Source organism: Ambystoma mexicanum, chromosome 4p, assembly GCF_040938575.1.
Source record: "Ambystoma mexicanum isolate Mex_15411 chromosome 4p, UKY_AmexF1_1, whole genome shotgun sequence".
Classification (NCBI taxonomy): domain Eukaryota; kingdom Metazoa; phylum Chordata; class Amphibia; order Caudata; family Ambystomatidae; genus Ambystoma; species Ambystoma mexicanum.
In genome coordinates, this window is record NC_090927.1 from 463,347,684 (window position 1) to 463,491,862 (window position 144,179).

Genomic DNA, 144,179 nt, shown 5'->3' on the forward strand with positions numbered 1-144,179 from the left:
ATATATATATATATGGTTATTGTTATTTTGTTATTGTTATTTTGCACTTATATAGCGCCTTATATACCATTGGTATGGTCTGAAGGCGCTGGTAGGTTGAACGCCCTTGGGAACCGAAGTTCAGATCAGTGGAGAGAGTAGGGAGAGTCAAAAGGTGCGTGTGAGCACCGGATATGTGTGCAGCTTGTGCGGTACACGTGTAATAGCTGCTTCTTATCGGTAGGTGTGGTGGTTGAGAGATCAGGAGAATGTGTTCGTTCTGGCAGGATTTATCCGGAACGTAGGTGGCTGCGTTAGGCCTGAGGAAAACGCCTGGCTGGGGTGTGGGACCAGCAGTGTTTACATAGAATGATGTGGAGTAAGCGGTGGATGTTCGTATGAGGACAGTTATACCGAATGGTGTCATAGTATCACTGTGTTCTAGTTGAGTGGTGATGTAAGGAGAGAATAAGCGTGGGGTGTGGTGTGATGGGTTATATGCTCTTTCAGTGTGCAAACTCCTGAGTGCAATTTTCCCAGAGAGGGAACTGGGCGAACTTCTAAGTACAGTTTTCCACACAGAGTCTATTGGGAACACTTCTAAATTAATTTCATCAGGGAAGGTATTGGGCTCGTATCCGCAGTCATCCGCCCTCCGCAGTCATCCGCCCTCCGCAGTCATCCGCCCTCCGCAGTCATCCGCCCTCCGCAGTCATCCGCCCACCGCAGTCATCCGCCTTCCACGGTCAGCCGCCATCCACATTCATCTTCCAAGGTATCCGCCCTCCACAGTCGTCCGCCCTCCTCAGTTATCCGACCGCTTTCTACAGTCAATTGGTTTACATACTCATCCGTCATCTCCATCGATTTTGCGCGTATTATTTATCGGGTCTCCAGACCCAACCGTCTGCCAGATGCACCAGTCAACCGCTTTCATCCTCCACATTCATTTATACTTGTCTAGAATCATAATTATTTATTCGCCCTTTTCAATCATCCGTTCATTACACTCATCGTCTTTCCAAGCCTGTCCATGCTCTATTTTTCTTTTATCAGTGGTCAATTCGTATTAATGACTTCACTGTTTACATCTACATTACTCGCTTTAATTTCTTGTCTGAATATTTGATACAATTTGTATTTTTTTTTTTTTTTTTTTCATTTGGTTTTGCTTTGGGTGCTTCGCTGGGTCGGTGTTATTTTGATGATGCTAGAACGGAACCGGTTGGTTTTAGGGAAAGAGCCAGGTTTTCAGTAGTTTGCGGAAAGCTGTTAGCTCCTCAGTTAGCCTGATGTGGGGTGGGAGAGAGTTCCATAGGGTTGGGGCTAGGGCTGAGAAAGATGCTCCGCCTAACCTGACTGAGTTTGTCTTAGGAATTACTAGGAGGCCGGCTGTGCTTGATCTGAGGGTGCGAATGGGGTGATAAGCTATTAGTTTTTCTTGAAGATATTGTGGTCCAGTTTTATGTACTGCTCGATGGGTGAGGCATAAGGTTTTGAAAGCTACCTTACGGGCTACTGGTAGCCAGTGGAGTGTCTTGAGGGCTGGGGATACGTGATCTCTTGGACCAAGCGCAAGTAGCACTTTGGCCGCCGCGTTTTGTGCTCTTTGAAGTTTGTTCATTTGGTAGGCATGGATTCCGAGGTATAGGGGGTTGCCGTAGTCCAGCCGTGAGATGACGATTGATTGTACCGCAGAGACTCTGTTAGGAAATGATAGATATGGAAAGATGCGCCTAAGGTTTTTGAGGTGGTAGTGGCAGGACTTTGAGACATTGTTGACTTGGCGCGAGAGTGTTAGGTCAGAGTCTAGGGTGCATCCAAGATTTTTCACAGTGTTGGAGGGTATCGGTGAGTTGCCCATGGCGGGTGGCCAGGGTAGAGGGTGCGGGAGAAGATCTGGGTTGCCGCATACCATGATTTCAGTTTTGGAGGGGTTTAACAGGAGGTGGTTTTGGGTCATCCAGCGTTCAATGTTAAGGAGGCAGGATGCCAGGTCAGGTTGTGAGTTAGGATTCGTGTTCAAGAATTTTAGAATTAGTTGTGTGTCATCGGCGTAATTGTAACATAGGATGTTGTGTGCACGGATTATCGGTGGGAGGGTGATCAGGTAGAGATTGAAGAGGAGGGCAGATAGACACGCTCCTTGTGGGACTCCTGTGTCAACTGGTCGGGCTTGGGAGGTAAAGCTGGAGAGTGTCGTTATTTGGTGCCTGTCCTTGAGGAATGAGGCTATCCATTTGAGGGCGGTTCCACGTATTCCTAGGGAGTGGAGGCGATCAAGGAGTATTGAGTGATTGATCGTGTCAAAGGCGGCTGATAGGTCGAGAAGGATTAGTGCGGCGCATCCCGCGGAGTCAGCAGTCATTTTAAGGTCGTCCCAGATAGAGGTTAGGGCGGTTTCAGTTCCGTGACAAGTTCTGAAGCCTGATTGGGCGGGGTCTAGGAGTTTGTTGGCTTCAACAAAGGCGTTAAGTTGAGAGTAGGCGGTTCGGTCAATGAGTTTTTGGCGAGGAACCTGGTGTTTGATATGGGGCGGTAGTTTTTGGGCTCAAGCGGGTCGAGCGAGGGTTTTTTAATCAGGGGTTTGACGTGCGCCAATTTGAATGCGTCCGGAAAGGTACCGGAAGAGAGGGAAGCATTTATGATAGATCTTGCGTGTTCTCCTGCACAGGTGGAGGCAAAGATTTCTTTAAGGGTAGTGGCAGGGCATGGGTCCAATGGTGATCCGGATGGTTTGCGGGCAGATAGGAGTTTGAGAAACTGTTCTGTTGTTAGTGGACTGAAGGAGTCGAACGTTGGTTGCGTGGAGGTTGTAGCTGATGGGTTGGGTGGTAATGGCTGAGGATTGTCTGGTGGCTGTAAGAGTGCTAGTTTGGAGGTTAGAGTATTTGTCCTTTCTATAGCAGTGGAGTAGAAGTGGAGGGAGAGTGAGTCACAGAGTGATTGCGATGCGGTCGGGGTGGTTGTGTTACAAGCTGGGTTGGTGAATTCGGAGATAATTTTGTGGAGTTCTTTGCTTGGGTTTTTGCAGTTTAGGATTCGGGAGTTGTAGTGGGCCTTTTTTGTTTTCCGGATTTCGGCTTTGTACCGATACAGGTGTCGGGCTAAGGTGGTCCTGCTCTCATGGGTTTTCTCTTTATGCCATTTGCGTTCTAGGTGTTTGTATAGTCGTTTAGTGTTCTTCAGCTCAGGAGTGAACCATCTGGGGAAAGGGCCACGGCGGATTGATGGTTTGCAGGGGGGGGTGAGGCGCATCAGGGATGCGCTAAGCCATGAATCAAGGGCCTCAGGGGTGAGATGGTTGTTGAGAGGGCAGGATGGTGGTGGAGACTGGAGGAGAACCTCGGCAAGGTCTGGGGTGATTATTAGTTTCTTCCAGCATTTGCCTATGTTCGGGGGTTCGGATACGAGTAGGGGGAGGGGTTCGGGTGAGTGGATGGTGAAAGAGAGAATGTAGTGATCAGACCAGATGATAGGGGTGGGCGGCATTAGCTGAATCAGGTTGTTGGAGCTAAAGATGGCGTCGAGAGTGTGTCCTTTATAGTGGGTCGGTCCGTTTATGTGGGGTTGGAGGTTAATTGCATCTAATCCGTCAACCAGGGAGTATGTCATGGGGTTGGTGGGGATGTCGAGCCATATGTTGAAGTCTCCAAGAAGGGTGAGGTTGGGATGGTTTATTTGGAGGGTGGCGATAGAGTCGCAAAGGTTATTTGCGAAGTGTCTATCGTAGCCTGGGGGCCTGTAGATTATTAGGAAGCTATGTGAGAGCGATGGTGAGAGGGATAGTTTTACAAGGAGGGATTCGCAGGATGGAATGGAGGGTTGGTTATTGATGATTGAGGCGCGAAAGAGAGATTTGAAGACGAATGCTAGCCCTCCTCCCCTGGACGGACGGTTCAGTGGGATGAGGGAGTAGTTGGGGGGAAAGGCTTCGTTGGCGATTGGGCCGAAGTCGTCAGAGAGCCAGGTTTCAGTGATGAAAACTAGGTCTGGTTTGTCAGAGGTGAGGAGGTCAAAGATGGAGTGTCTGTTTTTTGCTATTGATCGGGCGTTAACTAGGATGCAGTTCACATCGGCAGTCGGGGATGATCTTGGTGGTGGGGGGTGGGGGTGCAGTGGTGGAGAGTTTGGGGGGGGAGGGTGGGTTGGGTGATGATGGATGGGAATAGTGGGCGAGTAGAGAGATTGGCAGGCTTCGGGAGGGGTTGGGAGGCTGCGTGTGATAGGTTGGTCGGGTTTTGGAAGGGGGATTTGAAAGAGGGATGTTGACGGTTAGGGGTTTCAGTTGCAGCTGATGAGAAATCGAGGGAGAGGGGTTTCAGGTGGGGGGAGGCAGGGGGGGAGGGGGGGGATTGCGGGATAGATGTGGTTGGTCGAGATAGGGGGGGCGAGGAGTGCTGTGAGATTGAGGGGGACCAGGAACGTTTCCTCTTTAGTTTCCTTGCTGCGACTGGTGTGTGGGAGAGAGTGGGGGGGTCGGAGGGTGAGTGGGAGGCAGCTTCAGTTCTTGCTAGGGCTAGCCGTGCAGTTTTTAGGGAGGGGAAGGGGTGAGGTCGAGTGGGGATGGTGGCAGGGGTATAAGGGGATGGCGGGAGTTGGGTGGTTGCAGGGTGGGGTGTGACAGGTATGATAGAGAGGGGAGCGGGTATAGGTAATGCTAGTGGGTCAGGGGAGGGGTTCAGAGGATGAGTGGTCTTGGGGTGGGTGGCTCGCCATCGTGCCCCCCTTGCTTGGTGTTTGGAGAGGGGAAGAGCAGGGGGTGCGAGGTAGGGTGGGGGGTTTGGGTGAGGCGGGAGGGGACGGGAGACAAATCGGAGAGTGGGGGTGGTCCATGGGTGATGTTTCTGACTGATTCTGGTGGAGTGGGTGCACTCATGATTGGTGCGAGCTTTAAGATTGGTTTAGGAGGGTTTTCTGATTGTAGTTCTAAGGTCGGTGACTAAATTTGGAATGCAATTGGGAGCACTATTAAATACAGTTGGGCACACTACTGAGTGCACTTGATAACACTTCTAAATGCAATTTTCCTCAGAGAGGCTAGTGGGTACAGCACCTAAGAGCAATTGGGAACACTTCTAGATGCAACTTTCTTCAGAGAGGCTATTGGGCGCAACACCTAAATGTAATTGGGAGCGGTTCAAAATGCAATTTTTCTTAGGGAGGCTAATGGGTACAATATCAAATGCTAATGGGCACAATATCAGATGCACTTGATAACACTTCTAAATGCAATTTTCCACAGAGAGGCTAGTGGGCACAGCACCTAAATGCAATTGGGAACACTTCTAGATGCAACTTTCTTCAGAGAGGCTATTGGGCGCAACACCTAAATGTAATTGGGAGCGGTTCAAAATGCAATTTTTCTTAGGGAGGCTAATGGGTACAATATCAAATGCTAATGGGCACAATATCAGATGCACTTGATAACACTTCTAAATGCAATTTTCCACAGAGAGGCTAGTGGGCACAGCACCTAAATGCAATTGGGAACACTTCTAGATGCAACTTTCTTCAGAGAGGCTATTGGGCGCAACACCTAAATGCAATTGGGAGCGGTTCAAAATGCAATTTTTCTTAGAGAGGCTAATGGGTATAATATCACATGCTAATGGGCACAATATCAGATGCACTTGATAACACTTCTAAATGCAATTTTCCTCAGAGAGGCTAGTGGGCACAGCACCTAAGTGCAATTGGGAACATTTCTAGATGCAACTTTCTTCAGAGAGGCTATTGGGCGCAACACCTAAATGTAATTGGGAGCGGTTCAAAATGCAATTTTTCTTAGGGAGGTTAATGGGTACAATATCAAATGCTAATGGGCACAATATCAGATGCACTTGATAACACTTCTAAATGCAATTTTCCACAGAGAGGCTAGTGGGCACAGCACCTAAATGCAATTGGGAACACTTCTAGATGCAACTTTCTTCAGAGAGGCTATTGGGCGCAACACCTAAATGCAATTGGGAGCGGTTCAAAATGCAATTTTTCTTAGAGAGGCTAATGGGTACAATATCACATGCTAATGGGCACAATATCAGATGCACTTGATAACACTTCTAAATGCAATTTTCCTCAGAGAGGCTAGTGGGCACAGCACCTAAGTGCAATTGGGAACATTTCTAGATGCAACTTTCTTCAGAGAGGCTATTGGGCGCAACACCTAAATGCAATTGGGAGCGGTTCAAAATGCAATTTTTCTTAGGGAGGCTAATGGGTACAATATCAAATGCTAATGGGCACAATATCAGATGCACTTGATAACACTTCTAAATGCAATTTTCTACAGAGAGGCTAGTGGGCACAGCACCTAAATGCAATTGGGAACACTTCTAAATGCAATTTTCTTCAGAGAGGCTATTGGGCGCAACGCCTAAATGCAATTGGGAGCGGTTCAAAATGCAATTTTTCTTAGAGAGGCTAATGGGTATAATATCACATGCTAATGGGCACAATATCAGATGCACTTGATAACACTTCTAAATGCAATTTTCCTCAGAGAGGCTAGTGGGCACAGCACCTAAGTGCAATTGGGAACATTTCTAGATGCAACTTTCTTCAGAGAGGCTATTGGGCGCAACACCTAAATGTAATTGGGAGCGGTTCAAAATGCAATTTTTCTTAGAGAGGCTAATGGGTACAATATCACATGCTAATGGGCACAATATCAGATGCACTTGATAACACTTCTAAATGCAATTTTCCTCAGAGAGGCTAGTGGGCACAGCACCTAAGTGCAATTGGGAACATTTCTAGATGCAACTTTCTTCAGAGAGGCTATTGGGCGCAACACCTAAATGCAATTGGGAGCGGTTCAAAATGCAATTTTTCTTAGGGAGGCTAATGGGTACAATATCAAATGCTAATGGGCACAATATCAGATGCACTTGATAACACTTCTAAATGCAATTTTCCACAGAGAGGCTATATAGTGAATTTACAGTGGCGATGCTTTGTTAGTTGAGTGGTGGGGTAGTATGGCCTGTGGTAATTGCTCTGGCCCCGCCCTTTCGACACTTACTTGATGTTGGCTTCTTGCTTCTCCTGCTGATACCTGCAGATACAACCTGGAGCCGTCTCTGTAGGAGCCGTCCTTTGCCTCGGGTCCTTAGCCGATGGGCTGCCGGGCAGTGGGCTGCCCTGGAGGGACTGGTAATGAGTGCAGATCTTCTTGTCAGGGCCAATCAGGGGCAGGGGCGGGTCGGGAGGCGGGCTACGGGGGAACCAGGAAGCGGGGATTGTTCGCGGGCTGCGGGAGGGAGACGGATCGAGGGAGGGGGGATGGAAACGCTGCAAGAGGGGTCGGGACTCACACGGGTGCCTGAAAGGTGCGCAAGTGGGGGGGCACTCACCAGTGGAATCCGGAGCGCAAATGCGGCTCTGGAAAGGCCGCGAGTCGATAGACTCTCCGCTACAGGCCGGGAGGCCAATCAAAGGATGGTGGGCGGGTCGGGAGGCGGGCTACGGGGGAACCAGGAAGCGGGGATTGTTTGCGGGCTGCGGGAGGGAGACGGATCGAGGGAGGGGGGATGGAAACGCTGCAAGAGGGATCGGGACTCACACGGGTGCCTGAAAGGCGCGCAAGTGGGGGGGCACTCACCAGTGGAATCCGGAGCGCAAATGCGGCTCTGGAAAGGCCGCGAGTCGATAGACTCTCCGCTACAGGCCGGGAGGCCAATCAAAGGATGGTGGGCGGGTCGGGAGGCGGGCTACGGGGGAACCAGGAAGCGGGGATTGTTCGCGGGCTGCGGGAGGGAGACGGATCGAGGGAGGGGGGATGGAAACGCTGCAAGAGGGGTCGGGACTCACACGGGTGCCTGAAAGGCGCGCAAGTGGGGGGGCACTCACCAGTGGAATCCGGAGCGCAAATGCGGCTCTGGAAAGGCCGCGAGTCGATAGACTCTCCGCTACAGGCCGGGAGGCCAATCAAAGGATGGTGGGCGGGTCGGGAGGCGGGCTACGGGGGAACCAGGAAGCGGGGATTGTTCGCGGGCTGCGGGAGGGAGACGGATCGAGGGAGGGGGGATGGAAACGCTGCAAGAGGGGTCGGGACTCACACGGGTGCCTGAAAGGCGCGCAAGTGGGGGGGCACTCACCAGTGGAATCCGGAGCGCAAATGCGGCTCTGGAAAGGCCGCGAGTCGATAGACTCTCCGCTACAGGCCGGGAGGCCAATCAAAGGATGGTGGGCGGGTCGGGAGGCGGGCTACGGGGGAACCAGGAAGCGGGGATTGTTCGCGGGCTGCGGGAGGGAGACGGATCGAGGGTGGGGGGATGGAAACGCTGCAAGAGGGGTCGGGACTCACACGGGTGCCTGAAAGGCGCGCAAGTGGGGGGGCACTCACCAGTGGAATCCGGAGCGCAAATGCGGCTCTGGAAAGGCCGCGAGTCGATAGACTCTCCGCTACAGGCCGGGAGGCCAATCAAAGGATGGTGGGCGGGTCGGGAGGTGGGCTACGGGGGAACCAGGAAGCGGGGATTGTTCGCGGGCTGCGGGAGGGAGAGGGATCGAGGGAGGGGGGATGGAAACGCTGCAAGAGGGGTCGGGACTCACACGGGTGCCTGAAAGGCGCGCAAGTGGGGGGGCACTCACCAGTGGAATCCGGAGCGCAAATGCGGCTCTGGAAAGGCCGCGAGTCGATAGACTCTCCGCTACAGGCCGGGAGGCCAATCAAAGGATGGTGGGCGGGTCGGGAGGCGGGCTACGGGGGAACCAGGAAGCGGGGATTGTTCGCGGGCTGCGGGAGGGAGACGGATCGAGGGAGGGGGGATGGAAACGCTGCAAGAGGGGTCGGGACTCACACGGGTGCCTGAAAGGCGCGCAAGTGGGGGGGCACTCACCAGTGGAATCCGGAGCGCAAATGCGGCTCTGGAAAGGCCGCGAGTCGATAGACTCTCCGCTACAGGCCGGGAGGCCAATCAAAGGATGGTGGGCGGGTCGAGAGGCGGGCTACGGGGGAACCAGGAAGCGGGGATTGTTCGCGGGCTGCGGGAGGGAGACGGATCGAGGGTGGGGGGATGGAAACGCTGCAAGAGGGGTCGGGACTCACACGGGTGCCTGAAAGGCGCGCAAGTGGGGGGGCACTCACCAGTGGAATCCGGAGCGCAAATGCGGCTCTGGAAAGGCCGCGAGTCGATAGACTCTCCGCTACAGGCCGGGAGGCCAATCAAAGGATGGTGGGCGGGTCGGGAGGCGGGCTACGGGGGAACCAGGAAGCGGGGATTGTTCGCGGGCTGCGGGAGGGAGACGGATCGAGGGAGGGGGGATGGAAACGCTGCAAGAGGGGTCGGGACTCACACGGGTGCCTGAAAGGCGCGCAAGTGGGGGGGCACTCACCAGTGGAATCCGGAGCGCAAATGCGGCTCTGGAAAGGCCGCGAGTCGATAGACTCTCCGCTACAGGCCGGGAGGCCAATCAAAGGATGGTGGGCGGGTCGGGAGGCGGGCTACGGGGGAACCAGGAAGCGGGGATTGTTCGCGGGCTGCGGGAGGGAGACGGATCGAGGGAGGGGAGATGGAAACGCTGCAAGAGGGGTCGGGACTCACACGGGTGCCTGAAAGGCGCGCAAGTGGGGGGGCACTCACCAGTGGAATCCGGAGCGCAAATGCGGCTCTGGAAAGGCCGCGAGTCGATAGACTCTCCGCTACAGGCCGGGAGGCCAATCAAAGGATGGTGGGCGGGTCGGGAGGCGGGCTACGGGGGAACCAGGAAGCGGGGATTGTTCGCGGGCTGCGGGAGGGAGACGGATCGAGGGAGGGGGGATGGAAACGCTGCAAGAGGGGTCGGGACTCACACGGGTGCCTGAAAGGCGCGCAAGTGGGGGGGCACTCACCAGTGGAATCCGGAGCGCAAATGCGGCTCTGGAAAGGCCGCGAGTCGATAGACTCTCCGCTACAGGCCGGGAGGCCAATCAAAGGATGGTGGGCGGGTCGGGAGGCGGGCTACGGGGGAACCAGGAAGCGGGGATTGTTCGCGGGCTGCGGGAGGGAGACGGATCGAGGGAGGGGGGATGGAAACGCTGCAAGAGGGGTCGGGACTCACACGGGTGCCTGAAAGGCGCGCAAGTGGGGGGGCACTCACCAGTGGAATCCGGAGCGCAAATGCGGCTCTGGAAAGGCCGCGAGTCGATAGACTCTCCGCTACAGGCCGGGAGGCCAATCAAAGGATGGTGGGCGGGTCGGGAGGCGGGCTACGGGGGAACCAGGAAGCGGGGATTGTTTGCGGGCTGCGGGAGGGAGACGGATCGAGGGAGGGGGGATGGAAACGCTGCAAGAGGGGTCGGGACTCACACGGGTGCCTGAAAGGCGCGCAAGTGGGGGGGCACTCACCAGTGGAATCCGGAGCGCAAATGCGGCTCTGGAAAGGCCGCGAGTCGATAGACTCTCCGCTACAGGCCGGGAGGCCAATCAAAGGATGGTGGGCGGGTCGGGAGGCGGGCTACGGGGGAACCAGGAAGCGGGATTGTTCGCGGGCTGCGGGAGGGAGACGGATCGAGGGAGGGGGGATGGAAACGCTGCAAGAGGGGTCGGGACTCACACGGGTGCCTGAAAGGCGCGCAAGTGGGGGGGCACTCACCAGTGGAATCCGGAGCGCAAATATATATACAGAGAGAGAGAGAGAGAGAGAGAGAGAATGAAATATTGACTTGTGTGGCCGAGCAATATAATAAGTAATATCGTGTGAGAAGCCACAAAAAAGAGGATACACCCTATACCTAAGTTTTAAAGAATGTTAGAAGAAATCTTAGTCTAAAATCCCATTTGTGGATGACGTAGAAAAATGGTCCAATTTAAGGCAAACCTAAAGAGAGAGATTTTTAAGTTCTGTTAGGAGCAATTTTAGAGGAGAATTTTGAGAAAAAGATTTTAGGAGATTTCATGTGACCGGTCAAGGTTGTCTGTTTGTATTATGTGGTTTTGAAAGCATGATGATGTCATAGCTAAAGAAAAGATTTTACAAAATCAGAGAAGTGCAAAGTTGAGGAAAAGAAAGTGATTGTTTTTATTGTTTTGATGGTTGTTTTTTAGCAAGATTAAAGTAAAATTGTGATTAAACGGGATTGGAGCTTGCGACGATCGGTGCTCGCTCATATGGTATTATTCTCTTGAAACGTGCTTTAAACTTGTGATCAAAAGCAAAGAAGCGTCAAATAAGTTAAGAATAGACAAATTGAGAATGGAGGATGTTACTCCATTAGTGCATCTCTGCAAGCAATTGCCAAAGCATGTACCTAAACTTAGACAGTACAGTGCAGAATGGGTTAAAGGAACCGCACACAAAATGTTTATGCCGTGGCCACAAGGTGGATCACTATTGAAGGCAGTCTTGCAGCATATGATGACATATCTGCATGCAACGTATACTGCGAAGAAGTACATGATACATCAATAATCAAAACGACTCAAGTAGTTTGGCAAAAGGGGAGTTTGTTTTATTAACAAGTATATAAAACATGGAGTACAAAGAATATCAGCATTCGTTCGATCCTCTTACTCAACTCATTTTAGTAGAAACTGAGGTTATATTGCATAAAATCGTCATCATTGACGTTGACCTGCGTCACTACCTACGTGGCAAGCTACAAAACCTATCAAGGAAAGTGATAGGCTCTAAGTGAATATATATGTATAAGTTCCATATCAGTGTAGAACCGTGAAGAAGAGTGATAGGGTACTTAACATCAGGTCGGGCAACTAAGCCCTCCCCTCAAAATGGTCGCTATGAATGTCACTAAATACACAACGTTCCATTGGCTACACAAACTATAGGACCCTAGATTACACGGTCCTCTACAATTGGTTGGCTTCTAACCCCTGTCAGTACTTTTCAACCTACGTCTACCAGCATGCAGACTGAACATCCAGGTGCTAGTGGGCATATCTAAACACTAGCTTCCCACCAATTAATATATCAATCCATCATCACCTCAATGGTCCAGTGTCAATTAGTGCTTTGAAGTTTGGCCTTGAGTTTGTACTGTGCTCTGAGAATTTTTAAGGAGCGCAGGCACAGCCTGCCCTTCTTGCGTAGGTGTGACCGCCTCGATCGTCCAATTTCTTCCTTCCACGTAACTGTGCACCATGATATCGAGCCTTTTCGTGTATTTGATATTATTTTTTAATAGTCCTCTGACGTCTATTGTTTTGCTCAAGCCTTCTGAACAGGAGCCTCTTGATCCTTCACACCATTTTTTTTGTTTGTTTTTTTAAACTTTATTTAACAGTTAGCTTGGCATCGGGTCAGAGAACAATCTTAACATTTCCGATCACTAAGACCATTCATGGTACAATTGCAATATCATGAAACAACCCACAAGACACTGTCATATTGAAACATATAAGGGAAGCACGCATCTGTTAAACATATAATTCTCATAGTTCCTGCTAAACAGCAGCAGGGAGGGCAGAAGGCGGTGTATCTGTTTCTTCACAGGACTCGTCAGACAAAGAGGAGACATTGTCGAAAGGGCCCCCAAATGTCTTTCTGTCTAGACCTGCTCGGTTGTGTCAGAATCCAGCGCTCCTCAGTATCCGAGGCCCGCGTAAGAGCGTGAAGCCACTGTTCATGTGAGGGGGGTCTGGGTTGAAGCCATACCAGGAGAATACAACGGGTTGCCAGGAGGAGCTCCAGGCTCACCAACTTCTTGAGGCCCTGACTTAATGCAGGCAGTTCGTAGAAGGAACAGGTTAGCGGGGATGGGGAAATGGTACATTCTATCATGTCTGATAGAGGCGTGCACACCAAAGCCCAGAACTGGGCTATTTGAGGGCACGACCACACCATATGCATATAGTTAGCGTTTGCAGAATTGCATCATGGGCACGTGTGTGGGTGTTCTCGTGACATACGGTGTAGCCTAGCCGGTATGTAATGAAATCTATGTAGCAGTTTACATTGAATTAATTTGAAACGGAATTGAATTCAATTGTGCGTGAGCGGCGAACATGTAATCCCAGCATTGATCAGTCAACTGAACGTTCAAATCCCTGGCTCAGGATTCCCTACGTTTGGTGAATCGTGGGGATGCTCGGGTTTGGAATGTGGTGCATAATCTTAAAACCTTACCCCTCATGGGCGCAGTGCCAATGATTTCCGATAGGATTGGGTCATCCTGTGAGATGGTGGGAAAGTCAGGGAGCCTAGTTTTCAACATTCGCCGAAGACTGGCATACTGCAGCCAGCAAGCCTGTCTGCCTTGTAGTCCTTCACACAATTTGTCTCCAATGTCAGCCAATTCCTGCTTGATAAGACTTTGGCTTCTTGGCTCATCCAACTCCTTCTGCTGAGATTCATTTGTAATTAAAATTGCTTTTAACTGTAACACACTGAAGTGAGGCCTTCTTGTTTATGTCCAGCACTGCTTTATAATGCGTAGTGGAACCAACCATCTTTCATGTGTCCATATGCATCTCTCTCTATATATATATATATATATATATATATATATATATATATATATATATATATATTCAGTGAAAACACTTTATTAAAGGGACGTTATGGTTCCAAGTAAAACCGAAAAAACCCTTGAAATTTGCAGGTTATGGTAAGCTAAGCAACCATAACTCGCGCCACCACCGTGCACTGATAAGACTAACACCCACGACATCAAAGATGACATCACAAATGTCACTGATGACATCACATGTGTATGTACTTTTCATGAAATATGTGTACAAGGGATTCTTATTATAATGTTGCGAAACAAGTGTCAAGGATCATTGCAATAAATATCACACCCTAATTAGTGCATTGAACAATGCATTGATATAAATAGCATTCTATTAAGGGGTTCTATCTAGTATACTAAGCTACTCATACAGAAACATAACATTGTGTGCAGCGTACAAGATGAAGGTATAATATTCGTAATGTTAATATGTTGAATAATGAAATGATAATTGTTTTCTTAATAGATTTTTCTGTACTGTGAAATACGTAATACGTAGCTAATAAAACACATGTATTACATAATTGCATTACTATATACAAAACACAAAGACACAAGAACACATACCAATATGGGTATATACAGGGAAAGTGAAGTTAGCAAAAAAAAGCAAAAGTAGTAGCAGAAACAATTCATAACTTAACTGATTATTTTCATGCAAATAAATGATTGCTCTGTTTCAAAGCTGCTATTTACCCTATGTATATGTATCACTTGATGTGATTGGACCCAGAGGGAAAGTACAGCCATAAAAAAAAACAACAGAACTATCAGAAAGTGCTCATAAGTCTATTGATTATCTTTATGCACAAAAAGGATTGCTGTCTTTCAAGCTTGTGTCTTCCCGTATGTATATGTTTCATATGATGTGACTGGACTCTAAGGGAATTACTGTAAGAACCTACTTGAAGAATACGTCTACAAATAAAATAACATTTTTAATTTCTGACTGTTACTAAAGAAAACCATGTGGCCTAGATATGTCAGAAAAAGAAAAAAGAGTGAGCCAGACATGTGAATTCATCAGTGATGTCATCAATGACATTTGTGATGTCATCTTTGATGTCGTGGGTGTTAGTCTTAGCAGTGCACGGTGGTGGCGCGAGTTATGGTTGCTTAGCTTGCCATAACTGGCGAATTTCAAGGGTTTTTCGGTTTTACTTGGAACCATAACGTCCCTTTAACAAAGTTTTTTCACTGAATTTCATAGGTTTTTAGTAGCGCAACTTAACCATAACGTCCCTTTAACAAAGTTTTTTCACTGAATTTCATAGCTTTTAAGTAGCGCAATTTAACCATAACGTCCCTTTAACGAAGTTTTTTCACTGAATTTCATAGATTTTTAGTAGTGCAACTTAACAATAATGACTTTCACTTTATATACATATCATATGGAACTGACTGAATCTCTTCTACTGTACTTGATGTCCGCAAACTCATTTAATGTTCGCGGACATGTTCGAAGAACAGTACCACTACCTAAAAACTCTGGGGGGGAATGTTTGATTGTTATATCATAACATAGGAACATTTAACAAATTCAAAAAGAAGCACACAAATACATTATATGTACTAATACATAAGAAATGTAACCTATATATACAACACACTAACCATTCATTTAAATGCACTATGTTCTAAAATGGAATATACCACAAGAAAATAAATTGGCTTCCAACATAATTACCTCACAAACACGACAGAACTGAGAACAAGAGCAGACCCACTGAGTACATAGGACATATCTTACCTGAAATAGTAAGTGTATTTAATTTTATTCATATATTTATATTACTTTCTGTATTAGATAAAAAAATATATTATATTATATATTATCTTTTTTTTTTCTCTCAAAGAAATGTCTAGTACTCTGGAATGGCTTTCCCAAATGAAGAAATGTCACAAGATAGTGAAACTAATGGTAAACACTTTATAATATAAACCATTTAATTATTATTATTTTGTATACATTTAACATATATATATTATTTTTTGTACAGAGCATACCAAAATAGAAAATACTTCAGAAAAACCTGTTATGGATAACACTTTTCACAGTATAGAAGAAAAATGGATTTATTGTTGACTAATTTTAATAATTTGAAAACTTCTGTGGAAGATCATTTTAAACCAAAAACCTTGTACCATTGCCCCACATGTACTTGTCCCTCCTCACCATACCCCAGTCAATTATCCCCAAACCCTCTCCATAACCCAAAACGTTTTGAGAAGACTTCCATCCCTTCTTCACCTAATAACAATCATGATGAAACCCCTAATTCTCCTGTTTTTGTTTCTGTTTCTGCCTCACCTTCTCTGTCATAAATTATTACTATATGTTAAATAAAGTTTAATTTTTATATTGTGTTGTAAATAGTTTCGTTTTTTTTTTTTTAAATGTAGGTGTCCGCGGACAGTGCAGGTGTTCTGAAATGTTCGTAAATAAACGAACATGGAGGTGTCCTGAAGAACACTATACCTGTTTGTACTGTTCGCTAGCAGGATGAAACTATTCTAAGAACACACGCGGTGTCCTGAAATGTTCGTAAAAAAATAAAATTAAAGTGTCCTAAAGAACACTATACCTGTCCGTACTGTTCGCTAGCAAGTTGAAAATGTTCTAAGAACACAATTGGTGCCCTGAAATGTTCGTACATAAACGAAATTGACCGTGTCCTGCAGAACACTATATCTGTCCTTACTGTTCGCTAGCAAATTTAAACTGTTCTAAGAACACACGCAGTGTCCTGAAATGTTCGTTTCACGTGTGACGCAATTTTAATTAGTTCAGATCCCGAACAGTGTCCGTAGAACATCAACGCGCATGCGCTAGCCAATCTCCGTGCATTTGGTGTCCTGCGGACATGCGCTTCCTTCGCCGACTTGTTCGCGAACGGATCATATGACCGCGCCCACGCTGATCGTGTGTTCTGAATGCGGACACTGTTCGGGTCCCCAAACAAATTAAAAGTACATTTTCAATTAATCCATAATATTTTTCAATAAAATCTCACCATGGCACAAGTCCCACATAGTAATACTGAGTTTCTACATACCTTTTGAAACTTTTCAAACTTTTTTTTTGTGTTCGATCTGTCCACGGACAGCGCGCATGTCCGCGGACCGCGCACAAGCACCCCTATAAAAGACCACGCCCTAGAGCTCATTCTTATTGTGTTTCTGGCTTTTCTACAGAGCACAGCGAATTTTGCTGCCAACTGCAGATTTCCATCGCATCTTTGATGGCATCCCTGGCTGCTGAACTGCCACCTGGTGCTGCACCTGCTTCAGCACCACCCCCACCCCTTCCACCACCACCACATCCCCAAGGGCCTGAAGAGGGGAACAGGAGTGAGGATGCGGAGGAGGAAGAAGAGGATGATGAGAATGAGGTAGAGGAAAACCCTACTACCCGCACTAGACGTGAGTCTTGGGTGTGGCGGTTATTTACCATTCATGGGAATGTTCCTAAGGCTCGTGCGAACCATGTTACCTGCAATGAGTACAAAATGATACTCAGTCACGGGAAGCACGGTAAGTACAGCTTTGGGACCACTACTATGAAGCGGCACCTGAGGTCATTTCACTCTGGGGCTATTCGCAGGGTTGTACCTTGTGAAGAACGTAGCAGGTTGATTTCCTCTACTTGATCCTCTGTTTCTGATCCTGTCACTACAAGGACCACCTCTGTGGGACAGCGTCTTCCTCAAGCTGCCTCACAGGCCATACAGAATGCCGATGACCCTTACCTTTCAAAGGTCACAGTTGTATGTATGTACTGTGACACAGTACTCTGCAGGGGGAGCGACTTTGTAGTGCTTTTGAGACTATTGTCTCAGAGCACGAGAAGATCTGCTCACTACCAAATAAAACCCACTCTACATCTTCCTCTCTCAGCTCGCCCTTTCTTATCCCTGTGTGGTTGGTGTCCCCCCTTTACCTTCCTTTCCCCTCCTCTCCTAGTGTGTCATGTATAAAAAACCAAAAACAATACAAAATATCAAAAATCAACAAAATAAATAAGGTTCTTTTCAGGGTCGCCTTTCACAGTTAAAAAATAGAAGTGAAAATAAATGAAGCAGGGCCCTTTGTATTTTTTAGAAGTCCGCAGACAGTTCGCGAACATTTAAAAAATTGGGTTGCTACCCCATCACAAACATTGCAATTTTCTCTGGGAGGAAGTGGTGGCTCTGAAAAGAGCCTTTGGGATGTGTCTAAGTCAAAAATTATAAATGCTTAACACCTACTTCAAAATGGATGTTGTAATTCCAAAAAAGGTTGCAATGCATTTTGTACATTTCTCAGAAAAATCTGATTTTCACCATAAGTAAGATGGACTCCATCTTTGCGAAAAAATGTTTGTACTACGAAACAGAATATTTTCATTGTGAAAAGAAGACATGCCAAAATCTTTTAGAAAGGCACAAACAGCTTTATTAACACTGCCCCTTGCTTTTTCCATTTGTGTACCAAATGAAGAAGAACGAAGCCACATTTGTCTCTGCGCAATCCGTGAAAATATCACTTGAGATTTAGGAAACATGTCCATAACCTTCCCAAGTCCTTCTTTCATAGCAAATTGCAAAGAAATTCCAGTCACATGTCCTAAACTGTTCCCTCCACAATGAATTACAATTATGTCTGGATGTTTCTCTGTCTCTAAAGTAGCACAGAGAGGTAGCAAGTCCAACCACTTCATTCCACATACTCCATGCCAGTGTACTTCCACATGTGGGAATCCAAGATCTACATCTACTCCACAGCTTTCTGCATGCACCTTCAACCAATATATCCATGAATCTTCCAAAATCCATACAATCTTTTTCCTAAAATACACAGACATAGCTATCTGTTGTTCTCTCAGCAAAAACAGTATATGAGAAACTCTCTTCTGGCACAACACACCCACTAAACTTTCCTGACCAATCCCTTTTAGTACTCATTCTCATTTGCATGACTTCTGAACCCAAAAATCCCCGGATGTAACTCCCGATGTCCGCGAACTACCGCCATGTCCGCGGACATATCGTAACATGAACAGCCCTTCTACCATTTCCACTTCACTCTCTCTGCCATTCCCTCATTGGATGTAGCTAAGAAATCACATGACCATGCACCAATCACATTCAAGACCTCTACATCTAACTGCATCATCATAGAGCACTGCAAATGTACTGTGAATCTCTCTGAGTACAAGTGTCATATCATTGGCAAGCACCATCTACCAGAAATACTGTACAAGTCTCCAAGATTTCTACTTGCAGCTCCATGCATATCCATAGGCATGAACACAAACTTCAGGTATGCATAGTTTCTGTACAGTAGATGAACACATTTTCAAACAGACTTTTAGCTTGTGTAATCTGTAAAATGAATTTACTGTATTTTTTTCAATTTCCTAAAATCAGCTATCACTTATAAACCTTTATACTATTTACTTTCTTTATACACACACACTCAAATCATGTAAAACTAAAATTTTTTAAATGAAATATATAGACTACATATATTCAAACAAAATTGCATGCAAGCACAATCTATGTTTAAATCTTTAAAAAAATACTTATACAATTTCTTATTTTTTTGTTTTTATTTATTTATTTACTTAATTACTTTAATTTAGACATGACATTGAGGCGCTATTACCTAGAACAGCTTAGTTACAGAAATAGTGGTATTCACTGGTATATTATAAATTTCACAAGACATAGTAAAGATATTTTTTTGCTACAGTTAGTCATTCAATACAATTTGTTCATTAAGCACATATCATATGTACTGAACTGATGCAATGTATCTTATGTAAATAAATTAGTTTAATGGTTTTAAAGAAGGCACTGAGGATTTCAATGAAAAAAATCAATATCTAAATTAAAAACAGCGCTATATACAAACAAAGTTACTAATTTGAAGCTTTTACAATTGCAGTGAAGACCAGTCTCCTTAAAAGAAGCAGCCGAATTCGAAGAACAAAGAAGAACTAAGAAGTTACCTGTTAATTTAAGAAAAAAAGTAAGTAGAATATCACCATAATATTTGTATTATTAATCAAACATACTATAACGTTAATACAAGCTATTTCTGTGCCTAAAAATAGAGATTGTGTACCATTTTGTCCAAAAATCTCCATGTCTTAAACAGCGATTTACAGCCAGAATGACCCACAAATTCCTATTTTTGGACACACAAATTACCCAACTGAACCGCTACAATTTTCATATTATAGAACAAACAACTGTTTTAATTGTATACATTAGATTTACTATTTGTACTTTTCCACACCACTAGCTTACTTTTTTTTGTCATCTGAAGCCCAGTTTAGTAACACATAAATTCAAGAATATCTATCCCTACTAGTTGTAGTTCCCAATGCACAATCACACACCATTACATACATCTTTATCATCTTACTCAAACACTCATGCACACAGCACACATACATTCCAGAACACCCCAACCCATATCTTCTTTATTTTTTTCAACAGACCCTAAAGAATGCCTACCAAAAGTCAAGTCTGTAGAAAGCAACGCAAAAGTAGAGCAAATGAAAATAAAAGTGTCCAACATAAGCATCCATCTCTAGCAGAATTTGTAAAAAAAAGTTGAAACAAAACAGCTAATACAGTCATTTAGTGAAACACAAGAAGTTTCAAATACAAACACTTTGCCTCCTCTATCAAAATGTAAAACAAACCAAAAAACAATTAACAGAAAATCAGCTATCACTACAGATAAAACTACTTCTTCAAATTTTAATATAGTGCAAAGTAAGCATACAAAGAAAAGTATTTTAGCCAAAATGTACCGTCACAAAGTCCTTCAAAATCTTATAAAAACAGGAGAGAAATCAGGTTCAATGATTAAAACCTATCGTAGGAAATTAATCTTAGAAGCGTTGATGGACAGTGCAATTCTTCTCAAAAGAAAGTTATTTATTTTACTGTTAAACAAAATGAAACCACTAACAAAACGAATAACTAAATTACAAAAAAGACTTCTCAATAAGCGAAATGTCAACAGAAAGAACTTCTTAAGTATCTGCGGAGGTGAATGGAATCACATTACGAGCACAGAACCATATTTTAATGAAGAAGCATACAAACAAAAGCAAACAAATACAATTGCCATACAAAGCAGTGGTCGAGGTTATGAAAAAGTGAATAATACCATAATGGAACAAGAAGTACTCCTTACAAAAATATGCCCTGAAAACTTAGAATTACCCCTCCATTCAACTGAATCAGAACGTCTAGTGTACAAATGGCCATGCACGTCAATGTGTAACATTCCCAAACAATGTTTCAAATCTTTATGCCAATTCCGCAATAAATATGTAAAAGGCAAAGACAATATCAAAATTAAATTACTGCAAAATATGGATACCTGTCCAGTGCGCAAGGACATTCATTGGACTGCATTACAGGACCTACTTGTAAAACCACTTTCCATGATATCAAAAGGATATCAACACATCATTCAACTATAAGAAATCTAGTCTATAAACTGTACTATGCTAAAAGTCCTGCTTTAGCACTAGCAAAGTTAAATAATATCCTTCTACATGGTACAGCAAAAGACCTACTTGAAGAAATTCACTATATCCAGAAAAATTATTTTGGAAGTGAAAGCCATTTACAGAATGAAATAGCTTTAAACCAATTAAGCAACAATTCTACACATTACAACCTTTTGCTAAATACATACAAAAAAGAAATACTAAAATTTAAAAGTACATCAGCTGAAGTACCAAACCATGTATGTGTATGTTGCCGTAGAACTTTTTATAAAAGTAACACAAAATCTGTAGACCTATCATACAAAATAGAAGACAATTTAAATTCTAAATGGTTTGAATTAGCTCTCTACCTTGTAGCAGAAAACAAATACGAAATAACTGAGTCCTTAATACTTTGCAGTTACTGCACTACAAAACTTGACAACAACCAAACTCCTTTACGTGCTATCACAAATAATTTGGAATTTTACCCAGTAACAAAACCTCTACAACAACTTAATTTATATGAGAGCATCATAATTCAAACAGTACACCCATTTCAAGCAATAATACGCCTTCAACCAAAAACAGCAAAATTACCTCCCTCTGAATTGGTAAAAGGCATTCATGGAAAAGTAGTTTATTTACCATTAGATCTAAAAGAAAATGTGCATACTCTAGGAGTGCAACGTCCAATGCAGCAATCTTTAATTATCTTAGTAAATGGAGTACCTACAAAAGACAAAAAAATATGGCAACAGCTGGTAGATTTATATAAAGTTAGACAAGCCTTCCAATATCTTAATGAGAATAATGAATATTACAAAGAAATTAATATTGAATAAAACCTGGAAGATACAACTGAAATAATTCAAGAAACACAAGAAGCTGGTCAATTTGAGCTACTAGATCCTGCTACAATATCAAATACTTTAGACCATTATACAATTCATCCTTTGCACTGTAATGACACCGTAGAAGATGTACTGGAAACTTACCAAATGCGTCAAACAAAAGGATCGCCAATCAGCATATGGGAAAAAAGTATAGAAGCACATGCTTTTCCTCTACTCTTTCCTACTGGCAGAGGAGGAAGGTATGATGATAGACCTATTCAAATATCAGCTTCAGAATACCGCTCATTACGGATGTATTCTGAAGATCCCAGATTTAGACAAAATGTGGAATACATATTCCACCTACTCTTTGAAAGTGAACTAGCAACTTTATGTTACGGAGTTGCACACATATTAAAATCAGGATCACACTTTCAAAATATGACAGCTACACAATTATTAGAAAAATTGCAACAAAAGGATGAGGTTTTACAATCAAATATTACAAATCTATTAGCAAATATGCGTGGTACTAAAGAGTACTGGTTTCAACGTCATGAAGATGTGCGTGTATGATCAGAAACCTTGGCCCACCCACTTGGTTTGTTACATTAAGTTGTGCAGAATATGCATGGGAAGATTTACATGATTTCCTACGCATATCAAAAAAAAAAAAACAAACATAGATATACTAACACCTGGAGAACTTTGTTCTTTGGATCCTGTTAATGTTTCAAGATATTTTCACCATTGCTTCATTGCTATGCTACATTTTATTTGTAATAAAACTGTTCCTCCCCTTGGAGAAGTGCAACACTTCTTTTGGAGAAAAGAATACCAAGCCAGAGGAGCACCACATATCCACATGCTTTTATGGATTAAAGATGCTCCTAAATTTGGTCAAGACAGTGATGCCACTGTTTTACAGTTTATTGAAAAATATGTCACTTGTGAAATTCCAACAGAATCCACAAATAGTGATCTTCATGCACAAATTTTACAATTTCAAAGACACAAATGTGGAAAATATTGTCGTCGCAAATACAAAAACAAAGGGAAATACTACACCAAATGCCGATTTGGTTTCCCTAGACCAGTTACAAATACAGGTCAAGTGAACAACCTCATGTCTTCAGTTAGACATAGTGCTAAAGGTAAGTCACCTAAAAATACATATTACATAAAAAGAAAAGAAGAAGAAAAATATATCAATGATTATAATGCAATCATTGCCCACTTATGGAATGCAAACATAGATTGCAGTACATTGCAGACAATTCTACTGCAGTTGCACGATATGTCACAGCATACTTAACTAAAGCAGAAAAGACAGAGCTCCAAGACCTCTGGAATGACCTGTCATCAGATAAAACAGTATCTCAGAAATTATACAGCTTGGGCATAAAAATGCTCACCCATAGAGAATGTGGATCATATGAAGCAGCTGATTGTTTAACTGGTACTGCATTGTATGGTAAATCTGAAAATATAGTATGGCTAAGTCTTGGTCCAGCTAAATCTAGAAAAAGAGTTCTAAAATCATATGAAGATATAGAAAGAATAGCCAAACATGATCCCAACAGCCAAGACATTTTAAAAAACAATTTATTGGACACATACTACCCAAACAGAAGTAATACTTTGGAAAACATGTGTCTATACCACATAGCCCAAAACTACACATACAAAAATAATATGAAACCTGATGAAAAAAAAAGGTAAATATAGAGTGACAAACTGTGAAGGCAGCTTAGTTAAACTCACTAAACCAAATTTAATTAATCATATCAAATTGTCATTAAAGACTCCTCAACATAAAGAAGTATATTACATGTCTCTGCTACAACTCTTCAAACCATGGAGAAAAGAAGAACAATTACTAGATAACTATGACTCATATGAGGATGCTTTCAAAGCAAATGAAAGCACTATAGCTGATGTAAACTTTACACAGTACAAAACAATGTTGCACAATGAACAGCAACACGAAGAAGAACTCCAAGCCCAACTAGCTAAGGACACTCCTGACAGTAGTCAACCTTCTGTAACAGGAAGCCAAGAACCGCTGGGAGAACCACTAATAATAAATGAGGCAGAATTAGCTATGATAGAAGTAGAAAACACCATGTGTCAGTATGAAGATAAGGAAGACTTAACTATACTACAATCAAAACTAAACAATGAGCAAAGTAGCATTTTTCAAGAAGTAACAAAACAAATTGCACATGGTGTAAAACATGAAAATAAAGAATGTTCCTGCCATAATGATAAACCTATACTACTGTACGTCAGTGGTGAAGCTGGTTCTGGCAAAACATTCCTAATCAAAATCATTAGTAAGTTCTTTCAACAATTGACAAACAACAAACTGTCAGCTGTTGTCACTGCCCCCACAGGTTTAGCTGCCTACAACATAGGTGGTGTTACATTACACCGATTACTACTATTACCAGTAGAACACCAGAACAAATTAGACTATTACAAACTTTCTGCAGAAGCTGCAATGTAATTACGCAGAGTATTGAAACAAATGAAAATGCTACTAATAGATGAAGTGAGCATAGTCTCCAACCTGATGTTATCTTTGATTCACCTCAGATTACAAGAAGTACTCAAAACAGACTATGAAGAGCTCTTTGCAGGAAAACACATTATTGTTTTTGGAGATCTGCTTCAATTAACACCAGTAAAAGGTGAGCCTATTTTTAAAACATTAGGACACAAACTCTGCCGTAAAACTGTTGGCAGCATCGGAAATGTCAACCTTTGGCAACATTTCCAATACAGAGAATTAACAGAAAACATGCGGCAATCTGCAGATCTCACTTATGCCAACATTTTAAAAAGTATCAGAGTTGGAATACTTTCTAAAGAAGCAGAAGCAATATTGAAAACCCGGCACATTAATGCACTTTATGGCGATAATGCATGTGCTACAGATGTTATGGAACAATTAGCCCACAAAAATGTCAATTGTATGGCCTTAATGCCAACTCTTGCAAGCTGTTTCAAATTCAATGAAATCATGCTAAGTAAAGAAATGCAACCAATCATGGAAATTAGCACCACAGACAAACTAGATGTACATGGTATGACACTACCCATGTGTGACCAAGCCACAACAATACTTAATAGTTTAGAAAAATCAATCTCAAACACAGCAGGCTTAGAAAAGATTTTAAAATTATCCTTAAATTGCAGAGTAATGCTTAAACGTATCCTTGACGTGGACCAAGGACTAGTTAATGGAGCAATGGGTACAGTTGTTGGCTTTCAAACATACCCACGCGACAACAAAATTCAGTTTGTCAATATACTCTTTGACAAACTTTCAGAAGTAAAAAGGATAGGACGCTCAACAGCTTTATTCCTTCTCTTCAAAGATATGTATGTACGCACAGAACAATTTTCTCTAACTCTTGCATACGCAGTCACGATTCATAAATCACAAGGTCTTACCCTAGACAAAGCAATGATAGATATTGGTAACACAGTCTTTAAAGAAGGCATGAGCTATCTAGCACTATCACGCTTACGTACACTTGACGGTCTATTTCTAATAAACTTTGATGCAAGTAAAATAAACGCTGATATTCCTTGCATTTTAGAATACAATAGACTTCGCTCACTATACACCCCCCACCTAAACACATATTCTGTTCCACAAAAAGTAAAACGTTATAAAAGAAAAATAAATCAAACAGAAATGCAACAGGATGTCACTGCAAATCCTCCAAAGAGAGTAAAAGAAACTAATACTTCATCAAGTACCACAAGCAAAAAAGAATCAATTAGGGAAAGTAAACCAGGTACTTCTTTAAAGAAGGAAGACAAACTCGAAAAAAAGCAGTTAGATACAGAACTACCTGGACCATTTAAATGCTCAAATATAGTTGGTGTAAGTTGCTACGCAAATGTAGCAATGGATATTCTATTTCAATTACCACTAATTGTTGACAACATTTACTTACACAGTACTGACCCATTGTGTTTGCAAATGTTAGTACTTCACAGAAATGCAGCAAGCAATCCTGACAACATGTATAGTGTTTATGGAATAAGACAACAATTGGACTACTGTGCTGGAATGGTTAAATTCACTATAAACTCACAGGAAGATCCACAAGAATTTCTAATGTACTTACTACAAGTACTGGAAAACAAAAACAAGTTGGAAACATACATGCACTCTCTGCAACAATGTGACACAAGAAGAAATCCCCAATGAACGCTTCATATATATATCAATACCAAATTGTGAATCCATTCCATTTCAGCGACTTGTACAAAATGCAAACCATGGTAGGTTATGCTCTACCTGCAATTCAGATAATCGCTCCACGTTAGTAATACAAACACATAGTAAATACATAATACTAATGCTTCTACGTTACAATGCAGATGGTACCAAAAACAACTGCAAGCTGACTGGATTCACACATGGTCAAATATCACTTGGTAAGAAAACCTTCACAACAATAGGTATAATCTACCACGCAGGACCCACAACCAATTCAGGGCACTACACTGCATATATAAAAAAGAAATGTGGATGGTTTGAATGTAATGATAGTACCATTACTCTAAAGCAGAGATTACCAGGAAATCTTACAAACGCTTATTTGATGTTCTTAAAACCAAAATTTGATAACTAAACTGTATTTAAACCCTAAGTAAACTTGTGTTAAAAAAATATAAACTGTTAGAATACTCCAAAAGCTATCTAACTGCTCAAAGATTCTACAACAACTAATCAGATAAATGAATACCACTAAATTAGACCAAAAAATACACAGTTAGAATACGCCAATTGGTATCTAACTGTCCCAAAATTTAACAATATCCAAATAGATAAATCAATACCACTAAAATATATCAAAAAAATAGACAGTTAGAATATGCCAATTGGTATCTAACTGCTCCAAAATTTTATAATATCAAAACAAATAAATAATATGTTACTGCTCCAAAAAAATATAACAAGCCAAAGTATAAAGCATTAGCCAGAAATAACAAGTGAACACTGAAAACAAACAAATAAACGGTAGAGTAACAGAAAAAGTTTTTTTTTTAATCCAACATGGATTTTTGTTTCTCCCACAGACCCAATGATTTTAGCAACAAATACAGAAACTGAGCAAATTGCACAGTACTCTGATTTGTAATCTACTAAATATGAGCGTCCAAAAAAAAAAAGTATATTGATTATACAATGTAATAAGTCATTACAAAATACTAATACTAACATGCTATTTTCTTTTATCACAGAAATTAACAAGAAATACATGTACTCCGGTTACTAGACCAAACAGTAAGTCTACAATAATAAGGAGAACCATAGCAGCATATCACATCCATAGTATCTAATACCTTTGTTCCTTATAGATTTGTTTTTCACCCAAAGTTATAAGCAAATATGAATGTGATATGCTGCGGTGGTTGTTGCCAGGGCATAGAGTCCAAATGGCCATGCACCCAAGACTCTATGCCCTGGCAACAACCACCACAGCATATCACATCCATACAGTCAAACATTTCAACTATGGTCTATGGAAACTTTTAATGTCCGCGGACATTATGAGTGTTCTTAGAACACTTTCAGCTTGCCAGAGAACAATACGGACAGCATTTTCAAGACACCCCCTACGAACACTTTCAACTTGACAACGAACAATACGGACAGTGTCCTCAGGACACCCCCATTTTGTTTATTTGATAACATTTCAGGACACTGCGAGTGTTCTTAGAACACATTCAACTTGTCAGCGAACAATACGGACTACGCCTTCAGGACACCCCCTACGAACATTTCAGGACACCGCGGGTGTTCTTAGAACACATTCAACTTGACAGAGAACAATACGGACAGAGTCCTCAGGACACCCCCTACGAACATTCCCCGGACACCGCGAGTGTTCTTAGAAGCGTCTTCAGAACACCACCATCTTGTTTATTTGCGAACATTTCAGGACACCGCGAGTCTTCTTAGAACACATTCAACTTGACAACGAACAATACAGACAGTGTCCTCAGAACACCCCTATTTCATTTATTTGCGAACATTTCAGGACACCATGAGTGTTCTAAGAACACATTCAACTTGACAGAGAACAATACGAACAGCATCTTCAGGCCCCCCAACCCTACGAACATTTCAGAACAACGCGAGAGTTCTTAGAACACATTCAACTTGACAACGAACAATACGGACAGCGTCCTCAGGACACCCCCATTTTGTTTATTTGCAAACATTTCAGGACACTGCGAGTGTTCTTAGAACAGTTTCAGTTTGCTTGCGAACAAAACAGACACATATTGAGTCCTCAGAACACCCCCCATTCAGTTTATTTAGAACATTTCAGAACACCTGTGATGTCCGCAGACAAATCGAACACAAAAAGAACGTCTAACACATAAAAAACACAACTTTCATCCTATCTCATACACTCCCACCCTCCCCAAACACTCCTACACACCAACACACTCTACTAAATACAAATTTCGAACAAAGTTTCACCGCGCTGTCCGCGGACGACTGCGAATACAAGATGGCGGACGCTACCAAAAATCTGATGCACTTCACGCTCCACGCCGTCCAATCAGCGAACACGTTGAATGTCCGCGAACATCACGCATGCCGATTGGCCAATCAGGACACTGTCCGCGGAGCGAACAGGGAAGTGTGTCCGCGGACCGAACACAGATATCACTAATTTTTTTTACCTACTTTTTGGTCATTTTAAAAAAAACTACTGGATGGATTTTCACCAAATTTGCAAAAGCACGTTTTCGGGACCAAGCCGCTGCTCCTGGTCCAAATTTGGTGAAAATCCGTCCAGCGGTTTGGGCTGTAGACGCGAGAAAAATGTTTTCCCCATTCAGTCTATGGGAAAAAAAAAAGTTTTGGGACCCCCCCTATAACTTTGCCCCCCCTGGACGAATCCTCACCAAACTTTGCAAAGAAAATTCAGAGTGACCCAAATACTTTTTTTGCAAAGTTTGTTGAGTATCCGTCCAGGGAGAGCGAAGTTATAAGCCGCCCAAAAAGTGCTCTTCCTATGGACCTATGGAAACAGCAACTTAACATAACTACATGGCCATGATATATATATATATATATATATATATATATATATATATATATATATATATATATATATATATATTGGCGCTTGCCGCAATCTATTTACTATAAAGCTTGAAGCTAGCTTTCAAGATTACTTTGTTGCTTGCCTTTCTGTGGCATCTGTACATGTTTAAACTGGCTTAATGTCTTCATCTGTGTCTGTGGCATAAGCTTCTTCACCTTGATCCCAATATGTCACTTATCCTTGATACTTTCTTGATGCCTTATAGAATATCTGCATTCTCTGGTCTCTGCATCTCTTCTGTGTGCATCATCTCTTTCTGTGTGACGCCACCATTCATCCTTGCCTTTCATCTGCTCTGCTTCTTCAGGAATCTCATTCAAATGGCCATCATATTGCCTTGCATGCAGGTACAGGTTCCTCAATGGGTAGCATGCCTCCCAGATTCTCTTAGGTACTGGTACTCTTATGGGTACTGCACAGAGTCCACGCTCTGCTCTTTGCTGGTTCAACTGCTCTGCATAGGTCACATACTTTGGTTCCCGCTCTATAGGTAATAAGAGCACAGCAGTTGAAGGGGGGGGCTACCTGGCTCCTTCTCCACACTCTGGTGAAGACACTTTGCTTATAAACTCAGCTGCTTTTATTATTTAAAAGAAACACGCATTGTCAAAGGCAATAGTTTGGACTTTTGTATAGGCTCGGTGAAACACATTTTGCTTATAAAGCGAACTGCTTTCATTATTTAAAAGAAACATGCATTGTCAAAGCCAGTAGTTTGGACTTTTGTATAGACTCTGGAAAACATACTTTCCTTATAATGTGAATTATGTTCATTATTTAAAAGAAACACACATTGTCAAATGTTGATAGGTTTATGTAAAAGTTTCATAATTCTGTACAAAAAGAAACACGCAATATCCAAAGCCAGTAGTTTTGGGAATTTTGTATTAGCACTATAAACCACACTTTGCCTATGAAGAAAATTCATATAGGTTGGTGTGCCAGCCTCTATTCGCACTCCATATCGAAGCTATATCCAAGTTTAATGTGACTAGTCATTGAAGCTAACTCTCTAGGCAGTGTCATTAAAATTATAAAATCATGATGTTATCTATACTATATATAAAATGTTTATACGCTTCATATACCATTAAAGGTGAAACCCCTCTCCAGCGTCATTGCTGAGGCATTCTGAAAAACCCTAAGCTCACAGTCCCTGTCTTCAGAGCTCACTTTGCCCTCAATAGTCACCCAGGCAGCACCACTACCGGCTGCTCCAATGTTTATACATATTTTTATATAAAAATGTATATTCACTTTATATCAAATCCTCTCAACATCATATCAAAACCTGTTGATAACTGTTTTATACCCACTTTAAATAAAATATACATTTTAAATCAAATCAATATTTTTTTTATAACATTTTGATATAAAAAGTATATTCACTTTGCATCAAAACCCTATCAAAAGGGGGATGGACTAAGACCGGAAGCAGGGGGCATTCCCACCTGTCAAAATGTTGATGTGTGTGAAAGGGGGCACCATACACTTCTCCAATGCATGAAAAGGCCTAAAAAGGTCAAATAAACTGGCCCACTGCATTACAACTGGCCTCTGCAGACAGCTCTAATTTCACTTTCTCACTCGGCCTCTGTCAAACCCTCTCTTTCTCTCACACTCCCTGCTGTCTCTTTCAATCGCTCCAATAGATACATTGTCACTGTGTGAAGCAAGGATGTGGGATTCGGCAGTTGGTGGGGGCAGACTCGGGAATCCACCCTTTTCCCTACGCCAAGTGCTAAAGGTTATGGGCAGCATAAACTTTTTGGTACAAACCTTACCCAGTATTTTGGCAGTCCGAGCACAGACCTGCGGCCAAAATGTGGAATTCCCTACCTGCAACCCTTAGAGCCGAACCTTCTCTCTTCAAATTCAGAAATAAGGTAAAAACCTGACTCACACTGAATGAATCCTAAAACTTTCACTAAAGATAATACCACCCACTGCCTTCATTACCTTGTGATATATTCCCGTATACATGGCTTAACGTGCAAATCTATCTGTATTTTGTTGTACACTCTGCTCAACCTGCTTATCAAACCTGCAATTTCTTTTAAAATTCCTAGTATACCTCCTTTAAATGTATTCTTACCATGTATAAACTTACACTATGTCTCTTGTAAATACCTTTCTCATGCAATTGTAAATTATTCATTCTATGTAACTGTAAGAAATGTGCCCAGATGCCTAAGGGCTTAGTGCGCTATACAAATAAAATACAAATACAAAGGACTGAAACCTCAACCTCAGTTGCTCAGTTGCTGCACTCAGTGCTCTGTGCAGAGACTTGGCACATTGAACATAATTTAGTTCAGATGATTGAGACAAAGGCTGGTTGTTTCCTACAGAAACTTCCCCCAGTGTCTCCAAAAGGCCTGAAACCTCCTCTACCATGGCGCACACAGCGACTGGCAAAAACAGAATCCACACACGAGCCCACCCACCTGGCCTGGTGTCAAAGCAGCTCCATAGCTTCTAGTGTGTAACCCCCTCGCCCCAAACAATGCATCACTTTCAATTCCGAGGAGGAAACATGCCTAACCTGTACCTTCGGTTTGTGCCAGGTTTCTTTGGTGAAAATGACTGGAAAACGAGTGGAAAGGGGGGAATGGCGAGTGGTGTGTGTAAACCATGGGTAATGTTTCTGAGTGGATTAAAAAGATGCGACAGATGGCGCAGTGGATAAAGGTAGCAATTGTAGACATGTGTTTTAGCAGTAAATTGTCAAGCGCCAAAACTAAGACCTATCTCACTCTTTAGATATGAATGGTGTCTATGCCAGTCGTCAATGCAACGTGTCAGCCATGTCTGGCACCACATGTTTACATATACACCGAAAGGGTCCAGTAAAAAACTCTACACAGAAAACTACTGTTTGACATTTGAGCTGAATCAGCACAAAACAGATACAAAAAGAGTCACATTTAGAAATTGAAATATAAAATTTAATCCCTTTGGCATAATGTACAACTCCAATGATGCAGGTGAAAACAGCAAGCAATATTGAAGCTATGTTCTTCTAAAAAGAAATCACAAATCCTGGCGTAGGAGGCATATCCCTGGATGTACCTCACACAGCTGTCATGCCACATTCCCGTAGCACAGGATACAGTCCATAAAACCTCTATGCATACCAAGGACCAATTCACTTTCCCTGAATCTAAAACATACCCGTTCAATTTCTGCAAAAGGTCCATAATAATATTAATAAGGCACATATATATATATATACTATATTTACAAATGTAAAAAAAATCCCTCTCCATAGTAACAGTTTCTGAATAAATCTGAATGTCTTTATCTTTTTCACGTTTTATATATTTATACATAAATAGTGGGGGCCCTGGAGCATTGTGCTGGTCGACCCAGAAGTCCAAATGTGTTATTAAAATAGAATATTTTGTATACAACATAAATAAATGCAATTAATGTCGTCCAATGAACAGGGATGATGGTAAAGCCTTTTGTAGCCAATCGTTGTTTTCCTTGCTGTAGTTCTCTGCCTCCTAGGTCCAGGGTGACATCCCTGAAGGAGTAATCCAGGAAGGAGAGCAGACTGTGTGAATCCTTTGCAGAGAGGGACATGCGGGCTGCTGGCTCATAAAGGACCAGGTAGAGACAATAGATCATTTCGCTAAACATATCCCTGTATCGATCAGTGCCTTGAACAGGAGTTTCACAAATAGCCTGGGTGGTTCTGCACTCCGCGCCATGCATGTATGGCATTTGTTCAGTTTGGTGCACACCTATTATATGCCAGTGCACCTATTCTTGGGTATAGAATGCAACAAGATGGGGTTTAAGGTTTACAGTATTTACAAGCAACCAAATACATAGGTATATATTATATATGCAAATTCTACATGAGTATGTACACATTTACAGTATTTCACCCGTTATATATTGCACTTATTATGCACAATGCAGCTCACTCTCATTGGAACACTGTGTAGAATTGACGTTCTTCATTCTATAGGCAGTTCTATACTTGGGGGCGAGAGCACAAATGTTATCCCGATCAGTAAACAAGGAGAGTGAATTGAAGTGTGGCAGGAAAACACAAATTCTAGCCAGTTACCTAGCAAATGCAAAATGAAATTGTGAAGTCACACTCTGCACTATCATGGCTAGTGTCACCCAGGCTGGGAAGGTCTTCTTTCGAAGGATGACTTATTCTAGGCATGCCTCTGCCTCCATAATCAGTGGAGTCATAATGCTAGGTTTATTCCTTGAGTTATGTCCAGAGAGATATGCTGCTTTGGTCCTTCACAGGTTCACATGTTTCAGGCTGGCTTTGCTCCGATAAGGATGTCCCCAGTGTGCCCGGTACAGTGAGTATAATGGCATCAAGCGTTCAACTGGCCCTTCGACCAAGAAACTGGCGTAAGTCTTATATTTCAGTAAGTGTCAGCTTGAAAGATCCCCCCGCCTCTTCAATCTGCAGCTGGAAGGTGTCTTCATTGGAATAATGCTTCACAATATTATCGTCCATGTTCACAAGGATTCTAGGAGAAGAAAAGCAAGATTGAAAAGCCTGTCTTGCACATCCATTCATTTCATTATGGAAGCATCAATACCTCCCTAGCGTCAGAGGGAAGTCCCGGAGGAGACATCAAATTCTCTAATTACACTAGGAGCTGTTTCACCTAGCCCTACAGGTAAGCAGTGTACCGGCCACTTTTACCCCCTAAAAATAGACAGCACAAATGTAGGGATTAAAAGCACTCCCACCATAGGAAGTGGGCACAGCCCTGCCCTTGCTGCCGCTAACGTAGCTACACAGATATTTGCAGATCAGTAGTGCCTGCGGAAGTAGTTCTAATATTATTACTGCCTAATGTGAGGAATAAATATATGGTACAAAATGCATTTTCAATTTGCATCAATTTCTAGGTGTGAAGAAGGGTGGATTAGTAAATTATATATACGTTTTAGAACATATCCTTCTTGCCTAAAAATAACCCCATCAGGAATTGGAGTTACTTTTTGACACCATATAAAAATCCTTTACTCCAAACTTCAAAAAATAGAAAGTAAAATATCCCCACTCCCAAATCCCATATGGATCCCTGGTTACTCCTAAAGAAGGGGCCTGGCTTCTTCAGGCCAAGTAACAAAACTGTGGCTAAACTGGTCTTCCAGGAGTTTTGCATGAGCCGATTAGTTACTTCCGGTGAATGCTGTGAGATACAAAAGGCCTGGATCTAAAACTACTCCCAGACAAGAAATCTGAAAGCAAATGAACCAGGAGGGACAGCTCAAGCTAGAAAGCCTTGGGAGGACTTCAGACCAGTGCAGGTAAAAGCTGTCGAAATTCATTCCTATTCTGCTAGAACTATATGTGGCTCACTATCCTGATGGAGGACTGATGCAAATGGAGCACACTTCCTGTAAGAATGAAGTCACTGAGTGAGTATCACAGCACGTCTGGTATTTGCTGGGTACCGTGTGTCTTCTTGTTAATTCGGAAGCTCTGCTTTAGCAGGTTGACTCAACCTCCATCCCCCTTGTACTGCTGCTGTGACCGCTCCACGGCATAAACCCAGACTCACTAAAGTGGCTCTACTGCCTGTATGATCAGAGCTGGCACTCAAGTGACTCAGCCTTGTGTAGGGAATATTTAAGGAGTTGTCGCAAAACAGGAAAAACCTTTTAAAGTCTGTGAGGTAAAATGGTCTTATGATGCAGATTTGCATTTAAAATTTGAATGAAACCTTTTTTTAAAGCATAACAATAAACCGCCAACATAACTGTCTTAAAGAAATTATGACAAAATTCAAATTAAAAAATAGTGTTGTATCATTTAATTTAAAACTAACTAAAGTTAAGCGGGGTCCACCCAACCCTTACAGCACTCAATAATATCAGTCACTGTTGCTTGATTTCCTATGAAGTATTGTATTGTATATTTATATATAGCGCTCTTTCCCCACTTCTGAGTCTTCTGATTAAAGAGTTAAGGCATAGACCGTTAAAAAGGAAAGTGCGTTTTCTACTGGTCAGGACAATGGAGGCATTTACTGCATCTGTTTCTTCAGTCTGCATGAGGCTGGACTTGTTTTTTTTGGTCGGCAACGCTTTGTACCAATGCTGGCCCGCGCACCATGGATCGTCCACAACACGTAAGCACTGCATGCCCTACTCTATGCCGAGAAGCAGTCAGTCTTATGTGTGCCTAGTTCATCATCACAAACAGTGAGCAGCCTTGAACACTCAGTACTCACCCTTTTTTACATTTCTTGAAGATTTTTCCAATTTTTTCAAATGGGACATCATACTTCTCTGAAATCTAAAATACAAAGAAGTAACGTGTGAAAAATAAAAGTAGTTGACTGCGTGCATCACAGACGTGTTACATATAAAAATGTATGCCAGTTTGTATGTTCCCAGAATGCTCCTTGTTATTATGCAACACATCCAGGAACTATTGTGCCGTTCATCCCGTTGCCTTTCCCATACGGGATGTATGTACAGAATGAGGGGATTTACTCACTTATTGAATTGTTTATATCCTGACTGAAAGAATATTTGTTTGTTTTGTTTGTTTGTTTGTTTATTTGATAATGCGCTCCAAGCCCTTGGGCAGCTGGGCGCAACAATACAAGTAGACTCGAAACTTAGTTACAGTGCCTGACACAGGCTATTACAAAACAGAGGTAACCTCCAACAAATGAAACAAGTGATACAGTACATATAGGATCAAGATGGGTAAGCGTAGAAGAATACCGTCTTAACATATGTATAGCATGATCAGCTAGATAAGGGTGAATATCGTTACATATCATTGTTGTGCAGCCATTTGAGAGCGTTACATCTAAATCTAGTGTAGGGTAATGGGCGTCTGAGGTCAGGTGGGAGTATGTTCCATGATTGTGCAGCTCTAACAGGGAAGCTAGATCCACCCGCTGTAGTAAGTTTGAATCTCGGGACTTCAAGTAAGAAGGTGTTGGCAGATCTCGTCAGTCGGTTTGAGGATCTCCAGTTGATTCTTTCAGCTAGGTCGGGGGGTGCTTGATTGTTGAGGCATTTGGATGTGAGAGAAATAGTTTTAAGGAGGATTCTGTCCTTTATCTTTAGCCAGTGGGCCTCAGTCCGGTGTTTGGAGATATGCTCTCTACGTGGGATATTCAAAGCTGCTCTTAGGGCATTATTTTGTAATCTCTGGAGTTTGTCAATGACCGACTTATTTGCACCTGAGTATAGGGCGTTGCAATAGTCCAGTCTGGACATGACAAGGGCATTGGCCAAGGTGAGGCAGCTGGCACTGGACAGGAATGGTCTGGCAACACGGATGAGTTTACACGTGTAAGTGGTTGTAGAGGCGAGGGAGTTCACTTGCTTTTTAAGGGTGAGAGCTGAGTCGAGGTAAAAACCTAGAGTTTTAACCTCTCGCATAACCTTAATAGTATTATTGTCGATGTTAAATGAGGCATAGTCCGGGATTTCAGTTTTATCGTTGTTAAGGCAGAGGCCATGGGTGGCCATCCATGCCTGAATGAGGATGTATATTTTATTCACCAAAGCCAGGTCCACTTCATAGTTGCCCAAAAGGGGTATAAGGATCTGGGTGTCATCTGCATAATTTGTGTAGGTGACACCCAGTCTGTCCAACTTGTCGAACAATTGCTTGGTAAAAATGTTGTACATAGTGGGTGAGACACAGGAGCCCTGTGGGACTCCACATGTAATTTGGATGGGATCGGCACAGGTAGAGGTGGAAAAGACTCTCATGGTCCGGTTGGCTAGAAAGGATTGGACCCATGCTATAGCTTCCCCTGTGAAATTGGCAGCGAGCTTGAGGTGGTTGCATAAAACTGCATGATCCACCAAATCAAAAGCTGCTGACAAGTCCAGTAGGAGTAGCAGCGCTGTTTTCCCACTATCCTTGAATTCCTCAATTTTAGTTTTAAGATCTATCAAGGCTGTTTCAGTGCCATGGAGAGGGCAAAGTCCGATTGGCGCGAGCCTAGTAGATTGTTAGCTTCTAAGTAATCTTGAATTTGGAGATAGGCTACTCTATCGATGATTTTTAGTAGGAAAGGTACAGTGGTGATAGGCCTATAATTAGTTGGGATGGATGGATCAAGGGTTTGTTTCTTAAGAAGGGGGAGGACCCAGGATTCTTTTAGGTTAGCTGGCATTGTGTTGGATTTGGAAGAGGAGTTAATGAGCTTCGAGATAAACGGGGCTAAATCTCTGGCTGCGTCCTTTATTATTTGAGCTGGGCAACTGTCGCCCTTACAGTTGGAAGGCTTCAGTGAGAGGATAACCTTTTCAGTGTCGATGATGGAGATAGGTTTGAAGCTAAAAGGGGGGATAGTATTAGGTTCAGTCACTAGAGGTGCTTGTTGATCAGTAGGAGAGAGGGTGTCCTTTTTATTAGTTATTTTAAGCTGGAGGGTGGAAATTTTATTCGATAGAGCGTTCTGTATGTTAGTGCACCATATCTTCTCCTTGGGGACCGTGTCAGTTGGTTGGATGGGGGATTCCATTTCCCGGAGGATGGCAAAAAGTTCCTTGGTATTAGATTTGGCATTAGTAATTCTGTCATTGAATACATTTTTTTTTGTATTGATAATTTCTGTCTTGTAATATTTGGTGAATTGGGTTAAGTTAACTTTGTTGTCGTCAGTAGGCGAATTGTGCCAGATATTTTGGAGTTTTCGTTTTTGCTTTCTAAGGTCCTTAAGCTGGGGGGTGAACCAAGCATTAAGGTGGGCTTCTTGTTTAGCTTTGCGTAGTTTTGGAGGTGCAATAGTATCTAGTGCATGAGACATAGCTTTATTAAAGGTGTCTACTAGGGTGTCTGGGTCAGTATTGTCCTTCAGGCCATTGATAGTAGGCAGGAGGAGGGGGATGAGTTTGTCTGTAGTAATGTCTTTTTTACTTCTGGTGGGGAGTGGTGGTATCATTTTGATAATTTTAGGGCTGAGGAGGTCAAGTGTGGCAGTGAAATTTATTAGATAGTGGTCGGTCCATGGTTGAGGGATGATGTCAGTAAGGACTATGTTGCAGTTAAGTTCAGATACCCAGTCAAGGGTTCTACCTTTAACATGTGTGGGGGTGAGGACTTTTTGGGTAGGGCCGTGGTCGTTTAGGATAGCTGTTATAGAGAGGGCATTTTTATTATCTGGCTCATTGAAGCCAATGTTAAAGTCGCCCAGCAACAGCGTTTGCGAGTGATTTTGGGTATTGTTAGCTATGAGGGTGGTAAGGTCATTTTCGAAGGTTCCCAAGGGACCTGGGGGCCTATAGATCAAGTGAATAGTTAGCGTGCGGTTATTAGAGAGTTGCAATTTTGCTGAGAGTACTTCGCAGGAAGCACAGGAAGGTGAGGTGGTGAGTCTGATAGGCAAAGTAGTTTTAGCAATGATGGCTAGGCCACCGCCTTTAGCATTGGGTCTATCTACTCTGTGGATCTGGTAATTGTCAGGTACGGCTAGCATCACGGAGGGTCCTGCTGCCTCGTGGAGCCAAGTTTCTGTTACGGCAAGGATGTCGATGCTGCTGTTGTTTAGTATGTCAGCAATTTCAGTTGCATGGGCTACCATGGATCTGGCGTTGATAAGGGATCTAGTAAGTGATAAAGTATTCTTAGGAATAGGATAGCTTGCAGATTTATCTGTGTTCTTGTTTCGACTCGGGTGTTTCTTTTTATGAAAGTGAGTGGGATTCGGGGACGGAGTTGAGGGTTTCGTGGCTTGAATTTGCTTATCCAAGTGCGTCTGTATAGTTGGGGATCTAACAGTATTGTTTGCGCTATTTCTTTTGGGTTCATAAATGCAAGGTAGTCTTGCCCTAAATCTCAGGTTTCTGTCTGTGGGGGGGGCTATTGCTGTAGGTAGCAAAGGCCATGATTGTAGTTAGCAGGGTCAGGGAGGTCAGGTTTCTACACATGGTAGTTAGAGTAGTTAAATGGTTCAAGTTGCTTCCCTTACTTCACTAGGATGTCTGGCTAGGGTGTCGCAATATAGATTGCGGGTAGCTAGTTATAGCCAGGGGTTCATCTAGTGATCTGGATCATGATATTCAAGAATCACAATATGAACCAAAATGCATGACTTAGAGTAGTTAGCAACGTGCAAGGCAGGCGACCCAAGGGTCTTAAATAGGTAACAGGATGCAGTGGCAAGCTACCAAGGGGTCTCGGATAGGTGACAGGGTGCAATGGTAGGCGACCAAAAGGGTCTCGGATAGGTCACAGGGTACAGTTGTAGCAATGCGCCAGTCTAAGCAGTACTGGGTGAATGAGTGAGCACATTCATAGCAGAGGTACAAAAGGCAAAGCAGATACCAGGCTTGCAGCAAATGTGGGCATATCAGACAAAGAGCAATGCAACATACATGGGGCACCAATCAGTAGTAAGGCACAGCAGGTTAGGTTATGCAAGTACACTACACTTACATCAAGTAAGGAGCAGTGCAGAGTACACAAGGCACCATTCAAAAGTGTGGCACGTCAAACAGGCATTGCACCTCAAGCATTATCAGGCAGAAGAGCGATGTAGCATACATGTGGAGCAGATCAGAATATGTGCGCAGCAGGTTTGGATAATGCAGGAGGTAGGCAGACTAACTCAAGAATCGTGCACATTAGTCTGAGGCAGGCGCAATAAGGGAGCATAGCAGGTAAAGCATAGGCAGTATGGCAGGTGTTAAACAGGGGTGCTGCAGGTGAGCACGTTGGTAGCAAACTGGGGGCGAGCACTATAGACGGTAAGGAGAGCGCTGTATATCAGAGTCAATAAAGTACATTAAAGGTGGTGCAGGTAGCGTGGATTACCTTCCATTGCAGGTGGTTAGCCGGAGGGGCACTAGAGGCAAGATGAATTGCAGAAGTTTTTGGGCATAAGGACGTCGCCTGGCTGCGTGGCTGCGCTCGGTCAGCTCAGTCAGGGGGATGGCCTTCTCTCTGGGCCTTACCTCATTGGCCGGCTCTCGTCTGCCGGTGATTGGAGGCACGATGTGTTGCCAGTCAGCATCAATCCAGAGGCAGGATGCAGGGTGCAGGTCAGGCAGGCATTCAGGACAAGGTCAGGCGCGGGGGGACCAAAGCGTGGTGGCCATCTTTAAATTACGGCACCCATCTTTAAATTGCCTGACAAACGAATTTCGAGTGGAATGAAAACACATGGGCAATATGTGCTTGAAGCTGCAGGTAAGTAAGGTGAGCAGCCTTTGTAGAGTATAGCAGGCAGGTGCTCTTCAATAAAAGCGATTTTAGAGCGGATGAGGCGAAGAAGTGCTGTGGGGATAATGAGGGCTCTGAGGCAGCTGATATTATGCCTGGAGCTTACCTCTTCCTCTCTGCATCTCGGGGGCAGCGCGGGCTGCTCCTACAGCGGGCTCAGCGACGGTGTGGCTACTGGACATCATGAGGAACAGACTGGGGGCTCAGCTCAGTCAGGGGGATGGCTTTCTCTCTGGGCCTTACCTCATTGGCCGGATCTCTCCTGCCGGTGATTGGAGGCACGATGCGTTGCCAGTCAGCACCAATCCGGATGCAGGATGCAGGGAGCAGGTCAGGCAGGCATTCTGGACAAGGTCAGGCTCAGGGGGACCAAAGCGTGGCGGCCATCTTTAAATTACGGCGGCCATCTTTAAATTGCCTGACAAACGAATTTCGAGTGGAATGCAAACACATGGGCAATATGTGCTTGGAAGCTGCAGGTAAGTAAGGTGAGCAGCCTTTGTAGAGTATAGCAGACATTTATAAACAGCGAGCGAGTGACCAGAGAAATGTATTTATAAAATGCAGACTGGATGCAAACCCGAGAACATGCAGAGCGACCCAAAATACATGCTTGCAATGTCTCATGATTTTTACTAGTGTTATGGGATTTTTAGAGTATGTGGGCCTAGCTTTGGGAAGACCCCCCCCCCATTGTCGCCTGCGGTGGCACAAAAAGCTGCCTCTACTACTGCCATGTGCATCATGATGTTACTGGCCGCAGAGCACGGTGGCCGGGGCATTTGGCTGCCAGGCACCACCTCCCTTGTCAATGCAATCAATTGCAACTGAGGTCTTCCACCAAATAACCAAATACAACGAAAGGGATAAACACTGCATTGAGTCATCAACTGAGCAAACACACACATTTTAAGGACCTTTGCCAGTGTGGAATCTTCTCATTAAAAGAATGATTTCATGAGAAAAATCTGAAAGTGTTTGCCAAAGAAGCTGTGAACTCTTCCTTACCATAGAGCCACTGATACAATAAATATGACCAGTGTTTGTGGTGCTGCTGAGGTGAATGTTTCTAGGTGTAGTGTGCTTGCATTTCTGTAGTGCTTTAGATCCCAACGGTGTCTCTCACAGAAAACATTGCCATCTGAACGACCAAATGGCTAGTGAGCTAGCTCAGGGCAACTCTCGGAGGGCGCCTTATTGCTTAGAGGTCACATTCCAGGGGAGGCAGTCCCATCTTTTCATCCTTCCAAGATGAATGAAATGAGTGCAATAGCCTTGAGCAATACCTCAAGTTTCAGATGAAAGTATTTGTGCACTTCCGGGGGAAAGGGTAAGCAAGAGACTCCTAACGATGAGTTCTTGATAGATTTGTGCTTAAGGCGAACAGAAAAAGGCCTGGATACTGCGTTGTTTCATTTGACCAAAGAACCATGTGATTCCATTCACCATTAACACTTAGGCAAACATCATAATGTGTGACCCTCTGCTTTTGTGGACGCCACACAAAGGATAGAAAGCCCTTGTGGGGAAGCATTTCACTAAGGGTGCATCTGAATTGTTAAACCTCCTCAAATAAGGGCATCGCAATGTTCGAATACCGCAAAGATAGCGTGTGGTGGGCCAGCAAGTTGAAGAGGATAGGGGAGATGGATCTAGCAGCCCATGTATCTACTGTCCTAGTCAGATTGAGTGCCTCCAAGGGGCAAACCTTCATTCAGCCAGAATGGAGAGAATTCAAGGAAAAAGTCGACTAAATGGACAAGGATGTTGATCTGAGAAGTCTGTTGCAGCTCATAAACTAAGGAGCTTTACGTAAGCGCTTGGGGTTTTCCTAACTCAAGCAGCTCTTTCTCTGAAACCAAAAAGTTCATGCCTAAAAAATAAAACGTAGCACGAGCGTGACACTTAAGGTAATGAGTGGAGTCCTTAGTTAGACCGTGAGGGTGTGGGGAGGGAGCGAGAGCATGTGAGAGCAGAAGAGCGCTGGAGCAAAGAGCGCGTAAGAGAGAGTGCAATAGAGCGCAAGAGAGCGCAAAAGAGAGTGAGAGGGAGCACGAGCGAGAGAGAAAGTTTGCGAGGGAGCACGAGAGAGAGAGTTGGGGAGTGGCAAGGGGATGAACTCTGCAGAAGTCAGTGGTAGCTGTGCATGGAGAAGGAAATGTTGCCCCGTTAGGCCTTTTCTTGCTTTGCTGTGAAGTGTTATGCTTTCTATGCCTTGTCATGCTGTCTTTTTCCTTCCTGTGATGTTTTATGTTTTGCATGCCTTGTCATGCTGTCTTTTTGCTTCCTGTGATGTTTTATGTTTTGTATGCCTTGTCATGCTGTCTTTCATGCTTTGCTATATGTGGCTTCATTGTTTGGACCCGTCACTAACATGTTCACCGTTGTACCTTCTACCTCACTACTCAAGGCATGATTTTGCTCTCATCTGTCCCTATGCAGTTGTGCTTGGATGTTTCCGATATTATTTTGCCAGCTGGGATTTTCTCTGATGTGTCACCCTGTATTATTGCTCCCGTGAGTACTGCTGTAGTTTTCTCCCACTGTCATGTTGCTCCTCCCAGGTGCCCTACTGCAATACTATGCCTAGGTACCCTACAGGAATGTTTCCGCTGGAGCTAGTTCACTCTTGTTGACTTGGTACCCACTGCTGCCTGCTCAAGTATTTCTTCCCTCTTCCCTCCAATGGGATTTAGGATCAGGTGCTGCACACTACACACTACCTGCTACTAGGAACACCAGCACATTCCAGATTCCTTTGGGCTGGTCCTTAGAATCACCCTACCTGAAGTGCACTGCTTCCAAGAAATCAGCATGAGCACACCAGATGCATGCTCTAAAGGTCCATCGAGGGGTCCACTGACTGCTTCCTACACCAGCCAACTCAAATTCTACGCTGCAATGCAACATCCATACCAACTAAGCAACCCACACAGTGCAATTGAACATCCCTGCCAAGAGACATCAAACAGCTAGACCCCTCCAACCACCCTGTGCATCACAGTCCCAAGCAAGGCATCTTCAAGCCACTATCAGACAAAGTTAACCTCCGGGCACAGAAAGCTCAGGTGCATGCAACATGATCCACCTGGAACCAGACCTACACACGGTACCCAGGGCACTCGCGACCTGCATGCCTCAACGCAAGCAGAGCTGTATCGCATTTTCCTTCTTTGCTCTCTCAACAAACCCAGCCCCGCTCTTTAAGACGGCAATATAAATGCAAATAACAAAGTAAAAACATGATGAAAAATGTAAGTTATTAAAACAAGTTGATACAGCTATGCTGGTTGAACCAGAACACAGTGGGTACTGTGGGGAGAGCTCAAAAAAGAAACATGCCCTAAAGATCTTGAGGACCAGAAGGAGAATACTCAGTGCGACTCATCACAAGAGGCAATGTGCTGGATTTTCTAGCACCTACTTCTTCCCTTACAAGGTCAACGGATTCAACATATTGACCAACCCTCAGCCAGTGCCGATGGCTTGGAATGATCTTACACCACACTCTGTCCATTTGTACAAAATGCTGAGCCTGCAATAATCCCTTTCAGAGGTCTGTAAGCACAATGAGTTTGCTACAGTGAGGTAAAACGCTGTAGATTGTGGTAGTAGGTGCATTGCTGGATAGAAGTGTCGTGAAACAAGAGAATACACATACAGAAGACAGGTGTAGGTTTAGAAACCTGGAAAAAAAATACAAGATAACTTACAGCTTCCATCAAACCGTTCAGCGACGGCGTCTTCAGCATGAGTGCATCAAAGACTTCTTCTGTCTCCTTCCGAACATACAGCAGCACTAAAGGCAAGAGGAAAGGGTTAATGCTCATCGCTAATGCACAAATAGTGTCAATGGATCACAGTGTGATCTGCGTCCCATACCGGTAAAGTACTATAAATTCTATGAGGTCAGGCAGAGGCACCTCAATAAAAAGGAGGTTTCCGTAGAGGGCTGCTATTGTTCTTAAGTGCCCCCCTCTTCTGTGCTGCATGGCACCCAGGCTCCCAGACAGAACTGCCGCGATGCAGAATAACTAAGGCAAGCGGGTATGGCTAGAAATGAAAGGCTTGCATTCAGGATGGCAACAGCCAACGTGATAACCAAGAAACTGACGAGCTGCGTCTCGGTCATTTCCTACTGCCTCCCAGTTACACTGCTTTGCTGATTCTGAGTGTAGTCATGCGGCCTGCTATCATCCTGACTCTAGCTGTGTGGGGGGTGGAGGGCCTTTACAGGGACACAACAGCAACCCTGCGTGCTTCAACTCTGCTTTTTCGTCAGCGGTGGACACTGCTTGTTGTTTAGTACATAGACAGCTTTATCACTCAGTTTAATGTGAGTGTGAAGGCGGAACCGCCCAGCTATGAGACCAAACAGTGGCAGAGTACAAGCCACGACCCAAGTATGAAGGAAGTAAACAGGCCTTGGCCCGTAAGGGTGAGGAGCCACCGAATCAGTGTCCATGCCCACCAGGCCCGGGCAATGCTTGCGCGTAAATGTGCCAGAACAGGGCCCTGCTACATCGCAGTCTTCCCTGTCCACCTCCACTGTTCGTGTTCAACGACAGCCTCACTGGCGCTTCGGACAGTTTCTTTTATGGACTTGGCGTGCCTTCACCACAATCTGGTAAGAGAGACAATTTGCCCAACAGCAAGCAGTGGCCGTGCTCTCGCCACCCTTAAATGACACAAACTAAAAACGGACATTGCGCAGCGAATGGAGCTACATTCAATCTCCCATTAAACACTGACACGCCATAAAACCTGAGCCCTGAAACGGTGTACCTCGCTTAGGCTCTTCTATCCTCGGCAGCTTAGCAGGCGGCACTGTAAAGTCATCTTCCGCTACAAAGGACAATCGCTTCATCCCAGACCTGAAAACCAAGAGTAAAATACATTGAGCAAATGGCATTCTTAAACTCAGCCAACATTCGTTTTTTAAAAGAAATTCACATTATGGATAATTTTGGAAACATGTGTAAACAAGCAAATTAAAACCGAGGTGCAATTGCGTGTTGCAGAGCTGCACATCAATACACAGGACAACAAAGGCCATTCATTATTAAAGGCATGGTCTAGTAAAAAATGTTATTTAAAAAATAGATAGGCAACATAAAAAAAAAAATACTAGCATTCTCTTTTTCTAAACTTCCTATGTAAAATTTTGAGCTATTCAAGCTCAAAATTCGCAAAAGCAAGCACATGGGCGCATCCATTTTGTGAAATGGATGCCCTCCTGTGCTGGATTTTGCGGCACTAATGAAGGAAAAGCCAGCCAGCTGTAGTAAACAAAAGCTACCGCTGGGTGGCTTTCCCTTCATTAGTGCTGTACGCGGAGGACGGGGACCGGAGACCAGAGCAGGAAAGCTGCAGCTGAATCTCGGTAAGTGCTATTTATTTTTTTTTAAAAATAAGCACTAGCTGCGGTTTTTTTCCTAAGTTTTCCGGGCTGGAGGAGCCCGGAAAAATTAGAAATAAAACCGCAGCTTTAAAAACGTATTTATGTTTGCGGTCGCTTTTGAAGCGACCGCAAACATAAATACAATGTTATTGTGTTGGAAAACGCTGCGGTTTTTCTTTCCAAGTTTCTCAGGCTCCTCCGGCTCGGAGGAGCCTGAGAAACCCAGAAAGAAAAACCGCAGCGTTTTCCAACACAACCGAGTTGTGTTTCTGCCTGCTGTGGCTATCACTTTGGGTCTCCGGTGGAGCACCGGAGACCCAAAGTGAAAGCCACAGCAGGCAGAAACACAACGTGGTTGTGTTTACATGCCGCGTAGTGTTTCAGCCTACAGCTGATTTCCCATTTGGGGCTCTCGGGCTCCCCATGGGGAGCCCGAGAGCCACAAATGGGAAATGCTAAATGCTGCGTTGTGTCTGCCTAAATCTGCTTTCCCATTTGGGGCTCTCGGGCTCCCCGTGGGGAGCCCGAGAGCCCCAAATGGGAAAGCAGATTCAGGCAGAAACAACGCGGTGTGTTGGAAAACGCTGTGGTTTTTCTTTCCGAGTTTCTCAGGCTCCTCTGAGCTGGAGGAGCCTGAGAAACTTGGAAAGAAAAACCGCAGCGTTTTCCAACACAATAACGTTGTATTTATGTTTGCGGTCGCTTCAAAAGCGACCGCAAACATAAATACAACGTTTTTAAAGCTGCGGTTTTATTTCTAAGTTTTCCGGGCTCCTCCAGCCCGGAAAACTTAGAAAAAAAAACGCAGCTAGTGCTTATTTTTTTTTTTTTAAATAAATAGCACTTACCGAGATTCAGCTGCAGCTTTCCTGCTCTGGTCTCCGGTCCCCGTCCTCCGCGTACAGCACTAATGAAGGGAAAGCCACCCAGCGGTAGCTTTTGTTTACTACAGCTGGCTGGCTTTTCCTTCATTAGTGCTGCAAAAGCCAAAGCGAGCACAGGAGGGCATCCATTTCACAAAATGGATGCGCCCATGTGCTTGCTTTTGCGAATTTTGAGCTTGAATAGCTCAAAATTTTACATAGGAAGTTTTAAAAAAGAGAATGCTAGTATTTTTTTTTTATGTTGCCTATCTATTTTTTAAATACAATTTTTTACTAGACCATGCCTTTAATGAGCCCATCAGAGACAAACCTGTAGAAAAACAGGGGCTTGGTAGGGGTGAATCCCGTTGCTGAGGTTTACCAGCGGCAAATACAAATATCTCCCACCGTGTGCTTTAGGGTGAGTGAGGAGAACAAGGAAGATGACAAACTGATCAAAGCAAATGCCCGTTGTTGCGAGTGGTGGTTAAGCATTGACAAGCCCTCCAATTGGTCCATCCTAGCATGCATAAGACTGCATTGACTTTGAACTCTGATTTTCATTACTATAGAAAGAGGGCTAAAATGAAAGTGTACTTCCACGCACAATGGCCAAACAGAGCCTCAAGGAAACAACGGTGGACTCACATTTCTCCAACTATGGGCACAGAGTCCTTGCACTACCATTTGATGTGTAGATACTGCTGTCTTGGGAACTAATCACTACATGAAAAGCTACGTGTTCTGAACTCTACTTTATAGGCAATCCACCGCCACTGGGACGTCAGAATCAAGAGGGTTTTGAAAATTCAAGAAAGGCCAGGTTGTCTGAGATTACCATTCCCAATTTAGGCCAGAGCGTGATACATTCCTGGAAACCAGTGCCAGAGTGATAGAGACGGCAGGAACTATTGAAAAGCACGACCACATTGGATCACGGTAATGCCACATGGCTAGGAACACAGAGGGGGCTCCCACCCCACCAATACACGTCCACTCTGGACGATGGGCTCATACATATCAGGCTCTAATTTGAAGGCAGATCAGTGCACCTGGTACATGAATTCAATCAAGAACTTGGCACCATTTTCACAGGTGCCTACCAGGAAATGTAGCATTGCCCCGGATTCAGGGAATGTCCTTGGCAAAAGCTAATACAGCAAATCATGGTTGCTGCTTCATTGAGACTTTTGAAGGGTGTGTTTTGATGAGTTTAGATCTTGTGACATCACTTTTTTTTCAAGTTTGTTGAGGTGGGGTCTGAGGCATGTAAGTAGGCACCAGGAGAACAATGGAAGCAAGGTCCTGGTGGGTAGGAACAACATTGCCCATCTCTGGGAAATAAACAGACTGCCCATTGAGTCCAAGATAAAGCAGCACGGGCACCCCGCACTAAGTCGCTGAATTACTGCACATCCTGGCCCTTCACCACCACAACAATGGGGTGCAATTGTACAGGCAGTGTAAAGTAGGCAGGGAAAAATAAGTCAAATATCCCAAACAGCCAAAAGAAAAGGGTCAATGCGGCCGGCAAGTAACGCTACTTGTCTTGAACTTGATATGGACAGGCTTAGTGCAAGCCCTGGTTTTCCTTTAGTTTTGTCTCTGTTAAGGTCATTATTAATGCATGGACTTGTTGTCCTGTTCTATTGATGTGCAGCTCTTCAACATGCAGCAGAACCTAGATTTGAATGTGCTCATTTAAATAGGTTTCCAAAATTAGCTGCAATGTGATATCCTCTTTTAAAAAGTACAGTGAATCCTTTCAGAATTTGGGGTCGGCTGGGTGACATGATGAACTTGATACAGTTTCATTTCCCCTCCCTCGGTGAGAGGTCACCCGTGATAATGTTCATGAGTGTTGAAGAGTGTTCAGCTGCTGACACAGGCAGGGTTTCCATGGGCATGTCATGATGTCACCAGACTTTAGCCTCCCATCTCAATTTTCTCATGATTTCAAATTATAAGACTGCACTTTATCACGTAAACCGGGGAAGCAATATATAAAACTGTACTCACCCTTCTCCTTCCAGTTCCTCATTTGCGGTGGCCGGGAGTACCTTAATAAAGAAATGACAGATGAGCAAACAGCATTCCAATAGCATCACTGATGTGTAGATAGAAATGGCTTCTAGCACGTCATTCCCCTGTGGAGACTAGCACTGTGCAGAAGAGACTGGCTTTACGAAGTCACTCACAACTCTACACAAGAGGCACACATCACAAACTATGGGATTAGTGAACTCCCGTGTATACACATACACAGACACCCGCACACACACCTATTATGTGAAATTAGAATACTTCATGGCACTTTTGGATTCTGTTGAACTTGTTGCTTTTCCACCAATGTCTTGAGGGGCCAAATCAAAAACTCTGCCGCCCAAGACATGCCATTGCACGAGGTGGTTTTGGGGGTTTACTGCAACACTAACATATATTATCAGAAATGTGCAAACCAGGGAGCTCCTGCAAAGGTGAGCGAGAAGGATGACTGGATGCCACCGGGAGGCCAGCTCGGGCGCAGGAAGACGCTGGGCAACATGGGTTCGGTATAAGGCCCCATGCTTGGAGGATGGACTGCAGCATGGAGCAAGATTAGAATGCCCAATTTTATTTTTTAATAGATGACATTCTTAGTGTGTTGGGTACCAACGAAGCCACTGACACCTGGACATTTGATCAGGCCTCCCAACAGATATCCAACATCAGAAAGCAACACCTCATCACCAACTTCTATGTCACAGTCCCAGCCAAAGTATTCTCGGACCACGGGCACGCGAGGCGCCCATGTGGACACACCATTCAAGCGCTCTTGAAACATACGGCCAAGGAACAGGCCTGCAGACAGTACCAGGTACTTCTCAAGTACACGCATCAATACAATAGCAAAGTTATCTTGCTCTTTCCCCCCCTCTCTCCACTAAGCAGAGCCAGTCGCCCTCTTGATCAGATCTGCCAAAGTGCCGGGAGGGCATGCAAATGGCAGATGGGTATAAAACCCAATAGCATAACAATAATGTTTCTCATTGAGGGAAAATGATGGTGGGGCACCAAGCATGATGTCTGTGTGTGGACACTGCAGCCAATTTACACACATGGTCACAATAAACCCTTCCGGGAAATGTCAGTGGGAGATTTAAACCTGAGTGCACTTGATCCTTAATGAAGATGCATAGGGGATACCCAAGCGGGCACCCCCGAATCCCCATGCAGATGCAAAAATATAATTGGCACATATAAAGAAAGCGCAGGGCAGAAGGCTCTCTTGCACAAGTGCGCAAGTTGCACCTACGTGAGTAGTGCGCTGCAGGTTGGTGAAGTGCACGTCCGGAATGAAAAGAACGGGCTGAGTGTCGAAGTCCATGAGTGGCTTGAAGATGGTCATGTCGGTGCGCTTGTGGGATGGCAGCAGGGCTCCTTTGGCATCTGAAACTGGAAACAGAAGGGTAAATACAATGCTCACAGCGAAGGCGCTCAAGCCGGGGCTTGCCATTGTCATTGCACAGTGCAGATCGCCCCCACACCCCCATCCCATCATAAAGCATTTATTAATGAAGAATGACCACTACACCCCTTGGCTCAACCATTGAAGGTTGCCAGTGCTAAGAAGTCACTCAAGCTGGCCTTCCATCATATCATCTTTATGGGCTGCAGAGTGTGGGCTCGGAGTCTTGACTTGGGAGTTTCAGATGGTTCAATCTATCAACCCTCTGCTTACTTTTGTGGAGTTCTGTCATGCTTTGAGTATACACGATCATTCTCTAAATATCACCCATTGACCTGACAAGCTTTGCAAATACTCCCAATCTGACATCCGTAAACTTTGAATACATGTTATCTTCTGTCATGTTTATGAGATAGTGCTGTGTCAGTTGTATGTGATGTTGATTCACAGTTCTAATTTGGTCAGTAGGACTCTAGGAGATTAATATTGCAGGGGAATCTAAATATAGTAGAACATATGTTTAATTAGAAAGTCCCATGGAGATCCACTGCCAACTTCATGCAGTCACTGCAGAGGAACTTGGAAGGTTTGTTCCTTTCTGCTACAGCTAAATAAGTGTAACATTTGCATGCACCATTTAAATACCGGTGGTCCAATGAAACAGAACTAGGATTGCTGCATGAATGATGCTCCATTCATATTGTAATAGTCGCCCAAAGAGTAACCGGGGAACCGCGCAACTTGCAGAATGGGATATTGGGGTGAATTGTTGCCTCATGTGTTTGTTACATGTTTACTTTTGACTGTTGCTTTTATGTAGTCCTACGTATAAGCTGAATAAATAATCAGGTGGTCTGTAAAAAGGCACGTGTGGGCCTTTTATTTCAAGATGGCATGGCTAGGGCGAGAGTGGAGAATGTAGGTACTGCACACAGGGTTTCGTGCACAATCACTGGCCCCACAGCTCTTTGTAATGTTCTGAAAATATTCCTTAAACGTGAAAAAGTCAAATTAAAAAAAAAAAGAGTACAGCGCCCAAAACACACTGCAGTTATACACCTTGAATCAAGGGTCTGAAAATAGAAAAGAAAAATCTTATAAATCATGCATATTTTCTATTAATTCATTCAATGTGGGGAGAAGAACTTCTGCTGCGGGCACAGTTGACAAACACGGATTTGGCAATCAGCCCACCTAGCTCTGACACATTGGGACACATTGGGAGATTTTTCTCATTAGCCATTTGATTTTTGGCATCAGCGTGCACACTGCCCGCTGGTCCGGGCACGCATGTGAGATGATCTGCTCCTGGAGACCAATGTACTTCTACACGCACAGAGCGACTACACACCCACATCATTTTCCCTGCACATTGAAGATTCATCTGAAGCCTGTAGACAATCTAAAGGGGAGATGTGTCTTTACATTATGAAGAATTATTTGCAAGGAGGAATGCGGTTTTTGTTGGTGTGGCCCAAGGGACTGGAAAGGTTTTCCAATCATTGTATTTACTGGCCAACATTTGTAGAGCATAGGTGTTGAATGACGAAATCACAACAAGGAACATTTGAGACAAGACTTTTGCGTTGGGCTCTGCGCTACCCAGAAAGACAAGAAACCTCCCCGCTTCAGGCAAGTTTCAAGGAATACGCTCCGATTACAGATGGAAGCACCAAACCAAATAGATGGAGAGACAATGCAGGAGTGGGGTGTATACAGCTTTCTACGGGAGTGGGGTGTGTACAGCTTGCTGCAGGAGTGGGGTGTGTACAACTTGCTGTGGGAGTGGGGTGTGTACAGCTTGCTGCGGGAGTGGGGTGTGTACAGCTGGCTGCGGGAGAGGGGTGTGTACAACTTGATGCGGGAGTGCGGTGTGTGCAGCTGGCTGCGGGAGTGCGGTGTGTGCAGCTGGCTGCGGGAGTGCGGTGTGTGCAGCTGGCTGCGGGAGTGCGGTGTGTGCAGCTGGCTGCGGGAGTGGGGTGTGTACAGCTTGCTGCGGGAGTGGGGTGTGTACAGCTTGCTGCAGGAGTGGGGTGTGTACAGCTTGCTGTGGGATAGCGCGCCATCGGGAAATAGCCCCTGCTTCAGCAATTTCAGACTCCCAGGTAGCAAGAGATTTCAGCATCGAGGAGAGGTGGTGGGCAGATGTGGAGTGTCACTCAGGCAGGAGAAGACTGTGAGATAGTGTGCAGCCTTTGCGCTGGGAGCCTTTGGAAGGCTTTGGAGATATGATTGGTAGCTGAAAAGATTTGGAAAAGTGGTGGGGCACCACTGGTGTGGAAATAAAGGTGGCACATACACAGTACTGTGCAGGTAAGGTGCATGCAGATTGTGAGGGTATGAGACTAGGTGCTACAGGAATGCGGGGCATCACCCATGTGGCAATCATGGTGCCAGGTGCAGAGCTTCAAAAATGTGTGGTAAATAGGTATGCAAATGCACCGTTGTATTCCATCGTCACACACCTTCTGACAGAACATGGTCAGGTGATGAGACAAGATGGCGCACCACTTGTTCCATTTTCAGGGAGACAGCAGCAGATGCCTATAGATGCATGTGGGCACCACATTTCTGGTTTTGGTGATATAGTGTGAAATACTGTGGAGGTGCATGGCTGCACTGGCCTGACATACATGTCAGTAGCTGGTAAGGCACAGACAGAGTGTAGGTTGGGTGGAGGTAGTTACATTAGTGTGATCAACAACGTTTTGCCGTTGTCACAGGGAGTCTGCTCAGGCAATGAGATGATTGGATATTTATAATAACCAATGAAGGGGTTGGGCCAACAATGTCCTTTGGCACAAAAAAGAAAACTATTTAAGGTTGTTTATTTCTTGTAATAATCTGTACACCTTATTATCATGGATGTGTGCTTCTTGTCCAGCATGGCTTAGCTGGAGATCCCGTGTTAGGGAATGGGTGCACCAGCCAGTCGCAAGATACCACCCGCGTGCTGGCCCAGTGCGTCCATTGGGCCCATCAGGGAGGGAGGGACTGCAAGGCCATAGTAGTGTTGGTGGCAAGCGAGTCTCTCCAAAAATCAGCAGCATTTTTCATTCTCTCCAACCCTTTTCAGCTACTTAATCCCAAATTGTGAATTACAATAATAAAGCTTCCGAGTGAAAGTAGATGAAAGATACCTCAGTAAGTTGAGCGCTTGCCTGGGTCATCTTTTTTTTGGCTTGCAGGGAAGAGGGGAAAATCTTGGCAGGGCCGACTCAGCCCTTTTACCTTCTGAGGTTGATCAATTGAGTACCATTAATTTGTCTAATTATCATGCTCGATCTTCATGCAGCAAGTCTTAAACCGCCCACAAAGCAGGCTGCAAGGGAAACACAGTACAGGGCAAATGCTCGTCCAAAGGAAGGCCCCACGTGGGCATGGGGGACCACTCACTGAGTACATCCCGGAAGGAGCAAGTCAGCCTGGTGACGCTGCAGTGAGGGGGCAGTGCATGGGGCCTGCAGAGTACATGGTTCAGCAGTGTTTTGACCTGGCAGAAAGTAGACAGGGGGCCAATAATAACACCTATTAATGCATGGCATAGAAACGGGAGGAATCAGGCATAAATAGATATGATATGATAGGTTATTTATAACGTGCTTAATAAACTGAGGTTTCTAATCGTAGACCCGGGGATCGAACCTGTGGTGCTCTGTGTTGTCTTGCTTCCAAGGCGAGCACCTGGCCCCTGGGCTATCCTCCCGAGAAAATAGCCTGAAAATGTCAATAGAACAGAATATATTGATCCGATCAGGAAAAGGGCCACCCAGGTAACCAAACGGCATTACACATCCATGGGCTTTTCGAGAGGGGGTGCAATCTATATTAACTTTGAGAAGTTTGGGCGAGCAGAGACACAGAAGGAAAATCGCAGCACAAACCAGTGCTTGTAACAACTTTACCAGGCACAACAGCTGCCGAGTGAATGACTTGTTTAGTATGTAGTGCCACAAACATCTTTCGTTTCTCAGCCGATGCGGGGTCTTAGTTCATCCCAGAGTAGCAGGCTCTGGATTCTAAAATCCCCTTGGGCTGTTTCTAGACTCAAGGGGAAAGCAGTGACTTGCAGTGAGACCTCGGTGGCAGTGAGCGCTTTCATTCTCGCAGTAGACCCATATGGTCTGTTCACAAACCAGGCTGATGGCTGTGGAGGCAGTGGCACATGTGAGAGAGGCTCTGCAAGGTATGGAGAGACTCTGCCCTCCCAAAGTCAGGCCTCAGGAATGGGGCCAGGCCACCAAGACGCCAACAGCAAACCACTTCCCTTCCCTTTCCTTCACTAACCGACCCATCCCAGCTGGACTGGAAATTTACATGTGAGCCTTTTAACACGCACACTGTATAAGCAAAACGTGTGTGAGTGAAGCAATGTCTTGTGTGTACTATTAACACGAGCAAAGCCAGTTTTACTTACAGGTGTGTAACTGGGAGCTGGTGAAAGTGCACTTGCCTTTTCGTTTGCTTTGTTTTCGTTCTTCATCCCGGATTTTCCTTTCAGCTCCCTGTAGAACCGAAAAATATACATTCAGACATTGGCTTTCACTGTTCAGCGATACCTCTGTACTTTGCAAGCGTTGCTCGTCTGCTGGACTCGCACAGTCAGCATGCAGTCTCACAATCACTGCACAAGCAACATCTTTAGAAACAAGACTCTTGGGCAAGTCGGACAATAAAACAGTGCTCTTTGGTGTTGGGGCCAGATCAGAAGCATTGCCAGCCACCCGCCCCTCCCGATCACTGAAGGAAAGGGCATGCTCGAGGCTCTTCATTTGCAAGCGCCTTCTTTTTGTTGTAGTATTTCACCCATTGCAGTGAGCTGTCGGAGAAGGGCTCAAAAACATTGTGTAAGTAGCAAAAATAAAAGTGGTATTTCCATTTCCACTAAGCTCGCTGTGAGTGAATCATCCTGCAGATGAGCGATTCCCTCCAGCCCGTGAGTCAAGCCTCCTGCAGATGAGCGATTCCCTCCAGCCCGTGAGTCAAGCCTCCTGCAGATGAGCGATTCCCTCCAGCCCGTGAGTCAAGCCTCCTGCATATGAGCGATTCCCTCCTGGCTGAGTGAAGCCACCTGCAGATGAACGATTCCCTCCTGGCTGTTAGTCAAGCCTCCTGCATATGAGCGATTCCCTCCTGGCTGAGTCAAGCCACCTGCAGATGAACGATTCCCTCCTGGCTGTGAGTCAAGCCTCCTGCATATGAGCGATTCCCTCCTGGCTGAGTCAAGCCACCTGCAGATGAACGATTCACTCCTGGCTGTGAGTCAAGCCTCCTGCATATGAGCGATTCCCTCCTGGCTGAGTCAAGCCACCTGCAGATGAACGATTCCCCCCTGGCTGTGAGTCAAGCCTCCAGCACTTCAGTGATTCCCTCCTGGCTGTGAGTAAAGCCTCCTGCAGATGAGCGATTCCCTCCAGCCCGTGAGTCAAGCCACCTGCAGATGAGCGATTCCCTCCAGCCCATGAGTCAAGCCACCTGCAGATGAACGATTCCCCCCTGGCTGTGAGTCAAGCCTCCAGCACTTCAGTGATTCCCTCCTGGCTGTGAGTGAATCCTCCTTCAGATGAGCGATTCCCTCCAGCCCGTGAGTCAAGCCACCTGCAGATGAGCGATTCCCTCCAGCCCGTGAGTCAAGCCACCTGCAGATGAACGATTCCCCCCTGGCTGTGAGTCAAGCCTCCAGCACTTCAGTGATTCCCTCCTGGCTGTGAGTGAATCCTCCTGCAGATGAGCGATTCCCTCCAGCCCGTGAGTCAAGCCACCTGCAGATGAGCGATTCCCTCCAGCCCGTGAGTCAAGCCACCTGCAGATGAACGATTCCCTCCTGGCTGTGAGTCAAGCCACCTGCACATGAGCGATTCCCTCCTCGCTGTGAGTCTAACCTCCTGCAAATGAGCGATTCCTTCCTTGGCTGTGAGTCAAGCCTCATGCAGATGAGTGATTCCCTCCTGGCTGAGTCAAGCCTCCTGCAGATGAGCGATTCTCGCCTGGCTGAGTGATTCCCTCCTGGCTGAGTCAAGCCTCCTGCAGATGAGCGATTCGCTCAAGGCCACGATGACAGCCTCCAGGGCAGCAGCATGCTGGAGGCAGTCCAGTGACACCCTGGCTAGTTTGAAGGCACTGACCCGGTGGTTACAACCTTACCTCTGGCAAGGGCAACATTTCCCCCATTTCTAAAAGAGGGTCGGGATGAGGGGTTTGTAAAAGGTGAACAGAAATAACCAGAACCCTGGGAATCAAGACACCTGAAGAAGGCCATTTACTTTCATTGTATTCCTCAGAGTTAGCGAGTTATGCACTAGCTCAATACATTGACACCCCGTGCATCGTTATGGATGTGTCCCCGGGCGCCTCGGGTTCTGATCCAGCCTTACTACAATGACATTAATGTTATGTGCAAAGTAGTACCAAAGCCCACCTCAAAAGAGAGCACCCCAAGGAAGAGTGAATCAGAGAAAGGGCAGGGAGATAAAGGGAAGCACATGTGACCGGGAGAAGCTAATGACACGTGTGAGAAAACAACGCAAGGAAAATCAAGAAAACAGGCAAAATGTAAGAGGAAATACATGAGTCTGTAGACCAAGATAGACATCAAATGAGAAACAGTTGAAAGACGCTCGGAAAAAACAGAAATGGCAGAAGCAACCAACACAAGTATGAAAAAGAACTAGAACAAAAAGCAATAGGGAGAGAGATGTCAGGGAGTCAGGCAAGCTACTGGAGCAGCAAAGGAAGCAACACCGCGGAAGTGTGGGCGAAACAACAAAGGGAATATGAAAGGGACACATTGAGGAAGAAAGCGAGAAAGCAAAGATGAGACAGGGAAAGTGATGCCCTCCCTCCCGAGCCCCCTCCAGAGCCGAGTGCTGGGCGCAGGAAGGCGCGTACCTTGTCGCAGAACACTTTAATCTGGCAGTAGGCCCGGTGCACCGGCTTATTACTCCGGTTGTTGTAGCTGTACGTGTCAATCTGGATGTTCAAAGGAAGCCCTTTCACTCCTTTCTGAGATGAGAAGTCAGTACTCAAGCAGTTCACAGAGATGAAAACCTACAGGAGATGAGAAGCAGAGCCCCCAGTTAGGAACCACCACAAATAGTCCCATTCACAAGGTTCACAGCAGGACATATGGATAAACGCCATGACAGGAAATCCTGCTTACTTTGTTCTAGGCACATAGGAAAACAAGCAGTGATGCACCCAACAGTTGTGGCTTTTGTGTAGGCATGCAATAGACATTTGCCAGGCACTGCTGCAATGGTGCTGCCTGGCCATAAGATGGCCATCGCTGGAAATGCTGTGAGGACCTGGTCATATGATGGCCGAGCCTGGCAAATGCCTATCGAATACCTATACACAAGCCAAAACAATTGGTTTTGCCAAGAGTATTTTATTGAAAGGCCCTCAGTGCAAGGAAGCGATGCGGGGGGGTGAATGTTGCTTATACATCAAGTGGCTAAAGGAACACTTGGATTAATATATCCATTACACCAGGTGTTCATTTACAGCATCAATAGTGATTTTTATTTTTAATTGTAAGAAAAAATCCTTCACAATACATGTCAAACATATTACACAAATCCACGAATGCAAAGATGTATTAAAACTAAAAACATACTAACAACAAGCATTATGACAGTGCTCGCTTCCAGTGGCATCCATACTCAAATTTACAGAATTCAAATACCCCAAAAAATCCATAACCACTGAATTCGAATGGCCGCTCATTACAAATGACCATAAAGCTTCAGAGTTAACAAAATCCGTTTTGTATATAAAACGTCTAAAATACAATAAACGCCTACATGTTGAAGCCGTGCAGTATATTACAATACGCTTCAGTGTTTCAATGGTGGTCGAGTGCTCGCAGAACCTACAGCATATCTTATCCTTCTGCCATAATGTTCTTCTCACGATATCATAACATTTCAGTAGACGCAGAGTTTGATGTTAATGCAGGAGAGAGCTAGCTCAGAGAGGTCCCAGGTGCAGTTGCAATGGCAAAGGGATTGGCATGGCGAGGGCAGCCAATGAGTGTGGACGGACTGTGTCCCTCCTCCCATCCATTCTCCCTCCTACCTGCCCTCCAATGCAATAGATTCAGCTTGCGGGTGTCGCTAAAACCCCCATTATCTTCTTCCACATTGATTCGGATTAGCAGCCCCTCTGCCCGCTTCATCATAAGAGGGGAAAGTGGGAAGTCGGTTTGGGGCGACCACAGAGGCGTTTGTTGTTGTGGTCGTGTCATATAACCAAGATGTCATTTGTTCCACGAGCTGAGTCTGGCATTTGGGGTTAAAGGTGCTATGGTGGAACGTAAGACTGTGTAACAGGGAAATGGTAAAAGCTAGAGCTGAACAGGATGGAAAATAGTGAAGTCTAAACCTTCCGTACCAGTTATACCAACTTCGGTCGGGTGATATTGTCTGTAAAGCGCTTTGGCCAAAGAGCTATATAAAACACCATGATGCCATCATCATACCAGATGGACTGCTGTCACTTAGCTTGAACCCTCGCTGCTTGCCTTACAACTAGGAGTCTTGCATTATTCGTTCCTTACAGTGGTCGTAGTGAGCGGGAGCGGTGCTCCTCTACTTTTTTAAATGACCTTCTGCAGCTCCTATACTTTTATTTTAAAAAGAAACCGTTCCGGAATGGTTTCGTTTTAAAATAAAAGTGTAGGAAGAAGTTGAAACTTGCACTTTCAGTGCAATGCACAGAACGTTTCCTTAAAGAGCAGGCACGTGTGTTTTGGGTTTTTTATTGTGCATGGGAAGGGGCGCGGCGATGGGGTTTGTGGGGAGTGGGTGCAGGCCAGTAGGGAACATAGTGTCACTACTTTTTTTTTTGTACATTTCGACCACTGGTTCTTTACCCTAAGACCGACCCTATCTGCTAGTCAAGACTGATCCGCCCTAGTTAGCATTAATCGCCACCCTATGCTCGCATTTCACCCATTCCCTCGGGCTCTCCAACTCCTTAGCTGAGCTCTAGGAGGCAGACAGTCGGTCAACAGGAAAAGAGCGCCTGTGGTCTTTCATGCTCCTTTGACTCAGCGCCTGCTTTTGTGGGAGCAGACCGGCCTGCGAAATGCGGTGTGCCTGGGTTGGCTTGGTTAGGAAACTCCAAGCCTGATCCACAGAAGCATTTTAGAATGGCCGAATCAGGCCCTCCTTCACTTGGAAGTTACTGCTCTTACCTCCGCCTGCCTCGTGGCTCAATGCCTTCAAAGGACCAGGGAGAACTATGGGCCTGGCTTCAGCAGAGCAGAGGGAGGCAGAATGATAGCAAAGACAGCAAAGGGGCGAGGGGCTGTGGAAGCTGCTAGAACAGAAGAGAGCAGAGTGGAAAGCGACTCGGTGAGGCCTGCATACGCGCGTACCCCCCAGCCACGAGCGCGCGAATTCTAGAATCCCTTCTGCCAGCCTCCCTGACACACCGTTGGGTATACACATCTGACATGGCACAAAAAAATGCAGCCTTTTTTTTAAGACATCCGCGTAGCGCGCACACACACACTTACTTCAGCCACTGTCTACGCATTACAGTTTAGGCCTCAATTTCTTCTCACTTGCTATAATATTGAAATGTGCTTTTCACCCCGCTCTCTCCTCCCCATAAAAAGGTGGATATACTATGAAATTTAGCGAGAAGGCATTTTGGCAACTGCATGGGGGAGACAGTACACGGATAAAGAAGGTGCCAATGGGAAACGCAAATCTCTTTCAGAGAGTTATACTGTATGGATTACTACATTTCGTTTGGACGATTTAACGCAGCACATATACAAATCTGCTTTCAAGTAGTTGCAAACAGTAGCAGAGAGGCTAATCCTCCTGCTAGCCAACGGCAAACTAATTTCAAAGTGAAAAATGAAAAATGCTTTAGTAGAGCACTTACGCCCTCCGCTGGTCATTTAAGGGTGTTGCAAATAAGCTTCCACCTAAAGCGTCAATTGAAAAGTATAGTGCCATATGGATGGTGTGGTGAAAAAAGAGCCTTCATCAGTTTTGAAGCACTTTGCAAAAAATAAAAGTGCCCAACATTTCATTTTTGTCGTCAAATCACGTAAACATATCCTTTTTTCCTGGTCCACGATTAGGCAAACGAGTTTACATGGAGTCCAATGGGTTCGCTAGGCACCCCTTCACCATAGAGAGTATAATCTATGTTACGGGGGTTTCGAGCGAACTCGCTGGACTCCACCCTATTTTCTTGTGGGCTCATTGCAGATTATAATTTTGTATTTTTTTTTTGTAGATCACGTCACTTCGTTTTTTTGTAGGCGAAACCCCATGTCAGTATCAAAATAAAAAATCTCATTTTTGATTACAGTGCCATTCCCACAAAGGCCTAGGATCATTGTTTTTAAAAGGGGTACCAAATAATGCTTGTATGTAAACACCCTCCAAAAACAGTGAACTGCAAAAGCAGTAAAGTGCCAGTGCCCCAATGCCTGGGTCCAAGCTTCACGCGCCAGCGCAAGCCCTCGCACCTTTACCAAACATATGAATTAGCAATCATCTGCACTGATGGGAGGGAAGAGAAGCCTGCCCGCTATCTGCACCTCTACTGGCCATTGCCTTCCGTGTATACTAAGAGGTCTGCATCACCACAGCAGAGAACTGCCCCTACACTGAGGGCCAGATTCTCAGCGGAGACGCCCAACTCACAAATGGCACCTGAATGAGAGAGCATCTGGCTCAATCTGATGCCCCCGCCCCTCTTTGCACAAAAAAGGGCATGTCAAAGTGCACCCCGAATTCACAAATGGAATGCGCTTTTAAATGCCCTGAAACAAGGGTCATCCTGTGCACCCTTTGAAACAGGCACAGGGGGAGGCATAACCCATGACAGGGTTATTTGGGATCCGGGCTAAACCGCGGCTGTTCCACTAGCATGGCCATCCCCCAAGTAGGGACGGAAATGCGTTTCTTTTTTTTTTTCTCTGAACATTTCACTGAGAGGGGCCCTTTAATGGCCCGTCTCTGTGAAATGCGCTCCAATCCGCTAGGAGGCTGCCATACGCTAGTGTTGGGAGCGTGCTCCTGACACCAATATATGCAGGGGGGGGGGACAGCGCACCTTTGCGCTACAGTCCAGCCCCCCTGGAACGCTCAGGTCACCTTTGTGAATAGGGTGACCTGAGCCTTTCTGCAAGCAGCGCAAATGAAACAAGTGGATTCTCTGTGCTCCATTCATTGGTGCCGTTTTTTGACAATTTGACCAAGTGTTTTAAAGTGCACGGATAAAGGGGTTAGTGCTGGTTTCTACAAGAAAACATGTAAAGTGATCTCCTTAATGACACATGCATCCTACAAGCTTTGCCCATACACAATAAAGTAGAAAGAGTAATTGCCCATTACTCGTTCCTGATCATTCACACTTGCCATGCTGTGCTGTGCTTTTGAAACTATACATCCAAACCAATAGAATAAACTAGCCGGTATGTATGTATGTGTACTGCAAAGACGCATGTATTACACGGGTCACATGTATCAGTATTGGTGGAATGGCCGCCTTGCATTCCCTGGACATGGATTATTTCAATACCCATTCGCTAATGGCCTCCAGGAATGCACATCAGAGGAAGCGTCAAGATTTACTAACCGCCCTTCTTATGCTTTTCCCAACCTTGATTTGAGCCTTTGAAGGCCCAGGCAGGACTGCTAATGTCATGTGAGCAGGAAGGAAGAGCAGGTGCCTCCTGATTCTGGAGCAGGGTAGGCCGGAAGAGCAGGCGCCTCCTGATTCTGGAGCAGGGTAGGCCGGAAGAGCAGGCGCCTCCTGATTCTGGAGCAGGGTAGGCCGGAAGAGCAGGCGCCTCCTGATCCTGGCATCAGCCCGGCCCTCGAGCAGGAAAGGCCGCTTCCACTGCTTCAGAAATCGTTACTCCAGCATCCAGCCCCTTCCCATGGGAGGGGCACAATTAAGAACAAGTGCATCCGGTTGGGAATCCAGTCCGGGGAGAAACGCTGAGAAGGCTGCAAAACCTGAATGAGAAGAGGACGGAGCGGTCCAAGCCGCAGCACAGCGCGTTGCGTCAACAATTCCCCACAGGGAAGCACTTCTGCCCTGACTGTCATCCGTCTGCTGACACCAGGCAAACCCCACTCTTTGAGGGGGGAAACTGCCCAAACAACCTGGCCGCTGCTCAGTCGAGTGGAGGGAGGCATGCTGCATTTTGTGACCCACGCCACCAGTATTTGAATCTCCAGACAGACAATGCCCATTGGGAGAGAAATACTGTGTGCCCTGGATGTAATTTGTTTGTAATTTGATGCTTAAAAAGGTGCCAAGCAATGCAACCTATGCTCTGTACACTTATGCATGTTCTGCTCAGTGCGAGTATACACCCCAGACCACGTGCAATGAATGCTCAGTGAGCAAGATGGGAACAGCGTGCTACACTCCAGTGGCCTAGGTCTCCGCCTGTCCTTTAAATTGCATGCCACAGTGGAAGCATTGCAACCTCAGACTTCCACTCCAGAGAACCACTGGCTGAAAACCAGCAAGGCCTTTGCAGCAGATGAACCCCATGCCATGTCACTGCTCTGCTAAGGCGGTAAAGGCAGAGCAGAAGCTGGCATTCCATTATCTGGTTTATACTTTGCTGGTGGGATTCCTTCTGATGAATTATCTGCGATGAGAAAAGGACACCGACATCTCGGATAGCCTCAGCTATTGCCAAGCTGCGCTCGGACCCAACGGGAAGTCTCCTCATTGAATACCTGTGTGTTGCTCTGCCATGCTCTATCAAAGATGGCCTGGTGGAACTGATGGGGAAACCCACGGCTTGGCTGCTTGATGCTCTAGGTCCCTAGCTAGGTACTGGAAACATTGAAAAAAGTGTTTGCTTAATTGTCCAACCCCTCCCAATACCCCCACCCCCCCCCCCCCCCCGGTGAAAACAAATCTCTTTGAAAACAACCCACATACTGAAAAAACACTTAAGACGACAGATTTTACACTTCCAAGGGGTTCTCCTAGTACTGAATGTATTCGTTTTGGCTAATAGGCAGCACTTTAGTCCCACCATATAAGGTATCAATATGTTTATAGATGTGTGTAGAAAGAGTGTTGGCATTGTCTAGGCAGAAATAGTCTTCAAGTGTCCTGGTGCTACATCGTTTGGTCACAGGGGGCATTTTAGGGCCATTATTAGTTTTGACTGATAGATGGGGTCACCTAGGGAGGCTGCATTATATTGGCTCATAAGTGGCACTTAGTGCCAGATTGAGGAAGCCAATGATACAGTTGGAGATATATGGGATGTGGCATGTAAGAGACTACATACTGCAAGGCCCTGGGAATGTCCAGGAGGGCATGATGGCAGGTGATGAAGAGGTGGGAGCAGGGAGACTACACTCCTCCCCTAGCAGTGCTCCTTCAGCCTTGCAGGCATCCCAGCACCTTTAAGCAAGGTTAAAATGGTTGACAGTTGTTTCCATGCTCACGTGTGTGTGACGTAAGGATTTACTGATCCACTTCTTCGTCATTCCACTTGCCTACATTCTCCGATCTATTTTAATCCTCTTCGCTTGTCTGCTCACCTTTTTCTCACACCATCTAACTCTATTGTAATTTGCCTTCATTTTGTTACTGCAACACTGAATTTTATGTATGCTGAGCTAAAGCTACAATCCTGCAATCCCGTTAGTTGTAATACTTCCAATCCTTGAACAATGCACGATGGGCCACACAATGCTGGAAGCTAACTTGCCCCAGCCTTGCATGGCCTATTGGGGATGCATGCTGGGGCACTGAAGGCCTAAATGCTCTAGAGGGTACTTTAGCATCACCCGCACATGTAGGCCTCCCTGGGCAGTGGTTAGGAACGCTCCAGCGCCCTCACGCACAGCCTCAGGAACCAGGAAGTTATCTCTGCATCCTGGTTCCTGTTAATGCTGCATAGGAGATGCAGGGCCTCCATGGAAGGCGGCATCATAACCGGGGCTGCCGGTAGGGAGAATTGTTTTTATTTTATATGTGTTGTAAGTGTCTGCGTGAGTGACTGGAGAAATGAAGGGATGTATGCAGGCATGTTCGAACGAGAGAAATTAATGAATGTTAGTGAACGCATGTGTGTGCTGGGGACTGGTTTTGTCTGTGTGAAGGGAATGGATGGGGAGTGGGGCTGCACTATCATGTCCTGGCATACCAACATCACAGTAAGGGTTAGTATTCCAAGACATGACATTGCACGTTTTAATGGGCACCCAGAGTAAATCAAATATGATTCATGACTGGTTTTCCACATCATGAATCATGTTTGCTTTACTCTTGATGCCCATTTCGTCATTATTTGGCAAGACCGACCTATATTGGTGGGCCAGTCTGGATGACTGACCTATATTGGTGGGCCAGTCTGGATATATTTTTTAGTGTGGAGTAAAACAATATATCCAGACTGGCCCACCAATGAAGGCCAGTCTAGCCATGTAATAACAATGGGAATCAAGCGTAAAGCAAACATGGTTCATATTTGTTTTACTCTTGATGCCCATTTTGTTATTTCATGGCAAGACAGCCCTATGCTGTTCTATCATTCTAGCTATATTTATTTACTTTGGCATGATATAATGGGCATCACAAGTAAAGCAAACATTATAAGTGTTATTACATGGCTAAACTGGCCTACTTTGGTGCAACCAGTCTGAATATATTTTCTAATAGGGCATGGCATTTTTTACTGGCATCAAGGGCAAAGCCCATGAAAGGAGTGTTCTTATGTTGTGAGACTTGACTTTATTGGTGCAGCCAGTCTTTACATGTTTTCTTATTGTCTCACACTGGAGGCCACTCCCTGACTCTGGGGGGAACTGGGGAATACAATAGGTACACAGGAAAAATGTTTCCAGCAGGAATAATTTAGCTCTGTCTACAAGTTAGGACAATTGCTATCAAATGTGGTATGCCTCTTTGAGGTTAAACCCATGCAGACTTAATGTCAAACAAATCATAAACACGTGTTCATATGGATCAAAACACTCAAATGCATAGTTGTTGTACAATAACCATTTTTATACATGTACTGTCTCAAAATGTAAAACTCTCTGCATTGTCCACAAGGCTTTCTGGGGCCTGTGTCCAAAATACCTTCAACTATCCCTCCGTAAATACCTCCACTCTCAAGCTCTTCGCTCCACTACCTCTAACTCCCGCAGGGTCAGTTGTTTTTCAAAGAAATGAGCTGTGGGTAGATCTCTGTCCTCGGCTGGGGCTTCCCTTTGGAACAGCCTCCCTGCCACTCTGAAACTTGAGGAGAACCATTTCCGGTTCAGGAAGCACCTCAAGACGTTCCTCTTTGCTTCTGCATTTGCCCCCCTTGTCCCCTGCTGATCTGTTTTTCTCTCTCGGCACTGTGCACCAGGAATCCCTCTGCTCCCCAGGCCCAGGCACCTGCTCACCCTGCCACCCTCCTGCACTGTCTCTGGGCCACGCCTTGCACTGGGGTCTGTATCTGTAACCATACAGTCCCACACCCCGCTTTCCTTCTGCACTTATCAGTTATACTGTCGGCTAAACCTTGCACTGCTTCTTGCTGGCTGCACTAACACCGTTAATCGGCTTATTTATTTATTTTATTTATTATTATTATTTAACTCCTACGGGACCACTGCCATGCGCCGCCACACCAAAGCCAATGGCCGCAATGCTCTCAGAAAGGTTGTTCCTTTCTCAGTAAGTAGTAAGCTGTCTTCCTCCACCTCATCTTCCTCAACAAATACTGTAACCACACAGCCTGATGTCTGCAGTCATTGGTGCGTTATAAATAAATAAATTAATAAGGAGGGCTATGGACCATTATCATCCATTGCAGCCCCTGAAATGGGGGATAAAGGCCATTAGCACCTCCTGGTCCCCAAAGCGGGAACCCAGGGTGCTAAAACATAGATTTTTCTTCCTATAGCGGGACGCCTGCGGCGTCCTGCTGTAAGAAGGAAGCAAAATCCTTTTCCAAGACAGCCAACATGGAAAGAGAAGGCGGGGCTCCATACACAGCCCCTCTTCCCTTGCCATGGCAGCCTGCAAAGCCCTATGAACATATTACCACAAACACTTTTTTTCCCAATCAAACCTATCCTACCTTCGAATAACTTTGCCACATAGCCAGTCCCAGGTAGACAGTGCCACTTTAACACCATTTTATGTCCCTAGCGGTCATGGCCAATAGCCAGATTGTCCGCGTCCCGAGACAATCTGGCTACGGCCCACGGCCACAGGCTATATACCTCAGTCACCAAAGGTATATGACAATTTTTTGTACCTACATTATTACACTTCTCAAAAAATAAAACACGGGCACATTTGCAAAACCATGCTTTAATGTCCTTGCCAATGCTCCTCACAAGTTTGCTCGAAATCCGCCCATGTTTTATTTTTTTTAAAGTGTCAAAATGTATGTACATACAATAGTCATATAACTTAGCCCCCAGTTGACAAAATCCATGCAGTCTTTACACAAACATTGAAGGTTGGGTCTATAATCTTTCTGAAAACTTTTGTCCTCCTTCGTCAAATAGCAACAAAGTTATAAGCCATCTAAAATTGTTGAGACCTCCCTCTAATTTCGCCCCTCTTGAGAAAATCCCACCAAACTTTAGAAAACTATTTATATCTAGATCCAAAATTGTTTTGCCAAATGTGCAGATTCGTCAAATGACACCACATTTATATGCCTTTACAATATTTTGGGACCCCCACTCTAATTTTACCCCCTCTTGACAGAATCCCACAAAACTTTGCAAAACCATTCAGGAGTAGTTCTAAAATAACATTGCAAAATTACATGTAGTTTCATTGAGTGGCGCAAAAGTTATAAGCCATCCAAAAACTGCTTTTCCCCAACCTTTTAATGCAGAAATAGGTACAGATGTCCTAGGAACACCACAGGACTGCCCCAGGGCATCTGGAGTGTTCGCAGACTTTCGGGGGGTGAAACAACCCGTGTTTTGGCTTCTTATGGCCATATCCAATCCAATCCTCATCCCCCCCCACATCCCCCGAGATTGTTTATTGAGTTTGACAAGTGCAATGCTGCTTTTTTCAAAAATGTTTTTACTGCGCTGTCCGGGGACCCCAAAATAAACCGCAAATCCAAGATGGGAGGCGTTTCAGGAAAAACGACGCATTTCAAGTTTTCTCACCACCCAATCAGCGGCCACGTCCTGATGTCCATGGACCACGCAAAAGTCAGCAAATTTTCTGGCCAATCAGAGGACCGAATAGGGAAGTGAGTTCGCGGAACGGACATAGATATCACTAATTTTTTTACCTTAAGTTTTGGTCGTTTAAAAAGAAACTACTGGACGGATTTGCACGCTTTTGGGACCAAGCCGCCGCTCCTGCCATAAATTTGGTGAAAATCCATCCAGCGGTTTGGGCTGTAGGTGCAACCGAATTTTTTTCCCATTATATCTATGGGAAAAAAGAAATTTTGGGACCCCCCTATAACTTTGCCCCCCACTTGACCAAACCTCACAAAACTTTGCACAAAAAAAATCAGAGTAGGCCATATACTTTCTTTGCAAAATTTGGTGAGGATTCGTCCAGGGGGAGCAAAGTTATAAGCCGCCCAAAAAGTGTTCTTCCTATGGGTTTAGCAACTTAACCATAACTACATGGCTGCCACCACAGGCCATGTTTTTATATATATATATATATATATATATATATATATATATATATATATATATATATATATATATAATATACACCCCCCCCCCACCCCCAAGAAAGTTATGGTGGATTTAAAAAGGTTTAAAATACTAAAATACGTTGGAAAATTCTCCTGTGCACTCTGTGTGACTTGCATCTATTGGAAAAATTACCAGCCACCACTGTTGGAAATTGGAAAAAAAGAATATACAACAGAATTAAGTCATGCGAATCTTGTAAAACGAAAATAAAATGTTCGGTCGTCTTTTAAAATGAACTCTAAAAAGCAATCGCGTTTTAAAGATGTGCCAGGAGAGGGCGCCCAAGACTGTAATATTATTCCTTAAGTAGTTGACAGTAAACGGACACCCGTTGTACTGTGTGGTATTTTGCAAATTACACGAAGAAAGCAGACACTTGATGTCTGCTTTTCAATTGATTTGACATAATTTAGCAAGCAAACGGAAGCCAACGCTGAGAAAATCAACCTCACAGCTTGGTTAATATGGCTTGCCAAAGACCAACCAAAGAGGGAAGCAGACTTTGCCTAGATTCAACCAGCAGGCTGTCATTAACATTAAGAAGCTGCCACCAATTGTGTTGTCGAGTTAGCTTAGTGACCAGTGAGCACGAGTCACGTCATGGCATAAGATCCTTTCATCTAGAAGGAAGTGACATCACCACGCTTTTCAGAGATCAATCCGTAACTGTGAATTTCTACGGCTGAAAACGGAGAAATGTCATGTGGCTCCAAGGCTCTGCCTAGCTCGCATGCGCCCGGAGAGACACGTCGCTGGCAGTGAGAACAGATGAAGGCAGGGTTGCGTAGCCAAGAAGCGGAATGCCCTACAGTGAAAAGCAAAAAGAGTGCACGCAAGCTCCAGAGACTTTTGCAAAGAGCAATGAGGGCAAACGGAAAAAAAGATGGGACATTAGTACCCGGCAACGCAAATCCACAGGATACACTTGGTGTGGATTGGCTTGTTTCCGAGCCATAACACAGTGTAATCCCGTTGGCGCACGCACGTGCTTCACGCGGCGAGTACACTGTTGTCATCGTCTTCTTTTTTTAAATTTTTTTCAGGCGACCATGGAAAGGTGAAGGGCCACACGTAGTCCCTTCTCCCTTTTTCGAAGGTGGCCATTTTTTGTGTTTATTTTTTTATTCAATGTAAGTGAATGGCCGCCATGGAAAGGGAGAAGGGATTACGCGTATTCCCTTCTCCCCTTCCATGGCAGCCATTTTTTTTGTTTACTATGGCCGCCACGGAGTCTGCAGCTGCCATTTTTTTTAAACTTTTTTTTCGGCCGTGAAACACAGCGCCTCTCGCAGCCAGGGAAAAAAGACATTAGCACCCCGGTCTAACGCTCGAACCTGTAACTATGGGCCCCAGGGGCAGTACCTTGGATGGTAATGGCCCGCCGTCTCGGTGCTTATTGCCTCAATATTGGTCAGCCAATGCAAAATGCACTCGAAAGATCAGCCAGCTACAACCAATGGCCTGATAAAAGCAATCTATGCATAGGGGTTACCAGAGGCAGGCGCTGGCAGAGGAGGTTATACCCCAGTGACTGCTACATTCGCGCGCACAGCTGTCAGTAGCATGCTCCCCAGCTTCCAAGTGGACACCGCAAGTGGCAGACATGGCATAATGACTCAGGCTGATTTTTTCACTAGTACCTCTTGAATTGTGTCACTTCGGGGGCAGTAGTGTTGTAATAATATAAGGTGTCATTTAAATTCTTACACATGACAGGCTCTACAAAATGTTTTTAAGTGTACTAAACACACATGAATGACTATATACAAAACAATCTCCTAATCTGGCAACTGTGAGCAGCAGAACATCTATATATTTGAAAGCAGCCAAATGAGCGTGCTCAGGAAGGCAGTCTACTAAGCACATTGAAAGTTATAACTGTTCAGTTAGCAGACAGGAGGGATCGTGCTTTATCCCTGAAAACCAGGAAGCCATTAAAAACACGTACAGTAATGGCACCTGCTGCCAGCATTGTGTGCACTTGCCTCAAAGGATGTCACAACTGTTTCCCGGAAGCAAAGGGTAAAGAAACAGGTTACACTCACTCACCTGAAAGAGAATAAGGGCCTATGTTACCACTGGCTGTCTTAAGCATGCACTCACTTCCTTGGGCCTACATGTGTGGTGTGACAGAGCCTGGGGGGGCTAAAGGCTTAAAAAAGAAGCTCTACGAGTTAGAGCGGGCAAATGTGTGACTGCCACTCCTGGCCCAGATCCTGATGCCACTGATGAGGAGGAAATGCAGCGCATCTCTGAAAACTGCCCTATACATGGCTGCCACTCTCGAGTGCTCTAATCATGAGCGAGCATGCTAGCCTTGGGGTCACCTCTGCGGGGCTGCATTCTCAAAAACGTTCATTGCTCACTATTGTCGGGTCTCCCCGTCCATGGGCTTCCTCGTGCCATTGGTGGGTGCACAGCATACGCTGTAAACATTTGTATATCCGTGTTTTACAGTTGCCTGGAAAAACCTCCACGCATCTTCTCCGTCATGAAGACAAGTCAGAAGTAACCGCCCCCCATGAGCTCTGGCTCATGCTCGTATCCCCTCAGTGAGTGGTTATGAGGCAGAACTGACGTCTCTCTCACCTGTTCCCCTACCCTCTGGGAACATAGATGGCTCATGTGTGTCCCCTTCTTGCTCTGGGTATACAGATGGGTGCTGGGAGACACAAGCAGGGTTGGATTGGCCCCTCGGCCTTTCGACCCGTGGCCGGGCCGAAATCGTCCCTGGAGAGTGGGGGCCGGTTTCTGGCCATGCCTGGGCCGGTTTGGAATTTAATTTAAAAACAAAAAACAAAAAATTCAAAAAGCCTTTTATCCTTCTTAGGTCGATACCAACACAGGTTGGGTGATATTGTATGCATATTTGTCCTATAAAAAAGAGCTTAAGGGTAAGTGCTACACAATAAGATATTATCACTTGGCCTTGGACCTCTGCTTGGATTCACAGTAATGTAGTGTACTTAGGATCAATGCTATTTGATGACACTTCCTGTTTTGTCAAGGGGTGAAATGTCGCTTTTCATCGTTTCCCGGGTTGTCACTTTGGAGTGGGGGTCAGATGACATAGCTTCCGGTGATGTCATCAGAGGTCAAGTGTCGTGAGGGGAGGGGTGGGCCAATTTATTTTGGGTGACCGGGCCTATTTCTTGTCCCAGTCCCACCCTGGACACAAGGGAGCATAGGTGACAGCACGCAGCATGGTGATAACACCAGTAGTGGAGACAGCTTTTAGTGCGGGGGGGGGGGGGGTTCGGTGGATAATAAGGTGCCAGCGGGAAGCTAGAGGGCGCACTGTGCTCCCCGGGGACTCAGAGAGGGGCCACCCCCCTCCCCGGCTTCGCCACTGGATGATACACAGATCTTAAGTAATGTGGATGTGCTTGGAAGGCTCATAAAACAGAGCCAGTCTGTGTGAAGTCTGATCGAGCAGTAGCTGACAGCTTAGGGTGACCAGATTTTCCGGACAAAAACCGGGACAGCCAACAACATAAAAGAAGGGCTCCTCCTCTTCCCCATCCCCTCTTTAACCTGATCCCCTCAACCCCCAATTTCCACAGTATCTGCATCAAAATTGTGCGGCTTTGAGTGTTGATAAAAGCACATAAATAACGAGCATACTGTATTTGAAGTAATACTAAATGAATTATGTATTTTAATGTTATATTTGTACAATGAGCTTGATTGTTATTGGTATTTAGTGTCAAAAAAGTGCGCATCTCTACTATAACACTTTTTAAAAAAAACTGTACATATTAACAAAGGTTCTTTTGCTCTGTTTGATATTACTATGTACTTTCTTCTAAGCCTGTCATTGTGGCACAAGCAGTTAATACATAAGGCTGGTACCTGAAGGGTTGGGGGTTTGAACAATGAGCAATGAAAAAATGACAATATCTAATAATGTTTATTTAGTTGATAATTGTTTGTGATATAAAACAAAAAAACGGGACTGTCTCTCTTCCCTTGCCCAAAACCGGGACAGGGTTTTCAAAACAAAAAAACACTCGGAACAGCGCAACATAGGTTGCAGTCCTGGCAAAAAAACCAGGGTATGTGGTCACCCTACGAATGCTGTGCATTTTGTGCACTCATTAAGAGCCTGCACCGCAAATCGGAGCACCATAATGTCAGCACACGATATGACTCTTGCGAGTTGGAGCTACAATCAGAACCAGGACACAATATAAATGGTAATTTCGGAGATTGACACCAGTTCTGCCAGGTCATGGTCTGGGGTGCGGCCGAATTCCCGTAAAGGGGGAGAGAGGTGACACCCCAGCCTGAAATACATGTTTTTTTTTTTATGGATTAAATGGTCAGTTCACAGGGTCGGACTGGAGTATAAAACTGCCTCGGGCACCAATGAAAAAGTGGCCCACCATTGCAAATGGCAATTCATTCCTTTAGTGACAGACTGTTTAAATAGTACCCAAGGGGGTGTTTTGTGTTAAAATGTAAGCAAATCGTGATATTTAAAGAATATTTATTTAGCAGCAATGGTCAAAACTACTAGTTGTATAGTGAATTAACTGGCCAAAAATGGCCCATTTTGATAAAGAAAAACGGGCCCACGCAAGCATTTTGCATTTTTGGTTCGGGTATTGCCCTATTGCTCTATAGGACAGTCCGAGCCTGGTGGCTCATCCATAATGGGCGAGGGGGCGTCGACCCAGTGCCCCCCCACCCCCCAGCTATTATGGAGGATCTAGCCCAGTGAAACACTGAGCACTCTGTAAGCTGCTTTTTCCAGCTGAGGGAGTGCTCCTAGGCTGGCTGAACTGTCACATGGAAACAGTGTTTCCCTTTGACAGTTCAGTTCCCCAGCCGCACATGCTCAGGGAGCCATGCAAGGCTGGGGGCGTTTTGCTTCACAAGCCTTGCATAGCTCGTTGGAAATGTTGGCTGGGGAACTGCATGTATATGTGCGAGGAGGAGCTCCTTGCACATATGGACAGAGAAGCCTGGAGCGGGACGTTTCAGCACCCACGCACAGGCCCCTGCACGCATATGCAGGAACAAGGAAGCTCTTGCTTCCTGATTCCTGTTCATGATGCAGCAGGAGCTCGAGCATTGGGGAGGAAACTTCAGGACCGGGGCATAAGATACGTTTATGTTCATTTATTTTTTATTTAAATATGTGTATGAATGTGTGTATGCGTGTGTTATGAGTGAGTGTATGATAATAGGTGCTTGTGTGAATGATAGAGTGATTGCTGTGTGAATGTGTGTGTTTGTTTTGTTCCGTTGAGTTGATTTTGGCGAGTGGGAGGTAGAGGGGGGAGGGCTGTACAACAAAGGCATTTTAAAAATGCCTTTGTTGCACAATCCCCCTACCCACCTGCCTAAATCAGCTCTCCTCAGGCGATGTGAAGCCCAGCAGACAGGGCCGACACTTATTTACTGGACATCTATCATAGCTGTCCACTCAAAAATACCATGCCTGCCCCGTTACCACCCCACCCCACACAGCGCCAATTGCAAACTGTTTGGCTTTTTACACAATAATTTTTTTAAGTGTGCTCTAAAATGCAACATTTTAACCCATTTTTAAAAAAAGAAATCCTGGGGGGGAAACCCCCCCTCCCGCAAACCCCACTTGATTGGTTCAGGCTCTCTCGCGGTGCTTGGTCACTTTGGCATATCTGGGGAAAAATTTCTGCCCCGCCACTTTAAAAAAATCACCAGCTGTCGCTGGCACTGAGACTGTGCCAGGAGCAGGGTGGGGGAGCACAGGAACTGTGCTGGGAGCAGGGTGGGTGGGTGCCATGGGATAGTGGTAGGAGCAGGGTGGGGAGAGCCCAGGGACTGTGGTGGGGAGAGCCCAGGGACTGGGTAGAAGCAGGTGGGGGGAGCCCAGGGACTATTCTGGGAGTAGGGTGCGGGGACGGTGCACGATAGCTCATAGCCCTTTGGATTTACTGTCCATTTGGCATTTTTCGGGGGGTCCGACCTGCCCACATGTTGCTCGGGGGGGCCAGGCCTAAAAAGTTTGAAGACCACTGGTCTAGAGTCACCCCCTGTTCATAGCCTGCATTGCAGAGGAGGTTTTACTTAATGCTGAACATGTTAATTGCTGCAAGCATCTTACAATGAGACTCCTGTCACCTGCGCTATCTGCAGATGACTAGTAACTGAGTGGATAGCTCATGGGCTAAGTGGTCGCCTCCGACATGGGGAAAAAGCCTGGACTTCACAACTTCACAGACGTGTAAGCCTGGTTGGGGCGCCTCAGTCCTCCATCTTTCCACAGTCTACAAATAAGGCAGCAGGACAATGTATAATAGCAGCTGTGATAACAGCCCTTAGAAGTGGGAGAAATCTGGCATGAAGCACTATTAAAAAACAGATCTGCCTCTAAAATGTAATGGAGTTGAAAAGATTCTGCATGAGATCCTACATGCGTTAAATAGCATGGCGTGGTTTGGCCTGTCTTTGTGCGAAAGCATGTGCCTCCTCACCCCCCGCACCCCCATACACACAGTGCAGAAGCTTGTGGGAGTTCTGGTGATTACCGCCACTGCAGGGAGCTATAATCTATTTATTTTTGCAGCAGTGGCATAAATGGTTGGGATGCCTTGTCATTTTCTACGGGTACCAAAGTGCAAGAATATACGGTTACAGTGGCAATGGTGGCATATACTGAGACAGGCCTCACGTTGGGCTTAACCTGGATGAAGGTGTGCTTTAGAGGGGCAAATCCGAGTGGGCGTGAATGTACCCAGGGTGGGACTTGGATATTAACTTTATATCTATGCCGCCGTCAGAACCACTGGATGCTTTGTGCCTTCTAGTCCTGGCGCTGCTTAAAAATGGTTTCTATATAATTAAACTGCATTTTTTACAAAAAAAAATAAATGAAAGACTGCATGTTCATGATACACTGTATGTCTTTAGATGGGAGCAAATTATCTGTTTGAAATTTTAAAAGATCAATATTCAATCGATGTGTCCCAAAGGATAAATTTAACACTTGTTTTGTTTAATCAGAGACTTCGAAAAGTGTCAAGTGAATGCGTTTCAACGAATGTACAGACCAAAAAAAAAACTCCAATAACAGGTAGGGCGGCTTCTGAGTGACATGCAGTGAGCAGCATTCACCCACACCCCATCCTAAAAATACTACCTGTGAAAAAAAAGCAACCACAAGAAGGTGGCGAGCATCTTCAGCTTGCCGAGCAGGATTCCTCCCTGGACCTGTAACCTAGTTTTCTGCCTGCAGTTCCTCATTCTTCGCGGCACAGGTTTGGCCTCTGCATCCCTAGCAGCAGAATGACATGTAAACTGCGCGTACACTTCAGTTTTCGATGAATTAATGCTGCAAAACATGTCAGCTCCTGAGAAGATTAATCCCTGAAACCAGACCATGAAGGAAAGGGACATCGCCTTATGCCTTTGGGGAAGTTTCGCTGAGGCTTTCCAGTATCTAGTCAATCTCTTTTTTTCTGGGTTTGGGCGCGTTCTTTTTGGAACGCAACCAGGCAATCAGCAATCATTCACAGGGAGGGGAGGATGGAGAGGTGCACGGAAAACACAACCTGCTTTGGTGCATGTATGTGTGGGACAGCTAGCAGCCCGCGGGCGGACCCGCTTACAGGAACGTCAGGTGCTGCTCCGCCGACCCGTGCCTAACAAAAGAGGAGTGGTAGGGAAGGGTAGGCCTCACGTCAGTCAAAAGCTCATACTTAAGTGAGCAATAGGTGTATCCTGTTTTTCAAGGTGCTGTTTACCATGCCGACGATGCAAAGCATGACTCCTGATGTCAAATTATTCCCAGCTACCTGCTGCGGCAGATTTTCTCCCTTTTCTAGCGTGAGGGAAACCCTACCCGAGTAAGCCATCACTGAGAGAAACCGACAGCACCATGAGGACACCCTGTCCAAGTAGACCTTCACTGAGAGAAACCGATGCACCATGAGGACACCCTGTCCAAGTAGACCTTCACTGAGAGAAACCGATGCACCATGAGGACACCCTGTCCGAGTAGACCTTCACTGAGAGAAACCGATGCACCATGAGGACACCCTGTCCGAGTAGACCTTCACTGAGAGAAACCGATGCACCATGAGGACACTGTCTGAGTAGACCATCATTGAGGGAAACCGACGGCACCATGAGGACACCCTGCCCGAGTAGACCATCATTGAGGGAAACCGACGGCACCATGAGGACACCCTGCCCGAGTAGACCATCATTGAGAGAAACCGACAGCACCATGAGGACACCCTTCCGGAGTAGACCATCATTGAGGGAAACCGACGGCACCATGAGGACACCCTGCCCGAGTAGACCATCATTGAGAGAAACCGACAGCACCATGAGGACACCCTTCCCGAGTAGACCATCATTGAGGGAAACCGACAGCGCCATGAGGACACCCTGCCCGAGTAGACCATCATTGAGAGAAACCGACAGCACCATGAGGACACCCTTCCCGAGTAGACCATCATTGAGGGAAACCAACGGCACCATGAGGACACCCTGCCCGAGTACACCATCATTTAGAGAAACCGACAGCACTCTGAGGACACCCTACCCGAGTAGACCATCATTGAGAGAAACCGACGGCATCATGAGGACACCCTGCCCGAGTAGACCTTCACTGAGAGAAACCGATGCACCATGAGGACACCCTGTCCGAGTAGACCTTCACTGAGAGAAACCGATGCACCATGAGGACACTGTCTGAGTAGACCATCATTGAGGGAAACCGACGGCACCATGAGGACACCCTGCCCGAGTAGACCATCATTGAGAGAAACCGACAGCACCATGAGGACACCCTTCCGGAGTAGACCATCATTGAGGGAAACCGACGGCACCATGAGGACATCCTGCCCGAGTAGACCATCATTGAGAGAAACCGACAGCACCATGAGGACACCCTTCCGGAGTAGACCATCATTGAGGGAAACCGACGGCACCATGAGGACACCCTGCCCGAGTAGACCATCATTGAGAGAAACCGACAGCACCATGAGGACACCCTTCCCGAGTAGACCATCATTGAGGGAAACCGACAGCACCATGAGGACACCCTGCCCGAGTAGACCATCATTGAGAGAAACCGACAGCACCATGAGGACACCCTTCCCGAGTAGACCATCATTGAGGGAAACCAACGGCACCATGAGGACACCCTGCCCGAGTACACCATCATTTAGAGAAACCGACAGCACCCTGAGGACACCCTACCCGAGTAGACCATCATTGAGAGAAACCGACGGCATCATGAGGACACCCTGCCCGAGTAGACCATCATTGAGAGAAACCGACGGCACCATGAGGACACCCTTCCTGAGTAGACCATCATTGAGGGAAACCGACGGCACCATGAGGACACCCTGCCCGAGTAGACCATCATTGAGAGAAACCGACGGCACCATGAGGAGACCCTGCCCGAGTAGAACCTGATTGAGAGAAACTACCAGCACCATGAGGACACCCTACCCGAGTAGACCATCATTGAGAGAAACCGACGGCACCATGAGGACACCCTGCCCGAGTAGACCATCATTGAGAGAAACCTACGGACCATGAGGACACCCTTCCCGAGTAGACCATCATTGAGGGAAACCGACAGCACCATGAGGACACCCTGCCCGAGTACACCTTCATTGAGAGAAACTGACGGCACCATGAGGACACCCTGCCCGAGTAGACCTTCATTGAGAGAAACCGATGGCACCATGAGGACACCATACCCTCATTGAGAGAAACCGACGGCACCATGAGGACACCCTACCATCATGGAGACAAACTGATGGCACCATGAGGACACCCTACCAGAGTAGACCATTATTGAGACAAACCGATGGTACCATGAGGACAAACCTACGCGAGTAGACCATCATTGAGGGAAACCGATGGCATCATGAGGACACCCTACCCTCGTTGAGGGAAACCGATGGCATCATGAGGACACCCTACCCTCGTTGAGAGAAACCGATGGCATCATGAGGACACCCTACCCTCGTTGAGAGAAACCGATGGCATCATGCCCAAATACACCTCAGTTTCAGAAGTATGCTTTTTTTTTTAAACTAAGGGCCTGATTCACAGAAGCATTTTATAATGGTGCTATTCCATTGGAAAACGCTCTGTGAATCAAGCCCTAAGTGAGCCCTTGCAAACAATAGGGGCCCAAAGTGACGCATCCCTGGGCCCACATTTTGCAAGGGGGTGGAAGAGAAGAGTAAGGCAAAATTACTCTTTAACCTTTCACATGCAACCGATTTTGACAATAAAATATGCCCGTAGGTTGTGGGCGAAGATGCCCATAGGCAGAGACAGCAAGGCAGCATCATTGGGACTCACCCCTCTCACCGCCCACTGGGACCAGAATTCCAAACACTGGTCATAACTTGCAATGATATTTGGTGCCGTTTCCGGTTCCAAGCTCTCTAAGTGAACGGGCCTCACTAGTTATGCGGACGGGTCTCCAGAAGATACTTCATACAATAGAATATCAAATTAGTTTTAGGATTGCATGCTGGGAAGTATACGCAACAGAAAGTGCAGGCGCAGTCTATCCACAGTATAAAGGTTATGCAAGAAAAAAACCATTTTTTGGAGACTACATTTCGTCTGTGTTCCCATGATGGACAGCTTCATGGTCCAAGTGTGATGCAAGAGGATAGGCAGAGTCCTTGCTCTGCTTGGCCCACGCCAGCTGACTGCTAGCAGTACAGCGGAACCCACAGCAAGTGCCGGGCCGATATTTAGCAGGACAGCGTGCACCACACGAAAAGACTATAGCAATGGCTTAACCCCTTAACTGCCAGGCTATTATGCAAGTCTATGCAAAAAGGAGGAGCATACTCGTCCATGGCAATAAGCACTCGTGGATCTGCCTGCTCTACAAATGCATTCATACATTCAGACTTTTTATCATTGCAAAACTATTTGCTACAAAATCTGTTGCCACAAACATGTTCATCTTGTTTGTCATTCAGTTTCCAAATCCCAGTGTCTCTTAGGAGTCTCTGCCTGTTTCCATCACATATGGACGATGTAATGACTGCTTCAAGTATGGGGCCCGAAAGAGTTCCTGCAGTCTGTGGAGGGAAGAGCTCGGGGCGCGCTGTAACAACCCACTGATTCCACAGGGGGCGAGAAACAGCAGTGGGCACCTGACCAGGCACAGCAAGGCGTTTCTGTCTTTAGGGGAATGCTACTTTCTGTGATTAACAGTGCCGAGAAACTGCAAGACTGACTTCAAACACATCTATGGTGTTGGTTTTCCAGCCTACTAGGGGGGTCATTCCACTGCACTTTTACACCAACGGAATTTGATTTCAGCACCGAAATGTTATCATTACCTCGGAGTAAGGTGTATCTATAGTTTGTCCCCAGTCATGCATTTTGAGAAACAACCTTGTAGGATAAACAAATTAAGCAGAGAAGGGAGAATCCCCCAATGTGGACAAACATACAATGCCCAGCCAATGAAGCTCATGTTTATAATATACGAGGCAAAGGTAGGGCCTGTGTGCACAGGCATTTAATGTGGTGCCTCCTTCAAGTAGTGCAAAACCAATTCTGCAAAAGCCCATTGGGTCTTCCAAACCCTACCCCAAAGTATGCAGCTAACATGGAACCGGGGTTAGTTATTTGAAAGATCGTTCAAATGTGAGTCTCATGGCAGTTTTTTAAAATCCATTTGCGGGAATTAAAAAGAGCCAAACTAACAGAAGATTCCAAGAGCGGTCCATGGCAGTAGAGGGGAGACTTGACGATACCTTGGATACATCAAGTTGCAAAAGAATTGCAATATTTTATTGTATCAATATCAGAACCCTCATAGAGAAAGGCTTTGGTGACTTTTGGGCTAAATAGCAGAATAAGAGAGAAGAGATGGAGTCAGTTAAATCAAGGAACAGCTGCTTGGAATGTGTCACGCTCCAAACTATGCTCAAATGTTCTTGAATTGGCCGCCATTTAGTAAACAGAGAACCCTCATAATACAAGCACGTTTAATTGGAAGTCCCTCAAAGGGTGTTCCTTCAAGGTGGTCAAATAATTGAGGGTTTTGTCGGGAACACTGGTAATTGCGTCTTTTGCACAGGATCTTTGGAGTCACTCATGCACTTTACTTTATTTGCCCAAAATATGGATTATGCAGGAAAATGCTGTTGAAACCAATGTTAAGAGAATCGGGAATCATTCAGTTCTAGGACTGCTCTTTTTCGCTGGAAGCATAAACATTGAAAGCTTCATGCGCATGCGCTAGTTTTCTGAAGCATAGAGAACTCTGGCAAGTCATTGCCACAGATAGCAAAAGCCAACACAAGTGTGTTCCTAAATTGTTGAGCCCATCACAAAGAGGAGATTTTTGAAAACAAGGCTTTCTAAGCACTTCCCTGTCCTTGCTTCCAAAATATGGACTAACCTAAGATCAGAACTAGCATTAACTACATTCAGAATCAAAGTTAAAAACTGGCTCACCTCCCAGGAAACCGACTAACCCACTACTAACCTTTCTCGCCTAACTATGTATTCTCACTGCGGCACTGTTGTAATTATTGCACCTTGCCGACACAACCTCTCATATGTACATAATCTTGACTGCATACTATTTTCCTGTGTTGTTCTGTGTATTTCCTTCTGCTTATGTACAATGACAATGTAACTATGCACCTGTGTAACCTTAGTAATGCGCCCAGATGCCTGGGTGCTTGGCGCGCTATACAAATAAATAAACTGAGGATTCGGTCTACAGAGCGTGGAAAGCAAACACTTGCCTAGCTTTAAAATGCAACAAAACTGAGCAGTGTAATGGCAGCTTCCACTCGCTTTCGTAGAAAGATTTCTGTTTTGGAACCGGTTTGGGATTTAGAATGGCGGCCTTGATACACACGCACTTTACCAGTCACGGTTGGCCTTTCTGGCACTCAATCAAGCCAGGCATTTCCTTTGAGCTTGATAGCAGAGCTGATTGTAAGTGTTAGTTACAGTTTGCCTGCTGTACTGTCCTCGCCATGACAGTATTCTTAGAGCACGTCGCTGCTGGTATGTCTGCTCGTGCCATCAATATGTTGTGTTTGATGACATGAGGGTTGAGACCAGGCATTACCGGTTCTACGGCTTTTCATACAACTTCTCAAGTTTTTGTATTACTCGTTTAAGGGCAGGTGTGGGCCAAATGCCTTTTTCTTGAATGACGTGCTGATGAGTGCCTGCACTCTAGAAATACTGCTAGTATCCAGCCCCCTGTAGCCCTTGGCTCAATCTGAACCCAGACTGTCCCGGGGGTACCCGATATTACTCACAAGTTTTATCAAGCATGCACACCAATTGTTTAATTATATCTTTTTTGGAAACCCATTTCAGGCCCAAGAATGTTGGGTGGCAATGTTGATTTGGCAGTTAGCTCATGTGACGCGGTGGATGTGGCCATGGAGTTGCAAGGGTGTTATGGAACTCATTTCCGTCTCGGGAGGATAGCCCAGGGGCAACGTGCTTGCCTTGGAAGCAAGACGACACGGAGCAACACAGGTCCGATCTCTGGGTCCGCGCTTAGAACCTCTGGGTAATGAGCGCGTTATAAATAACCTATCATATCATATCATTTATCGCTAGATAGCTTCTAGATCACACCTCCCTTGGCATCCTGCAGCAATGGACCCTGTGTGGGTGACCGCTGGTGACAGCTAGTGGGGGACCCGGGAGACTGGGGAGGAGAATGTGTGGCCCTCATAGGGCTGTTGCATTCTCTGGACCTATACGGGAGTGGCTTCCTGTTCCAGGCCCAGGCTCCCCTCTGCCTGGAGCCCTTGCTGCTGCTGCCACTGCCCAGGCATTAATACAGGGTCCTGCATCAGCAACATTGCTCAACGTGGAAGGACAGGGGGTGAGCAGGCTAAAAAAACAAAGCCTCCCAAATGCTGAGAAGAGCGGCCACCTTGGGCCCTCAAGTTGTTGGACGACTCAAGCAGCCAGGAGCACGGACTCTCCTGAAGGGACGGCGCCGTGGAAGGTCGTTGCCAAGAGGCTCCCCTCAAGCTTTGCAGTGAAAGGATTGCACCGTTGACTGCTTATTGTAGATCACCCCACAACTAACACAACGGAACGCTACCTGTGCCATGATGGCCAAGCATATGTTTTAGTGGATCACTGGCGAGATGCGGGAGTGGGCCGCTTCATGAAGAGGGGAGGATGTCAACTGGGGCACTGCCACCAGTCTCTTCCTCTAGAGGAGTCATCACTCATGGATTACATACCGGGAAGCGCGCTGCACACCTGTGGCATCATGTTCATGAGGAATAGTCAGAGGCGATTTGGATCATTACCTGCGGAGATGCTGAGATCGGCTACTGGCAAGAAAACCGGCCCGGAGGTAATTGACTAATACAATGAATAAAATCGTTGGGAAGTGTGCCTCCAGGCACAATTAAGTTGGCAAAAAATGATGTGGGTTTTAACTATTGTAGTGTGAGGAAAGGAGATCCGGCAGACTGCAGCCGCCTATATCCAAGCTCAGCTGCTTGTGTTGATATTAGGCCGCCTCAGTTTTGTCTGTCCTTTCTGTCCCCCCTTGAAGCTACAGAAATGGGGGTATGATTAGGTTGACAGGGCCATTTATATCCCGGGAGCATCGTGAGTGTCGAAAATGCTGACTAAAGGCAGTGTTTAGCCGGTCTGTGACCCCTCTCTCACCTTGGAGGTCACCTTTGGACAAGGATGAGGGTGTTTCGCCGACACAGAGATGTGTAGAAGAACTCCTGTAACAGAAACTACTACTTCAGACCCTAAATGTACACCTCAGTGAAATGTAGTATTGCAAGGCCCTCATGGGCTGCAGGCTCCATAGAGGACTCCCTACGGGAGTGAATAAGTACTCACAGGAGTTGTGTGTGTGTGGGGGGGTGTCACTGACTTAATCCCAGAAGAGCGTGACTGTCCAACGTGAATGCTTTCGTAAAACTTTCAGGGGTTAACCACACCAGCGACTTACACCCAGAGCCGTGTTTTTTCACCCTGAGCTCAGGGTTGTGGCCCTCTCCCGCCTGCATTCTATATTGCAGGTTGCCCTTCACATTTCTCACCCGCAGCTCATCTGGGGTGGGTGGCAGAGTGGCCAGCCACGTGAGAGGAGAATACCTGGGCTGCACATCATATCAAAATGGATAAATAACTATTACATAAACGCCTTTCCCATGTTTTTAAAATCTGCCCCTGTCAAGCGAAGTGTTTGAATGCCATCATTTTAGATTCTGACGCAGGGAAAATCAGAAAAAGTGTTCACTGACCCGGCATAGGTCTGAGGGCCTGATTCACACAGTGTTTTCCAATGGGATTGCACGATTATAAAGCCACTTCTGTGGATCAGGCCCTTTGTCTGCGAACACTATGGATTTTCACTGCTGGCCACTATGCTCCGCTGGCTCTAACTCTCTGTGTGTAAAGCGTTTCGCTAAACAGAGGGCAGGTGGTCGTTCACTTTCCTCAGCTGGCTCCCTCCTATGGAACAGCCTTGAGCAGGATCTTAAATTCCAGAAGCTCCTTAAAACTCTCCTCTTTACCTCCTCCTTCCCCTCTTCTCTCCTCTGCTAATCCCACAGTTGCGACTGGTCTCCTGGGCCCTTATGCATCCTCAGGGCACCGACCTCTGGCACCCAATCGGCCCAGCTCCTGCCTATCTGCACGTGCACTTTCACCCCCTGCCCTGATTGCTGGCACTTACACCCCTCGCGGCTCCAGGCCGTGTAGCAATCACCATCCAACATTCCTAGCACTTCATCTGTGGCTCACGCATGAGCACCTGCTCTACCGCACTGAGCCCTGCCTCTCCCTTGCTGTGCTGCACGTTCTGAATACTCACTCCTGCTTTCCTCTTCCCCCCACTGCTCTTTTATATTGAGTTTTTAATGTATTTTGTACGTATTTCCCACTCCTGCTCCCTCCCTTACCCTGTGGGCGCTTTGAAACAGTATTTCTTATTGTACAAGCGCCTAACAAGCAAACAATAAATAAATACATCTGCGCAAAAGATGCAGATTTGCAGGACATTCTGCAAATAATTAGCCCTACCACTGCTGGAATGCTATGTTAGACTGTAGTGAACACATCATGCCTTGACAGCGCAGTACCTTGGCATTGGACTAATGAGCCGGCATGACTGGCCTCCAGTTGCAAAGCATAATGGCCCACCTGTTCCTAGGGAGCAACAATCAAACTTTGCCTCAGAGGAAAGCGTGAAAGCCAGTATATTCAGTGCAGGCATGGTTTGCAGCTAAGCTTCGAATGAGGCAATCATTGAGGGATCAGTTAAAGAGCAAACTATCTCTATGGATACGCATGCCTGGAACAAACTAAAAGCAGGCAGAGTGCATGATGTACATCTGAGGACTTCCGTGCAACCCTTCAAGACTTACCATCTTGTGACTCGTGATCCCGCTCATTATCTGCCCGTGAGGACCATCAAAAGGAAGTAACTATCTTTCTAGCCAGACCCAAAAGCGTGTGAATACATAATGAAAACAGTTATCCTGCCATTAGATTACAGAGGATTGCAAGGTAGGCGACTCAGCATTGGTTGGGTGTGTAGGAATGCCTAATTCAGTGCATAAGGCAGTTCTTAGAACTCAGCAGGTCTCGATCCTGGACCCAAAAGGTCAGTGTTAATTCTCCCAGTCTACTATCATGCCCTGTGCACCACCACACATGAATTGGACAGCCAAAAGAGCAAAACGGGGTTCCACCATCTTCAGCTTAGGCCACGCATCTGGGCAGAGTTCTCTTTGAGGAATCTTCTTGAGTGCTGCGTCACTTGGCCTTCTCTCCGGTAAAGATAAATCTAAGCTAGCAGCAACCGGGAGTGGCACAAATAATAGCCAGTCACCATAACATTCCTCTCTACTTAATCCTTAACTTTTACAACATTCGACGCTGCCAAGGAGAAATCAAACGCTAGTCTCCAAGTTCTGCTTTCTGATCTTACAAACCAAGGAAGTGTGCAGCTGATCCCGTGCTCGCGTACCCTGGCAGAGGAGAAAAGCGCCACCTCTCTCACACAAGGCACCCCCCTTTCGGAGGCATGGCGTTTAATCCTGGCCTCCTTCTAGGCCTCTTTTGTCACAGACCCGCTCCAACCCAGTAGATAAGTCTCAGTGTTGTTTTAAGAATGAATTGGGACTTTCACCACTATTCTTTGTGCGGAATCGGGATCAAAAAAAGCAATGATCTCCTTAAGTTCAAACAAAGAACCCGCCCTAAGAAATGTTAACTTTCCCTTTCAGGCCCAATATTGCCAGAGGCCATTATTCTCTTTAACCGGGAGAGCTTCGCGGCAGAGAGAAGCCTGGATTTCTGGCAACTTCTCAGGGAACACAAAAGCTGCACTTACGATGGAACAGGCATTATCCATTACTGTGGTTCTAGAAATCTAACTGAACTGAGAAACGAACAGGATATCCATAAACACAACACCCCCACTCTCCCCGCCCCCTGCACAAATAGGCTCCTTCACTTGCCTGCTGCCCCTCTTGCTCCCCTCCCCCCCTCCAAACATGCAATGACCGGTGCAAGTGGCATGGACTAAAATATATTTCAACCAATTGTGGACTCAAACATGGTAGAGTTCTTCCAGTAGCTGAAATAAACCCATGCCAAACTCTTCCAGGTGGCTGGCAGCCCCTTGCCGCCTGGGCAAGGTGGGCTTCAATTACTAGATAATGGAGTGCCCACTCCTGCAAGGGGGAGGGGGTCAAGAAACTGGTTATTTTTGCATTTATAGAAGTATCTCCTTTTCTGAATATTAACTACATTGTGGATGTGCTGCCTTAACACAAGATCAACTGGGATTCAGGTCTGTATTTTATTTGATACAGCAAATCATTCTGGATACCACTTTCTTAATGTTGCTGTGATATATATTAAAAAAAATAATAAAAAAAAAATCACGGACAGCCACATGAACCAGCATAGCTGCTGCACACGTTTCCAACAGTCTTTGGGTCAAATGTCCCCCACTGTTTTTCGCGTGCTTGTTTTGCCGAGTGCGCATTTAGCTCAGTCTCAGAAAAGTCGACCGCCTACCTTTCCCTCGTCATTAATGTCCCAGGTGAAAGAGATGGCATTGTAGGCGATCTCCTCGATGTTGCTGATGGTATTGAAGCTCTCCTTATAATCAGCTGTAAGAAAACAGAAACAAAATGTTAGCAAAAATGCACGCCGGAGAGGCAGACCTGCAAGGGTTAAGAAAACTGCACTGACTCAAATCTCGGTTGGAAATTTCATCACCAGTCCGGAATTGCTCATAAAACAGGGCACGGGGGGGGGGGGGGCAAAACAAGGACGGCAAGAGACGCCAAGCCTGGCAGCTGCATGCGCTGCACTCAGAAGTGACAGGATCCGGCTCTCTACAGGAATTCTTAAATCATAAACAGCCGCATGCATGTGCGTTTTTTTCAGTACCACATGTCTGCGCAGAGGCCTAGGAGTGGCACTCCACCTGCACATGCTGGGGCTTGGAAACTGGCCACCGCCCGCTCGCCTGCAAACAGGTGGATGTTTCTGTGCGCAAGTCCTGAAAAGAAGTTTCCAGGTGTAGGGCGCCCGAAGGAGAGCACAGTAGTGTGAGTTTGCTTCCTAGTATTGGGGGTTTATTCGGAGAAACCGCTTCATGCAAGCCTCGGGTTTGGTTCCAAGGCTGGCAGCAGGACAACTTGGGGCACCTCGCGTTTTTCTTTCTGAAAGGCCTATTTCAAAATTGCTCTGCGACAGAAAACATGAGCAGCGCCAAAGAAAACGAGGTTTAAAGTTTGACACCAGTAATTAAAAAGAGGAGAGAGAGCGCCTTACCTATGTCAATGCATCTTTGTTTGGCCGTGTGCTGCCGCGAATGCCAGTACTTCCAATGCCTGAGCTGCTCCTCGCGGCTTTTGTCTTCGGCAAAAACCACCATGATAACACTCTGCAAAAAACAAGAGAACACCTTCAACTTTCACCCGGGCCAAAACTCACCCAGAGGAAGCTTTCATTGCTGGTAAATTCATTTGATAAAAACATACAGGACAGCAGCATCACAACTGAGTGTGCCTGTGTCGTGTCAGTGTTGGGGCTGGGCCAGTTGGTTTTGCTGGATACGTTTCTCTGGGAGGGCGGAGCATTAGTCACAAAGACTAGAATGAAGCATAATGGTAGCTCTGTTTTCTTTGTTTTAGCAGAATTCCTAAAGAAATGGCCCTTGCACCAGTGCTACAGAGGGACATTTTATGGTGGTTTATGGTGGTGTTTCTCTGCTCCAAGAGTCTGCAACTTTTGACTCGCCAGATGTTTCGGATTACAACTACCATCAGCCCTGGCCAGCATAACCAATGGTGAAGGATCATGGGAGTAGTAGTCCAAAACACCTGGAGGGCCACAGGTTGCACACCCCTGCCTACTTGCCCATATCCACTATCGTCACTCTTACTTTTTTTGTATGCTGAGAAACCCAATGGACTGTTTTACTTTGCTTAACCGGAGATTAAATGATTCATCTGGTGTCACATTTATTGTATTTTCAAAGCCAATTCTGCAGTTCATGATCTGTGAACTACATACAAAGTGTGCACTTTCCCAAATTGAACAATGAACCAGGCAAAAACTACCAGTATGCTGCTTCTCGCACTCCAAAGGTTATTGGCTACGGAGGAGCGTGGCAGAAGAGATTAGGTGCATAGGGTTGACGGAAGGAGGTATAGATGTCAAGTGAAGGTTTCAGTTGGTCTCCTGCAAGGGTGCAATGATACAGACTGAAAACAAAAACCTACAAAGCATGTCACAAAAAGAGTATTTTGATGATCAACAAGTAAACTGAATTGCACCGAATGCCTGTTGTGAGAAACCTGAAGGTGTCTCCCTAGCTAGGCCCCAGGGGATCTGTCATCCAGGAGGCCAGGACATGGCCATCGTTATTGGATCCAGTTCCTGGTGATGGACCAGTGAGGGAGGATCACCTGGATGGGAGTGGTCCTCAGTGAGTGGGACACCGACGGGTGAGACCGGTATCCCCTTCCTTTTACACCTTTTCCCCATCCTCTCACAGAGGACATTCCAAACCACTGCCCCCCTTTCTAACTCTAACACTTTCGCACAACACAAAGGACAACGGACTAACACCAGAGCCGTTTACCTGACATGTCCGAATACAAGGGTCAGGCAAAATCAGGCCATTGATCAGAATTAAACACTTGATGGCGTCTTCCCTTCCCCACAGAGATAAAAGGTGGAGCTAGAGAGCACAGTACGAGAAAGGTGAGTACAGCAGAGAGCACGATGAGACAGCTATCACGCGGCAGTTCAAAAGAAGGAGGCAGGAATCGAGAGGGTGGCAAGGAGAGAAGTGCCCTTGCCCTTTTTGACCCAGGCCCATGGAAGAGAGCCTTAGACCGCGAACAATAGCACAAGTGTCCTGCAGCAGATGTCAAGCCTATGCCGATAGGCAGGAGCGAGGGAAGCTCCCACACCTATGGTACCGGCTTGACTCCAAAAAGCCAACATCCAAGCGGTTCATCACAGCTGGTGAGTCGAGGGGAGAGCCGATAAGAATCGGGCTGTGTTGAGTCAGAATTTGAAAGTGGCAAGTTTTGAATCAAAGCTGATGAACTTTGAATGAATTGTTAAAAATGTGAAGGGGAGACCAGCTGCAGAGAAAAAGCGGCACCATGTGGGTGCTAATTCGAGAGACTCTGGTCGAGCCCTGTAGGAGAGAAACTACATGTACCAAGGCTGTAGGAGAACCAGTGAAATAGGTCAAAGTGGTCATACAGAGGGTCAAGCAAAATCCCTGTTCAATCGAATGACTTTGATCTACCAACAGTGTGGGAGAAAGGGAAGTGAATACCACAGTGAGAGAAAACACTTGAGAAACCAAGGGAAAATAAATCCTTCAACAGGCAACAGAGATCCGAGCCCGACCAAGGGAGATCCTTGGGTGAAGGTGTCACCCAAAGTTGATTGATAAAGGAACTGTGAAATATTTCAGAATACGATTGAGAAGGGTCAGCACCCAGAAGAGGGGGACCCGGGGTGAACCCATTACCCAGTGAACATTGGGAAAGAACTTTCATTTGTTAAAGGAACTTTTGTTTTGTTGTTCGAACACGTCAAGTCCTCGAAGGCAAGAGACTTTCAAGTGAAACAAGACTTGGCCATCGACGGCCCTGATAACTGAGACCTTGAGGGTTAAAAGCTGAATTTTCATCTTGTGCTACAAAAGCCTAAGAGTGTGTCCTGAGAGCTGCCATCAGAACTGTTGTCTCATGCCGGAGAAGCCCAAGACTGTACTGTGCTTCAAGCTCCTATCCTACCCCGTGTCCAAAACATGGGGAAGGGGTACCAAAGCTACTGCATCCTGACATATTATTTGAGAACCCTTCTTTCTTTTCTTGAGAAAGATCCCGCAACCCTTTTTTTGTGAGGTTTGGCAATAGGTTTCTTAGTACAGGCCCTTTTATTTTGACACAATGCCACAAGGACGGCCTTATTTTCATTTGTTGGTTGACGCTTGCTCCCATCTTTGATTTAGGTTTAGATTAGACATTTTTCCAACCTGCATACAGCATTTAATTGATTGATTGATTTATTTATTGGTCAAGAAACACCCTTGAACTGTGATCACTTGTGCCTGTCTTACTTGTTGACACCATGAGTGCCTCACAATGTGCTGCAAACATCCTCAAATTAAGAACATTTAATGAATCAAGTCGAGGAAATTGCAGACTTTGGAGAGTCTTTTCAAAATCTTTATGCTGCCTGGAAAGAGCTCCTCAAATCTGGAGTTGCTAATTAGAAAATGAAGATGGATTCCAAGAAAGTGGGTGCCCTTGGCATTTTGTAAGCATTAAGAATGTGTCAGCACCAAAGTCTTGTAATACATCCACCTGGTAGAGGCATCCGCCTGCGGGGGACTCAATAATAATTGTAACACAAACACCACTCCAAGGGAAATTGTGGACAAGAACATTCTCCCCAAACACTGGTTTTATTCTCGATAGACCGGTGAGTTCACGAATTATGCAAACGCTGCCATGAAAAGCTGTTCTCAATTGTTGTGAGCACACACAAAGTACCCATTGGCTTGTGAAATCCTTGGACTACCAGTAGGAAATGACAACTGAGAATTACGTTTCACATGATACTCCTGATTAACAGCCATCTTGTAAAGCCCCCTTGACTTTAAAGTGCACGAAATCAAGCTTTTGTGGTAAGCTGTGTCAGGAGTCTTATCCCTCTATGTTAACCAGTTCTGCAAAATATACTAATTTCGGATTCTATAGATAACTCAGAGTTGATGGATAAGGGCATCACATCAACGTTAGTGTGAAGAGGGCTTCTATGGTCTTGCAAGGTTAAGCACTCCACTGTTTTCATCAGAAACTAGGCAAGCTTTTCCTGAATCTATGTGATCTGTGCGCCGGCAGTAATTCTGCTGATGAAAATGTCGACTCCGAACATGGCACGTCGCAGTGATCAGATAGATCACTTTTGACCATATGCCCCAGCCCGCAATCCTCCAACTTGCACCCCCCACATACCTTTACTGCTGCACACTTCTGCGTGTGCCGCTGACTGCCTTGTACAGCTGCAGCGTCAGTTCCTCCCACTTACATGGGGCGGTGCTGACGCCGCAGGATCCTTTTTTTTCTTTCTTATCCTCAGCTTACTGTAATGGTAAGTGGGGGACATCTCTACAACCCCCCGACTCCCATTACCACGACCAAGGAGAGCGGGGAGACACACCACTGCAACCCTGCTCTGCTTGGGCCCAATAATAGGTGTTGGAATAATGTGTACGCTGAAAGTCGCAGTAACTGCCTGATCGCAGTTATTTTGGCGACATTTTGGTATATTTCCACTTTCCCTCAATGCTTTTACAATCTGGGCTCTGAGGATGAACACATGTCTGTAACTAGGGTGGACAATGCAGCCAATGCGAAACCCCATCATATGATTAAAGAAAATACAAGTTAAAAAAAATTAGACACGTCAAATGGTAATCTGCATGGTATGATAAGCCTCACCCGGACTTTGCTGATTGGGTGGTGTATGCCTTTGTTGCCGCTGATTTCCTTCAGTGTGATTGGATAAAACTGGCCCTTATTCAGATACGTCATTGTGCTGTCTCCAGGCTTCTGACGGAGAGATTTTGAGGCTTCCAGGGTGTATTCAAAGTTGTTGCTACAGAAAAATAGAAAGTGTCACCAACAGAGTAGATTTATTACATTTGACATATTCACTGCCAGATGGGGAAAATGCCAAACCAACCACCTATCAGAGATTCATCATTAAGCAGGAGCTAAGGCCTGGTTACTATTAGGCTTTGCAGTGATAATGCAGGCGTTTGCAAGGTGCACAATGTGAGCAGGCCCATGGCCTTTCCATGGAGCACCAACCCATGTGGATCCTTTAGTCGGCCTACTTCTATGTGAGAGAAGAAGAGTGTCGAACAGAGACATTTCAAGATGCCTCGAAAGTTATATGAATACTCCACCATTTGTCATGCTGAATTCTTTGACAGTGTTATTAGTTTGGGTTATTCGGTGGCACTTAAGCCCCTCCTATAAGCCAAATCTATTGCATTAGAGTCCAGATAGGGAGAAATGGCATATGAGCTGGTAGGTATTTGGTTATTTGCCCTCGCATTGACTGCCCATGGGCATGCTAATCCCAACGGCCATTCCCACTCACTCCCTGCCCTTCCCGCCCAAAACCCCTCCTCATGGGAACTCTTTGAGCTCGCTTTTAATAAAGCTTTACCATCAAACTTTGCACTCTAAGTGCCTGCCTGAGAGGGAATAACTTAATTGCAGCTGTAAATGCGCTACCAATGTAATGAAAATGTCTTAACCAGGTCTGGCGTCAGCCGCTCGATCTATAAGCACTGTGTGTGTCCTTAACTGAAGTCGTGTTAAAAACAAGCATTGGCAAATCCAGCAGTTTTGGCTCGTGTATAAGTATTATGCATTTGCCTGGCACTGCTGTTAGATGCCCAAGTACTCGAACCATTTTGCACCTGCTACCATCAATGACCAGTTAATACCACTACAGCAGTGCCTTCCCCATGCCCACACAAAAGCCCAAACTGTTGGCATTGCCAATGCATGTGTTTTCCTTCTGTGTTGTTGAAGCCCTTTCAGTGAAATGGAAGGTGGCATGTCAAAGATGGGAGACACTCGGCTTACAAAATCCATCATTAATGTCAAATGCTGACTGGCCTGCTTGGGTGGCTACATAGTTTCCATCATGAATATCAAATGTTGACTGGCCTGCTTGGGTGGCTACATAGTTTCCACCATGAATATCAAATGCTGACTGGCCTGCTTGGGTGGCTACATAGTTTCCACCATGAATGTCAAATGCTGACTGGCCTGCTTGGGTGGCTATATAGTTTCCACCATGAATGTCAAATGTTGACTGGCCTGCTTGGGTGGCTATATAGTTTGTGGATCTGGAGCCTCAAACAATCTAGTGAAGAATAGAAAAAAAGCCCCAAAGCGGCAGATCTCCGTGCAATGACATTTTAGTTTCGACATTTGTCCACGTGCATTATTCTACAGCAATCATTATGTAAAGGAAACCGCACACAAATAAAAAAAAAGTGGAAATCCTTAAACTCCTTGTTTCACTAGTTTTTACACCATAAACGTCTTGATTTGGTAAAAATAGGATGGTGTCTGACTGCTCTTTGCTGATGCCAGTCACAACCATGAACGATTCATTTGACGAACAATAATAGGTGCATTTCATTTCTTAACTAAAATGCATATGGCAGAGAGCATGATCAGTTGTCGCTCTTCGGTGAGAGAGCAAAGTTTATGTCGGGGGACTTCCACTACCTCCACTGCCAACATCCTGTATCCTGGAGTACCATCTCCACACTGCCACCGCCCTGCATGCTGGAGTACCACTTCCACACTGCCAACGTCCTGCACTCTGGAGTACCACCTCCACACTGCCAGCATCCCGCATCCTGGAGTACCACCTCCACACTGCAACATCCTGCATCCTGGAGTACCACCTCCACACACTGCCAGCGTCCTGCATTCTGTAGTACCACCTCCACAATGACAACATCCCGCATCCTGGAGTACCACCTCCACACTGCCAGCGTCCTGCATTCTGTAGTACCACCTCCACAATGACAACATCCCGCATCCTGGAGTACCACCTCCACACTGCAACGGCCCACATTTTGGAGTACCACCTCCACGCTGCCATTATCCCGCATCCTGGAGTACCACCTCTACACGGCAACGTTGCACATTCTGGAGTACCACCTCCACACTGCCAGTATCCTGCATCCTGGAGTACCACCTCCAGACTGCCAGCATCCCGCATTCTGGAGTACCACCTCCACACTGCCAGCATCCCGCATTCTGGAGTACCACCTCCACACTGGCAGCATCCTGCATCCTGGAGTAACACCTCCACCCTGCCAGCATCCCGCATTCTGGAGTACCACCTCCACACTGCCAGCATCCCGCATTCTGGAGTACCACCTCCACACTGGCAGCATCCTGCATCCTGGAGTAACACCTCCACACTGCCAGCATCCCGCATTCTGGAGTATCACCTCCACACTGCCAGCATCCCGCATTCTGGAGTACCACCTCCACACTGGCAGCATCCTGCATCCTGGAGTAACACCTCCACACTGCCAGCATCCCGCATTCTGGAGTACCACCTCCACACTGCCAGCATCCCGCATTCTGGAGTACCACCTCCACACTGCCAGCATCCCGCATTCTAGAGTACCACAACTACATCCATGACCCGGGAGGGAGCTCACTGCATCAAGGTTGCAATTCCTATCGGCAGACAGCAATGCAAGAAGTAGTGAGACTTACTCCAGATGCAGATCTCATATTATATGCGCGTATCCGCTTTCAGAGCATACTGTCAGATACTGATCACAAAAACATACAGACTGAACATTACCCAGCAACAGCATCAAATCCGTAGTCCTCTGAGCTCATGCGCAGATTTAGCTCGTGCGGGAAGAACGACTGCAAGTAAACAAAGGATCGGTTAATATGCATCCATGTTTCACTGCCCAATAAACCCCTTTAATAAATGTACATTAAGAGGTGACAAAAACAACTCTAAAAACGTTTTAAATCACACAGTAAACTGGAGTCTTTCAGGGTCCATTACTGGTAAATACTGCCCATGATTATTTTTATCCTGCCACAATTGCATTTTGGACTCGAGCATGAACTTGGACCTGTGAAACTCTAGTTGTGAGCTGAGACTGATGCAGGGCATATATCATACGTTTTCTTAGTGTTCATTTTTGATGGACGTGTGACCAGTGGGGTGACCTTGCCCAATAAAAAGCTTGCCAATGCTAAACTGTCCCCCGGAGTTTAATTTAAACTTTATGTGTATGAATTCAATGGAACATGCGAGTGAACGAATGGTGTCCCCCTTTCTAGTTTCCGTAGTATGGGAAGCTGTGCAACTGAAGCCCTGGTCACCTTTCACAGAACAGTAGGCTCGCTCTTATTTATTTTCCTGTGAATATATAGCTATATCATGAAGGTCACCCATTAGTGTAACATGCAGACCGCCTTCAAAGTGAGAGCAGAGGGATAGCTACTTATGGCACGGAAGATATCAAATGAAAAGGTGAGACTGGTCTGGGTTAGGGCTATTTCAACAGCTCCTTGATGTCAGGAGGATTAACTAACGCTGCAGGTGGTACTAATGCAGCCCCTGAGCAAGGAGATACATGTAGAACTGGTTATCACAAATAAGGACAGCTAAAAGCTGGTGCACTGAATGTTCCCACATTTTAAATCTATGTTGCTGCACCAGTAGCTCCTGGAGCCTTTCACGTCTTGTAGGGACATCTGTAGACACACCCAAACATGAGCAATTGCACTCGACACTGCTACCTACACACAGTTAAGCGGCCTTAAAATACGTGATGTTGCGGAAGGCACTTAACCACCAAAAAAAAGTTGAAAGGAATAATGTGTGTATTTTATGCCTCTGCCTTGACATAGAATGCGTTCTGCACTTGCTTCCACCATCTTTTATAGTCACTTGTAAGATTAGACCAAATCTTTTGATAAGACTTTGGAGTTCCAAGGGCTTGATTTCTTAAATTATACGCCTGTGCTCTTTGGGCCCGGATGTCCCACTGCTAATCCACTGCACTGGGATTTTGAGCTTACACGACAATGGCTGCGTAAGGCGATCTGCGCGCGGGGGCTGGCGGCCCAGCACAGAGAGCAGCAGAACTTCACCTCTTGCGCCTCTTCCTTGAACGTCTCCGAGAAGGTGGAGTCCGGCGTCCTCCTCTGGGCGTTGGTGGGCTGGGTACTGTAGTGCTCGGCATTTCGGTCAAACACAACAATGCGGTCAGCTGCCTCGGGGTGGTACACAGAGTGGGGGAGGCCCACGGCGAAGCCCTGCGGCTGCATTTCAGTCTTGATGGAGTGAGTTGGCATAGTGGCGATGGAGACAGTCACTGTGGTATCCGGCGTCGTCAGTTGCCCCCTTTTGTCGTGGACAAACTGATTCCCCGTCGGGAGAACAATATTGAAGGGCACGCTCTTCAGGAGCTGCAACCTGTTTTCACCGGCGGAAATCAAGGACTGTTCAGACACATTCGTCATGCCGTTCCTTTAAAATAAAAAAAGAAAAGTACAGTCGTTTGTTAGGGTGATGGAGACAGATAAAAGCAAGTTGTTTGGTGATGTTATGGTGGGGAATAAGAAAACACCTGAAATGCTAACAAGAGAACAGAACGTTACCAACCCCTTGCAAAGCTAATGGAAAGGTGACATAGGAACTACCGAGATGACTATCTTTTATTTATTTTATTTATTTATTGCATTTGTTACTCGCCCAAACCCTTAGGTACCACGGCGATGTTACAGACAGCTTAGTTAAAACATTTCTTGGAAATTGCCAGTCGGGCGCATGCCAGAAACAAATTCCACCCAAATCTTTACCAGTGTCTTATAACTACAGTAATGAATGAAGCACAGTCTTACACAAAGAATCAGTTTATTGGCATAACAGATCGAGGGGGGTACACACATGGCCACACAGAATACGTTACTCCCTTTATAAATGAACTCTGTGCATGTGAAAGGAAACCCCAAAACTACAGATGCACACAAGCCCGACTGCCTAGTGAGCTCTGCACCCCCCCTCCAGGGCAAGATGACCCACCCACGCCCCATCTGGCTCTACCCCCTCCCCTGTCTGCCATTGACTTTGCCTTCTAATGCAAGACAACAAGGCGCTGGCACCCGCCACCTCTCCTCCCCATTCAACCCTCGAAACTGGGATCTTGTATTCCTCAAGATTGCCATTGTACTACCCAACGTAAATCTCAGCTGACCCAGACTATGCAGCCAACTACTACCAGTCGCACTTCTCATTTACTACCAGCTCTGGAACAGGTCGTCTTCAACTGGATCATGACCTACATCGAAGTTAATGATCACTGTGGGCCCCTTCTATCTCAGCTCTACAGCTGCCACTCTGATGAGTTAGCAACTTCCCACATTTTCAACTTCCTTAACAGGGTCCACGCTCTAAACCATCCACCATCCTCGGGGACCAGTTAGCAGCCTTTGATACAATTCACCAGCCTTCTCTCCTTCCCATAAGTCCTCAGCATCCAAGATACTGCACTTCCTGCCTTTCTAGCCACACAATTGCCATCTCCTCGAACCCCACACCACTGATCCCACTCACCTCCATGAGAAAGATCCAAAACGGTTCTGTCCTCAGCCTACCTGCCTTCACCCTCAATGCACAGACTACAATGTCCATTGGCATCTCAAACCACATCTGTGCTGTTAACACACAAATTGCCTCCTTTTTTATCCTTAACCTCTCATTTCTTTGTCTTTTGGCTAGCCACTGGGTGGCTAGTCCACACCTTTCTTCATGCCTCTCCTTTCACACTGGCCTTCTTCCACTATCTGCCATGGCCTGCAACAACGAGGTTCTCTTTGACAGTGATCTAACACTCCACCAACCCATAAGATCAACTGTGACCACAGCTAGGGTAAGCCCATCCTCCATCTGCAAAATGCACTTCCTCTTCACTCACAACTCCAGTCTCTACCCTCTCACTAAGTCATTCGGACTACTGATCACAGGTGTCCTGCTCTACTCCTGTTACCCATACAAAAATTCCCTACTTTACAAGACATGCGCTAATTTCTCCACTCCCATACTTAGCCAAACGGTTGGAAAGACTAACTCTTCAGTGCCTTCAGTCGCTTATAGAGGACAATCTCCTACACCAGGCACAATTTAGGTAAAGGCCCGCCGCATTATGGAGAGGATTACTACCGCTATCACCGATCCAGTCAGGGAAGAGGTGGGTATAGGCGGTCCTGGATGCTCCCTCTGCCGTATTCAACAATGTTGGCCATCACCCTGTGTAAGGCCTGAATCTCAATGTCTTCAGGGCAAAGTTCTTCATTGGATCTCTTCTTACGAACCGCACTCAGTGGAGCCTGGGCATTTTGTTTCAGCTCAAAGATCTTAGCTGTGTGGCGTCCCACAGGGCTCTGCTCTGTCGCATTTGTTTTTCAACTGTTACATCAAGCCCACGGCTGTGTAAACACGGTCTTCTGTTTTCAATTATGCCAATGACGCCCACGTTTTGGTTAAGATGTCTGGCAATCAAGACCTTACATCAAATAGAGGGATCAAAATTCACTCAAAATAAATCCACCGTAAAATAACGGTTAATGCACTCGTAAATCCTTGGCTTTCCATCTACTTGTCAGACTTGCTCTGGTCCATGTTCCAATACAAACACTGCTGTCAAAAAGTTGGGGATTATTAAAGGCTGACCTTGCACTTTCCCAACAGCCTCAAGTAACTTGTTTCCATCTCAGGAGGTTAAAACGTCTGATTCTGTTGCGGCCATTGCTACAAAGAGCAGCAGCAGTCATTGCATTTATTATACGAGGCTTGACTTTGCTAAAAGCATCTATTTAGGCATCTCTGCAAAACTATTGCTTAGGCTACAAAGATTTTAGAAAAAGGCGGCAAGACTTCTGCTTAGGTTGCGTAAAGTCGATCATGTCATGCTGGGTCTTGCAGTGATACATTGGCTCCAAGTTAAGCAACGCATTCTCTTCAAGCCTCTGTCCTTAATAGACAATATTTTATTCCATCAGGAACACGTACTCCTGTCCCATAAGGTTCCGTGGTACTGTCCACCACAAGGCCTCGAATCGCAGTCAGTGAAATGACTGTCCTTTGCTAGAAAGGGGAGACATTTGACAGCCGTTCTTTTTCTATATAGGCCTCCAAACTAGTGAGTGCTTTGTGTATATCTTTGCATAGTGGGTCTAATCTGTTAATTTTTCGGAAGAAAAGTAAGAGTCATCTTTTCAATGTACTCATCTGAGATTGGTCCCAATGTTTCCTTACAGCTCAGTTTTATCTTACCTGTATTGCAGTTTGTTAAACAGCGCCAAGATGCCTTTGTGGTGAATAGTTGCGCATTGCAAATGTGCAATCCTAAATATAAACATACATCATCTCATGCTCCTTCACCAACATGGGCTCAACGGCTTGATGCTGGCTGGGTCGTCATGTAGCACCTGTACCTCCCTAAATTCCTGATACTAGACTCTAGGTATCTTTATGGCCTTGCCCCTCCCCATATCTGTCCAACTAAATCACCCATCACTGCCCACTTCACGCCAAGCACTCCAGCGCCCCACTCAACGCGGCCATCTCCCAGCCCCATGCTACCACTCGCCTCAGTGCCTTGTTTTCTCATCGCCCCTCATTATTGCACCTCCTAATACCAAACATATCCCCACCACCATCACCCTTGCCTTCAATCACCTCCACCTGAATGGTGATCCAGCCTGAACACGCTTCTCGACCTCCATAGGACCCACTGTGCAGTCCCCGGCACAGTGTCTGTCTTCACTGGTATGTTTCTGACCCTCCTATGGGGATCATCACCCACCTACCTGCCGCTTCTGGCCCTGGTATACTACCCTTCCAAAGGTTGGCCAAGCTTTTGCTACCCTGTCCAGTCTATCTAATCGAACTGCTCATCCTTGTCAATACACATATACAGTCTGCTGTGAAGGGCCACAACAGGAAATGACATTGTTTGGGTATTTTGAAAGTAGGCTTTCAAGGATCTCTGTAACAGGGTTATGGCCTGGGCATTGGTAACTAACACTACTAGATAAAGGGTGGTCTCTGATTCAGCTTTCCACGTATTAGAAGGATTTTTGTTAAGAATAAAAAAGGTCATTGAGTCACTCTACCCATAATATGGCAATAAGAAAGTTTTCAAACGGAGCTCGTCCTAAATTAATTAAATGTTTGCCCACAAGGAAGGCCGTCCTTCAATTTCTCTAACTTTACTAGTTGTCTCTATGCGCACCAAACAAACCCAGTTATCCAAGTTAAAAGGAGCATATCTTTGCTTAACCGATGAACGCGGTGACCACTTGTCCGCCTAAAGTCCATCATAATCAGAAGAATTAGAAATAGCCAGTAAGCTTTAAGATCACCAGTTAAATGTACATCCCTCACAGCAAAACTTAGGGTGAGGCAAATAAACGCAAACCACACAACCAGAGCATGACAGATGGATACGTTAGCACTTAAATGAGCTGTTCCACTCAAATGTTCACCCCTGCTCCTCAGGACACTTCAAAACATGAGACCACCATACCTTTTGATGTGTTCATGATCGTGGTGGCCAAGGTCTTGTTTTGCTTGTCCAGACCTCCTCTCCCGGGGCACCTAAAGAGAAAACAATCATGGTTAGCCTTCAAAAATATGTACTACCCATTTTCCAAAATGTAAGTGTTTCCAGGATCCAGGATTCAGGCAGCCTGATGACTGTCCCATAATGCCTTGCAACCGCACGCATGCTTACATACTGGGCCCACGGCTGTCATGAGGCTCTTCAGGTTCCCTCAATATGCCCCATCAAATCTGAAAGGCCCCATGCTTTCTCAATGTGCCCTTCTTTTCATTATGTTTCCAATACTTTCCTACCCCAAGAAATTTCTAAGAGTCTATGGGATGTCTCTATATGTGCCAAAGGCTTTTATAATATTGATAAATATTTATATACAACACATGATATAATGAAATGTGTCGAGGCACTGAATGATAGATTTATTATACAATGCTATTCATTTTGTATATGTGGCCGGATAGGATGCAGAGGGGACGTTGACTGCATTTCAACATTTTCCAGACAGGTCTTCAAGCAACGCTCTGCCCATTGAACTATGTTCAATGGGCAGAGAGATTATAACTGAGAAAGTAGAAGTGTAAGAACTCTACCCAAATACCTGGTTATGTTCCCATGCAGAGGATTTAGGGAGCAATTCATGTGAATGCACCTGAATCTATTCTAAACCAAGAAAGTCAAAGACAGATCGGCCAATCAGACCTATCCTGTAGATATTGCGCTCAATCGGAAGTGGTGGAATCCTTGAAGCACTTCATTGTCTACCGTACAGGTTTGATAAACCAAAGGACTATGTATATGGGGACATTTTTAACCCAAGTGAATACCCTCACCCCAGAGGAATGGTGTAACCTGCTGCGCTTGGGGGAGAAATCAGTCGCTTGCGTTTGGAGTGGTTACGTTTCTGAATGAAATATTGGAAGTGAAATGAGCATGAGATTAAGGTTGATGTTATAAATTGCATAGCTGCATGAAATGAAGACCAACACTAAGAAGTTGGAGGGGATTTGATTTGAAATTTTAATATGCTTTTTTCTTGTACATGGACTGATATATGAAAGGTTATTGGTCCTTTTTAGATTGTGATCAGGATGATGGAAATGGAATTAATAGTGTGGTAAATTGTTAAAGGTTTTAAAATAAACCAATATTAAAAGATGCCACAAAAATGGGAACATGAAACAAATGATTGTGCCTACAAAAGAAATGACGCCTGCCAGGCCCCTGCTATTCCCCTAGCAGCCATTGGCCTCTGGCATGTATGCTCCTCTTGAAAGTGCACATTTGCATCAAGAGTGAAAGGGTGCCGGGGACGTCGGCAATCTGAGATTTTAAAAATGGTGTACATAGCACAGAGCTGCCTCCCATATACCACTGGGGCAGAGTGGAGTGCTTCGATTTACAAGAGAAAACAACTATTGCAAGGCGAACAGTTTTGGCTTTTGTCTAAGCATAACATAGGCATTAGCCATGCGCTGCCATAATGGTATTACCTGGCCATAAAATGGTGACTTCTGAAAAATGTGGGTTTTGGGCATATGATGGGGCTTGGTAAACGTCTACTTAATACCTATGCGAAAACAAAAACTTTTCACTTCGCCAGTGCTTGATTGTGTCAGGGCTTCCATGCAAAGAACGGATGTGATACACATATTATTTAAATCAAGTGGCTGATCATACATGACACTGGCGGTGCATCTACAGGTGCAATTAGGCCATAACATACAAAAAGATTGCCTTGAAATAACCCTGGCAGGCTGTTTACAGCACAAAGTTTGATGTCACTGCTTTATAGAGTTCTCAGAGAGATCTCAGGAGGGAGTGTTTTTGGTGGGGAGTGGCACGAAGTGGGTAGGAATGGCCATCGGGATGAATTAGGATGACACTCCGGAGTGTAGGTAAATAACCACAAACATCCAGAAGCTGCATGTCCCTTCTCGCCTCCCATCTCCATGTTATCTTTACTCCAAAGGAATTCTTTTGGCTTCTAGGTGGTGCCAAAGCACCACCTAGTAGCCAAAGCCAAAGAGAATCCAGGTGGTTTTCTGTCGATGGCTGTTCCCCTGTAGCATGAATAGGAACTAGATTGACTGCACAACATGTGTTGGCAGTAGTCTGAACATCCAGATCAGTGCGATGGTTTAAGGGCAGGCCTGCAATTTAGAAGAACTTGTTATGCGAGGACCCAAGCCATGCATAAGTATTTATGCCTGCATAGCATTGGAGCACTCCTTAATACAATTATGTTTTAATCTTCTCGTTTCGAATGTTACTGAAGTCATTTCGCAAATGGGAAGAAGAGAAGAAGGCCTTTCATTGCTCTGGAATCAAACTGTTACTCAACTCGTTCTTTTTACAGCAAAATCCCACAACTGCATTCATGCCTAATCCCATCCATCCATTTGCCAATTAAACTTTAAAAAAAATGATTCTGCAATAAACAACCCTCCTACAGGAGCAATATAACCCTGGCCGTTAAAGTGCATTTCATGTGTCTTCCCACTGTGTCCTGGAATTCCTACTCACAAAATCGAGCAATGCGGACACTGAGGATCAGAGAACCCTGGCAACAAAAACTGCAGCGCCCATTCTCCCAGAAAGGGGCAGAATTACACTTCCCTAGAAATGACTAGAAATGTCCACTGGCAGATGGCCATTGTGGTCGGCTGCTCGTATAGAGAAGGGACCGCTTCCCAGAGTCTCCAATAGGCGTCCAGGTGGAAGGCCTGGGAAGCAAGGCCTTGGAAGGAGCTCTGAGACAGTCTACTATGGCGTGCTTAGTTAGGGTGACCTGCCTGCTGCAGCCTGGACCCATGCAAACCTCTCCAGGGTCAAGGGAAAGAGTGAGACAGTCTGTGTTGGCTCTGGTTACCTTATAGTAGTCGTAGAGCAGGCCCAGGGCAGCGGCGCTGTCCTCGTCCCCGTTGATGCTCATCATGGCTTCCGTGGCTGCAGTCAGGGGGTTCTTAAGGAAGGACTTCCAGGCTTCGTCTTCACTGGAGTAGGAGCGCCTCTGGGGGTACAGCACGTCATTCTGCAGAACCAGCACTGGCCTTTTGCTTTCCATGTAAAAAAACCTAAAATGAATGCGTGTGGCAGCAATGCAAAGCATACACACAACAAACAGGTTTAACAGAGTTTACAAACATCCAGGGCCTAGGTGTTATCAGTCTGCGTGTACTGAGTAAATATTACTTCTCCGTTTCACCACACAGTCAACATGTCTTTAATGAGATAGTATCAAGGAGCGCACAGGCTGCGCCCCTGGCAGACTGGTGGCATGGCTGCCAGGATGCTATGATTCAAAACAAAACACATTGCAAGGAGGCGGCCTGCAATCAGCCCAATTATTCCACGCAAGACGTCAACAAGGAGACTATGTAGGCCAAGGGAAGGAGATTAATATTCCAAAATTGCACAATGCACTGTACTCAGCGGAGGACCAGCCCTTGGGGACACTGGGTGCCTTCCTGGACGCGGGTGGAGCCGTCAGTCAGAGCCAGGCCTGGCCCGTGAGGCGATCAGCCCCGCCTACCACGGTTCCGCAGCACTGGGGTTTGGGTTACCTGTGGAAAAACCAAGGGACCCGCTCGAGCCAAAACAGTTATCTGATTAAATACCATGCATTCACAATTTGTTGCTTCACGATTGTCTCGTGCAGGTTAAACGGGTGATTTTCCGTTTGCTGTGTTTTTAAGTCGTTTGGGAGTAGGTGACCAGTGTCTCCATGTGGACTACTCAAGTTTACCGGCAATCCACTTGCTGCGGCGAAATGCCCACCGGGCGGGCGCACTGACTCCAAGAATTGGGCTCCAATGACATTAGAACGACTGTGCTTCACCCTATCAAAGTAACCATAGATCCACACAGTTGAGAGTCGCTCACAATGCACCCAAGATATCCACAGAAAGTACCTGGGATAAGAAAGAAAATCACCACTCGAACATACACAACTTTAAACGGTACCCAGTCATTTTACCGAAAACACAACAGAGTGCACATTTCATCGACGTACATAATACCGAAAAACCCAAATTAAATATATATGGGATAGTGGGGTTAGGAGTTAAAATGAGTCAGGTTGGGGTGGCATTATAAGGGTAGAAAACTAGGGGGCTTGGGTCCCCCAAAGTTAAAATGAAAACAAATGTGTGTTTTGCGTATTGTGGTCGAGATCAAATGTACCACTCTGAAATGTGGTTCGATAAAATCATATATAACCAACTTAAACACGAAAGCGTACACGTGGTCTATTTGATTCTATTTAACACGTGCCTGATAGATTATACACACAAACGCACATTGAGAAAACGTGCTCTGAGCACACATCAGTGTGTCCTATTTTGACACCCACGGTACAACTTAAATTGTGAATGCATTGTATTTAATCAGACACACGTTTTGGTACAGTGCAGGATGCTTGATTTTCCCACAAGCAACCCAAAAGCAGGGCCTGTTTGTGTATTGGTTCCTGATTAGGCGTCCGGTTCAAAGTGAATTTGCACCATATACAGTGGCCAATGACAGCAAGCCATTGGGGTGCAAATAATGCAAGTAACAATCGCAGAACCCACCCTCCTATATTAGCAACATCCATGGTCTAGTACAGGGGTCTGCTGCATTTGGCTCACCAGATGTTTTGGACTACAATATCCATGATACATTTCCATTGACTCTGTGTAGAAACGAGGATACTTGGGGTAAGTTGACAAACACCTTTATGGACCAGCCAGAACAGCGAAGTCCCTGCTCCCTCAGAGTCCCAGCAACTGCTCTTTTTCAGACACTACCATAGAACATAGAATGTAAACATGGAGTGTGGAATTCCACGGGGTGGGAGTCCACACTATTCTTAAGCTACTTACAACACTGTGCTGGGTAGGGGTGATGGGAGTCACAGTCCAAAACATCTGGAGAGCCAAAGGTTGCAGTGCCTGCTCTAGTACTTATTGCACTTGAGCAGATGCGGGTCCCAAAGTCCCAGGTTCAGAGGGCAGAATTGCCCCCTCATCCTTTTGCGGTCACTAACGTGTGTCCAGCTTTGTTGAAGTCGATAAAACGCTACAGCGTGCCTTGTATTACCCTGGGGATGAAAGGGGGGTGGGGGAGGGCTCTGAAGACAACCCTGCTCGCTTGAGGCGCTTTACAAATAGTGCTGCCGGGCTGCAGTGGTAGTAGGGGAACAGCGCCTGTTTTGCATTGAGCGGTAAGTAGAAAATAAAGCACAAGACAGCTTCAGTGACACAGATCCCGGTGTCGGTAACTAGTCATCGTCGAGGGGAAATTTAACATGGCGACACACTATTTTTGAGTAGATTTACCTGAAAGAAATCATTGTGATTCTGCAAACGGATTAGACCATTTTTATACTCTTTGTATAAATGTGTGTACTTTGGCCAAATCCTCCCTTTGTAGCGAAAGAAAGCATGACAAAAAGATTGATTTGAAGGGAAATGTACACATAAATGCTTGGCTGCTAAGCGCGCATGAAAGAAGCTGAAAGGAGCGTCTGCGGGACTGGGAATATTTTCAAATAACCCAATTTGGAAGGACGTGGACCTGGGAGGGTTTCATTGTGAAGGAAAAAATAATCCCACCATTCCGCTCCCATCAAAGGCTTGGTTTCATTGTTCTTGTTGTTTTAGCCAAATAAAAGAATATTAAAGGTGCGGGGCATGAAGGGGGCCGTGACCCAGGGCGCTGCCAAAGGGAACAAAAAAAGCTCTCTTGGGAACAGAGGGGAAAACAGGGCAAAAGAAGAGCCCGGGCTGACTGCAGCGAGCTCCCGGGGAGGCCCCTGCACCGAGGCGCCTGACAGGGATGTGCTGCGCCCATCCCAGCACCCACCCAGATCCCCCAGAGGCCTCGAGGCGCCCCGCCTTAGACCACACCGGGGAGGGAGCGAGCGAGGAGGGCGGGGGGAGGATTGGGGGGGCACGCTCCCACGACTTTGCACAAACTTTCCTATGTTTGGCAGCAACTCAGCCCCTGCCCCAAAAGCCTTGGTGGTTTGCGTTTTCTGATCAGTTCGGATGAATGAAACGTAGACGTGTACTTCAATGTGTATGTGTTACCGGTATTTGCCATTTCCAAGAAATTACCATGTTGGAAAACATTGAAACTAGCGATGGCACAGTGTGGTCACGTGGGGAGGCTGTCTGTTAATTGTGAACTGGTTCAGATAAAATCGGCTTGGGAGAAAAATGTCTTGTTCAGATTTACTGTAAATAAATACTAGTCTTAGAGCCCCAATGTGAGGAAATATCTGCTCTGAGCGGTGAAAGATTTTTTCGGAATATCACTTAAACTCCATTCAGTAGCAAGCGCGTTAACGTAAAAACCCACACGTCGAGGCGCCCGGGTTTATCTAATAGAAGTTGCGCAGCTTGCGCTTGTGTTATGGCAGAGGCGTAGCACAACGCAGTGGCCGAGTTATGATGTGCGCTGGTGCCACGGGCCCTTGTCATTAAGGGAGGCCTGGGCGTGCCCGCCTCGTGTAATTAGGCATTGGCTTCAGCCTCTGCCCGCGATCAGCCCTGGTCCCCCGCCAAGGCCCACAATGGGATCAGAAAGGACAGGGGACCGGCCCTGCCCCCGCCACAAAGGCCTCCAGACAACAGGGAGAGCCCGCGTCTCCGAGGCCTGGGAGCGCTGGCAGACAGCAATTGTCCTGCAGATTGCATGCTAAGGAGGCTAGGACCAACGCCTCGCGGTGGGCGAGGTTCCACCCAGGCTGCAGGTATCTCTCCTCGCCCCTCCCCCCGCCGCAACCCCAAGCTTGGCGATGGACAGCCGAGCATAGTAACCTGCCGTTTCCTCAACAGAGAGGTCTGAAGGAACGTGGCAGCGTAGCAAACGGTGTGTTGTTCATACACATGCCAGCAAGGACTGACAGCTGATGTGTGCCAGAGTACACCACGCACCTTCCGGGGACAGGGCTTCCGAGAACAGGCGTATAAGCCGTGCCTGGCTGCCCTGCGCTGGATGCAGCCTGGAGATGCACTCCTGCACGCGGGGCGAAATGAAGAGCTCCATCGGGCTGTTCGCTGCAGAGGCTGCCCCGTACAATGCTCCATTAAAAGAAGCGAGTTTTGTCACCCGAGTAGCTCCGCGCAAGATGCACTGGCCTGGAGAGCACATGACACGCGCCCTGGCAGGGGGTCCTCGTGGAGGGTGACCTCAGGGGCGAGGGGTCTCTAGAACACTCAAAGCTCCTTTCGCGTGTCCAGGGCACTATGTCCCAATATCATGATACAAAAACACCTGCTAGAAACTGAAATAGGGTTTATACAGCATATGGTAATACGTAAAACAAATCTTTGAGAAACTATTCGGCCTGCTTTTTTAAAAAAAACGTTGTTTACTTGTTTGCATTATCCCTAAGCACAGGGACGCCTTCCACCTGCTAGAAAGCTACAGGGCCAGATTCATGGAATATTTGCCCGGTTCAAAGTGACTTTGCACTGCTGAAAAGTGACTTTGCACTACCGACACAGTGTCGGCAATGCAAAGTACTTTTCGGCAGTGCAAATTCACTTTGAACCGGGCAAATATTCCATGAATAGGGCCCAGAGTGTCACTGGGAAACACGTTTTGCAGCTAGTTAGACCCCAAAACACATCTCACCCGGCAATAAACAAGACTCTAAAATACAATGCTTACCCCCGCCCCCGTTTGGACACGCTACTACTCCCAGCCCTGCCAAAGGTGACCCATGTGAGCAGCTGCATGCCACAGCCCAGCTGGGACGCCTTGACCACACGCAGAACTGTGCGGGGTGAGATCAAACACCAGTGGTCCCCTCTGCGGGAGAGGGCTGTGGCTCCGAGCCACGTGCACCTGCTGCTGCTGCACCCGCAGAGGATCCAAACACACACATTGGCCTGACGCTCAGCTCTGGGGTGACGGATCGCCTCACGGGAAGGGACGGGAGCTACAGTAGGCTTCTGAAGCTGTGCCCGTGTCAGGGGCTGCCAGGGGTCAGCCCAGCCGCAGTCTCGAGCGCCCAGGGGGCCCTACCTGTCCCGAGCCACCCAACATGCACACACTGCCCAAACCATGCCCGAAGGCCATACCCCGAAACTCTACCATTTCAGTCTAGAGCCCAGGCTGTCCACGCTCTAAAGGTAGTACACTCCAGGGTCATACGGTGAGCATGTCCTCGGCATTCCCCATCCCCAAGAACCACATGCGTTGATGTCCGGGAACCAGAGCGCCGGCAGAGCTGGCACTGGACTTGGCCGGCCCGGTGGGCAGCATCATGCATTCCATTTCCACGCTGCCCCACACCGCAGTGGCATAAATAACTCCATGCATAAAGTTCCCCTGACTCGCAACTCGCGAGACGAGGTGGCATAACATTATCCCCGCAGCCTCGCGCCAGCGGTGCCCGTGGGTCCTGAGCTGGGACCCGCCTTGGGAAGCGCACTCTAGAGGGATGCTGACCACTAGCAAGGAGCGCGCCGGCGCTGGACAGCGCAGGCAGGCGGCAGGCGCGAGGAGGGGGCGGGGGCGCCGCACCGGTTCTACTGGCCCACTCGCCATCACTTACTTGTCGTACTCTTGTGTCATCTTCCCCGCGCGGCGGCGGCGGAACTGGACTTTCGGGTTGGGACAGTGGCTGCGGTCTGCGCTGGCAGCGCGGCCGCTGCGCGAGGCCGGCAGGTGGAGGGGCGGGGGCGCGAGGGCGGGGCGACCAATGGGGAGCGAGTGGCGGAGCGCGCGCCTGCCCGGGCTGCTGGACTGGAAGAGCTGCACTAGAACCCGTTCGGGGGCTTTTCTCGCTTGTTCGCAGGTGCTCCCGTGACGTCGGCTCCAGGCCCGGCGCGGATTGGTCGCTTCTATACCGTCCTCCCCAAGCTTCCTGGAGTGGGAGGGGCTGGCAGGTGTGATTCCCAAGGAGCGAGAGTAGTGATTGGGCAATTGGCGCGACAGGTGGCAGAGATTTGCATCCGCGGATGAGTCCACGGGAGACAATGCATAGATATAGAGAAAGGACACACCACTGGCGGCGACGGAGGCGCGAGCCGCTCTGATAATGATCAGTGCACAGTATGTCTGCACCTGCTGTTGGATTCCAAAAGTCAGAAACATTTTAAACCCAAACTAAAGCATTTTAACAGAGATTCTAAGGGCACACGGAGCATATATTATTCCAACATGTGAAGCGAAGCAAGCGAATTCTCAACATGTGTGACTCAAGATGTTTGAACAAGTCTAAAAAGCCACGGGTTCCTTGGTGTCACCTGCCTTGATGCTAAATACGAAGTGCAAATACTTTCAGCTGGATCCAGTAGTCCCACATATGTTTATGGACATGGACTCATCTGCTATCAAGGCCTTTTGAAGTAACCAAGGTGGGGGTTCTGGTTTTACCACCAAACAGGAACTAAGTAAGTTGTATGCAAGGTTTATTGCACCCAGTTGTACACTTATGTCCAAGTGTAGTACAGGAAGAAACACCGGCCCATCCACTCCAGCTCAACTCACACTAACTGCCACATGCAGAACCCCTGTTCACAAACCACACAAATATTCAACCCAAATATTCCACAGCCGAGGCGTTCCAATGGAACCAGCACATTACTACACTTCTCCCCCCCCCCCCGTTAGTCACACCACAAATTCAAAACAGTGGAAACCTTAGACGTGGCATGAGGTGCTCAGAACCAGCTCACACACGCTGCAGCTAATAACCCAGCAAGATTACCCTGGGCAACAGCATAGTGCAATGGACGCAGAGAATGCACTAAGAACACACCTGTTGTTGACACAGACCACAACACAAACATCTACACGCAAGAAATGAACGTTACAGGCCCAAAACACACATCAGCCCATGGCGACCCCCACTAAGAGTATACTAACCCAGAGGTCACAAGACCAAACACCACAACACAAAAATGACTGGCCTCCCTGCAAACACCCAAACCACGTCAGTCTTCTAATACTGTGAGGGTTGTCAACTGTACATAAAATCCCCAGAGGTTTGGATCCAGTTCCCTCAAATTGTCTACAAAACTGCTGCACCTTTCGCAAAACTCCTCACACATAGATTTGCCCACCACCCAGATGGGACAGTTCCCCTGGGCCACGAACGCACTGGAGACACAACGTCTCTTTTGTTCTCTTCCTGGGCCATACTCGTAAAATGACTGCTCCATGACAGCCAAGTGCTGCCTTTCCTGCCCCTTCAACTCTCTAGTCCCTTCTCCAGCCATCATCACGACAAAATACTCTGGCAACCACTGTCTGCAGCCAAGCATGCCGGCTGCATGAGCCAAAACTTTCTTGTAAGACTCGCTGCGTTCCAAGGCATACAAGCTATTTTTCTATAATAGCACTGTGTTCAACGACAGCGCTGCAGACCACGTGACGCGATTGCGCTGCTCCCTCCTGCGCTGGTAACATCATTTCACTCACAGCAGAGGTCAAGGATACATCTCCGTGCTGACCTTCTTCCATGTCGTGGTCCACGGCACTACAGCCCAACAACATGTTGCCTCCTCCCCACACAATGCATGCACCTCACTAGGAGCACACCAACTCCTGCCGCAGCTGGCTCCCGCCCTACCTCCAGCGGGTGTTGGGAAGAGGACCAAATCTTCCTGCACCCCCAGACGGATTAGTATAAGGAAAGGGCCATCATCGGTAATGTAAGAGACCAAGGGGGAAGGTGGTCCCCTTACAGTCATCTACACAATCATATTATTGTACATTTTGTAGGTGTAGTGTGCATGCAGGAATAGCAGCCATCTTAGATACTTGCCACCATACAATGGTACAAAGCATAAACGTAGCACAGCAGTCAGCACCCCAGGCCTAGGCCACCAACGTGAGAGAGGAATAGGTTGTATCCCAGACATTGATGAGAAAGATCAGAGCAGCACGGATCCAAAAAGACTTCATTGTCCTAAAATGTTGATAATCTTTGTTCCCTGGGACGAATGTGCCCTGCAAGGCCATGGGAGGAGGGCTAAGTGCTGTGAACAGTGGAATCCCATGAGAAGGCGTGTACAGGCATCGAACCCCCACCAGTCCCAATCAAAAATAATAGCACCCAAATGCCCTGGCTTTGGGACCCCTGAATTCCAGTGTACCAGATAACCCCAGACCACTGACCATAAACCTGCAGGACCATTGATTGATCAAAAGATCAGAAAGCAGGGATTTCCTGCCTTCACTTCTAGGTCACATGATTTGTGCTGTTAGGTGCAGAAAGGAATGAAATTATAGCCCAGAATGAAGGGTTGGAGACCTTGGAGCAATGCAAACCTGCCGGGGAGCGAGTGAAGTATGTGAGTTAATATGGCCTCAGCTTCCCCTGGACACCTGTTTGTTCATACCAGGTGCTCTGTTACATAGAGATAGATGTGTTTTTCTTAATAATATAATTGCTACTTGGTCGTCTGCTGATGAATGACGACTGAAACATCGCCCACTTGGAGGAAGATGGATGGATGGGGCTGGGACCAATGGCCTGGCATCCCCTATGGAGCAGGTGACTTATGTGTAGGGTCTCACCAACCACAGCACAGGTTTCTACTGTATGTGATGATGTCACTGATGATGCTATGTACCTAATTAATATGCTGCTCATGCATATTTTGGCAGAATGTTCAGTGGCAGCAGAGTTCTTGGTGCTTTTTTCCTTTTTTATGGAAATAAAACATGTTGCCCTTGCAAGAGGTGTATTGGGCCTTTCCTCCCAGTGATTTGTATTTTTTCTGGTATGAGCATATAGGGGGCTTTCCTACATGTTGTGACCCCGATGTGATCCCATCAACTTCTGCAACTGCGGAGGCTTCCAGGCTGCTTCCCTGAACGGGCTGTGCCCACCTGCAGAGACCAGTCCCAAGCGTGCAAACCCACAGAAGTGTGCAGGAGCTGTTTTCACAGAATTCATGTCTGCTCTTGCGAGCGAGGCGCAGCTCTTGGGAGAGTGCAGGTGGTTATTGGGACCCCGTGATGGAGGAGTTCGGGTGAACACTAAGACGTGAGTACACCCCTAGCAGGGGATAACAATGAGGGGTAGAGTGTGTGGGGGAGTATGGTATGCCTGAGTTAGAGAGCAGTGTGGTGAAGCCACGTAGCAAGATTTAGTTTTTATAATTGTTATCTTTGGTAGTTTAAGAATATTTTATAGAGGTAAAACAGGAGTGTAGGGAACCTTTCTGAGAAAGGGAAGATGATAGCGCTGTTATGACCCTTGACCCTGGCCCTCACTGGCACGTCGGCCTTCCAGTTAGGGCCAGGTCAAGGGCCTTAAAACCTCATCCAAGACTCTCTTGGAGTCAGTCCTGGCGCCTTTGGCACCAGGCTCATAACCATCATGAAGACCAACATTAGAATGGGACTATTTACTTGGGAATATTTAACTTGGGGGGGGGAGGTTCAGCCAACATGGAGGCACACACATAGCTCAGTTACAAGGAACTGAGCTATGCGGTCTAGTCTTTTGGGTGTGGCAGGCCTGGGACTACTTTACCTGGACTACTTTGGGTGTGGCAGGCCTGGGACTATTTTACCTGGACTACTTTACCTGAGACTATTTAAACCACACCCAAACAGCAGAACATGCTTTGCATTATTCTGCTGTGGGCAGCGTAATGCTCACTGTGTCCAGTTCTTTGATGCCAGTTTACCTGAAACCAAGGACCTGCAGAGAGAGAAAGAACACTACGAAACTTACCTGGAACAGTATCCTGTCTTCAATCCATCGCCGACTTCATTTCCACTCACCTGAAGGTACGAACTCCATCATCCGGGCACCGCATGCATCCTGGAATACCATAACCTGGAAAGAGGAGAAAGAAAGACAGCATTAGTAAGCGTTTACTCACGTTTCCTCCCGAATGAAGAAAGCCACACAATTCTTACCTGGGTAGTCATCTCCTGGTCAGTATCATTGCTGGAAGATTACGGCGCTCGGCGAGGAACATCGCAACCTGCAAGGAGAGAAAAGACAAAGGTTAGCAATATAAAAGGCAAAACTAAAAGGCAAAACAGTGCCGCACATCATGCATTACTCACCGGACAGCATCGCGCACACACCACGCTTTCGCCTACCGGCCCATGCTCATCTTCAAACTACATGACAACACCAAAATACCTTTCCATACCTAAAAGGAAAGTAGCAAGACATTATTATTCGAACTAAGAGGAACATAAGAACTGAATATAAAGACTGTAAAGCAGAAAACCTACGGAGTCGCAGCAGGCCTGGATTCCCACAGGGGGGCTTGCACCAGTGAAGTAACTTGGTCGCTGCTCGCCCCCCACATCTACGCGCCCCTGCCACGAGGAGCAGGACGGAGAATCCACCTTTTACAATATTAAGGTGAGGAGAGGGCCCAAGAGGGAGGAAGGATTTGAGGCCAAGGGAGGTTGGAAAACATAAAGGCAATCTGGTATTGAATCCAGCTCTCCTATATTGCAGACCCATCTTTAACCAGAGGCCTTACCAAGGGACCTGGACAGGGTTCGACAGTGCAAATCATCCAACCAGGGCTGGGTGGCGTCCCCGTGGATACCAGGTGAGCGTAACAGAACGCAAAGCCTCAATAATATCCACCTGGGTGACCAGTTAGTTCAGTTGTTGGGACAATTACGCGCTTAAGTACATTCAGCCAGGCAAGAAACCAACGCTCTTAGGAGGGATTTTATTTGTTACTAAGGATCGTGCTGGTGAAATAAGTAGACAATTGCTTCAATCACAGGCAGGACAGACCCTATTGCCTGGTAACATTCCTCCAGCACCTGTACCAACGTCTTCCACCAATCCAGTACAAATAACCCTTCCTGGGGCAGTTCCTTTAGCTACACCAGAACGATGTACAGGGGACCCCAAGAAGTACGCAACGTTCATGAACCAGTGTCATCTTCATTTCCTTTGCAGACCTGGGGCTTTTCCTAACGACCAAACACGGGTTGCTTTTGTCTTGTCATATCTGAGTGGCAGTGCTGCGGATTGGTCGGTACCATTGGTAAGTCAGGATAACCCGTTGTTACATGACTTTGGGGGTTTCCAGATGGAAATGGAAAAACTCTTTGCTTGTCATACCCAAGGCCAAGCAATAGACAACAAGCTTTTGTCACTTCGTCAAGGAAGTCAAGACCTGCTTACATATATAGCAACATTTAACAGACTAGTCGTTGAAGATGGGTGTCCTGAGGAAAAAGACCACACTATTTCATCGGGGTCTACGAGGGGAACTAAAGGATGTCCTTGCTCAAGTGGTTAACCCACCTAAAGACTGTGGAGAATTCATCAACCTTGTGGTGCAATTAGATCACAGATTACAAGGACAAAAAGCAGACCGGATAAGGTTAGACACTCGAGCTATGTATGTCCGGTCAAAGGATAACGTTCCACGTACATTGGAAAACACGGTAGAACCCATGCAAATCGGAGGTGTACGGCCCCCTTTAACTAAAACTGAAAGAGACAAGAGAAGGCAACAGCAATTATGCTTATATTGCGGAAAATCAGGCCACTTCCTCAAAGAATGTCCAGTGAAACCACCAAGGAGAACTGTTGGAGCCACAGAGAAGGAAGATAATAACAAGGAGTCGGAAAACTACCAAGCCCGGCAAGCATAGAGGTCTGCTTGTCGGGCGAGAAGGATGAGCCACAGACCTCACACTTTGCATTACCAGTAATTTTGATCAATCACCAACAACCGTCTCGGATGCATGCTGTCGAAGCATACATAGACAGCGGAGCAGTTGGGAATTATGTCGACCAAGATCTGGCAGCAGAGATGGGGCTTCCCTTATGCTCTAAATTGACTACTGAAAAAGTTACTACAGTTGATGGGACAGAAATAGCTTCCGGGCCAGTAACCCAATGCACAGCAGCACTAACCCTACTGTGCCAGGATGGAAACCGAGAATCTATTGCATTTGACCTCATGAAAGCTCCTCAGTTTCGACTAATCTTAGGGATGCCATGGTTGGTAGCTCACAACCCTCTAATAGATTGGCATGCCAAGAAGTTGGCCTTTTTTCCGATGATTGTGCTCGCACCTGTTATTACCAAGAAAAGGGGTAAACAGACTTATGTACATCTGCTACTCCCAGTAAGGCAGCGTTTGTACTAGGTGTGACTAGTACTCTACCAAATGAATACCAAGATTTTCACGACGTGTTCCAGAAAGAACAAGCCAATACTCTACCACCGCACAGGCCCTATGATTGTCAGATCGACCTCATACCTGGTGCGCAAATTCCTTGTGGTAGAATCTATGCACTTACTGAACCAGAAAACCTCCACTTGAAATCTTATCTTGATCTGTACCTGGCAAATGGATTTATCCGCCCATCTAAATCACCGGCAGCCAGTCCCTTATTCTTTGTACAAAAGAAGGAAGGAGATTTGAGGACTTGCATCGACTATCGCGCATTAAACCAGATCACAGTAAAAACCGTTATCCATTGCCCCTTATTCATGAATTATTGGATCAAGTCAAAGACGCCCAAATCTATACCAAACTCGACCTTAGGGGGGGGCGTACCATCTTGTTCGAGTGAAGAAAGGAGACAAATGGAAAACTGCTTTTCGTACCAAATACGGCTTGTATGAATACCAGGTAATGCCTTTTGGACTTTGCAACGCTCCTGCTGCATTCCAGTACTTTATGAATGATGTTTTGCTGGAGTTAATCGACGTTTACACCCTGGTTTACATTGATGACATCTTAGTGTATTCTGCTACAAAAGAAGACCATGTCAGGCATGTCCGCGCCGTTCTTACTAAACGCTGCCAACATAAACTGTATGCTAAACTTGAAAAATGCTCTTTTCATGTCACTGAAGTGGAGTTCCTCGGTTTTATCCTCACACCAAAAGGTATCAGAATGGATAGGCACAAGGTAGATGCCATTCTTAACTGGCCGTCACCAACTTAATTTAATTGAATCCAGAGTAGATTGGGCTTTGCAAACTTTTACCGCTGATTCATCCCCGATTTTTCCCAAATAGTGCATCCAATTACATCACTATTGAGAAAAAACAATAAAAAGTTCCATTGGACCGAAGAAGCAGAGAAGGCCTTTCAAGAACTTAAGAAAAAATTCACTTCTGCTCCAGTTCTACGGCATCCTCGCCCAGATCTCCCTTATATAGTTGAAACAGATGCCTCTAGCATGGCTATGGGAGCTGTTCTCTCGGGACCCAGGATCTGGCCAGTTACACCCTGTGGTCTTCTGGTCACGAAAATTCTCACCTCGCGAACTCAACTATGCTATCACAGACAAAGAACTCTTGGCTATAAAATCAGCTTTCAAGGCATGGCGACACTATCGCCTTGGTGCTAGACATACTGTCACGGTCATAACTGATCATCGAAACTTGCAATACCTAAAAACAGCAAAGGCTCAATCATCCCGTCAACTGCAGTGTGCTCTTTTCTTCGCTGAATATGACTATGTGATCACCTACCGGCCAGGAGTCCGAAACGGAAAGGCTGATGCCTTGTCCCGCATGGGTGTTGATGAAAAGGTATACATAACTCCAGATCCATGTTACGCTCACCTGATATCCACAGGGACACCACCCAGCCGGGTTACTTGCTGGTATGCTTCTCAGCTTTGCCCTGATGTGGTCTGCGGGGAAGGTTCTGGCTTGTGATAGAATTAGGCGTGCTCTCCGTCCTGCCTTCTTCGCAGGGGCGCATTGTCTTTCATGGGCAAGTGCGGTCCAGTTACTTCACTGACGCTGGCACGTTTGATATTGTTCAGGTAGGTTTATTGCTGTTCTTTAGTTTTGTTGCTATCCTGCATGCCTTTCTTTGTTTAAAATGTCTCTTTTTTTTCCCTTAGGTATGCAGCGAACTGGCTTGGTTGAGCCCCGCTGGTAAATGATGGCACATAAAGAGCGCTATGATGCGGTAAGTAAGCAATATGCGCAGCGCTGCAAAGTCTTGCTAACCTATGTTTTCCTTCCTTGTAGGTCGCAGTGTTCTTCAGCGCGAGTGGAATGTCTGGAGTGGTGCCAGCCGAGAGGCGACCAAACAGGTAAGCCTTTTGAGCAGTTCGTAATTTGTAAATGTCTCTACTGCTTTCTTTAATGTTGCCTCTATCTTCCTCTTTCAGATCGTTCTGTCCGGGGCGCGTGCAGATTCGAGGAAGCTGTTCTCAGTAGCTGCAAGTGTTTAAAGATGAAGACTGCAGGTAAGATGCTGCTGCTAATGATGTTCCTTTTTGTCTCCTTGCTTCTCCGAGGTTCGAGGGAATAGCTGGACATGGTGAGCGTCATGTTGCAAGCTGCAAAGTAACGCGAAGCGTGTTGTCTTGCTCGGGTGTGATATGATATGATATGGCATTTGTAACACACCTATACACAAGTGTTTCAAGTGTGGTTTAAATAGCCCCAACAAAATAGTCCAGGTAAAGTAGTCCCTAGTCCCTAGGCTACCACACCCAAAACACTAGACCGCATAGCTTGGTCCTTAGGAACCAAGCTATGTGGATGCCTCCATGTTGGCTGACAATTCAATTAAATAGTTCCCAAGCACATTGTTTTTCATGGTGTATGAGCCTGGCGCCATAGGCACCAAGACTAGCCCCATGAGGGCTTTTGAAGAGGATGCCAGGCTCCAGAGGCCCGAGTCCTGACTCCACCGGGCCAATGAGTTTGCCAGAAGGTGTTTTGGGCGAGGTTCGTGACAGCACTTCGAATTCTGGTTCTCCGTCAACAAGTATGGGCTGAGGTGGTGTCCAAATCCATGTGCCGGGTTGCATTGGTTTCAGGAGGGACACATGGAATATCGGGTGGATGTGTAGATCAGGTGGTAAATCCAGTTCCACGGCTGCTGGGTTGATAATTGCCTTAATGGTATAGGGTCCTAAGAATCTGGGATGAAAGGTCCGGGTTCCCTTGATGGGTACGAATTTAGCGGCTAACCAAACTTTGTCTCCTACTTGATAATCAGGGGCCTTTTTCCGGTGTTGTTTGGCAAATCTCTTTTGTTTTACATTGGCATGAATAAGGTGTTCCTTTGCCCTTTTGAAAGCCTGAGTAATGGTTGTGTGTAGAGTCTTTACCGCTGGCATTTAAAAGCTGGCTGGAAGGTCTAGTTAAGAGGTACGTGGATGTCTGCCATAAAGGGTATAGAAGGGCGTTTGTCCCGTGCTTGAATGCAAAGAATTGTTATATGCATATTCGGCTATCCATAGTAGGTCTTTCCAATTCCTTTGTTCGTGGTGCAGCATGCACCGTAAATATTGCTTGAGTGTCTGATTGGTTCTCTCGGTTTGTCCGTCTGTTTGGGGATGGTGACTGGTAGATAGCCGAACGCCAATCTGCGCCATTGCAAAACATTTTTTCCAGAAGTTTGAAACAAACTGGCTGCCTCGATCAGAGACCAGAACCGAAGGGAATCCATGTAGCTTAACCACACCCTCCAGGAACAGTTTTGCTAAAGTGGCTGCGTCTGGGAGGCCTTTGAGAGGAACAAAATGGGCCATCTTCGAGAATAAGTCCACAACTACAAGGATGGTGTTGAACGCATGGCTTGGAGGTAGATCAGTGATGAAGTCAAGGGAAAGAGTGTGCCATGGAACTCGAGGAATGTCCAATGATTGTAGGAGACCAGATGGTTTTTGTTTCTGTGATTTATTTTGTGCGCAGACACCGCAGGACAGAATATACTGAATGATGTCCTTATATCAGGTAGGCCACCAAAAGTTCTCTTTCACCTCAGCTAGGGTTTTGGCGATCCCAGGATGCCCTTCGATCAGTGAATCGTGATAGTTTAAAATAATATGCAGTTGTAATTCCTTCTTGGGTACATATAAGCGATCCCTAAAAAAGGGTAGATGGTCCTTGATGGTATATTGTTCTCCTTGAGATTGACATGCGAGGTAGGCATCAGCAGTCATTGTCCGTTGGATTTCTTTTCGTAGTTCTGCTTGTGTTAAGGCTGTCGTGATACCCAAGAGTTTGTCTTCAGGTATAATAGGTACTGGGTCTGGAGTTGTATATACTATTTCATCTATGCCCATGCGAGATAAGGCATCCGCCTTTCCGTTTCTGACTCCTGGTCGAAATGTGATTACATAATCATATTCGGCGAAGAAAAGGGCCCACCGTAATTGGCGCAAGGACTGGGCCTTGGCTGTTTTGAGATATTGCAGGTTTCGGTGGTCTGTGATGACTGTAATGGTGTGTGTGGCCCCAGAAGGTAGTGCTCCAGGCTTTAAAGGCGGATTTGATAGCCAGGAGTTCCTTGTCTGTGATGGCATAATTAATCTCCGGAGGTAAGAACTTTTTTGACCAGAAGGTTACAGAATGTAGCTGGCCGGTTTCAGGGTCTCTCTGTGAAAGGACAGCCCCCATTGCGAGACTGGACGCATCAGTTTCAACGACATAAGGGAGGTCTGGACGAGGATGTCGCAGGATTGGAGCGGAGGTAAACCTTTGTTTAAGTTCCTGAAAGGCTTCTTCTGCTTCTTTGGTCCAAGCAAACCTTTTATTGTTTTTTTCATAATAGTACTGTTATTGGGTGCACAACCTGAGAGAAGTCTGGGACGAACCGGCGGTAGAAGTTCTCAAAGCCCAGCATGCTTTGTACCCCTTTCAGAGACGTCGATGAAGGCCATTTCAGAGTGCCATCCATCTTGTGCACATCCATTCTGATGCCTCCTGGAGTAAGGATGAAACCAAGAAATTCTACTTGGTGATGTGAAAAAAGCATTTTTCAAGCTTTGCAAACAAGCGATGTTGACGGAGCTTGGTGAGGACTGAACAAACTTTCCCAACATGATCTTGTTCCGAGGCTGAGTATACTAAGATGTCGTCTATGTACTCTAAGGCGCACACATCAATTAACTCCCTTAAGACATCATTCATGAAATACTGGAATGCCGCAGGAGCGTTGCATAACCCGAAGGGCATGACTTGATATTCAAACAAGCGGTACTTAGTACGGAAGGCAGTTTTCCTCGAACTAGGTGGTACACTCCTCGAAGGTCCAATTTGGTATAAATCTGGGCATCCTTAACTTGGTCTAGCATCTCAGGGATAATTGGCAAGGGGTAGCGGTTCTTCACGGTGATCTGGTTCAATGCGCGGTAGTCAATACAGGTTCTCAAGTCTCCTGAAGAACAAAGGACTGGCTGCGGGGGACTTCGAAGGACGGATAAATCCGTTTGCAAGCTACTGGTCTAAATAGGATTTCAAATGAAGGTTTTCTGGTTCTGTGAGAGCGTAGATCCCGCCGCAAGGGATTTGTGCACCAGGAACAAGGTCGATCTAACAGTCAGAGGGCCTGTGCGGCGGCAATGTATTGGCATGGTCCTTTCGGAAAACATCCTGGAAATCATGGTATTCACTTGGCAAGGTATTAGTTGCTCCCAGGGTTGATACTGTCGCTTCGGGAGTCATGTGGATACAGACGTCGGGTTTCTCCTCTTGGTAATAGCAGGCAGGGGAGCAGTCACCGGGGAAGGTTAATTTTCGTGCCCGCCAGTCTATCAAAGGGTTGTGAGCAATCAACCATGGCATCCCTAGTATTAGCCTGAACTGAGGTGCCTTGATGAGATCGAATGAAATAGACTCCCGATGTTCGTCCTGGCACAGCAAGGTTACCCTGGCTGTGCACTAGGTTACTGGTCCGGAAGCGATTTCTGTCCCATCCAAGGTGGTTACCTTGTCCATAGTTGGCTTAGAACACAAAGGAAGCCCCATCTCTGCGGCCAGTTCTTGATCAATATCATTTCCAACTGCTCCGCTATCGATGTATGCTTCAACGGCATGCATTCTTGACGACTGTTGGTGGTTAATTAAGATCACTGGTATTGCAAAGTGCAAGATCAGCAACTCTTTCTTCTCACGCGACAAACTGATCTCTACGTTTGTCGAGCTTTGTAGTTTTCCGATTCCTTAGCTTCATCCTTCTCTGTGGCTCCGACTGTTCTTCTTGGGGGTTTTACTGGACAGTCCTTCAGGAAATGTCCTGGTTTCCCACAAAACAAACAGAGCTGTTGTTGTCTTTTTTTGTCCCGCTCATGTTTTGTTAATGGAGGCCGTATCCCTCCAATCTGCATGGGTTCTACAGCATTTTCAGGTACACGGGGTGTGTTTTCCCTTGGTCGAACATACACGGTCTGAGGGTCCGTCTTAGACCGGTCTGCCTTTCGGTCCTGCAACCGGTGGTCTAGCTGCACAACCAGATTTATGAATTCTGCACAGTCTCTGGGTGGATTAACCACCTGGGCTAAGACGTCCTTTAATTCGCCTCGTAAACCTTGATGGAGTAACGTTGTTCTTTTGTTTTCTGGCCACCTAGCTCCAGCAACCAGTCTGTTGAAGGTAGCAATGTACGTTAACAAGTCCTGATTGCCCTGTCAGAGGGACAAGAGTTAATTGTCTACTGCTTGTTCCTGGGTATGGCGAGCAAAAAGTTTTTCCATTTCTCTCTGGAACCCCCCAAAGTCATGTAATAGAGGATCGTCATGAGTTACCAACGGCACCGACCAATCTGCTGCACTACCACTCAGGTATGATAAGACAAAAGCTACCGGTGCTTGGTCGTTTGGAAATGCTCCAGGCCTACAAAGAAAATAAAGACGGCACTGATTGATGAATGCCGCATACTTCCGTGGGTCGCCTGAGAACCTTTCTGGTGGTGCCAGGGGCACTGTTCCAGGTAACGTGATCTGTACCGGAGTGGGTGGTATGGCGGGGTTTTGCATGGTTGGATTGCTTCCAGGTAGAGGCGTCTGTCCTGCCTGTGATTGCAAGTATTGCCTGCTAATCTCTTCAGTGTGTTCTTTGGTCACTATTAGGTCTCTCCTGAGGGCATTAGTCTCTTGTCGGGCAGAATGAACCTCAGCATGAAGCTCTCCTAGTAATTGGGCCAATTGGTAAATTTCTGATGTCTCCATGGCGCCCAGGTGGATTTGTTATGGTAGGCTTCGCGTTCTGTTACGCTCACCTGTTATCCACAGGGACGCCACCCAGCCGGGTTACTCGCTGTTATGCTTCTCAGCTTTGCCCTGATGTGGTCTGCAGGGAAGGTTCTGCCTTGTGGTAGAATTAGGCGTGCTCTCAGTCCTGCCTTCTTTGCAGGGGCGTGTTGTCTTTCATGGACGAGTGCGGTCCAGTTACTTCACTGACGCTGGCACGTTTGATATTGTTCAGGTAGGTCTTATTGCTGTTCTTTAGTTTTGTTGCTATCCTGCATGCCTTTCTTTGTTTAAAATGTCTCTTTTTTCTCCCTTAGGTATGCGGAGCTTCAGCACAGCGAACTGGCTTGGTTGAGCCCCGCTGGTAAATGATGGCACATTAAGAGCGCTATGATGCATTAAGTAAGCGCTATGCGCAGCGCTGCGAAGTCTTGCCTTTGCTAACCTGTGCTTTCCTTCCTTGTAGGTCGCGGTGTTCTTCAGTGTGAGTGGAATGTCCGGAGTGGTGCCAGCCGAGAGGCGACCAGCCAGGTAAGCCTTTTGAGCAGTTTGTTATCTGTAAATGTCTCTACTGCTTTCTTTAATGTTGCCTCTATCTTCCTCTCTCAGGTCATTCTGTCCGGGGGCCATGTAGATTCGAGAAAGCTGTTCTCAGTAGCTGTGAGTGTTTAAAGATGAAGACTGCAGGTAATATGCTGCTGCTAATGATGTTCCTTTTGTCTCTTTGCAGGTTCTGCATCTCCGAGGTTCGAGGGAATAGCTGGACAGGGTGAGCGTCACGTTGCAAGCTGCAAAGTAATGCGAAGCGTGTTGTCTTGCTCGGGTGTGGTTTAAATAGCCCCAACAAAATAGTCCAGGTAAAATAGTCCCTAGGCTACCACACCCAAAACACTAGACCGCATAGCTTGGTTCCTAGGAGCCAAGCTATGTGGATGCCTTCATGTCGGCTGACAATACAATAAAGTAGTTCCCAAGCACATTGTTTTTCATGGTGTATGAGCCTTGCGCCATAAGCGCCAGGACTGGCCCCATGAGGGCTTTTGAAGAGAATGCCAGGCTCTAGAGACCCGAGTCCTGACTCCACCTGGCCAATGGGTTTGCCAGAGGGGGTTTTGGGCGGTGGTCATGACAATCCAGTAGCCATCATTCCAGAAGACAAACTCCTTGAGTCTTATGACAACATTGACACAGGTTGAACTCCAAAACAAGATCCAACTCTTAATGGATCCCACTTTCTCACCAGAGTGGTGTACTCAAGGAGAACATTACACCATTAAAGACCAGTTACCATATTTTAGGAACCGTCTATACTTGCCAAGTAAAGATTTAGAAGGGCAGGTTATTTCGGGTTATTACGACTCCCTGATTGAAGGTCATCCTGGAATTGCCAAAACTCTAGCTAAAGTAAAACAAAACTATTGGTGGCCCACATGGCGTAAAGACATCATACAATTTATCCAATCTTGCGGTGTGTGTGCACAAAACAAGTCCCAGAAGCAGACACCAGCTGGTCTTCTCCAACCATTGGAAATTCGTCCCGCACCATTGCACACACTGTCCCTTGATTTCATTACAGATCTACCTCCCAGTCAAGGATTCAACACCATCTTAGTAGTTGTAGACTTGTTCTCTAAAATGGCACACTTTATTCCTTTTAAGGGCCTTCCAAATGCATCCAATTGAGCAAAAGTATTCCTGGAGGAAATCGTACAGCTACATGGCTTTCCGTCGGTCTTGATCTCAGATCGAGGTAGTCAGTTCGTAACCAACTTCTGGAGGAAATGCTGTTCAATGGCCCAAATTGACATTCGACTATCCACAAGTCACCATCCTCAAACAGATGGCCAAACAGAAAGAACAAACCAAACCCTCGAGCAATACTTATGTTGCATGTTACATCAAGTGGAAAGAAATTGGAAGGACTTGTTATGGATAGCTGAATATGCCTATAATAATTCATTACACACCAGCACTGGACAAACCCCTTTCTGCACTATATATGGTAGACATCCACGTACTTCAGAATTGGATCTCCCAACCCCTTTGGAAATGCCAGCGGTTAAAACCCTACATACGACTATTTCCCAGGCCTTCAAAGAAGCAGCAGAACATTTACTTCAAGCCAAAACAGACAAAAGAAATTCACTGACCAACATCGTAGTAAAGCCCCCGACTATCAAAGTGGAGACAAGGTCTGGTTAGCATCAAAATATGTGCCCATAAAAGGGACTCAGACCTTTCGTCCCTGATATCTGGGACCTTAATCTATTGAATCCATAATAAATCCAGATTCATCCTGTGTTTCACGTATCACTCCTGAAACTGGTACAACCCGGTACTCGGGTTACAACACCACCAAAACCAGTATTAGTTGACGGAGAACCAGAGTTTGAAGAAAAGGATATCCTAGACTCAAAATACACCAGATCCAAACTATACTACTTAGTTGATTGGAAGGGATACCGCCCACAAGACAGATCATGGGAACTTAGTGAATACATCCATGCACCTCGTTTAATTAAAAAAGTTCCATCAGAATTACCCAGCCAAACCAGGACCAGGCAGAAGTGCCACTGTGAGAGGGGCCTTGGGGGGGAGTGCTGACATGACCCTTGCCTCTGGCCATGACTGGCAAGTCAGCCTTCCAATTAGGGCCAGGTCAAGGGCCTTTGGCGCCAGGCTCATAACCATCATGAAGACCAACATTAGAATGGGACTATGTACTTGGGACTATTTAACTTGGGGGCTGGGGGGTTCAGCCAACATGGAGGCACACACATAGCTCAGTTGCAAGGAACTGAGCTATGCGGTCTAGTCTTTTGGTTGTGGCAGGCCTGGGACTACTTTACCCGGACTACTTTGAGTATGGCAGGCCTGGGACTATTTTATCTGGACTACTTTACCTTAGACTATTTAAACCGCACCCAAACAGCAGAACATGCTTTGCATTATTCTGCTGTGGGCAGCGTAATGTTCACTGTGTCCAGTTCTTTGATGCCAGCTTACCTGAAACCAAGGACCTGCAGAGAGAGAAAGAACAATACAAAACTTACCTGGAACAGTATCCTGTCTTCAATCCATCGCCAACTTCATTTCCACTCACCTGAAGGTACGAACTCCATCATCCGGGCACCGCATGCATCCTGGAAAACCATAACCTGGAAAGAGGAGAAAGAAAGACAGCATTAGTAAGCGTTTACTCACGTTTCCTCCCGAATGAAGAAAGCCACACAATTCTTACCTGGGTAGTCATCTCCTGGTCAGTATCATTGCTGGAACATTACGGCGCTCGGCGAGGAACATCGCAACCTGCAAGGAGAGAAAAGACAATGGTTAACAATATAAAAGGCGAAACAGTGCCGCACATCACGCATTACTTACCGGACATCACCGCACACACCACGCCTTCGCCTACCAGCCCATGCTCATCTTCAAACTACATGACAACACCAAAATACCTTTCCATACCTAAAAGGAAAGAAGCAAGACATTATTATTCGAACTAAGAGGAACATAAGAACTGCATATAAAGACTATAAAGCAGCAAACCTACGGAGTCGCAGCAGGCCTGGATTCCCACAGGGGGGCTTGCACCAGTGAAGTAACTTGGTCGCTGCTTGCCCCCTACATCTACGCGCCCCTGCCACGAGGAGCTGGACGGATAATCCACCTTTTACAATATTAAGGTCAGGAGAGGGCCCAAGGGGGAGGAAGGAGTTGAGGCCAAGGGAGGTGGGAAAACATAAAGACAATCTGGTATTGAATCCAGCTCTCCTATATTGCAGACCCATCTTTAACCAGAGGCCTTACCAAGGGCTGGGAGAGGGTTTGAGAGTGCAAATCATCCAACCAGGGCTGGGTGGCGTCCTCGTGGTGAGCATAACAAGCGCCATTTGCTTTGTAACAAGGAGATAACAAGGAGATAACGGAAGAAATAGGAGCTCCATATAGCTCCATAGAGTAGTGGTTGTTGTTTTAACTTGTTATTTTAGCTTGTTGTTTTGGCATATTACAATGTGTTGTGCAGGATGCAGAGACCCGAGGGGGTCCAGTCCTGATAATTTGTTTTAAGAGCGTGTAGTGTGTTGTTGCTTGTGTGTGTGTGGAAGGGGGAGGGGACAGTGAAAGGAGTAACAGGGGGCGACAGGGAGTCGGTGGCGTTGGATTGGTAGTGACTTTTGTAATAGCAGCATGCACAGCGCATAAGAGTAAACGTTTTTTTTATCCCACCCCAGGACAGTAAGGTACAGAAGGAGCTGCGGGAGGCATTGGAGGCTACACAGGTGGAATTGGCTCAATTGAGAGCAGCCCAGGACAGAGGAGGGAAGAAGGGAAATGGGTTAAATAAATGGAGAGCAGGAGATATTTTGTTCAGGTTTGATAGTACGGCCATAAAGGACATGCATATTGAGAAGTAGGGGGCGGCGACGGGCGAGCAAGAGCACAGGGCATGGGACTGTTAGGTTGGAGAGGGTATGGACCGAGAGCTGAGGGATGACAAATGGGATACAGTGGATGAGTTTGAGGATGATGAAGGGAATGAGCAGACGCCGGAGATTACACCACGGGTGGTAAGTTTGTGGGATTCACAGTTAAGGAACAGGTTTGTCCAAGTGGCAGCAGCAAAGAAAAAGGGAAGTGTTGGACAGAAAAAAAGGAAGGAACACAGGTACTCAGATGCCGTTGCTGCACAGAGGCATAGGCAGGATGCACTATATGCCCTGGGTGCAAATGGATACAAATAATTTGATTAATCTGCTCCCGCCCCTTACTTCCGGGGCCAGGAAGTGGATCTATGCTTTTGAAAAACAGAGACGTGTGGGGTAAAGCAGGATATCCTGGAGTACAACTGACGATGATGCACATGATGGTGCACCTTTTAACAATATCAGAGCGCGGGTCAGGCCGCGCTACGGAGAACATACCTGATATGCCAGATCTGCAGTCTATCATGCAGGATACCATGGGGGATGACGAGGACCCCACGCAATACATTATTAAGGTTCAGGAGATGTGACTTGCGGAGACGGGTGACCAGTGGGACCGATCAGTTCCTCTTTTTTCTTCGTTATCAAAAGGGGTTTGCCCAAAGAAGTTCAGAAGGCACTAGAAACATTGTGGGCATTGAAGTGAAGGGGTGGATCGAGATATAAACTATCATCATACATCACTGTAAAAGAATAAAAAAGCGAGAAAAGGAAACAGCTCAACGTATGCAGGCGGAGTATGGGAAACTAGTGCAAAAGAAATTGGCAAAGATAGCAGTTGAGGAGGCAGTACCATCGAGTGCACGAACAGAGGTGGGTGAGCAGACCCCTGCCCCTCCAGATGTCAGAATAGCAGCATTTCGGCCAGGAGGCAGACAAGGACAGTGGGAAGGGGGGCTTCAGCCCCCCTATCCGGACTGGCAGCAAGGAGGTCAGCAACGCAGGAGAGGTGGGTTCAGAGGGGAAGAGGGGGATTTGGAGGGATGGGACCTAGGGGAGCAGGCATGCATCCCTCGCAATGCTGGAGACATTTTGTAAGGGAGTGTAGGAGCAGGCAGGGGCCAGGATATAATCCATATAGCAACTACTGCCCACCACCCCTGCCCCAAATACAGCTGCCGACCCCCGGGTCAACCTCCATACCCTACGAGATACATCAGGCCTACACTCAGCTACCACCATGACCCCCGGGTGCACAAGTGCAATACCCACAAATGACACAACCATTAATGCCCCAACAAAATGTAATGTATGGGAGTAGCATGCCAACGACTGATGCAGTGTTGAACTGCACTGTGGTACCCATGATAGGAAACAAACCCTTCAAGTTCCCTGGTACCAATACATACCCCAACTAGGACAGCCCACAGAGAACTCTTGGGTGCCCAGTCCTGTCCATGACAGTCCACCCTGACCAGATCTTAGAATTGTGGAAAATGGTGGAGGATATAGAGGATAATGATGAGTGGAAGTTCCAGTGTGATAGCAGCTGAGCCCCCAGGTATAGTTAAACCAGCAGCACCAGAGGGAACACAGTCACCCCTGCTGCAAATAGGGCTTTTTCCAACTATTCCCACCACAGGATATATGCCCCCAACACATATGCCCTTGCCTGCCACAGCCCTGCCCACATCAATATCAGCACCCCCATATTAAAAAAAAACACTAATACTGCAGTGCCACTGGATCGGAACACCCAGAAGGAATTAGACAAAGCTTTACAGGCGGTGCAAGCGGAATTGTGCGGTTGAGGGCCCTCTGGGAAGAAGTAAGTAAATCGGAGTGTGGACTAGATGAGTGGAGGGCTGGAGATATTTTATTCATAATAGATAGTACTGCAATCAACGATGTACATATGGAGAAGAGTGATGAGCGGGAATTGTAGGTTATGGGGCAGTGAGGTCGTACAGAGATACAAACTGAGTTGCAGGATGAAGAGTGGGACACGATGGATAAGTTGGAGGATAAGGAGGTGCCGGCAGTTACCCCACAGGTAGAGAGCTTGTGGGGTCAGTAGTTGAGGAACAGGTTTGGGTGGGCACCATTACCTAGAAAAAAGTGAAGTGACAGCAGGAAGGCAAGACGGGGAATGGGCACTACTATTGCCATTACTGCATAAAGGCCTAGGGAGGGCGTAGTATGAACCCTGGGCTCAGATGGATAAGAATAACCTAATTAAAGCACTTCTGCCCCTGTACAACAACAGCAACACTTTCCTGCACCCTCAATGCCCACATCCATCCCAAATGAAATACACCAAGCATACAGACAGCTACCACTACAGCCCCCAGTTGCAGCTGCCTGCCCCAACTAGCACCCCAGTGCAAGCAGCGCCAACGAACCAATCATACGGTGGTCCAATGCCTGGAAGTAATGCTGTCCCGAATGGGACTGTGGCACCTTTTCGGGGGGTGAGTGTCCTGGGAGGCAACCCTTTCACATTTCCGGGAACCAATACACATCCTGATTAGGACAGCCCACAGAAATCTCTTGCGTTCCCAGTCCTGTCCGTGACTACCCACCCTGAAGAGGAACCCTTGGTGGGCACTGAGATAGGAAATAAACAATTCATCTTTATGGTTGACACGGGTGCCACTAAATCATGCATCCGTGTGAGAAACTTCCCACTATCAGGTGAAACTCGCTATACGCAAGGCTTCTCTGGGTCTATCACCATGGTCCTGTACACAGAAGAGGTAACCATTAAAATAGGTGGGAAAGTGGTGCGTGCACCCTTATTGTATTCAGAAACCACCACAGTAAATTTGTTAGGGCGTGACCTCCTGCACAAATTGAACATGTCCATCTTCTTCACAGATCGAGGAATAATATGTGCCACCCCAGGAATGGGTACTATGAGGGTGATGGTGACAGTACGGGCCAGAGGAGGGGAGGTGGTGGTTCATGGCATTCCTGTTGACCCCGATATGTTTATGTATGTCATTACAATTTTACTTGATGCAGTGCCCCAAATTAGTAAGGCATGTTGGCAGATACCATCTGGTTTTATCTTTCGGCCCATTGTCGCCCCAGAGATTGTGGCAGGGATGATACTCTCACTAGATTTGCAAGGCCTGGTGGTGTCGACAAAAAGGATTGTTGTGGTTGGAATGGATTCAGATGGGTGTGAGTGACACACTGTGTTGGGTATTGAGCCAACAGTTTCTCTTAAAGAAGTAACAAATGCAGAATTGTTTGGGTATCAGGTTGATGATGGGGAAATAGTGCTAGCCATTTGTATCACTTCTGAGATCATGGTGCAATACTGTAGGGTGCAGTGTTCTTTGATGTCCCTTGTCACCCCACCCTCCTTCACTGACAAAGATCTAGATCAGGTCCCTGAGAGGTTATCGACAACCAGTGCCACGATGTAGGGCTTTTGAAGGGAGTGGCACCCGTAAGAATAACGTTACCCTGAGTAAACCAATATCCACTATCCAATGAAGCAGAGGAGGGAATACGAGACACCATTGCCGCACTCCTAAATCAGGGGATTATTGTGCCCGCCAACTCCTCATGCAACATGGCTATATATCTGGTAAAAAAGGTAAGGGGGCAAGTTGGAGAATGACCCAGTATCTCCTCCCCTTGAATGACTTTGTACAGGCAGAATTTCCTGTAGTTCCTAACCCTGCAACTATTTTTTGCAACATTCCAAAACAAGCAACACATTTCACTGATGTGGATTGAAAGAATGTCTTCCTTTCCATACCCTTGCACCCAGATTCTCAATATCTCACTGTGTTAACGCATGGCGGAATGTGGTTTTGAGCGCACATGATTACCACAAGGGTGCTGTGAATTGTTATGCAGTGATTTTGACAAAATAAAATAATGAATTAAATAATAATACAAAATATTGAAAAATATATATATGGGGCATGGGGGTAAAGGGATAAAAGGTGTGGGGAGTTCGGGGGTTGTTGGAAGCGTGGGGAAACAGGGGGTTTGGACCCTCCAATTTAAAATGAAAATGTATTTGTTATTTTTTCATTCGTTCAAATCACATGTAACCCTGTGAATCCCCTAGTATTTTTTTATAGACTACTACATGCAGATTTAGGGAACATCCAAGTGCCCAGTACTATCATCCAATGAGTGGAAAATCTGCTAGTGTGAAGTGAAAGTGAGCAGCAGTGCTGAAGTGACTCTATCGCTGTCTTGCAGCTGTTAGCACATAAGGGTACAAGGTAGACAAAGGAAAGTTACAATATCGTCTCCAGGAAGTCCTCTACCTGGGCCAATTGATATAGGTCCATGGAAAGAAAATAATGCCAGAACGTGCTGCCTCTGTGTGCAGTGCTCCCCAGCCTAAAACTGCCAAAGAAATGCAAACTTTTCTCGGATTGTGCAATTACTGTAGAGCGTGGATGCTAGATTACACAGCGTACACACAGCCCTTGTTGTAAGGTCTTAAAGAGGTACAATAGACTGATAACAATATTGTCTGGACAGAAGGCATGCTTACTAATTACAACACATTGAATGAGGTCATTTCTACCGCCTCAGTGCTAGGAACCCCTGACTATGCTCAAGAGTTCTATTTGGTTTCCCATTCTAATGGTCAGATGATGACAGCAGTACTTAGCCAGAAAAGCACCATGGGACACAAGCCATTGGCCTATTACAGCAGAGTGTTGGATTCAAGGATGCCGGGACAGTTTCCTTGTGAGCAGGCGCTTGCCGCTGCTGCATTCGTGATTGAGAAGTGCTCCACTATTACCATGGAGTGCTCTGTAAGATTGATGCAGTATTTGCCATTAAAAACGGTCTAAATCAGTGTTAACAGCATAGTGGGCATCCGCATATGAGGTCATTTTATTAGGCCTAAACATCCACATAGTGAGGTGCAAGACAGTAAACTCTGCTACCTTCTTAACAGAATTGTGCACTGAAGAAGGCTTTGTGAGGCATGACTGTGTGACATTTGGGTGGGAGGAGGAGGACTTACTGAAAACTAAAGGCAGTCTGCTTGAAGGAGGGGATCCTTTTAATTGACGGGTCAGCAACTATTGACCAGTGGACAGGCCTGAGACATACTGGTGTGGCAGTTGTCTACCTAATGAACAGTGAATATGAGGTAATGGTGCAGAAAAGACTGCCAATGCACTATTCAGCCGAAGCAGCAGAGCTTATAGCGCTTATTGAAGCGCCTCTAGCATGCCAGGGGTGCCACGTGCCTATTAACTCTGACTCACCCTATGTCACCACAACGGTGCATTCATGGTTTGCACGGTTGAAGAGGAGAGGGTCTAGGAGGGCTGACGGGTCCCCAATACAGCATGCAGCATTACTGGACAAACTGATTGAAGAGCTTTCCAGCCCTCCATGACGGCAGTGGTGAAATGCACTACCCAACTCAATGACACAAAGTTTCACTCAGTAATGCCATCGCAGATGCGGCAGCCAAACGGGCCACATATCTCCCTGTGCCCAGTATTTGAGAATATCCAGTGATAGCACAAGGCCGAGCATAATTGCCAGCACCCTGCAACTCATTACCAATTGCACAAATCATTGAATTAGAGGGCTGTGCTCCACAGGAGGAGAAGGCCCTGTGGCAAAGGAGAGGATGTAAACAGTCCCCATAAAACTTATTATGGCAGCAGGAAACACCAGGCAAGGTGGTTATGCTGCATGCGCTGCTGTTGGTCGCTTTTGACCAGCTGTACCATCCATTTCATGTGTCGAAACAACATATTGCTGCAGATTTACAGGAGGACTGGTTTGTCCCCAATCTGCAAGAGACATTGACCAAAACAGTTATTAACTGCATTACATGTCAGACTTACAGTACTGGCCACACCCTAAGAATTCTCTGAGATACCCTACCCAGACCGACTGGGCCATTTCATGAGTTGCACATCGACTAGGCAGATATGGGGGAGAGGTGTAATGGGTATCGTTACATGATTGTCATTGTGTGTCCCTTCTTCCGTTGGGTGGGGGCTGGTCCTTATGCACATCCATATGCTAAGTGTGTTGCCAAGTTTTTGGTCAGAGAGGCTTTCCCTCCCTGGGGATTGTGCGATGTATTAAGGTCTGACAATGGCACCCACTTCTTCAATTAGCTGTTCAAGGGAATACATCATTACTGGGCATAAAGCATCAGATGTGAACAAATTACCACCCCAGGCCATGGGGGTTTGTAGAACGGATCAATGGTCTATTAAAGAGTACATTTTCAAAGCTGTTCACCATGTTAAAGAAAAATTGGGTGCACTGCTTGTCCCTGGTTTTGTTTAGCATGCACACACAGCCCTGTAAGGATCATCATTTATCGCCTCATAAGGCGGTTACAGGGCGGCGAATGCACACGCCCCTATCTCCCATCAGAAAACTGTCAGATGCTCACGGGTCTGTGTCCATTCTAGGGGATGAGTTCAGAGATTATCTTTTCACCTTAACAAAATCAATAAAATGTATCTCTCAACAGATAGTGCAGCTACAATCCGAAGATAAAGCAAGCTCTGCATCTGATCCACTGACATCACCTCCTCTCCCGCTCTTCCCAGGAGATAGGATTTCTGTAAAAAATGTTGTCCATAGGTGGAGTGAGCCTATGCACAACAGCACTTTCACGGATATCTATGCTACTCGCCTTGCTGTAAAGGTTCAGGAGCTGCTGTATTGGATACATCTCTTGTATGTCCAGATGGCCCCCCATGCCACACTCCCCGCAAATTGAACAGAACTTCAAGGTGTAAGAACTGTGATACAAACTGATCTATTTCTAATATTTCTGACCATGTTCATATAACTATAACCTGCGACAAAACATTGCTTTATGATACAATTTCAATGTGTTTCTGCAACCTGTCTACCTCCACAAAATATTAACGTTGCTACGCACGATTTGCACTTTCTTTTTACCCCCTCCTTTCCTTCTGCAATTTTTCTTTCTCTCTTCTTTCATGATGAAAAAACAAATACATAAAAATACATTCAGAGAACGGTCACATCCTCGCGAACATTCTATGGTGACCGTGTTTTCTTCTGCTTGACCTGCGTAATGCATTGTGTAGCTGAATTGTTTGCTCTTTCTATGTTCGGATTAGATATATATTCAGAATATCATTTTATATGGGGAGAGCATATAAAAGGGAGGGACAGGAGGATACCAATACTACTAATATCTCTTCATTGAACAATACTACCAATATATCTTCATTGAATGGGGGAACTGGGAAAGACAACACCACTGTTATTAATGTGAAAAACAACATAACTGTCCTTACTATGAATGCCACTTGGGAAGGAATGGGGAAGTTCAGTAAGCTGGCTATGTCATTATTATTTCCTAATCTGTTTTCTGACATGATTGCAATTTTGAGCAGTCCTCCTACTGTTTAACACGTTAGCTCATTAAAACATTTTAAAAGACAAGTAAAAAGTGCCAAATACGACGGGTACAGAGGACTAGGCTTAGATGTGATAGAATATGTGCACCACCCAGAATTGAATTATAGCTGGTACGCAGAAAGGATAAAAAGAGGGTTAGTGGGAGACATTTGTTCCTTGATACATCACGCGCCGGGGGGCCTCCAAGGTATCAATGCTGCAAGAAATTCTGCTTTTCAAGGCTCAATGCTTAGTCCATCTGACGTTATGCAGATTGCGAAGCACTTTTGAGTCACAGAGCAAACAACTTGTGATGATGGTTCTAGACGAACTGCAGTGTGCCCAGAATCGCTAAAGCATAGAGTATTTACAAAGGCCATACCTGAAGTTGGAAGGTGTAAAGTTTGTGGCGAACAGGTGGCAAGACACTACAAAGAGTTGCATGGCAGGAGGGCTTGTGCTGTTTGGTGAAGAAGTTATCGAAATGGTAAATGTTGTGTGCCGAGAATATTGGAGTGAGCATGTGACAAAGCTCACGTGGATTGAGACGACGGAGAAGCCAATGAAGGTGCAGAAGCAAGAAGAATATAAATTGTGTTTCTACAATGAGGGAAGTGTCTTTGTGGGGGCCAGCAACAAATGCAACAATTCATCATACATCCCAGTCCTTAAGAAAGGGACAACTGCAGTGATGGGCAATTACTGGGTCTTCAGTCAGCAAGCGTTTCAGCACCTCCCACCATTATGGAGGGCCACCTGCTCACTGGCCATGCTGCACTCCGCTCTCCTTGTGGTCCCTAAAGAACACCTGATAGTGGGGCCCAGGGGATTGGATCCACCATCATTCTGCCGCCACCCCCTATATTCTGTATCCTGCCAGAAAAGAAAAAGAAGGAAATCTTGCCCTGAAAGTGGAGATCAAAAGATCTCTCTCATCACAGCTTCTGAAAGAAATAGCAGATCAATAAAGACTGTATAACAAGGAAGAGACATTTTTTGCATCATTGTTAGTGACAGGGATACAAGCAATCGCCAATGCCAAGTGGCTTCAAATAGTCAGCTGGGAAGTGATACAGTTGGCAAATGACATTGAACAAGGACTGAATGCAATAAAGGCTAAAATGTGAGCGATCAGGTTGATCACACGGCAGAATTTCTACCTTCTAGATTTGCTAACCGCAGTGGAAGGAGGCATCTGCAAAAAAATGGGGGATTCCTGTTGCACGTACATCCCTCCAAATGATTCCGCCAATGGGTCTCTTTCACAAATAATAGAGGCACTGCACACTCTCGGCACCCACATGCAAACAGAATCCGGCATACAAAAAAATACTGGTTCAATGGCCCTTTTTCTTGGGCGCCATCGTAGATGGGGGCAATAGTGAAACTACTGGTACCAGGGATCGTGTTCGTGTTGGTGATCTTCTGCACATGCCAGATGGGACTTCGATACTGTGCCAAAGCAATGCCTAGCAGTGCAATGATGATGGTTTCAATTTGGGTACATTGCACACCTAGCGGTACAAAAGACAGCCAGGTCCAAACAGATGACTCAAGCATGCCCCGCATGGTTAGGATAGAGCAGCACCTACAACCCCCAGGCACAGTGACCATTCCCCCACCAGACCCTGAGAACTATGATGAACACTGGGTTGACCTATCAGGAGATGAGGGGTGTACATACCTCAAGTGCTCCCCAGAGCAGAATACGTAAGCAGGGGAAATTTAAGATCTGTGTACAAAGCATGGGTACCCAAGAAGGGCACATGGCCATATCAGGAAGCTAAGAGTTTGAAAGGGAGAAAATGAAGGAGGACAGATAAAGGCTCACATGGGAGTTTGTTAATGTGGGATTAATGAAAGGGGGATTGTTGGCAAGCAGGGATGATTGTCCCAGGCCCCCAAGAGATTCCGGATGAGGCAAATGCATAGGAGTGTATTGTAGGGGCTTAGGGAGGTTATAGGGTGGAGGGGGTGTTGATAGTAGCTGCATTATGGTTAGGTTATTATATATTTGGGTATAGACTGCACTGAGAATGAAACGCCATATTAGAAAACAGCAGCCATTTTGAAATTGAGACCTAGGACCACACTGCAGCAAGACCATTAGGCATAGAGATAAGTGTGCCTCAATTGCTGCCTTATGCTGTTGAAGCTCAAGTGCGAGAAGAGGTTACCATCGCAGAATAGGTGCGACTATTTACTATTCCCCTCAAAATTAAGCAAGGACAGAACCTCAAACATCAGGACCGCTATAAACGTTTGAATTCCCATCTCCAACAACAAGGTTTGTATTTAAATCTGACACCTCTAGTAGACATATAACACAACAGCATTTGAATATTGGTGGATAGCAGCGACGCTCGAAGTATCACTTTGGGCACAGACACCTTTATTAGAATGGCGGTTGATGCCCAACATTATTCTACTGATTTAGGTAATGAGCAATCCCAAATGACTGTTTCGACATCAGTGACGGTATTCCCCCAGAAAAGATTGTTAATAGGCATGGGGGGAATTTTTTGGTTTACTCTTCCTGCCCCTACGGGCTGGAAGAGGTGACCTTTGACATCCAGAGGGAGGAGGTAGTGTTTAGATTAAAGGACCACTACCTCAAATCCCTGCCACCTCCTGTCCAGGTCAACACGATCAAAAGAGATCTCTCCACCCAATTTGAGTATACTGCTGAAATCGGCAAGCCTGACGTCTTTCCAGGTATCTACCCGATGGTTGAGGAAAGGATCAGTCTTGCTGATGCCTGTGAGACCGAGGAGCAAAAACAAAAGCGGACACAGGTCTTCCTAGAATTCCAAGATATCTTTTCAGTGGACTCATATGACTGTGGACGCACCTCTATTAATTGAACCACCACACGCATGAACCCTGAGATGGCTACAGTATTTGTGAAACAATACTGATTACCTCTCACGTCCATGGTGTCACTTACAGAGATTATTAAGGACTTAGAATCCTGTGGGATAATTCATCCGATCGACAGCATCTTCAACAACCCGGCACTGGGGATGCTCAAACCAAACGGCCAATAGAGACTATGTGCAGACCTGAGGGAATTCAATAAACGGGTCCACATGTCAAGATGTGATCAGATGACTCACTAGATTTTGTATTACTTCAATTACTACAAGAAAATTGAGTGCATCTACACCACCTGTTTCACATGTCAAGATGGCTACTTCCCTACATCAATCAGGGGCTGGCACAGATCCAAGGGTCAAAGGTGTACACCGCCATTGACCTGACCAATGGTTACTGGACAGTACCCGTGAGTTGGGAAGACTAGTACAAGCTTGCCTTAACCTTCAGGGGGCAGCAGTACGCGTGGACCTGAACCCCCTTTCGATACATGAACTCCAGCAATGGGTGCAACATCTTTCTGCATAAGATCAACTTTGGAGGAACAAATAGCAGAAATCCACTATGTTCTGACCCAGTTGCTGAAGCTGGAGCAAAATTGTCTTTTCAGCAGGCACAGTGGTGTAAGACCCGAGAGAACTTCTCAGGACATGAGATCAGCCCTGAAGGTCTTAATCCCCAGGCAAAGAAGGTAGAAGCCTTATTGCAATTAAAAGACCCTACTACTCTACAAGAATTAAAAAGCTTTCTTGGACTCACTAATTATAGTCAGAAGTTCATTGAAGACTATGCAGAGATCCCCCGACCATTGGTCCGTCTATTAAAAGCCGGAGTCAAGTGGGAGTGGTGTCCGGAACAATCCGAGGCAGATAAACAACTGAAAAGTAGCCTTTCCCAGGCTCCTTGTTTGGCTTACCCCATAAAGAACAAGAAGTTCTTCTTGGAGACAGGGTTCTCAGATACTTGCCTAACAGTGGTGCTGTACCAAAAGCACGACAAGGTCAAAAAGTAATCTAGTACGTGAGCAAGACTTTGTCCTCCATGGAGAAAAAAATGTAATGACTGTGAGAAGGCACTCCTCGCCACGATGTAGGCGTTGAATAATTACCACCCATTCATTCAGGGGGAGCACATAATTGTCAAGACTCCTCACCAATCCTTACAATATCTTCAAAGTGACAGAATCTGGGCAGGGAACATCAGTAATTCCAGAATTACTTTCTGGATTCTGTCAATGCAAGGCTTTCCTGTGGAGGTCAGATTTGGCCAAAACAAGAAGAGTCCCCTCGCTCAAAGGTTGGCAGACTTGCATGATTGTGCTCAAGAAAACTGTCTTGAAGCTGAAAGTCTAATGACCAACAACAACCTGGAGGCATACCTAACTTCCCCACATAAGCTCTATGAAGAAGACACATGTCAGGGGACACCCACAGTTTATGTGGATGGGTACTCCTACCATGCTGATAACAGCAGGGAAAAATAACTAGTGGGTGACAATGGGAATGCCTGGGTGAATGATACGTATCACACACAAAGGTTCTTTGGGGGAAATAGATTGATATGTGCACATTGGCCAACATAAGTAGATGGACAAGGGTTGTAGAACAACAATGTACTAGCTGTCCCTAGAGGAAGGACACCCTATCCCTGACAGGAGTGCCTGGCCCTAGGTTGACAATGGTGCAACGCCTGTCTAACAGGGATAGCTTAAGAGAACTGTCCCTTAACACGACCAATTGTTAGAGAATACACATTAAATTAAAACATTGAGAGGCTGGCAAAAAGAACACAGCCAATCAGCTGTTGTTCAATGGCAGAACTGGTTATTCGATTCTGTCGAAACAGCTAATCGTGGCCATGTAGATGGGGTGCTGTAAAAGCTCACTAGATGTAAGTGTACACTTTAGTTGTTGTATCCCTTTTGGATGCTCAGGATATCGAACGCAGGTCACGAGAGCCCTCGTGGCCTCGGAGGTCGACCGGTTTCGATGGCGAGTCGATTGAACCATCTTCTTCAGGACCATGACTAAAGACTGTAATGCTGAAAGCAATGCTGATTGCCAAAAAGAAACACAGAGCTGTTTGGAAATCTGTTTTCTTGATTGTAAAAAAATGTGCAGAAATCATGGCTCACAAACCCCCTAAAAGATCCAACCTCCTTGTTGGGTGTTCCACATTATTCTACTGCAAGAATCCACATAAATACAATGTCCACAGAAGTATATATTATCTGAAGCTGGAGCAAAATTGTCTTTTCAGCAGGCACAGTGGTGTAAGACCCGAGAGAACTTCTCAGGACATGAGATCAGCCCTGAAGGTCTTAATCCCCAGGCAAAGAAGGTAGAAGCCTTATTGCAATTAAAAGACCCTACTACTCTACAAGAATTAAAAAGCTTTCTTGGACTCACTAATTATAGTCAGAAGTTCATTGAAGACTATGCAGAGATCCCCCGACCATTGGTCCGTCTATTAAAAGCCGGAGTCAAGTGGGAGTGGTGTCCGGAACAATCCGAGGCAGATAAACAACTGAAAAGTAGCCTTTCCCAGGCTCCTTGTTTGGCTTACCCCATAAAGAACAAGAAGTTCTTCTTGGAGACAGGGTTCTCAGATACTTGCCTAACAGTGGTGCTGTACCAAAAGCACGACAAGGTCAAAAAGTAATCTAGTACGTGAGCAAGACTTTGTCCTCCATGGAGAAAAAAATGTAATGACTGTGAGAAGGCACTCCTCGCCACGATGTAGGCGTTGAATAATTACCACCCATTCATTCAGGGGGAGCACATAATTGTCAAGACTCCTCACCAATCCTTACAATATCTTCAAAGTGACAGAATCTGGGCAGGGAACATCAGTAATTCCAGAATTACTTTCTGGATTCTGTCAATGCAAGGCTTTCCTGTGGAGGTCAGATTTGGCCAAAACAAGAAGAGTCCCCTCGCTCAAAGGTTGGCAGACTTGCATGATTGTGCTCAAGAAAACTGTCTTGAAGCTGAAAGTCTAATGACCAACAACAACCTGGAGGCATACCTAACTTCCCCACATAAGCTCTATGAAGAAGACACATGTCAGGGGACACCCACAGTTTATGTGGATGGGTACTCCTACCATGCTGATAACAGCAGGGAAAAATAACTAGTGGCTGACAATGGGAATGCCTGGGTGAATGATACGTATCACACACAAAGGTTCTTTGGGGGAAATAGATTGATATGTGCACATTGGCCAACATAAGTAGATGGACAAGGGTTGTAGAACAACAATGTACTAGCTGTCCCTAGAGGAAGGACACCCTATCCCTGACAGGAGTGCCTGGCCCTAGGTTGACAATGGTGCAACGCCTGTCTAACAGGGATAGCTTAAGAGAACTGTCCCTTAACATGACCAATTGTTAGAGAATACACATTAAATTAAAACATTGAGAGGCTGGCAAAAAGAACACAGCCAATCAGCTGTTGTTCAATGGCAGAACTGGTTATTCGATTCTGTCGAAACAGCTAATCGTGGCCATGTAGATGGGGTGCTGTAAAAGCTCACTAGATGTAAGTGTACACTTTAGTTGTTGTATCCCTTTTGGATGCTCAGGATATCGAACGCAGGTCACGAGAGCCCTCGTGGCCTCGGAGGTCGACCGGTTTCGATGGCGAGTCGATTGAACCATCTTCTTCAGGACCATGACTAAAGACTGTAATGCTGAAAGCAATGCTGATTGCCAAAAAGAAACACAGAGCTGATTGGAAATCTGTTTTCTTGATTGTAAAAAAATGTGCAGAAATCATGGCTCACAAACCCCCTAAAAGATCCAACCTCCTTGTTGGGTGTTCCACATTATTCTACTGCAAGAATCCACATAAATACAATGTCCACAGAAGTATATATTATCTGAACAAAGTACACTTTTGTGGATGGTTGAGCTAGAAGACATCTGTCAAAAATGGGTGTAGTACCGTTACTCACCTCTATCAGAAGCCGGCGATTTAAAACTTATCATGTGTAAAGTTGAACATTGAACTTAAACTATGCCAAAGAACAGATTTCCATCAAAATGCCATATACGAGTGCCACACATTGATTTTCATGTTGAAAAAGGACTGGAAGTAAAGATGGGTTTGCTTATTTTAAATTTATAAATGTATTTCTTTCACAAGGAACTATGTTACGATTGACCAGAAGGTAACCCGATTCAGTTAAAACTTCCAAGAGGCCTTCTTCCCCTGAGAATCTCACACCTTGTTCATTCCCACCAAAAGGAGAGCATTTCGCATTGGCATGTTAATCAGAAGGGGAGGAGATTTCCCCTGCTGCCCAGACCAAGAAACAATGGATTCCTTGGGCTGAATAGGAATGCTAATTTGGGTGTGACTGACAACAAACTGCTCTGCTAGGAATGCAGGCCATGTGACCCTCTGACTCAGCCCAGCTCTGGAGGCGGGCCAGACTGTAATTGTTGATTTGACATTGGATTAAATGTATGTTTAGAAAAATACGTATAGCAAAGTGTACTGAACTGACAAAAATATGAAACTTAGAGATTGTTAAAATGAAAAATTTGCTCACAGTTTAAGACTAAGTTGGAATCTGTGCAATGTTCTGAGACTGAACCCCCAGAAACGATTCATATTGTAGCCATGGTGTTTATGTTAGGAACATGAAAAATTACAGGAATTTGCCCAGAGGGGACGTGCATGTATGTATAAAAAGTGGTGAAGAACTAACATTGAGAAAACAAAAGTTGTCATTTATGAACCATAGCTCGCATTAAGATGAACAACTTGTGTATCTTGGAAATATGATTTTTGGGGAAAATAGATTTCCTAACAAAAAGCAAACGGGAGGGATTTCCTTTGGGCCATAAACACAGCATCACTTTGACACCTGATGACACACTGCTCCTGTCTCAAATCAGGAGAGGGGAAATTCTCTGACCTATCAGATCCTTACAGGGTTGGGCATAGTAGAATCAGCCTCCCCACCCACTTTGGAAATACATAAACAGGGACTGCTGAGGACAGGCAGGGACACACTTTCCACTCATCTACTGATTTCTTGGCGAAGCACCCTGCAGGAAGATCCAGGCTCCAGACATAGATCCAGAGACCAGACTCTAGAACCAAACTCTAGAACTTTGAAGCAGAGAGGCCTAACCCAAGAAGCTGAACCCTTCTCAGCTGGCCTTCAGAATCTTTTGCAACCTGATTCTAACCCCTAAACTTCCACGAGGCCTAACTAAATCCAACAGCCAGGCTGAGCTGTTTTGCTGTTCTAGCTAAGAACCCCATGCTAGAACCAAGATCCAGACCCGCACATCACAGCTGTAACCCAGAACCCGTTAGATCCAGTCCAAGAGGCCGCGTCGACCAGAGTGCCTTGCTGAGAGCAGAGTCCAGGTGCCCTGAATCCTGTCCGGTGGCGAGAGAATCCCAGCCAACCCGTTGACTAGATCTTTGACGGGCCCACTCCATTCTTAAGCCGTAGGAGTGAGTATTAAGTCTACAACTGTCTATAGTCATCTCTTAGTTTAAAGTAATCCTATTCAATCCATTTCAACCTATCCAGAACTGCATTATAGAATCTTGTGTCCATCCTGAATTCTTCTCCTTATATTGTCTATGATAACTGTAGCGATAATCATCTATGCACTGATATTTTGAAGTAAGTCAAGTGTCTTGGCACACAACAACCAGAGTGGAAGGCGCCCTGTTCTGGTGGTTGTCCCATTGGGTATCTTGTAATTCATAGCCCCTTAGTATAAGTCCATATTGGTTCCGAATCTTTAAAGCGCAATCTGTCATTTTAAAATCTTCAACCTGTTTCTGAAAAATCTACCTTCACAAAAACCTCTGTAACTTTTGAACCTCAGCTTTCAAACAAACCCAAAACGACATTCCAATTCCTTATAGTTTTTCTGTAATCGCGTTTCCCGCACGTGGAAAAGTTGCCGCGATTTGCAATTTGGCTCAATTTCATTCTATGTAAAAACAGCTATTTCTTGATTTCAACTTTTGAATTTCGTTTTCCATCTGCTAATCATTCTACAATCATTGCTAGTCTTGACCTGAACCTATCCAAAGCAACTCTCACTAGTTTTGAATCTCATTTAGTGAATTAAATCATTTTTAGCATTTTTCCCATTCAATTCAAACCACATTTAAAAGCATTTTGACCTGTTTTGAAATCATACCTGTTCTCTCTAAGCTTGCTGGGGGAATTTGGATTGAACTGCATTGTTATTCCTGATATCTGTGTGCCCTCATTCCATCTCTTCATCTTGCATAGTGGGGGGAGTGAGTAGTCACAGGGGAAAGAGTGACCATATTGTCTTTTGATTGAAGTCATATCAAGTCTTATTTCTGTGTTGCATTCTTTCATCTCATTGCATTTCCTTGAACCTACACAAGTATTCTCTACTACATTATTCTTCATCTTTCTACTCCTAACTGATTAAAGAGATTGTTGATATTGTAATATTACTGTCACGACCCTCGCCCAAAACCCCCTCTGGCAAACCCATTGGCCAGGTGGAGTCACGACTTGGGCCTCTAGACCCTGGCTTCCTCTTCAAAAGCCCTCATGGGGCCAGTCCTGGCGCCTATGGCGCCAAGCTCATACACCATGAAAAACAATGTGCCTGGGAACTACTTTATTGTATTGTCAACCAACATGGAGGCACCCACATAGCTTGGGTCCTAAGAACCAAGCTATGCGGTGTAGTGTTTTGGGTGTGGCAGCCTAGGGAGTACTTTACCTGGACTATTTTGTTGGGGCTATTTAAACCACACCCGAGCAAGACAACACGCTTCGTGTTACTTTGCAGCTTGCAACGTGACGCTCACCGTGTCCAGCTATTCCCTCGAACCTCGGAGAAGCAGAACCTGCAAGGAGACAAAAGGAACATCATTAGCAGCAGCATCTTACCTGCAGTCTTCATCTTTAAACACTCGCAGCTACTGAGAAAGCTTCCTCGAATCTGCACGCCTCCCAGACAGAACGACCTGAAAGAGGAAGATAGAGGCAACATTAAAGAAAGCAGTAGAGACATTTACAAATTACGAACTGCTCAAAAGGCTCGCCTGGCTGGTCGCCTCTCGGCTGGCACTACTCCGGACATTCCACTCGCGCTGAAGAACACTGCGACCTACAAGGGAGGAAAACACAGGTTAGCAAAGGCAAGACTTCGCAGCGCTGCGTATATCGCTTATTTACCGCATCAAAGCGCTCTTAATGCGCCATCATTTACCAGCTGGGCTCAACCAAGCCAGTTCGCCGCGCTGAAGCTCCGCATACCTAAGGGAGAAAAAAGAGACATTTAAACAAAGAAAGGCATGAAGGATAGCAACAAAACTAAAGAAAAGCAATAAGACCTCCCTGAACAATATCAAACGGGCCGGCGTCAGTGAAGTAACTGGACCGCACTCGCCCTTGAAAGACAACGCGCCCCTGCAAAGAAGGCAGGACGGAGAGCACGCCTAATTCTTCCACAAGGTGAGGAGAGGGCACCAGAGGGACTGAAATCATACGGGGGTGGAGGGAGGATACTTACCCCAGTCGGTCAGTCTTGAACACAGTCCTCCTGTATTTTCAGGCAGAACCTTCCCCGCAGACCACATCAGGGCCAAGCTGAGAAGCATACCAGCGAGAAACCTGTGGATACCAGGTGAGCGTAACAGAACGCAAAGACTACCATAACAAATCACGCTGGGCACCATGGAGACATCAGAAATGGACCAATTGGCCCAATTACTAGGAGAGCTTCGTGCTGAGGTTCATTCTGCCAGACAAGAGACTAATGCCCTCCGGAGAGACCTAATAGTGACCAGAGAACACACTGAAGAGATTAGCAGGCAATACTTGCAATCACAGGCAGGACAGACGCCTCTACCTGGAAGCAATCCAATGATGCAAAACCCTGCTATACCACCCACACCGGTACAGGTCATGTTACCTGGAACAGTGCCCCTGGCACCACCAGAAAGGTTCTCAGGCACCCGCGGAAGTATGCGGCATTCATCAATCAGTGCCGCCTTCATTTTCTTTGTAGGCTTGGAACATTTCCAAATGATCAAGCTCGGGTAAATTTTGTCTTATCATACCTGAGTGGTAGTGCAGCAGATTGGTCGGTGCCGTTGGTAACCCAGGACGATCCTCTATTACATGACTTTGGGGGGTTCCAGAAAGAAAAGGAAAAACTTTTTGCTCGCCATACCCAGGAATAAGCAGTAGACAATTAACTCTTGTCCCTCCGACAGGTGAATCAGGACTTGTTAATGTACATTGCTACCTTCAACAGACTGGTTGCCGAAGCTAGGTGGCCAGAAAACAAAAGAACCACGTTATTCCAT

At 46.0% G+C, this 144,179-nt stretch overlaps 1 protein-coding gene across 4 annotated transcripts; it reads right to left on the reverse strand.

The window, feature by feature from the left end:
• Nucleotides 1-31,843: 31,843 nt before the first annotated feature.
• GRHL1 (grainyhead like transcription factor 1) lies at nt 31,844-107,984 on the reverse strand. Of its 4 annotated transcripts, none has more exons than XM_069605988.1 (16): nt 107,785-107,984; nt 102,106-102,292; nt 99,204-99,274; nt 94,765-95,143; nt 93,452-93,519; nt 90,535-90,691; nt 86,330-86,441; nt 85,565-85,659; nt 56,712-56,870; nt 54,241-54,328; nt 49,671-49,810; nt 48,395-48,435; nt 44,897-44,985; nt 43,825-43,910; nt 35,145-35,209; nt 31,844-33,425 (listed from the first exon to the last, which is right to left on the reverse strand). In XM_069605988.1, the coding sequence occupies exons 1-16, from the start codon at nt 107,802-107,804 to the stop codon at nt 33,311-33,313; spliced, it is 1,872 nt and encodes a 623-aa protein (XP_069462089.1). In that variant the 5' UTR covers nt 107,805-107,984; the 3' UTR covers nt 31,844-33,310. The 4 variants fall into 4 exon arrangements, with proteins under 4 accessions (XP_069462089.1, XP_069462088.1, XP_069462091.1 ...); XM_069605987.1 differs by having other exon boundaries at nt 102,106-102,310; XM_069605990.1 differs by having other exon boundaries at nt 54,277-54,328; nt 107,785-107,983.
• Between the last annotated feature and the right edge of the window lie 36,195 nt (nt 107,985-144,179).

Excerpts from the sequence above, each read along its gene's own strand:
- GRHL1 (XM_069605987.1), bottom strand. The coding sequence starts at position 107,804 with ATGACACAAGAGTACGACAA. Across the intron at positions 43,911-44,896 it reads GATAGAAGAGCCTAAGCGAG|TGCTGCTGTATGTTCGGAAG; the intron begins GTACACCGTTTC and ends TCTTGCCTTTAG. Across the intron at positions 33,426-35,144 it reads TTCAAGAAATGTAAAAAAGG|AATCCTTGTGAACATGGACG; the intron begins GTGAGTACTGAG and ends TTCTTCTCCTAG.